This window comes from Nyctibius grandis, chromosome 27, assembly GCF_013368605.1.
Source record: "Nyctibius grandis isolate bNycGra1 chromosome 27, bNycGra1.pri, whole genome shotgun sequence".
Classification (NCBI taxonomy): Eukaryota; Metazoa; Chordata; class Aves; order Nyctibiiformes; family Nyctibiidae; genus Nyctibius; species Nyctibius grandis.
The window spans coordinates 954,037-1,064,240 of NC_090684.1; the positions used below are offsets into that span (position 1 = coordinate 954,037).

At 47.1% G+C, this 110,204-nt stretch overlaps 7 protein-coding genes across 14 annotated transcripts; 4 read left to right on the forward strand and 3 right to left on the reverse strand.

Moving 5' to 3' along the window:
- Nucleotides 1-888: 888 nt before the first annotated feature.
- DDX20 (DEAD-box helicase 20) lies at nucleotides 889-6,802 on the reverse strand. Its single transcript, XM_068419286.1, has 11 exons — nucleotides 6,606-6,802; nucleotides 6,432-6,526; nucleotides 6,068-6,236; nucleotides 5,672-5,786; nucleotides 5,447-5,589; nucleotides 4,925-5,063; nucleotides 4,502-4,560; nucleotides 3,721-3,803; nucleotides 3,146-3,251; nucleotides 2,959-3,060; nucleotides 889-2,217 (listed from the first exon to the last, which is right to left on the reverse strand). Exons 1-11 carry the CDS (start codon nucleotides 6,799-6,801, stop codon nucleotides 1,118-1,120), a joined length of 2,307 nt encoding a protein of 768 aa, XP_068275387.1. The 5' UTR covers nucleotide 6,802; the 3' UTR covers nucleotides 889-1,117.
- A 7,946-nt stretch (nucleotides 6,803-14,748) lies between these two features.
- On the forward strand, nucleotides 14,749-26,457 carry INKA2 (inka box actin regulator 2). The gene is made up of 2 exons (XM_068419428.1): nucleotides 14,749-14,818; nucleotides 24,703-26,457. Exons 1-2 carry the CDS (start codon nucleotides 14,783-14,785, stop codon nucleotides 25,693-25,695), a joined length of 1,029 nt encoding a protein of 342 aa, XP_068275529.1. The 5' UTR covers nucleotides 14,749-14,782; the 3' UTR covers nucleotides 25,696-26,457.
- A 9,992-nt stretch (nucleotides 26,458-36,449) lies between these two features.
- Nucleotides 36,450-72,988, reverse strand: RAP1A (RAP1A, member of RAS oncogene family). 8 transcript variants are annotated; one of them, XM_068419099.1, is made up of 9 exons: nucleotides 72,883-72,988; nucleotides 54,414-54,483; nucleotides 50,335-50,418; nucleotides 48,410-48,478; nucleotides 47,027-47,083; nucleotides 46,233-46,373; nucleotides 41,720-41,863; nucleotides 39,170-39,285; nucleotides 36,450-38,393 (listed from the first exon to the last, which is right to left on the reverse strand). In XM_068419099.1, the coding sequence occupies exons 3-8, from the start codon at nucleotides 50,389-50,391 to the stop codon at nucleotides 39,199-39,201; spliced, it is 555 nt and encodes a 184-aa protein (XP_068275200.1). In that variant the 5' UTR covers nucleotides 50,392-50,418; nucleotides 54,414-54,483; nucleotides 72,883-72,988; the 3' UTR covers nucleotides 36,450-38,393; nucleotides 39,170-39,198. The 8 variants fall into 8 exon arrangements, with proteins under 8 accessions (XP_068275200.1, XP_068275197.1, XP_068275198.1 ...); XM_068419096.1 differs by lacking the exon at nucleotides 72,883-72,988 and adding an exon at nucleotides 72,487-72,576; XM_068419097.1 differs by lacking the exon at nucleotides 72,883-72,988 and adding an exon at nucleotides 72,483-72,574.
- LOC137674268 (basic proline-rich protein-like) lies at nucleotides 71,522-72,946 on the forward strand. Its single transcript, XM_068419513.1, has one exon. The coding sequence runs from the start codon at nucleotides 71,522-71,524 to the stop codon at nucleotides 72,944-72,946; it is 1,425 nt and encodes a 474-aa protein (XP_068275614.1).
- Nucleotides 72,989-89,099: 16,111 nt separating the features above from the next.
- Nucleotides 89,100-91,025, forward strand: ADORA3 (adenosine A3 receptor). The gene is made up of 2 exons (XM_068419423.1): nucleotides 89,100-89,449; nucleotides 90,422-91,025. The coding sequence occupies exons 1-2, from the start codon at nucleotides 89,100-89,102 to the stop codon at nucleotides 91,023-91,025; spliced, it is 954 nt and encodes a 317-aa protein (XP_068275524.1).
- Nucleotides 91,026-99,067: 8,042 nt separating this feature from the next.
- Nucleotides 99,068-101,891, reverse strand: ATP5PB (ATP synthase peripheral stalk-membrane subunit b). Its single transcript, XM_068419425.1, has 7 exons — nucleotides 101,767-101,891; nucleotides 101,616-101,658; nucleotides 101,063-101,208; nucleotides 100,721-100,884; nucleotides 100,191-100,316; nucleotides 99,788-99,967; nucleotides 99,068-99,229 (listed from the first exon to the last, which is right to left on the reverse strand). Exons 1-7 carry the CDS (start codon nucleotides 101,792-101,794, stop codon nucleotides 99,155-99,157), a joined length of 762 nt encoding a protein of 253 aa, XP_068275526.1. The 5' UTR covers nucleotides 101,795-101,891; the 3' UTR covers nucleotides 99,068-99,154.
- Nucleotides 101,892-101,985: 94 nt separating this feature from the next.
- WDR77 (WD repeat domain 77) lies at nucleotides 101,986-107,204 on the forward strand. The gene is made up of 10 exons (XM_068419482.1): nucleotides 101,986-102,136; nucleotides 102,241-102,426; nucleotides 102,519-102,660; nucleotides 102,733-102,782; nucleotides 103,455-103,525; nucleotides 103,913-103,967; nucleotides 104,227-104,298; nucleotides 104,397-104,505; nucleotides 104,962-105,030; nucleotides 105,239-107,204. Exons 1-10 carry the CDS (start codon nucleotides 102,001-102,003, stop codon nucleotides 105,396-105,398), a joined length of 1,050 nt encoding a protein of 349 aa, XP_068275583.1. The 5' UTR covers nucleotides 101,986-102,000; the 3' UTR covers nucleotides 105,399-107,204.
- The last annotated feature ends 3,000 nt before the right edge of the window (nucleotides 107,205-110,204 follow it).

A 110,204-nucleotide genomic window follows, 5' to 3' on the forward strand; every position in this document is an offset into this window, starting at 1 on the left:
TGCTGAGAGTGAGCAATCAAGCATTCCTGAAGACATCCATTTCATCAAATTAAAGGCGTAAGTCTCCTTGGAAGCACAGTTCACAGCAGGTAGGAAACAGTGCTTTTACTAAGGAAATTCCAGCCTTACTCTGCTTGCTCAAGGGGGAAAAAAAAAAAAAAAAGCAACAGACTGTACCTGCTCTGGTGAACTTTGAGAAATCAAAGAAACTAGCTGAAGAAATCTGCCTTTATGATCGCAAACATATGAAAGCCTGAGGACGAAGTTTCAAAATCAGTGTGGAGTCAATCTAGGGTCAATACCCTACGCCAGCCACTACTCTCCTCTTCTCCTGCTTCAGGACAGCTACATACAAGGCAGTGCAACCCAAACAGGACATACCAATTAGTTTTAGTACTAATAGGTAATTTCATTTCTAATTAAAGCTTTCCTGTAAATGTGGCAACTCTGATATTGCTGCACCCAGAGGGACAGAACAATTATGATTGCTGCACATTTTCTACATAATTAAACCATCCTCTACTGCACAGCTTGCCAGACACCTAGCTATAGAAATGTTATTTATACAATGTTAATTAACCGGATTTAAATTAGCAATACAGGCATTGAGATGCAAGTTTCACTCTGCCACTTCACTAGTGTATAATCAGTGCCTGGTGGTCAACAAGACAATTATGGAAAATGGAATGATCTCCAACTATAAACAGATTATGTAGTCGTACAGTGAATTCATCTTCACCCAGAAGTCACATGGAAGAGACAAGTCAAGCAAATAAAACTGGGGTTGGTTTGTATTTTCTCCTCACTGAGGTTTCTTATGTGTAAGTAGCTGCCTTTTATCTTCCTTTGTTTACTTTGGGCTGCAAACATTGCAAGTGAACATCCAGCTGTCTTTCATTTCCTTTTATTAACAACTTGTTGTAACACCATCACTGGAATGCATGTAAAAAACATTTACCTAGACACGGCTTGCTTATGAAAGAGACACATTTTTCTCCAACTTTAAACAACATCTGTTTATGTTTGTCAATGCACTTGTAGACCAGCAGTTATGTTTTCACAGATAACATCCACTCACGGTACCAACCAGCCCGTCCCCAACAGCAGTGTCCTTACATCAGTCACCACCTTTCAGCAGTTCCTGAAGATAGACCGAGTTGACGTGATAGGCATTCATCCAGTGAAACTGTCTGTAACTTCTCCTGTAGTGAGACACTGCAGCATAGTAGTTTTGCCACGCTTGATAATAAGATTTCCAGTAGTTTTTGTAACTCCAAGCCTCATCGGTAACACCATCATCCCAAGAGCTGCAGGAACAGCCATCTTCAGTCTTCCTTGTGGAAGAACTAGGGAGTTGATGGTAATGGCTTTTCTTTTGTTTAGCGTTTTGTTTCAGAACTTTCTTTTTCGCTTGATTTTGCTCCGGGACTCGCGATAGCTCCCGAGGCTTCTCTGGTGTGGGACAGAAGCCTGCACGACCCTGACGCATCGTGGGAACAGCATTCTTCTCCTGCGTATCCGAAAATGCTTCAAAGCATGAGTTATTTCCCCTACTATTGGAGGAAACCCTGGAACTGTACGAACCATCGCTGTCACCAGACACACCACCATTTGCTACCATCTCTGGTTTATGTTCCACCTCTTTCCACTCTACACCACCATTTCTGGGGTGCTCACATTGTCCTCCTGGGCCCGAATAGCTTCTTAAAATTTCAACCTCTCTCTCCAGCCCTTCTTTAATGAAATACTCATAGTCTTCAACAAACTCTGAGAAGCTCCAGGGATTATTCTGTTGGTTTTTGAAAGAAGACAAGCACGGAATCTTGGGAAGGTTTTTTTTTAAGGCCTCCTCATCTGGAGACTGAGCATCATGTTGTCCGTCTGTTCTGGAGACAGTTTTGTCTTGATTCTTCTGTTCTGTGGGACAACTGGACGTTTGGGGTTTTCTGCTACTTTTTTCTGTATTTGCAGAACTTGTGCACTTTTTTATCTGCTTTTGCTTCAGAGCCTTTTTTGGCCTTTCTACAGAAGAATTATCTGGAAGATTAGAAAGAGGTTGAGGTACCTCTGAAAAACTATTTTGGACAGGCTGCAGTACTGGTTCCTCTGGTCTAAGACACACAGTGTCAGAATTCACTGTAGCACCTGTATGTATAACAGGTTTGACTTCTACCTCCCCATCTTCAAATTGGTCCATCATCCCAGGAGGTATAGGCTCTGCACAAAAGGGAAACAAGCAGGCACTCCATTAGGTGCATCCCTCTCCAGAACTCAAAGGAGTACCGAAGCAAAGCTTTGCAAAATCGCAGAAAAGATGTTAAGACATGTTAAGTTAAACTGACCCCTTCAACTCCTGGAGTCAGGAGAACCAAGCCAGAACATTTTCTTTGTGGAAGGCATCAAAAAGTTGATCAAGACCAACAGCACTGCACTACGCTACTTGTCACCTATTTATCATATCCTACTTACAGATAAAAAATTAGAACTCATGCAAGGCGGCAAATGCTACGTTTCTAGTAGAACAGCTTCCGGCAAAGCAAGGGTAGCAAATCTTGTTGTTTCAATTATTCCTTCCTTCTCCTACTGTATCTTACAGCCTAAGAAAGGCTTAATAGCTGGGAATCCAAGTAGTTATGTAGTTGTTTAAGCGACAGTTGGTTGCAGAGTTCCACTCCCTATCCATAGGCATGCACTAAGTTCATTTTGCTCAAGCAACAGTTGGATGCAGAGTTCCACTCCCCGTCCATGGGCATGCACTAAGTTCATTTTCTATTGCTTCGCACGACTGCAGCAGTTACACAAGTAGTCATCAGCACAAGAGTATGAAAAGCCTGTACCAAAATTAATGCAACTTCAGCAGAGAAGATAGGCGTCAGTTCCCTGTGGACTTGTCTGAAGCTTTGAATAAACAGAAAACAACCAACAAAAAAATAGTTGCATTCATAGGACGGAGCATACCTGGTAGAGGAAGAAGCTGAAGATTACATTTCTGAGCAATTTTCATCATCGTGTTTTCTTCCTCTCCGCGGCAGCAGTATGTCACAGACAAGCCTAAAGTTCCTGTGATAGACAACAGAAAGGTAATTACCCAACGACAGCCAGTGAAGCCAGCATAAGCTCAAGAAATCCACATGAGTGTTTTTACCAAAGCGCCCAGCTCTGCCAATACGATGCATGTATGTTTCCCAGTCTACAGGTACATCCAGGTTGATAACTAGATTCACTTTTTCAGCATCAATTCCACGGGATGTCTTGAGAAAGTGAGGAGGAGAGAAGGGAATAGATAATTGAATTTGCTGAACAGACCTTTAAATAAATACATTCAGAAGTAATTGCACATACAGTAACTTTTCGGTGTTCCAATACATCATAAAGCACCCGCAGTTTTCCAGTTTACAGTATTACATGTGAAATAAGCATATTGCATTAGGACCATGACAACTAGGGATCCTTTTGCTTATGCCTTCTACATATCGAATACAAGCACGTTTTTTTTCCCCCAGCATCAAAAAATTCAACTTGACAGCATGCAGTAATCTTTCATGACAGGGCCTCAAACCATCAACTGAAGAGAAAAAGACAGCCACAAAAAGCTGAGAGTGCCTCAAGCATAACCACTGCTCCATTTAAAGTTGTTTGGGATCAATTCCAAGTCAAATCCAATTCTCTGAAGTAACTTTATGGACAATACAATATAGATGCTATAAAATACTAACTCACCAAGTCTGTGGAAATCAGAACTCTACAGTGGAATTCCTTTAATTTAGCCATAGCATCAAGGCGTTGATTTTGATTCATGCTGCCTAAAAAGACAGAAATTACAAACAGATTACATTCTTCCAGTTTATGCCCCTCAAATGCTGGAAAACACTGCTTTGTGAAACTGTAGATGAGATCAGAAATAAGGTTGAGAGAAACTTCCTCAAACATCAGTTCCAAATGAGTAAACAAGGAACGAACAAAAACTTGAATATAAGGAAATCCATTACAAAAATAATTCTTTTGCTTGTTTTTAAAGAGAAACCAATTACGTAGATACTTAATCCACTTGAACAACACTGACTTTAGATAAATTCTACTTAAACACATAAGCCATGGAAAACACTAAAGTAAAAAAATCAAGGTTTCTAATAAACATTAGGTGCCAGCTATCAGCTTTTTATAGAGAAGCCTGAAATAGAAAAGATTGAAATTCAACATCTGCATTCCAAAGAAACACTGCTTCAACCTGCAAATGTAAGAAAACTTTCTCTTTACAAATAAGCCAATGCACTCATCTGGACATTCATAAAAATGACTCTCAAACAAATTTGAAAACAAGAAAGTTAAACATTAATTAATTTTTACATTGATCAAGTCCTAAAGGACTATGAAGATTCAAATGCTATTCTTAGTTATTTAACTAGAGGCCAGGCAAACCAAGATTTAAAATTAATTTCCCTATTTTAGGTCACATTTATGCACAACTTCAACAGAATCAGAAAGTTTTGAATGGACTCACCTGAAATGCACTCAGCAGGAAAGCCTCTGGATGTCAGTATTTCAGCTAGATGTTGAGCCCTGACAGAATACACAGAATGAAAATTGTAAACAAACCTGCAGACTAACAACCAGCTATTCTTTACAGCCAGGATCACATTCTAAAATTGTCACTTTCATCTTTATGTCTAGAACAGTCACCTCACAGACAGAAAATGACAACTGGGTACCAGGTCTCACTGTACTCTAAACTCTTTATCTTCACGGTAAAGAATTCCTTTATTTTCAGTATTTCATACTGCATTCCTCTGCCTGTACTTCAGATCTGAAATCTGCATACTACTTTGAGACTTTATAGAAGGTCTATGTAAGTTTATCCATGACTGGACATTACAACCACTACTTTAGAACATGCTTTTTACAGATTTTATTTCAAATTTATTACCTGCTATGCAAATTTGAGAAGACTAAGGCTTGATTAAATGGAATCTTGCTGAACAGCTCCTGTAGGTGCTGGGTTTTTTCCTCAAATGTTTTATGTGGAAGCGGATGGGAATTCACAATTTTGTAATACTGCTTCAGCCCTGAGCATGAAACCAAGAAACCTATCAGATTAAGGATCTCCATAAAACATGCACAGTATGCTGCTGTCAACATGTGTCACTGCAGCTAGAACAAAGACTTTAAATTTAAACAACCACACACACGTGCCAAGTAAGAACCCACAGGACAGGTTATTCTTAAAATGTTGAAATATTTTTTGAAGAGATAGAAAAATCAGGAATTTACATTCATCACTAATGTTTTAAATACATCAACACTGGGAATAAATACTTCATAAACTAATCAACTCATCTGTGGAGGAAAATTACAAAGAATCACAAATTTTAAAGGTACAAGTTTTCATTTTTGTATACTCTTCTTAATCTACTGATAACAGTATCACCATAAATGAACTTCTACTTACCAATGAGACTTGGATCAGTAGGGTTCAACCTCACAAATGTTGGCTCTCTCATGTACCTGGTCAAAGCATTAGCTAATGATTCAGGATAAGTAGCTGAAACAGCAAGCATCTGTTTATTGGCCGGTAGTGAAGAGTAAATCCAACTGTAAGACAAAGAAATAGGAATGACTAACAAATATGTATCTAATCTACTGATAAATGCATGAGAGAAATGTTTTTTCTTACTTGATTTGTTCCTGAAAGCTGCCTTCTTCTAGAAGCTTGTCTGCCTCATCAAGAATGAAAAGCCGGATACTGGCTGTATTCAAGTAATCCAACTCTATGAGCTGTTTTATTCGACCTACATATGAAGAAAAAAGTAAAAGGAACTTCAAAAATTTTAACTGAAATATTCTAATGATGAATTTTGTAATTTTTTTTTAAATTGATTTTAATAAGCCTTTAAAAAAAGGCATGTTTTGGAATAATCTCCCACTAAAAACATCTAGTCTAAATATCTCTTGCACTGCCCTTTAAAACTACCCCGTTATTAAAAAAAAAGGAACCCAAATTTCAAAAGCACCAGCTACTGTACTGTGAAGTATCACACGGTATCTGAAGGACAACGAAGCACGCCCATACCTGGGGAGCCAACTGCTATGTGGCACTTCTTTAGTCTGCTTTTGTCCTGGTTCAAAGGAGTCCCTCCAATGAAGACGTGGCATTCCAAGCCTTCCATCTTTATTCCAATAGTTGTGATTACAGCATGAATCTGCACAGCAATCTCTCGCGTAGGAGCCAAGATCAGAATCTGTAAGGGCCAAGGATTAATTCTGAAAGCTGCAGAGCGGTTCTGAAGGTTAAAGCCCATAATAGAGTCGTGATGATTTCAAATACTGTATCTCACAGGCGACAATGCCGCTTTCCCAATAAAAAGAGCGATCCCCTCTCACAAAGCCCCCCCACCCCCGGGCAGCGCGCGGCAGCAGCCGGCGCCGGGGCTCACCTGCGTGGCGGGGCTCTCCAGCAGCACCGCGTCCAGGGCGACGGTGGAGAACACGCAGGTTTTGCCAGTGCCAGACTTGGCCTGCACGATGAGATCTGCAAAGAGCAGAGGTCACCGGAGGCCGCAGCGCGCCCCCAGCCCCGCGCCCGGCCCCGCGCCCGCCCGCCCGCTCACCCAGGCCGCAGCGCCCCAGCGGGATGGCCTTCAGCTGGACCGGCGACGGCCTGTGGAACCCCGCCGCCTCCAGCCCCGCCAGCACCGGCGCCGACAGCAGCAGCGACCCGAAGTCGGACGGGCCGCCGGGCACCAGCACGTCGCGCGTGCGGAACCGTCCCTCAGCCGCCGCCGGCGCGTCCGCGGGCGCCGCCATCTTGGTGTGCGGGCAGGAAGGGGCGGCGCGCGGCGCCTCGCGAGACGCGCCTTTGGCCCGCGCCGCGCACGCGCACTGGGCGAACCCCCCCTCGGCCCACCTGCCGCCAGGGGGCGCCGCGGACGCCGATTGGCGGGCGCGGGCGCGCGGGGCCGCCTGTGCGCGCGCGGCGGGGGGGCGGCGGGGGCCGCCTCAGCCGGGCTGACGGGGCCTGGTTTGTGTGTACCGTAATAGGGGCTTTTGTCTGCACAGAGGCAATTAATGATGGTGTTTATGAAACAGCAGTCCTTGAGGTGGAGAAAGATAAACCTTTGCAGCTAAACAGCATAAGCCTTTGCAGCTAAACAGCCTTCCGTACATCCCTGGGTCATTTGGTTTATGAAGAGCACAAAATTCCAATGTTCCTGGGTCATTTGTTTTATGAACAGCACAAAAGCTTAAATTTACAATAATCACAGAGGACAAAAGCTCTGTGTTACGTGAGTGGAAGTAAACCGGTGAGAGCTGGAGGCCCTGCCACAAGCTCCACAAAAAACAGCTTTAACTAGAGCATAAAGCTGCACCGCCGAGAGAAGCTGGGCTCGAGGGATGGCGGAGGATGGACAAGTCCAGGGCCTGGCCAGCAGCGCGAGGGGGACAGGAGGGAACGGTCAGAAGAGAGGAATGAGGAGGGCGAAAGAGAGGGTCGTAAGAGGAAAGGAAGGGTCAGCAAAGGAGTGATGCAGAAGGCTGCAAAAGAGGATGAGGAGCACAAAATGGATCGTGTTGGCAAAACAGTGTCAACAAGCTTGCTGACAGTCGGTGCCCAATATCTATAGCTGCTTGGAGAGAAAGCAGTCGCCACTAATCTCTCAGCTGTCCTACTGTAACGAAAGAGCGGCGACATTTTGTTCTGCCCCCTCTAGTTTCAGCCCTCCTTCCACCATCCTGACGATAGAAATGAGTTTCTCATTGAACACTCTGTGTCTGGGATACAGCTTACTGCACACAGAAACAAGATTTAAAAGCCAGAGTACTACAAAAAGTTAACAGTATAGTATTCACTTCAGCAAAGGCCGAATGTATTAATCTGTTGTATGTGCATTACTTACTACCCTCTGTAGACCACTTATTTTTAATCGTGGGCGGTTTTATGCCTATCAGCTTTTATTGTCATAGCAGCTCAGAGGCTCTGGACGTGCAGTTCCCATTCGTTGCAATGGGATTTGAAAAATCTCAACAGTGGCTTCTACTGTACGAGCACATACATTGTGCCATTATTCTTACATTGCCAGGCAGCCTAAATGGATTTTAATGGCTTTGGTGTACCACAGGCTTTGTCACGCCTTTGAAATTCCTCACGTTTATATAAAAAGTCTGGCAAATTCTATTCAGTTGTTAGTTTTTAGTATTATGATATTTTCATATGAATATCTCAGTACCAACCAAGAGTGGGGCCCCACAGGACTGAGAAGAACAGTTTGAGCTTGGAGAGCTCACCTCTACCCGGTCGGGATGGACCAGATGGTAGGGGCGAGAACTGTGCCCCGGAGCAGAGGTAACAGGATAGCGGTCTGCGAGCATTCTGTTAGTTCCAATTATTTTTTAATTTTTAAGTGGATATCCCTGTTGGTCCTCAAGGGGAAACAAGTCTCCAACATGAGATAATTATCTCTGGCTCAATCTGGGAAAGGAGACAGACAAAGACACCTGGACATAACACACGTTTGATTAAACACAGCCTCTTATAACCCTTTTAAATTGATGTGATTTAAACCGACAATGAAGAACAGTCAGAAGTGACTGTTCCCGTGGGGGAAGGGCAGAGAAGAGGTGATAAAACAGCCCAAAAAAGCTATCGCAATGAACTGTTCTCCCTCTCTTCCTCACCCATGCCTTCTCTCCCCTGCGGCTGCGTGCATGTTGCAATACAACCGAGGTGAGCTGGAGACTGACATTATTCTCCGTGGTGCCTCGTTAATGAGACGTTCAGATACACCACCTTAATTCAGAAAGATGCTGCTGTTTGTAGGTATTTATTTAATTTCCCTTAGGATGCTGGAGGGACGGATTCCAAACCATCTCAATGTCTGTATGCTGAGAAACCCTTCAACACCATGACTGGCAGATTTATTGTCCTCCCTTTGGTTTTGGCCCTCACTGACTGGGCTGTGTCAGATTTAGGTCATGCACCTGCAGCTGTATCAGTTGATCTAATTAAAGGGTTTGTTACTCCCTTAACCCTTATTCTCATAGAATTTAACCACTACTGCTGCTGTGTTTTGAACTCTCTGTACGTTGTGTACTCTGCCATGAGTCAGTGTATAAATAGCCATCCCTAACCTTCAGGCTTCGTTTTACCTCAGTGACTCTCAAGTACTGAATTCCCATTGTCGACGTTCACATGTCAGCCCAGCCAAGAGGAACCTGCAGTTTTGCCATGACATTGCTTTGCTTGCAGTAAGATCCAAAGGAAGTATTCCTGCTCAAAGCAGTCTTTGGAAATCTTGACAATTAATCTGAATATTCTGCAGGCAGAATAGGTCCTGGGAAGGGATTTAGGTTAGTAAAAAAAGTAGATAGACCTCCTTCTGAGCTGTAATATTAAAAAAATAACTGGTTCTTATGAAGGGATATAAGCTTTCTAGCTTGGGGTCATAAACCAACCTCTAGTTTTTGGGACTTATAAGAAAACTCTTGGTAGGGAAAACTCTTTCCTTCATATCTACCGAGTGCACATTTTATTCCCCCACTACAGGGCTCACCACCTTTTTGTCCCTGTTAGGAAATGCACATTACATATTTGATTTTAATTCCATCCAAGATTCATTTTCCTCTGAATCTATATATCAATTTATCAGCTTTGGATAAATAATATTACAAGACACCTGTGACGAAGTATCACGCTTGCTCCTGATACTCAAGGTCGGGTTCTCGCTATTTCAGACTATAAAGCACTTGTCTTCAAACTCCCAGCAGCAAGGAAAGGTCCGTATCACACGTTCAATGTGTAGTTTGCATTGTGCAGAGACCTCCTAAGGCTAACACGTGCAATGCAAAGAAACATTTTGACCAGTACTCAGTACTAGTACTAAGTAGTTACCACAGATTTAGCCATCTCCTCTTTCTGTGGAACTTACTCTTCATTCGTGACAGCTAAATTCTCATTGTAACTCTTTGAAAGACTGGGACAAACTGCTCACAGGGAATGTGTACTGGCTTCCAGAACTATCGGGTTGTGTATATCTTTTAAGAATACATTCATTATAGATTTGAACATTGCTACTGTAAACAAGCACCTGTCTTGTCTTTTTCCTTTAGCTTCAAAGGATTTGTCTTTCCTATCTGCCAGACATGGAATTATTCAGAACAAATCTTGGTTTACATAATATTTATAAAATACTTCTAAAGTGAGATAATCTCATCCCCCTCTCCCAGATGTGTTCAGATGAAGACAGTGAACTTTCTCCGTTCTCTGCAGCACGTGTGACTCACTCTTCAGAGTGTGGTATGTATTTGTGTTTACACTGCCATGGAAACTCTATTTGTTCTCTGTACAGTAAAGCACATTACAGTGAAAGGGCCATTGATATTAGCATAGACAGTGACTTCATATTCACCACCAAAAATTGACTCCAAGCACCCTGTGCATTCATTTGCCCTTTGAAAAAAAAAAAAAAGCTGGATGGCAAGTTACCAATGAGTAGCAAGTCTTTGGGGCAGCAGAATCTTCTTTGTTGCTTTAGTAATTGGCAAAGTCTTGGATTTTTTCCAGCAAGCCTGGTGCGTGGAGTTGTTATAAATAATAACGATGATGATGGGGTCTTACATCCATCTAAGGCTCATTTCTGTGCCCTTCTGCTGAATGGATTTGGTTCCTTGTCAGGCACATCCTTCAGAAGGATCCAGAACTCTACAAATTTCAGATGAAATTTAAAGTGTACAGGGAGAGGGGAGGTCACTGCAGGTGCAGGTATAGATAAAAAGAAAGCAGACCTCAGGGTATCAGTTCAGAGTAGTTATTTCAACTACACCAGTGAGAAGTGCCAGTAGTTTGCTCCTGTCCATTTTAATCATAGTTATGCTTTCATACCAAGGTTTGCTAAATTATTTTTCAGCTAGCATGAACAGGATCTAGGTCACCAAAATGCAGCCAGCCGAGATGTAATCCAACAGTTCCTTAACACACGACAGCCCAATGAATGCATGAGGAGTTTCCCTACCCTGGTACTTATTCCTGGCACTCCAGTGCAAGCTGAGGAATGTCAGGAGCTGGAATTTGGTTGGAGTAGAGTTAAAACTTTTACTTTTGGGATGGGGCCATGGTGACATAGGGGCACGTCAGGAGCTTTAAAGGCCACAAGTGCAGAGACTGCATGCACGAAATTAGGCCTAATGGAAGAAATGGTCAAATTTTCTGGGGTAATTTACCTCTTTATGCACAAATATAAAACCAGAATTAAAGTTTTGACATTATATTCTTACCTGTCTTGGCTGGATTTTTATGCCTCAGGGGATTTAAGCAAAGATGGATGCAATTCAGGTCATGCTGCAGCTGAAGTGGGAAAAAATTCTGAAAGGTTTGCCTTCAGTGTGCAAGAAAGTAAAAAATGAAAGAAAATTCAGTGATAACCACGCTTGTTAGTTCAGCAAAGAACTGTTACATGAAAGCCCAGAGAAACCAGATCAATGAACTGAAAGACAACAAATGAGATAAGCCTTCAGCTGTGAAGGGATGGATGTTTTCTCAGATGGGAAGGAATGAGGCAGTTCATGTAAGCGGAATACACCACTCCGAAGGCGTATTCTATTTTTTGCCCAAGCATCTCAGTTTTTCATTTTATCCTGAAATAAGCCGTGTAGCTTTCCGCTTGAGGGTGTTTTATTCTCAGCTCTGTATTTTCTTGGAGACCTGATTTTCCACCGCACTGCACCATCTGCTCATGGTTTGCACCGCTGTGGAGTGGAAGGAGTGCAGGGCCTGGAATGAAGGGTGGATGCTGCTTTGAATCAGTTGTCTACACAGAAGAGAAAAATGTTGCTTAGTAGGGAAATCCTATTGAGAAAATATTTCAGACTTTTCTCTTTTGCAGGTTCCCAGGAATTTGGAGCACATGAATATTCTGGTCTTTTCTTTATGCTCATGAACTCCTTTATCAGCCTCACGGGATATGAACAGATCCAGAGGCTGAAAAATGGATCAAAAAGATGACCTTAAACAGAAGGCAAACAGAGGCTAAAAGCTCTTCCCTGTTCATCTGCCGGCAGATCACACGGTTCAGTGTCTTGCAAGTGTTACAGGAGCTTTCTGGAACACAGCCTCTGCCAATTGCCATGGACATGTGCAGTTGGCCTCTTGAATGCCAGACGTGCTGGAAAATATAATACTGCTTAACTTAGATTTGATGCTTCGTATAACCGTGTGTATCTTTGGTATTGGAATAGTCAAAATGCTGTGAAAAGCATCAGTTCAAACAATATCAGGAACATTATGATTTAAAAAAAAATATGGTATTGTGAAGAAAACGTTGGGGAGAGCATCCTGTGCCTGGGATAATCCCTGGCCCGATTTCATGCAGGTTTTCAAGATGCCAAAGCCATAGTGCTCATCAGCAGTCTACTTTGTCTAGACACGGTAACCCCGGGAGAACAGAAGTCACTCCCTCTTGCTGCCCGCTCTCAGTCTGTTCCCTACCAAATGTAAAAGAATACCTAAAAATACTGTTGTTCAAAGCTGGATTGGAAAAACTAAGCTCACAGTTTTCAGCTCAAACCAGCTGAACCTAGGTCCATGTATTACAAACGTGAAGAGAAAATGCCATCTTGTTTTAGCTGTGGTGCCGTGCCCCAAGGAAGAAGTAGTGTATACATATTCCTTGCCAGAACTGAGATAATACAATAAATTATAAAAACATGGCACAAGAAGCAGAAAAGAAATAAAGACCTTGAGCCACGCAAGCAACACAGAAACCTGGACTCTGAGACTGTGGCTCTTCTTGAAAATGGATCCTTGTCTGGGGCACAGAAAGAAGAAAGGGAAGTCGGGTTGTTCCCTGTACTATTAATAATTGGCGGAGGCAGGCGTTTCGGCTTGTACTCTCCACATGGTGCCATCTTTTTGATTTTTTTTTACCACTGACTGGCTGTTCAAACCTGCCATATGACACTTGATACGCTTGGGTAGGCTGGGGACATACGTACCCCGACCCTGGGCCGTGGGGAACCGCCAGCTGGCCAACAAATCCAGCCAGATCTCAAGAAAAAATTATAGCTGGGCTAGTTGGCTTAGACTTTCAGAAGGACTCAAGACTGGCAGGTATCCCACTCACATCACAGCATACCCCATTGGAAGTGATTAACTTTTTAATAAGGTCATTTCTTTAATACATTAATATGTTTACTGCCCCATGTTCTACAGATCCTTGAAGAGAGATGCAATTTTCATGCTTCCTTAATAGATAGGAGATGCAAACTCTGAAATGAGTGAAGAGACAGGAAATTTTGACCAATACTAAAAGAGATGCTGGAAGGATCAATACATGTTAAGTTTCCCAAACATACATGAAAGGGCAGATCTCAGATTTCCTATTTAAATTGGATTTTGACACAAAGGTCAGCTTTCAAAAACACCAAGGCTGATTTCTACAAGCAAACAAACAAATTCCTATTACCAGCTATAAAAAAACCTTTCCCTTCAAAAAATAAAGGCCTGGGAAGGCAAAGATGTTAGCCAGTCTTTGTCAATACTCAAGCTTACAGAACAAAGCAAGTAATTAAGTTTTTCATCCCAAATTTGAAAACACAAAGTAGTATTTCTCATCCTACCAAGTTCTTTACCATTGCAGAACGATTCAGGCAAACCTTGCTAGACCATTACAGGGGACTCAGCATTTATCATCTAAACAACATGTTTTGCATATAAGCTGAGAATAATAAATACACATATATATATGAGAGAAATGCTGAAAAATTCAAAGCCTTTCCAATTCAACGCAGCTATAAAGTCTGATGATACAAAAGTGCTTGTATTGTTTCCTGGCTCACCTGTCCATCTGTTTGATTTCCTGTGATGACACCCAGTATCGGAGGTGGCTGATCTCAGGTAAAGCAGTCCTGCCCTTAGAGGAGTGCATCTGTGGCACTGGCAACATCCCCTCGCATCCAGGAGGTTTCCAGTTGCTGCTGTGTGTGAGACTCCTGTCAGCCAAGACACTTCTTGTAAAACACAGTAAGGAGAAAACTGCTGTTCTGAAAATAAATCCATGCTAAGAATTTTCAACACCTGTTTCTCGCAGCGCTCTAAACATGTGCTATTCCTGACAAAGGGCGTTTTGATAACGGCACTGTCACGTGCCAAGTTCAGTGCTTGTGGTACTGCCACCGTCCAGGGGCCCTGTCACATCCCCCCGAGGTGGCAAACTGCAGTTTGACCCAGGAGGGATGTGCAGCACCCCAGCCGCCACTTACAACAAAATGGGAAAATCCACGACGGGGTGGCTTTGCAATTTGTCGTGATTACGGCCATGTAGGTTAATCCGTGCTTTTGTTGGGTGGTCTGGCTCTGCAGAGCCGTTTGCAGAATCTGGACCACAACAAACGAACCGATCGCACTTCTCGGTGGGGAGAAGGGATCATTCCCTGCGCCACCTCCCGCGCTGCCGGCGGGACCGAGTGCTGCTTTGGTTGGGCTCCCACGCGAGCAGCCTCTCGCCGGCCGATGCTTTTACCAGGACTCCCAGGCCCGGGAGCCAGGTGGGGGCAGGAGACCCCCCCACCAGCGCACCGCCCTGCCGAGACGCTGCTCCGCACCCGCCCCCGCCCCGCAACCGGGCTCCGCACCCGCCTCCGCACCCGCCGCCCCGCTCTGCGGGCTGGGCTCGGCTCTGCCCCGCCGGCGGCCGCCGCCCCCCGGTGCCGCCCCCGGGCTCCCCCGCCCGGCTCCGCTCCCCTCCCCTCGCCGCGGGCGGAGCGCGGGCATGGAGGGGCCGCGCTGAGCCGGGCCATGGACCACCACCTGCGCCGGCTGAAGCAGGAGCTGGTAAGGGGGCGGCGGGCGGGGGTCCCTCAGCCCCACCCGGGGCTCGGCCCTTCGTGGGGGGGACAGCCCCGGGGCAAGGCGGCCGGGCGCGGAGCGGGCTCCGCCGCGGGACGGCAGCTGCGGGCGGGAGGGGCACGGCGGGTCCCGGCACGGCGGTGCCTCCCGCAGCCCTTCGCCCGGCCGGTGCGGGGTCCCTCCGCCCGCCGCTCCCCTTCGCACGGCCGTGGATGGGGCGGCAGGTCTGAGCCCCCCCGCGCCGGCTGCTCGGATGCCGCCGGTCCGTTCGGCTGCGAGAGAGAAGCAGAGCGCTCGGGGGGCTCCGGGGTGTGCGGTGGCTTTAAAGAGGTGCCAGCTAAGATCAGAAGTCAAAGAAACATTTACAGAAACCGCTGATAAGAATAAGTTTACGGGAATCAAGATGATATAAAGGGAGTGTGCGCTGGCCACCTCCACTGCCCTCTGAAAATACTTTAATAGGAAACCCTCTGTCATCAATCAACACTGTTTTCTCCCTCCTCCCGCCCCTATTCCGACGGTAACCTCACCCGCTGAGCTTGCCGGGGCTTGTCCACAACCCGAAGGTATTGTCGGCACCCGGGGGCTGCCGGGGGTGGCTCGGGAGGACGGACGGACACTTTCCCAAAGAGGTTCCAGGGCTCAGCGGGGCTGGCTGGGGAGTCCTGTGCTGTGCAGATCAACAGATACTGAGAACAAAAGGGAGAGACAAGGCAGAGCAAAAACGGGTGGATGAAGTTTCTGAACGCACAAAGGACTTAATAGCATGTTGATTTCAGCTGGTATTTATGCTAACTAGAGTTTTACAACATGGGTTTACATACAGCATTGCTGTCCTGCCTGCATGACAGGAAACATCTCACATGTAAGCAGCAGCATTTGAGTCGATACAGAGACACACACAGTGCCAGCTGTGCCCAGGGCAGGATCGGGGGCTCGCTGTTGCACTGGGGATAGCTGTGCCTCTGCAGATCGGACGTGTCTTGTGAAACACGGGCTTGGGCAGCAGCGCTTTACTCTGAATAAACGTGGCAGCAGTGACATTGAACCTGCTAGCCTTACCGATGTTTCCCCAGCAAACAGAGGGCAAACCAAAACAAAGGAAAAGGGGAGTCACTGGTGTTCTGTACGCTGGGTGTGATGGATGAAATGCAAACTGTAAACCAGGACACGTCCGTCATAATCTGGAAGATCTTTAAAATCTGAACAAGTTGGAAGGTGAGACGGGTAAAGAGTAACTTTCGAAAGAGCACGCTGAGAATAAGGTTCCTAAATCCCTGTTGTCTTCTAAACAAATCAGTTTCATTATCTGAGCAGTATTTTGTACAGAAGCCTGAACATTGCGCCTTTACTTGTGAATCTAAAACGTGCCTGTTTTGTAGTGCACAGCATAACTTCTCAAGAATTTGAATATATTTGAAAGGCAGGCAGATCCCTCACACTTAATGTGAAAACCAAAAAATACTTAAAATGAGAAAATTCTGGTTTTGTTCACGCTGTTGCTATAATGCAGTAATAGATTTTTTTAAATTGTAAAAATGCAACAATTTTTATTATATTAATAAACCAGGACTTTAGCCTGGCAAAGATTTATGTATATGCTTGGCTTAAAAAAACAGGAAGGGGCAGTTGTCACCTTCAATAGGACTACTCGTGACTTAACTGACAGTAGCCTAGTTCTTCATACGTTTGGTTTTTACTAGTCACGTTCGGTCCCCCTCCCACCCCCTCGATTTTTGTTACTTAAACTCAAAAACTTACTTCAACAAATTCTCAGGGTATCAGAGCGCAGTGTTGGAGCTGTTGTGAGCGCAGCTGTGCCAGGACAGCCCGCAGGGCGACAGCTGGAGAGACCCTCTGCCTTACAGCACGTCGGCAGAAACAATCCCTTTCATCAGCAACTTGAGTGAGCTGCAGATTGCATTTAGCAATGGTAGGAGGGCTGTATTAATTAAAATAACCGTAAATGATATCCTGAGCAATAACAGCTTTTTAAAACCAATACCGTCATATAGCCTGGAATTAAAATAGATTAATGCTCCTTTAAAGAGCAGCGAGCAGTGCGATAGACAGCTGGGGCCATCTGCATTGAATGGTGAGTGGGAACTGAACCTCCTGACCCTGCTGCTTTCCCACTTTCTTCACTACTGGGCAGGTCATGCCTCCAGACGGTAAATGCACCAGAACCAAGAGTCATGCGGGAGGAATGGTGGGAAGGACTTGGCCAGATTGAGACAATGAGCCACCCGTGTGCAGCTAGACGGGAGTCCAGTTCCAGGGCATCACTGGGAATTTAGAAGCCCAGTGGTTTGTGTTATGTCAGAGGAGAAGCTCTGGTGGGGTGGGAGGCAGTGCTGGGCGGCGGGGGGTGTCGTGCAGGGCTGTTCTGCAGAAAATGCCCTGTTTGAGGAGCCAGGTTTGCTGAGGCTGGTCAGTGTTACGCAGGAAAGTTAGAGGCCGTTCAATGAGCAGAAGTTCAGTTTGTCTCAGTGTAAACTACCGCAGCCTTTGGCTGGTTTTGAGGAGGGGATTTTCTCAAGAAAAGAGCGGATGTTGGCACAGCTCCCAGTTCCCAAGGAAGGGTTATCTTCAAGCACAACTCTATCCCCCACCAGTGGGATTCGAGGGTTCCAGCTCTGGTTTTTCTTTCTCCTGCTTTGTGCATTAAAAACATATTTAAAATAGTTGCGTGCTTAGTTTGGGCTGCTGGTGTGCCCCCACATTTCAACACTCAGCTGTGCATTGAGATCACACTGTGCTTTGCCAGACAAGTCACAGGTGAGCGTGTGTCCAGGCATGCTCACCCCAGTGTTAACATTACCTCTGGGAAGGCTCTGCCAGGGCTCCCAAGGATGAATCTGACCCGTTTCAGTCAATGAGAGGTCTCGTATTCCGATCGCAAGCTTTCCATTGTAAGCTGAGAGTTTCTGGCATGTGTGGTGTCCCTTTGATTGGAATTCATTCAGAAGCTTCCACATGCAAATGCCTCACAGCCAGGAGAGCCTCAGCTGACACAGCCATTCATCCCAACCCGGGCAGCTCGGCAGTCGGACCGATTGCTGAAGCCGGGGTGCTCATCCCGGTGCTGACACCGGCCTGCGGAGCCGTTTTGGATGAGCCCTGCTCTCTCTGCACCTCAGTCTCTGTATGTAGAAGATACAGAGGACCTCGTTCACCCCCTGTGCAAAGCCCCTGGAGGTTTAATGGACGCGGTGTGGTTTGCGAGAATATGCGGTGCTGGTTTGTAGGTCTGGCCTGGAGTAAGTTGTGCTTCTCCACTCCTGTCATCTCTCCTTCGTATGGCAGTTGTGAAATGCACCACAGAGCTTGTGAATCTTCCATTAATTAATCCTGATACTAAAAGTCCTCTTGACTTTATCGGCTGGATTCAGAGCCTGCAAACATCATTCTGAAGCACAGAAATACGATGTCTGCTTTCTGAGTTACAGAATGTTATCTCAGCTGAAAGATCAGATTTAACAAGAATTGTCTCACTCGGGGATTAGCAGAGAGGAATTTCCTTTCCGTGTCTCACGCTGCAGATGGCATTAACTCCGTAAACTTTCTGACACGGGGATTGTTTGCATTTATACATGGTAACATCAGCATACATACCGTGGGACTGGGGTTTCAGGGCTCTTCTGCAATAATAATAAATCACGTATTATATAGCCAGGGTCTGGCGAGTTCATGGGGCAGATTTATCTTGCACTTGGGGTTTGTATGGCTGTAACAGGCGAGAGCTCAGTCAAGTTAGCTGTAGCTGTAACTTTACTTCACACGTTTTGGTCTTTCTTGAGGAATCCAGGATATTTCTGGGCTTTCTCTTGCCTTTTACTAGGAGAAAAAGTATTAAAGTAGGTATTTAGAACAAAAACCACCACTCTGACTTGAACCGTTGAATGTTCCCTCTGCACATTCATCATGAGTGCATCGCATTATTGAGTTTGATAGAGTCTGACTCCCTTCTTAGATTAATTTATGTCCTGGTAGACAATGTTTCTTGCTATGAATATCTTGCAGGAATAGAACATTTGGTCTGAGTGAAAAGTACAGCCAATTATTTTTACTCTTTGTCTCACACTGAGTCCTATTCCGGTAACTGTGTCATGCTCGAAAAGGAGTCTGCTGGATTCTCATTACTGCTATTTCTGAAGGAGCAGCTCTTGTGATTCGCAGTACAGTAGGGCACAAATGACAGACTTGAGGGCTAACATCACCGCTCACAACTCCAACAGGTGGAAACACGCAGCTCCATCTGTGTCTCTGCTGATAAAATGGTCCCTTTAAGGGTGGCTTTGCCCATCGCTGCTGGAGATAGTGTTGGAAACTTGGGAGGTTATCACAGGATCTCATTCCTTGGTGTGGCCTTAAGGGAAGGTGCAAAGGAGGAACTTGACAGCAGATGTCCTGTCACGTGTAACCTGGGGAGAGACAAAGCAGTCATGGGCTTTGTCCGCTTGTTTATTTCCAGAGAAGACTCCTGAAGATGACGGTGGGGTTTTTTAGACTCCCAGCTGCACGTATTCAGGAGCATTAAAGGGCAGATGCCCCAGTGAAGCAGACCGCTGGGCTGAAAAGCAACACTTCAACCATCATCTTCAATGGTCAGTCTGTACCTCGAGGCTTGTGGTCTCTCTTATCCCTGGGTTGTGAGTAAAAGTCTGAAGGTTGGAGTTCTTTTTGGTCCATTTATTTCCTGGTTGTAGAGAACTGATTTTCTAATTTGCCTTTAGATGTAGCAAGTGTGATTGGGAAGCACAGCACACTATCATTGCAATGGAAGGGAAGGCAATAGAATAAGGAAGATCATTAATTGAGTGTGTGAACGGTGTCTTTCATGGTTAACATCTGTTGAAGATCCATTTAAACTGTTGGGGGAAAAAAAAATCTTAGTAAAGTTTCAGCATCCTTCCTCTTTCAGATAAACTGTGAGCTCACAGTTAACATCCTCATTGACACCTGAAATACTCTGGACAGACAAGAGGTAAAAAAGAGACTTTAAATTCTTGTGATAAAATGCAAGGACAAGAAGAAGATTGCGGGCCCTCGGCATCCATCGAGGGAAGGAAAAGAAAGGTGCAGCACCGAGCTGGAAAGCGGCTCTCTGTGAGCCGTGCAGCGCGCTCTGAAGAGTTATGCCCAGCCACAATTGCAGGCTGGTTGAAGATTAATCTAGTTAGTGACCCAAAGGAAAACACAGAAACAATATGATCAGCTCAGCAGTTCTAAAATAATTTTGGTCTCTATTATGTCACCCTCTTTAAATACCAATTGTTTGTTGCTGGTTCTGTGGCCTATCAGCACTATTATTTAGAACTGCTCTTTGCCATTCGTTCTTTCCTGTCCTCTGAGCAATAACTTCCTCTCTTTGCCTTTCTTCTACCTGAGAGCTGGACATCTGTCTTCCTCCTCATTACGACAAACACACTCAGAGCTCTTCTTTTCAGTTCTCCAGGCTCAGCTGAAAGCCGTGCTGCGTTAGCTGGGTTTTTCCTTTTCTCCCATCAGCGTGACAAAGCTGCTGCAGTCCCGGGCAGGCCAGATGTGCGGCGGGGCTGGGAACACAGACAGCTGTGGCTCGAGGGGATGGATGGGAACGGAATCCTGAGAACACTGTGAATCGGATGCTAACAGGAAAACATTAGTTCCCAAAGTGGGTTAAAAAAGTTACTTATTTACCTGGGAAGTGAGAAGCGATAAGTGAAATCTCCCTTATTTGTACGTCTCAGGTATTTGGTTTTGAATTTGATAAAATACCAGTAACTGCTCGAGGGTGTTCCTTGAGGCGAGCTGTCCCCTTGCTGTGTTAATCAGTGGTGGAAGATCGTTGATTTATAAACTGTATAAGCCAATTGTGGTTGTAGTTCTGGGAATAAGTATTTTGAGGAAATCGTTAAAAAGGCACGGCTGATACCTCTGCTACTCAAAATGGTAGATTTCCGATGCAAAAATCCTCCATATCTGAATTCTGCCAGTTTTGCAAGATGCTCACTGTTTGTTTTTATTTCCCCCCCTTACACTGAATATTCCTTGATGATCATTTGAAAGTGCTTGAAAAGCTTTTGAATTTTGCACTTCAGTTCTCAATGTTCAGAGTGACTGTAGTTTAAACAAGCTTTGCTTTGGAGAAGCACTTAGCCAGAGCTGCCTTGTTTGTGCCTTCACAGGAGGATTGCTCTGGAGGTAATACCTCACTGCTGGAGAAGAAATGTTTAACATCACTCGCTGAATCCCAGCCACTGAAGTGGAACACGCACGTCACAGCTGTGCTCAGCCCTGCGTGTACTTGTCTGGCTATAAAAGGCATCTGTGTTGGCTTGTTCAGAATTAGCCCAAAACTTTTTCATGCCAATTTTTAGGGACTGCTGAAGTTTCAGGAATAATAATTTTTAAACTGATTTTAACTGTTTTATAGAGATAAATCTGAGCATCTGCAAGTTACCATAGTCTAATTTGTCAATATCTGATTTGGCTTTTCTTGGAAGCAGAGGTGCCAAACAACCACTTGTATCGAAGCACCCTGAATTAGACACCCGGAGTCCCTTGAAATGCTGATGGATTTGTGCACCTTGAGCAGAGGCCAGAGAAGGGAGGATGCTGATGAGCAAGACCTGTGCTAGACCCAAAGTTTTGTAGTGAATGCCGTTTCCCCTGCACTCTGCTCCGCAGCTCGACTGAGCGTGGGGCTGGTTCAGCGACAGGTTTGGGACTCAGCTCACAAACATGCACAAGACAGAACATCTCCTGATGCCCCGTGCTGGCCAGCTTACATAATGCCACTTGCATAACCCCAGCAAGGGCGGTCAGGGTCTCTCTCCACGCCAAATTAAGGCTCTCTGGGGTTTTGTGTCACATTCACGCTCTGTTTGAAATTGTGCTTTAGTTCATCACAAATTCCAGTTCCTTCTACATGAAGTGTGTGGCCACAGAGCCAGCGAGGCTACAAGGGTTGTCCCTTCAGCCACGGGTTCCCATCACCTGGCAGTCAGAGCATCTGTTTGGCTTTAGCCCAATCTGCTGGATTATTTGCAGAAACTTCTTTCCCTCTAGCAGCCCAGATAGTTCAATCTTGAACCTTTGCCAGGGTGGTGGCCTCTCTTCTGTGGGAGATTGTTCCTTTTCTGGAGAGTCTCCGAGAAGCCAGTCTGGACTTGGGAGAACTGAGTTAGACACTAGGGAGGAAACATCTTTTTTTTTTCCTCCAGAGTTTTCTCTCCAGGGTGAGTACTCTTAATTACCGCAGGGTAATTACTAGTGGATGAAAGCCAAGCCCCTGCAGGCTGTTTGGTCACCAGTCAGTGACTTCACTTTGGGCTGGGTTTCGCTCACTCTTCAGTTCTGTAAAAGACTGAACAGATGCCACGAAGAGCAAAAGATAAAGCAGAGGGGGTCGTTTGCTGGGTTTTTTAACTTGCACAACCCCAAGTTTTAGCAGTGTTTGCAAGCAGAGTTAAAAGCCTCGGGATCTTTAAAACTCTCTTGCTGATGGTGGGATTCACGTTGCCAGAGGGACATCGAGGCTGAGCCTGGAGGGCAGGATTCATCCCACCCCAAAGCAGGTCACAAACAGGACAGAGTCACATCCCAAAAGCCCCTGTTCTCCCCCTCTGCTGCGAGGGGAACGGCTCAGCCCAGCCTCGGCACAGGGCATCAGGGGAGAAGTGTCCAAACCTCACAGTCACTTAGGGGAAGGTTTTTCCACAGATGAAGATGTGTCCGCTCCTCCTCCAGTGGCTCGGTCTCCCCAGGCTGGTGCTGGCGCCAGGTTTGGCACAGCCAGCTTGTTTTTTCAGAAGGAAAAGTGCTGGAGTCTGAGCTTCTGGGGCTCGGGTCTTCTCTCGTTGGGGGGAGACTGGATCTGCCTGTGAAAAACAACCACACGGACGATAAATGCTGCCTGAGAAATGGTAATGCTTGACAGAGCCTTGCTGGAGGAGGCCTGCGTTGTGATGATACACCCCATCACGGGGGAGTTAATTGGCTCCCCGAGGTGAGCAGCGGAGCCGCCCAGCATATGCTGAGGGCTTGATGAGCTCAGTCATTACGGCAGGACCCTCGTCACTCGCCGCGCTGCGATTACAGCTCCGCGCCGGCCAGGGGATTTGGTGGGAAGCGGCCAATGAGGGGCCAGGCTGGCTCCAAATCCAGCTTTTTGCAAAGCCCCAGATAAAACAGACTGCCATTAATAAGGCGAGAAAGGTTAGGACGAGAAGCATTACAGCAAATCTGGAGAGGTAAGGTGATAGCTTCGTCTGAGGCTTGTAGAGCATATGGCCCCAGGTTTTGTACGGGTAACCCAAGAGCTCGGTTGGGCTGTAAGGGGGGCATTATTTGCATGCCTGCAGGAGCAGAGGTTTATTTGCTGATGTGAAAAAATTAGATAGCTGGAAATAATTGGTAATGTAATCAGGAAGCTGAAAACAGAGATTTTCTGTATCTTCATAGCTTGTGTGCTCATTCCGGGTGTTAAATAAGTTCCTTAGGAGTGAAGTTCTGAAAAATCCTTGTAATCTGCTGGCCAGTTGTGGGTTCTGGGTTTTGAAATGGAGATTTGTGGTCAGAAACTGTTGAGGAGCTTTCCATTTACAGAGCTAGATTGTTACAGAGGATCCCATTTTTTGCTGACTGCTCTTTCTCACTGGTCAGATCCAGGTACAGAAATGGAAATAGAGAAAGTAATTGAACTAACTTAGTTAAAATGAAGGAGATGTAAAAAAGTAAAGCTTGATAATGTAAATTTGAACATAAGATGCATCTGTCCTTTTTCACCTGAAGCTTGAGATCTGTTGCTGTACAAAAATTGTGATGAACCTTTCAAACTGTTTCTGACAGGGTAGGCTGAAGCTTTTCCTAGACAGTGCTAATCTCTTCTGCAAACCACCTTACACCAATGTGACATGTCTTCACCTCCAGCCCTGCCATCCCCTGCTGTTCTTCCCCTCTCCTTCCCATTCCCCACTCCCCCTCCCTGCTAAAAAAAAACCCAATAAAATCAAGTGGCAGCTGTTGGAAAGTATAGCCCGTTTGGTTTATGATGCCGCTTTGGGAATATGATCCAGATCCTACATGAGAGGGAGAAAGCAACAGAGTGAAAGAGAAAAGGAGGGAATTTAGAGGCTCTGGAAAATAACTTGCTTGTTTTCAGTCTAGTATAGAAAGTTAAATCTTTATAGCAAGGTTCAGGGATAAAGTAGAGCTGCTACTAAAGGTCTTACCTTGGGAATCAAAGAGACTGCTAGCTTAATGTAAGTAATTTTAGAGTTTGTTGGTTGTGTTGTACAAAATTTCAAGTGTATTGAAATGTCTTTGATTGTCCTCCAGCGAGAGGTGCCTGTAATGAGGGTATTAAGATCTGAACACGTTACATAGTAACAGCGTGATTCTTCCTGGGGTTTATTTTTAATTTACTTTAGCACTTTAGGTAAAGAAACAAGGTTCTCCATGGAAGGCACTTCTGTTCATTGTTCTGACTGCTGTTTTCAGTTAGTTACAGGGCACAAAAGACAAAAGCAGAAGAAGATGCTAAAACTGGGGGCAGCCAAACCCATTCATAGTCCTGTGCCTTGGGTTTCTGCCAAGCAATTGATAGAAACTCAAACTATTTATTTTTGTTGTCAGGTCAAAAAATCCACTCCTCCTGTCAGCTCCTCTTATTCCTAGAGGGAAACTCCTAGAAAATTTAAGAAATATCCAATTGCTGTTCCATGAAATGGATGTAGTACAGGTAGGACGCATCTAAAACGTAGCCAGTAGGAAGAGGCGATGTTTCAGAAGGGTGCTCAGCCCAGCTCTCCTGCCCTTTGGTCAACGTTTTCTTGCTGTCTCCTGGGGACACTGACTCGATGTCTGCTTCCTTCCCTCCGCAGCTGTCCATGAAGGAGGTCGGAGACGGGCTGCACGAGCAGATGAACTGCATGATGGGTGCACTGCAGGAGCTGAAACTCCTCCAGGTCCAGACAGCTTTGGAGCAGCTGGAGATCTCGGGCAGCCGAAGCGCCGTGTCTGGCCCTGAGCAGCACCAGTGCTGCCGGAGCAGCAGAGACGTGCCTGGGGCCCGGCAGGGCGAGCAGCGGCGGGGGGAGGCCTCGGTGGAGGAGCACAGCCCCACATCCCTCACGTGTGCCGTGCCACGGCCGGTGGGTTTGCCTCGTCCCACTGTGCTCCCGGAGAGCGGCCACCTTAGAGACACCCCCTCCTCCTTCAGGGGCCGCTGTGGTGAGGGTGTTTGTCACCCAAAAGGACCTTCCTCCGCTTCGATCAGAGCGGAGCACGTCCGCCCGAGGACATTCGAGCCCAGTAGCCAGGGCACAGCTGGGGGGTGGCCAGCATGCCAGGAGTGCCCGGGGTGTGATGATGGCCACGACTGGACATCGTCCCTGATGTCCCAGAGCAGGAATCGGCAGCCACTGGTCTTGGGGGATAACATCTTTGCAGACTTGGTTGGGAATTGGTTGGATCTGCCAGAGCTGGATAAGAAGGGGGAGAAGAGTGAGGCATCCCTGTCCATGAGCAGATCCCAGGAGCTCTGCAGGAAGTTCTCCCTCACAGCCAACATCTTCAAGAAGTTCCTGAGGAGTGTTCGGCCAGACCGAGACAGGCTTCTCAAGGAGAAACCTTGCTGGCTTCCACCTGAAGACAAACGGCCTGAAATTTCTAAGAGACCCAAAAAGATGAACAAGCTCAAGGGGACATTTTACTTCCCACTTCATGGGAACATCCAGAGCCACCACAGCAAAGCTGAGAGGTGCCCAAAGGCAGAAAGGAATCACGAGAAACCCAAAACTGGCACCAAGAAAGTCCACGATACCATAGACTACACCCAGTCCGGGTTTGACATCAATACAGCTGTTTGGGTCTGAGTTTGTTGGTGTCCTCTGCTCTGCCGAGCATTCATTTCACACCGGAGAGGAGCTGGAGGCCGTACATGTCTTTTCAGGGGACCCCTGAGCTCTCAACATGGACGGAGGGGCGAGAGGAGTCCTCTGCAGAACGTGCTGTGGCCTTCAGTCACTGCAAGTGGTGTTTCCTGGAGAGCTGCGGCTCCAGGGCAGCCCCTCCAGGCCCATTCTGTCACCTCTTGTTAAAACAGCCACAGCACAAAATTCACTGTGTGCATGTGTGTGTATGAGTGTGCAAATACATATATAGTTTTTTAAAAAAAATCTATTCCTGCTTGTGTGCACTTAAAACTGGGTTATGATCCAGGCAATCCAAGCGTTGTACCTGAAGCACTTGTTATTTAAATTGAAAGAAATAAGTTTGAATTTGTAAGACTTGAACAGTTGCCAGGCGGGGGGGTTGAGCCCCAGTTTTGTTGCATTTCAGCTGTGGGGTTTTCCCCCCAAACCACATCTCCACCGTGCTCCCAGCACCTCTCCTCTCGCTGCCAGTTAAACCAGTCGGACACAAGGCTCCGTTCATGGAATCTGGGACCCTCCAGCTCTCGCTGTTTCACCCCCCTCCCCGTGCCCTTCTCCCCACAGGTCGCACCAGATACAACGTTGCAAAAGTTTGTTGTTGAGGTTGCACCAAGATACAAAGTTGCAACAGATGTTTATTGTTGTTGTTTCTATTGCTGTTGTGTACAAACCTCGTCTTGAAAGAGACGAGCTCTTCAGTGTCCGGCTCTCCAAGAGTTACCAATAAAGTGGCATCCGTGTCCCGTGTGCCGTGGGGCTGTATCCGTCCTGGGTGACCCTCAGCCCCCCTTGTCTCCAGCGCAGAAGCTTCTGGGCTTTCACCCGGCCAAGAAGCAGGAGCAGAACCCCTGGCGGGGTTGGGGTCAGAGCCAGCAGGGCGGGCAGGTTGTGCCAGCCTGTCGCCAGCCGGGACCAGGCAGTTTGGGGAGCAGCCAGGAGAGTTTCCATTCCAGGAGGGGTTATAAATCATGGCAGGGAGAAGAGCTGCAGCCAGAGATCCCTGCCAGGGTCCCAGCGCTGCTCTAGAGGCACGTCCCACTGTGGCCCAGGCGCATCCCCAAGAGCCTTTGGGTAACGCTTCAACATCCATCTTCCTCCCGCAGCTTGGGGAAAGGCAGAGGGAGAAATGTTTGGGGGAGAAACTGCTGCTGAGGGAAGGGCCTGGGGGCCATGCAGTCCCCAGCTCGTGGAGGGTGATGGGGCCACATCATCCCAGGGCGGTGCAGGTCCCACCATGGGTCCCCTCCTCGCTGTCTCCAGGTATTAAATGTGATCGAGGTGAGTCCCCAGCAGCTCCGTGAGCCCCAGCGCGAGGGCAGTGCCCAGCCCATCGCTCGTGGTGCGGAGGGGGAGCTGCCCCCCGTTCCCGTTAGCCGCAGTCACCAGATGCCTTGTGTGCACAGCAGGGTTATGTTGCAAAAACCTGTTCCACTCACTCCAAGTTTAGGAAGGGCTGACGTGCAAGCAGTAGTAGTAGTTTTTTTTAAACGTGCAATTCTATTCCTGTTGTAACTTCCCAAGACAAAGAGGCTAGTGGAGCAGAGGCATGGAGGGATTTTTTTTTTTTCCCCTTGCAAATTAAATATAGGCACAAGACGAGCCCCGTTTCTGCCCATACAAGGAGAGAAGAGCGGGTCAGCATCTGAGCGCTGTGCTCAGCACTTTTTCGGGAACCTGAGTTGCGAGCAAGCTGTTGTTTTTCCTCCTCAGAGGCTTTAGGTCTGGTTGTTTTGCCCCTTCTTCATTTCTCTGAATGCCACAAGGGTGATCCTAAAGCATCTTGTTTTCCTCTTTTATCAGCAGCTCATCCTGTTTGTCACAAATCCGCCCTCCCAGCTCCCCCCAACCTTTCCACAGGGTCAGCAAAGAGGAGAAGGAGCTTTCTATAAGCAGTAGCCCAAGAGAGAACAACAGCTTTTCCTGCACCAACCTCGGTCCCTGGAGAGCATGGCCTCACCCCAGGGACCACCCGGGGGACCCAGCCCACAGCTGGCCTGGTACAGCACCAGGGAGCACGATGGCATCGCCCCCTGGCACCCCCCACCCCATCCCAGCTGTACCTGCCTGGCGCTGGAGGCTGAGCCCCATGGAGAGAAGAGCATCGTGCTGGGTGGGGAGAGGCTTGGGGAGCTGAGCACCCACCCCAGGGGCTTTTTAAGCTCGTCACTGAGCATCGCCCTCAGGTGTGCTGGGTGTGGTGGGTGGGAGCAGGCAAGGGCCCAGGCTGGGCACAGCGGGGCTGGGGCAGGGGCACCAAGAGATGAAGGGTACGGTTCTGCAGGTGGTTGCCTCTCCACGGCTGTGTATTATCCAGGAAACAGGATGTGTTCATGCAGGACACGGGGAGATCTGGAGCCTGAAATGCGCAGTGGGAACCTGCTCCGTGGGAACAGCGGTTCTTGGGGATTTGCTGCCGTTTCCCCCCGCCCAGCTGCACCTCCAGCACCCTGCAGAGCCTCTGCAGCCCACGGCTTTACAAACTCACCCCCCCTTTGCCAGCACACGTGGGCCCTCGCAAATGCTGGCTCCCCCAGCCCAGCAGCGGCCGCGGTGCTGCCCCCATCATCGGGGTCTCGCGAGGAGCCGATGGGAAGTTTCCCTTGAGAACAGACACTTCTGGCCCCGCGGGCTCCCCACGGCTGCCCTGGCCCACGGGCAGCGCCAGGTCACCCTGCCCGGGGAGCTGCCCAAAGACCAGCTGCTAAACCCGGCCTTTTCTGTGCCCGCTCGGAGGAAATAAATACTATTGTTTCTGGGAAAGGGCAGTTCTGGGCCCCAGCTGCCGCCCACGTGTTCCTTTCCCACCCAAAATAATTGCTCCTGCTGCAGCAGCACCACGAGGCTGTGCCCGCTCCCACCCCAGTCCCCGTGACCGGGATCAGAGCCAGCAGTGGTGGGGTCAGAGCCCATGAGGGGTCCCTGCACCCCCCCAGCACCCACCACCCCGCCTGCAAGCGCCAACGAGGCAGTTGCAGACCGGTTCCCGAGAGCTCGCACCCAAAGGCAGGCAGCCAGGCATTTATGCATGCAGCTGCCTGATCTGCATGCGCTCATGCTAATCGTGTGGGAACAATTCACGGTCGGCTTTGTACCGAGTTTCCTGTACCCTGGATTCAGCTCTGCTTGTAAAAAGGAGAGATCAGGCCCTCTGGATTTAAAAGAATTCAAGAGAGGATCTTTCTCCTTAGAGCTCACCCACTTTTCAAACACATCACTGATGTAGGCAGTGCTGTTAGCGAGTGTCTGAGCTTTTCACAGAGTATAGATGTGATTTGCCTCTTTAAGGTGTCTCCTAAGATGAAAGGGAACAAACACTCTACTTGCAGCTACAAACAGAGTCTTGGGAAATCCAGTGGGGATAAGATGTCTTGCCAGGAGAAGCCGAGGATCAGTCCTCCTTCTGCAGAGGTTTTATGGGACCTCTAAAGCACTCTGCGATGGACAGGACAAGACACTCCTACCCCACCTGTAAAACAGCAAAACCGACGGTTTCTTAGCACACTCAGCAGGGTGAGAGCGTGGCTGCGCACCAGGGATGGGCTGGCATCTCCCTGGGCAGGAGGGACAGCTGCTGCTACGGGGCGAGGGCCCATGAGGGTGTGCTTGTGCCCTTTGTGTGCACGTTTAAATCTCTTCTAGAACAACCTGTCATTCCTGCAGCATGTCAAAGGTAAATTTCCCCGTGTCCCTGCCGGAGAGGATTACCTTCCCAGCAGGGGTTCAGGTTTTTTGCCGTAATATGATTTAACGTGACAAGTGTAATTAGATGTGACACGTCTTTGCAACAATTCACTACCTTGGAAAAATCGAAAACAAGCTTAAAATAAACCAGAACGCAGAGTCACATCTCCCTGTGCATCGCAGCTGGAAAAAATAAGCACCAAGTTAAGGACTTTTCAGCGCTTCCTTTGGGAGACAGCAAAGTCATGAACATGATACTGTAAATTAATTATTTAGATCCCAGCCATCTGGCCAGATGCCTTTACCCTTACCAGAGCCCCTTTGGAGTTAATAGCACTCCACGCAGAAAGAAAGATCTGTCCACGTGTGGCTCTTAATGGACTGAGGCTGCAGTCCCTGCCCTGAAACAGGCAGAAACAGAACAGCAACAGCTCTTGGCACGTAGGTTCCTGAGCCATTTAGTTTTCTCTGGAATTAAGACAACACGTTAAACCTGCAGTGCCTTTGGAAATGGGCACGTTTGTGTGCTGAGCCCTTCGGTTCAGGCTGCTGGTCCAGGCCGAGCTCACGCTGCTGCTCGTCCTTCCCGGCCCCACATCTTGGGTCACGCAGCAGAAAAACGCCCAGAGTGGGCGGCTGCACCTCGTCCGCGGGGCGAGAGGCTCAGACAATTCATTATGCACATCAAGATGAATTCTCCTTTGCACTCCGTGGGGCCCTCCGTTTGCAGTTCAGGTGCTGGAGCGCAGCACTGCGGGAGACACGTTTTCATTTGCCAAAGTCTTAAATTAAGTGGACGGTCCGTTCTGTTTTCTATTTCAGATGTTCTTGGGCTTCAAGCTGCAGCGTTGCCAGTGTCGCCCCATGACACAGGGATGGAGACTGAGGAGAAAGGAAATCCCGTGTCTGTAAGAAGTGCTGGAGGAAGCAGGGAGAGGCTTTGGAGATGCTGGAAGAACCTCAGCGTGGGGCAGAGCAGAGCGTGCGGAGCCCTGCCTGCCCTTCCCGGGGAGAGACAAGGGAAAGAGTTAAAAGCTGTCTCAAGGCAGGAGAACAAAACCACTATTGCTCGCTGTGCTCATCTAATTACGTTATTTAACAGGATACCCTCTCATTGATTTTAATTACTCACATAATTTGGGAAGTAATTCACAGCACATCCCTGCAGGGTGCATGAGTCTGAGCCGGGAACAATGTGCTCGAGTCTTCGGCGCTACATGAAAGGAGAAGATGGGGAGGCCAAGCCCCAGCCCAGCGGGCAGAGGACGCGGCTCTGCCTGGGGGGGGAAGGTCTCTCCAGGCCTTTCTCCACCAGCCCCGTCCCTGGGGCAGCTCCCACCTGCCCGGCTCCTCCTGCCGGGGGGTCCAGGGCTCCCCTGTCCCGGGGCGATGCCGCAGCCCCGGCCCCCCTCGCAGAGCAGCTGCGGATTAATGGGCCCTTTGATGTCGGTGGGTTCCTGCCAGGGACGATCCGCTCGTGTCTCGCTGATGGGGGACACGCTCGTCCCTTCCAGCGCCCGGACAGCCCCTCGCCTCCTACAGCTCTGCCTCCAACCCCTCCTGGGGCAAAGAGCTGCTCTGCATCCCCGAGGACCGTTAATCAAACAGTCCCTGTCGCTGCTGACTATTAAAAACACTTTTAACCACGGGCCTCCTGCAATTTTAGGTTTTTTTTTTTTAAACACAGTTGCTCACAGTTTAGCCAAACTGGGGTTGTGCATCCCCCAGCACACACACACTTGGTTTCTTCACTGTCTTTTGTAAGTTCCTGGCTTAATTAGGATGCGAACAATCCCGGAGAAATGTTTAATTAATATTATAAAGCAACAATGGGATGATTAAGCAAGTCTGGGCAGCTGCTATTTATACACAGGGCACGTGGCACTTGTTGGGGGTGAGCGTGTCAAGGAAAAATCATTCCACAGACCTCTCTGTGCAATTTTATTGCTTGTTTTAATTGTCTGGTTCAGTCCTTTTCTCCTCTTTGTGTTCACTCAGGCACAGCAAGAGAAACAGAGATTTAGCTCAGAGTCTCTTGTTCAGCTTAATCGCAGAGTGAAAGCTTTCAACCGAGGAGCCTCTCTCCCACCCCTTCTCCTCTTCCCCAGCCACAAGGTCTCCAGAAACAACCCAGCAGAAGCTTCGGGCAACAACCGCCCTAAAAGGGCTCCAGGAATAGCATCCAGGAGGCCCCTTCAAGCAGAAGAATCTCCCGGAGGACAGAGGCCGGCTTGCAGGCTGGAAAAGGTGGAGGGGCTTTGCCAGGGGCAGCAGCAACCGCTCGGCTGCCCTGTGCGAGGGGATGGGGCACACGATGGGCTGGGGTACGTGAGGCTGCGGGCGGCATCAGCGTGTCCGGGGCAGGCAGCCAGCACCACCTCCCACCCCTGTGGCGTTACATGTGCTCCTCAAATGGTTACGTGATGCTCTCATTGCACGGCGGCTTCATGGCGTTTGTTTTCAGGGCATTTGCTACTTAGAAAATATTTTTTCTTTGCTTCTCAGAAGCCTGCATACGACCTGAAGTAATTGTATTTGCCTTGGGTTGAACTCTTTTTGCAGTTTCTAAAAATAAACACTTCATTTATTCTCCTTCCCATAGAGCAGCCTCCACTGAGAACAACAAACCAACTGATAAAAAATTAAAGGAATGGGAAATCCAACAGAAGCAAAGTGAGACGGCACCAGCACCCCCAGGCCTGTTAGGGACGTGCAACTCACGGGCCACAGCAGCACATGAATTCACGTTTTCCAGGGGCAGACCCATGGCTCCCAGAGGCGGGGAACACCGCTGGGCCCCGGCCCCAGCTCCACGGGCACGTGCTGAGCTTCGTGCCTCCCTCGCCGCAGCCCAGCACACGCTGCGTCGTCCCGGCTCCCCGCGAGCCCGAGCGGCCCCAACCCCAACAGCTCAGAGAGCTCCTGGAAGCAGGAGGAGGAGACACTGAGGAGCCTTTTTGTCCTTCCCAAGGCAGCGGCTTCGCCTCCAGCTGCTCTGACTCACCCTTACGTGTCCTACTCACTGCCTCACTCTTACTTAGTTATTACTTCAGTCCCAACCCCACTCTGGGAAGCTTATCTCACACGAATCCTTCTCGGTCAAGCCCTAAACACTGATTGTTTCAGGAGAAGGCCAAAAGCTGCCTGTCAGCTGCTAATCAGACTTTGCATCATGTATGGAATAAAAGGGAACACCCTGAGTTTAGGCGTGCAGCAAATCATCTATAAAGATATTGAACAGCACCAGCCCCAAAACTGAGCCCTGGGGGACACCGCTAGTGACCAGCCACCAGTTGGACTTTGCCCCATTCACCACCAGTGGATCAGAAAACTTCACTCCAAGGCCAGTAAAACATGTATTATCGTTTGCTCAATTAGAGCCTGCGACATACTAATGGGACAAATAAGTGTCTCGCTGTGCTAGAGTCCTGCAGAAAATGGATGCTTTATCTTCTTCCCATTGCAGTGAGTGTATGGTTCTAGTGGGATTTTGGAAAACAAGAGGCTTCTGTTTGCTGTTCAGGTTTCTTGCCAGATTTCTGGTACTTCTGCACTAGACAACACCCACAGTCAGTTGACCAAGGTGCACGTTACAGGAGAGAAACCCACGGGCACGTAAGCGTTGGCTTTACCGCGTTGCAGAATGATGCTCCAGCTCAGTCTGTCTGTGCTGTGACACTCGGGGCTGATCACGGCACAGGTTTAGCCGCTGGTTTTCCAGGGTCCAGCCTCTGCCCTTTGCTCTGCCCACCCCTGACTGCACTGTGCCTTTCCCAGCTCCTGCAGATTAACTGTGACCGGAGCGTGAGGCAGCCGGGATCGGGTCTCCCTCATTTCAAACATCATTTATCATAAAGGATTATCCCGCAGGGGCGCCTGTGCAGTCATATTTAATAAAGTGCTTCAAATCAAATGAGTTCTGTGGATTTAAGCCTCACTGACGCAGCAGCTTGACACTGCTTATTTCCAAAGCTAAATGAAAAATGGTCGTAGGATACTGGACGTCTGCAGTGCTCAAAACGTTATATCCACACACCGACCATGGGGAAGGTCGAGTAAAGGTGTAACACATCAATTTGTCCAATGATTTAAAACAACCTGGGTAGGAAAGGGCAGCAGAGCTGCAACGCTGCTTGTTTTCACTCAGCTCCACCATCGTTCACTCAGAATGCGTTGCAGGAAACTTGATTTGTATTTAAAACACCTGTGGGAAAAAAAAGGCAAAATTATTGTTAACTTCCACTTTGCCGAGAGGAGCCCAGCTCGTGGGGGCTGGTGCTCGCCGTGGGATCGTTCTGAAGCACATGCAGAGGTTTGGCAGGTTTCTTGGCTGCAGAACAATGCTCCATGGAAATGAATCCCAGGAGCCTCCGGCAGCGTCCTGCGAGCGAAGGTGGTCCCGTGCAGCCCACGGTGGTCGTCACCCGCTGCCGGAGGCGAGGGGCTGCCTCCCCAGCTCCAAAACGCCCCAGTGTGCTCAGCCCGCAGAGCCACCCTCGGCCCCATGAATTTGTCCTTTGTTGCTTGACCTTGGGCCGTGGCAGCAGCGAGCAGCCGCCGGCCGTGCACACCCCGCTGCCGCCCCGACCTCCGTCCCCCTGCGGCACACAGCACGGGAGCGCTGCCAGCGCCCGGAGCATCCTCCCCTCCGCAGCACAACAGGCTCCTTGTTCACCCCCGAGCCACCGTGACATGCCAGTAAGGGGGCTGGCTGTTGGCCTTGGACATTGGTACCACCCAAAGAAAATGCCATGGATGTTTGAACTCGGGCTTCTGCCTGGGACTGCGAGAGAGGCCGTGCGGGGACAGCGCGACAGAGGAGACACGCTCGTCCGAGCGATCCCTCTGTCCCACAAGCGCTGGTGCAGTCGGGATTTAGCCAAGAGCTGGCAGGGCCAAGCCAGCAGGACGGGCACCTCGGACTTGTCCAAAATCTCTGACAAATGATTTAATCCTCCTCTGCTGCTGCTGCTCCCGTTGGGGGTGAGGGACAGAGGATCCAGGACGCTGTAGATACCGGAGGCATCACTCACCGCTCTGGCCTCTACCTGCTGCTGCCAGACACAAGGCACGAGCTGAGTTTACTTGTGTGCAAGTTCTCTGCAAAGTGAGGAAGAAAAGGCTCGTTTCAGTCCCAGGATAACACAAACACTGTTTCCCAACACTGGGATTAGCAAGTAACTGAGCTAAAGACAAGAGCCCGGCCCCAGTCAGGAGCAGCCACATCAGCACAGCACTGTGCCAGGGCTACTGTGAGCTTGCAGCATGGCTAATTAGCCCTGGCATAGCCTCTAACGAGGCTCTTTCTGGAGCTGGCTTGGGGCTCTGCAGGGAGCTGCCCCAGGCTGGGAGCTCAGAGCCCTCCGCAGCACGGGCACACGTTGGCCAGAGCTGCCCGTCCCAGGAGAGCTCCTGTCCCTGCCACAGCAGCCACCCTCGCGGAAGGGGAACTTTCCAGGTGAGCGGTGGGTGAAACCATCACCAAACACTGCACAGTACCTGGGCCGCTGGATGCCTTCCCTGGGCACGAATCCGAGCTAAAAGTCCAGGAGACCCCCCAGGCACCGAGCTCAGCCGAGCGCTGTTCTTGCTCCTGGGCATTTCCTTTTGGGTGCCAGAGCTTCGTGATGCTGCTGGAGATCTTCCAGAGCGGCTCCTCTCCCTCCTCCTGCACAGGGCTCGTCTCTGAATTCGGGGGGTTATTTCCAGGAGGAGCAGAGGCAGCCTGTGCACCGCGCCGGGTGGGCAACTGCGCTGCAGCGGAGCCCGGGGCACTGAGCAGCCGCTGCGGAGGAACCAGCACCAGCGGGGAGACGGCCCAGCCCGTGCCTGGCCAGTTACTGAATGGTGCCTGGTCCGCAGGAAAATTCAATTTCACTTCTTCAGTGCCTGGTCCTGGCGAAATAAATAAAACATTCATTAGTTTTGGTGACTTTGCAAAGGTTGACTCTGAACTTTTAGTTTCTCGCGTTGCTGCTGGATGCGAGACCTCACACATCCGCGCTCTGCAACGCCGAGCCCGTCCCTGCAGCTGCGAGGGTCACACGTGCACCAGCATCGCTGCTCTCGCTGAAGACAACACGACGTTTCCTCCCACAGCTCCGGCTTCGCTCGGGTGTTTGCATCAAAATCAAAACTCACAATTACAACCCTCCAGCGAGGCAGGGCATTACCAGGCAGTTACCATCTGATCCACATTAAATGGGAAAACGTGGTTTAAAACGACCTTTAGATAACACAGAAAATGGATAAATACAGGCTGAGAAGTCTAAGAACCACTTTGGCTGAATTTGTGCACAGCTCAAATCAACACAAGCAGGAGCTGGATGACTTTGGGGACTGTGGGGCTTCACTGAAATTTTAAACGTGTTCCTTTCCTCAGAGCAAAATGTTACTTTGCTTGATCGGATGCTGGTCAAACGCAGAAGCACGTGACTGCATCTGGAAGGTTTTTATTTTAACCTTTCTTCAAGACATTCTGCAGTAAACTCGTTTTTAACCCAGTGAAACATTAAACACCAAGTGCTTCAGGACACCTTCTGTACGGACACAGAACCGCAGCATCTGCCGCAGCTGCCGAGGGCACGACTCGGGCTCTTGTGCTAAAATCCATTAGATTAAAAAAAACACATTATCCAGTGAGAAAAGAAATGCCCCGTGTGAGGCACAAAGGGGATCCCCGAGGGTCCCGGGGCTGCCCCCGACAGCTCTGGGTCCCCGCTCTGGTGTCCCCCCGCTGCGGGGTCCCCCCCGCCCCTCTCGCCCCCAGCCTTTCCCACACCCCCACCTAGTGGCAAAGCCCACGGGCTCGGGCCATGCTCTCACCCCTTACACCAGGTTTACTACTCGTGTTGCCACCCGCAGAGCCCCCAGGAATGGGGATTCCTGCCCCTATGGGAGGGCAGCAGCAGCCACAAACCCCCCTCGGCTCCAGGAGATACACACCGCGCTGTATGGAGAGAATTAAGGTTGGGCTTCTGTTTATAGAGAAGAGACATCCAGCAATCAGCATGTACAGTAAAATTACTTTATTACTAAAATATTTTTACATTTAGTAAAGATTTCAACCTGCAAATACCATGCTTCTGCTCCTCCTGAAAAAGGAAGCGCAGAGGTAGGCTGAAGACAGCCAGCTAAGTAACTACGCTTGTCCTAGTAGCTTGTAAGTAGGCAGATGTGTTCACATTGTCATCATCCCACCATTTTCATCCAGTCTGGTTTGGGCTGCATTTAGGATCTGGGATCTCTGGATAATTCAACAGCTGCATCAGTAACACTGTTTTAGAAAAACCTATTTATAGAAATTTCTCCCCCCTGGTTTCCAGTAAAACTATACAACGGGTCCAGGAACAACTGGTCACCAGCTATTACAGTGAGATTTGCCATTTAACCAACCAGGACAAAGTCCGTCCTGCGTTTTCTCCACTGTGAAGATACATTCCTCTTCTCACTTACTCAGAAGCGAAGCAGGAGCAAGTCCTCCAACACTGCAGGAACTCCAGCAGCATCACACCGAGGGTGGGATTGGGGCCCCACAGGTCCCAGAGGCGGTTCTTTTACTTGCATAGACACAGGAGGATCGAGGCGGAGCACCCGTGGGTCTCTTCGTATCCTGCTCTTTTAAACTTTATGAAACCAACAGGTATTGAAAAAAAAGAAACAAACCCAAAACAAAAGGAAAAGCCCCTTCAGCTGACTGTGCAGACCAGGTAACGTTAGCCAGGTTTTGTCTAAAAACGTACAGCAGCTGTTTGCTGTGCTGAAATTGTATTTAGACAAAAACAACTTCCAACTCCACAGCTTCACGTCGAGATGCTGACCGTGAGAGATCACCACGGGCTCCTGCCCGGCGGGCGGCATCGTCAGAGCAGGGATTCTACCCCCGAAACACACGATCGTGTGAAACCAAAGATCACAGCAAAAGTCAGACCTTGACACAGCATTAAACCAAATTTGTACATATAAAAATAATTGTACAGAGGAAATATTTTCAGCAGAATACAATCTTTAAACATCCAAAAGAATATACAAAACGAATTAGAAGTAGCCTGCTGCACTTCGGTGTGTGGTAGGATTAGAGACATCCAACAAGGAGGGGGCGTGAAGACACCGCATCAGCTAACGACACACGGTGGGATTTGTTATAACAAAACACCTGATCTACCAGAATGGAAGAGGAATTCACAAAACATGGATAAAAACCAAAGCCTGGAAACCGTAACAAAAACACAGAAACAAAATGAAAATGTACTAAAATTTAATCATTCATAAAAGGTGTAATTTAATCTGTGACAGTAAAACACAAGAAGCAATATTAGAGTTGGTTTAGTATATTATATATTTTTGCTTTTAAAGCCATAGAAATCAGTTATCCCAGTTTTTTTCCTATAAAAGACCCATTTTTCCAAAGCATTATGCACAAACATTTTTAATTAGAATATAATGGCAGAATGAAAATAACGATATTCCGTAACTTTTAAATATAAAATGAAGTCAATGACTCAAAAAGTTATTTGCTGCAGTGAGTTCAAATGGAAATTTCAGATAATACATATCTATAGTTATAAAATATAATGGTGGAATATTTTTAGTGCTCGATGGGGAGAAATTATGATAAAAGGGTCAATATGAAATTTTAATTATAGTAGCAATATCTAACATTTGAACTGCATCCATGCTCCTTTGTATCATCATACACTAGAGTCAATTAGATTTATATTCACATCTGTTAACTGCTATTGCAAAGGAGGAGACTATTGTCTTAAATTTCCAAGAGATATACACAGAGCAATTTCTTTTTCCAGGGACTGTGTGCAAACCATTTTAAGATCTAAATTCTTCTCATAGTATATAAAAACAGGAGAAGCTTCTTCAGATATGTTATTAACTTCCATAAGGTTCTGTCGTCGGGAATGCTGGCACTTTCCGTTTAGGCAACAGTTCTTCATTCCTGCGATCTAGAAAAAGTACAGACCGGTGACGGGGGGAACGTTGCCCGTGTCCTGCCGAGGAGACGAGCGCTCTCAGCCAAACCTGAACGCTTCCCCAGGCCCCTGCCCGCACCCAGGCTCTAATAACACGCAGCATTTCAGCAGGAGGAGCTTATCTTCCTCCAGCACTGGGGTTTGTCCCTACCGTCCTCCAAGTTTGGAGGTACAGAAAGAAAAGAGACTTTGGAAACTACAAGTCTTTAAGGACCAAGTTCTTGTTTTATCGTGACCGCAGCAGAGCGGTGACAGCCAGCCGCCACCCTGTCCTTCTGCTGTGACAGCGGCCCTCCAACGAGCCAGGCAGCCTTCGGGTGGATTCTGAATTCAGCAATGGATGAGCAATTTATGGGAGAGGGATTTAATCTTTTATATTTCTGAGAGGCTCTTTAAGTCCAGCGCGCTGGCGACCTCCCTGAGCCCTATTCCAGCCGTCAAAAACGGGCAGCGATTTGGGAAGAGATTTACAAAGAATGGGGGAGACACGGGGAAGTATTTCGACCATCTAGAGCAGACGTGGGGGCATGGGTAGAAGTCAACACATGAGAAGTCTTAAGCTATTATTTTCTGGCATTCAAAGCTCAGGATAAGAGAGTCCAACAAATGCAGCAGAATGGGAAGGAATTTTATATTTGGGAGAATACAGAAGGAAGAGGAGCGGAGGAAGGGGAGCGAGTCCCCTCTCTGTTGGGAGCAGCTCACGGTCCGATCAGCTGAGCTGGAGGCAGAGTTCAGACACCTCTTACCTGGCTCAGAGCTGCTGCGCGGTGGGAGTCTAAAGCAGCAGACATGATTTCTTTTTAGGCTTCTTCTTTTCCACTGGTGTTTTTCTATTTATCTGTCTGACCAGGTCATAAAAGATCTGAAAATGAAAAACACAAACTGAAAAATCAAAGTGATAAAACACTATGCAAGTGTCAAAAATCAGGCAGGTTGGGAAGCTGATGCTCGTTCCTGGTGGCCGCAGCCTTCCCAACTCAATTAAGCTGCATTTACTTTAACGTGTTTCTCAAGCACCCGCTTATGGGACAAGAGAGCACAGAGCTCAGCTCAGTGTGCAGAACCTCAGGGGCTGTAAACCCTCATCCTGCAGCACACAGCTTGCTCCTTCAGGTTGCACATGACCAAAGGCTTCCAGTGGCCTTCATTCACCCGCTGCGTAGGACACACTCTTAATTTTCCTCTTTGCCAGACAGATTCAAGCTGTTCATCACTTCACCTTTTTGCCTGGTCTAACCTTTTGAGTTTATTAATAAAATTAGCAAGAAGCAGCAAAGCACCTGCCCCGAACTCAGACATTTCCAGAAGGGGATGATTACAGGGGCCTCTTTCAGCTTCAGAGATGAGTTTCTGGTGAACGCTTTTGCTGTGGGTTGTTTTTCCAGCAATCCTCAACCCATTTATAGCAAAATGAGCTTTGCAAAAATGCTTGGAGCTGGGTCACGGTATTGAGGAGAAATATTTAAACCTTCAGAAAGCTCCACCCTTGTCCTTGTTTATTTTTTTCCTTCCTGGAATGGCCGACAGCTCACAAATTCTTGTGGATTCCAGGGAAATTCAGAAGACAAAGAAAGAGTTTACAACAAATTGCAACAACTGGAAATTTAAGATTTTCCGGCTATTACCTACATGAGAAAGCACCACAGCACAGTTAAATAGTTTCAAATGAAATGACCATGATGGTGGCTTTACCAAGCTCTCATATAAAATATTTTAAAATAGCATTTGAGTTGCTCCTGCTGCTCCTTTACTGAGCTTTATTGCTAGAGTTTTCTCCTGCCAGCCTCAGGCAAAAGCAGCAGTTTGCACTCTCCCATGGACACAGCCAAGACGTGCAAGAGTGGACAGATGAGATACAAAGAAAAAGTTTCTGTAGGAGAAACCAATTAATAAGTGGCATCTTCTATGCTGGTGCAAAACAGCATTCCGTGTTTAAACCTTTATAAACAAGAGCCAAGACGATTTGAACGTGATTGTGATGTGCAGAAGGAGTCTGAACTCCTGAAGGCACCAACCATCTCTGCTCTGGCAAACGAGATCCTTGGATATTTTGAGGTAGATCCCCCTCACCTTCCCAGGGCTAAGGTAGGGGAAAAAAATCCCTCTGAAAAAACCCCTAAAGTTAGATCACTTAAGTGCTAACTCTCTCTCAGGAGAGCTTTAAGGCACCTTGGGCTAACGAGAGGTCAGTCTCTGCCACAAACTGCGGAAACACAAATAAACCAGAATTTGTTATACTCCATGGTGATCTGTTTGATGACTGAGCCACTAGTTTCCTCATTAACAGTCAGAGTTTTACTTCAGCTCAGACACACATACAAAAAAAATCCCTCCTGGCAGGAGTCGAGCTCAGCGAGCTGTGTTTACAGGGTCAGATTAGTGCGCACTACAGCTAAGCTAATCCCAAGCACAGAAGCTGCAATTCACGCCGCCCGGAGCTCCCTTCCCTTTCAGCCGGGTGGATGCGGTGCTGCGCGTGTCCCACTGGCTGCCAAATTAACGCTGGGCCCAGTCCAAGATCCTACTGCTCTGCTTATCACACAGCCTCCTAAACGGTCCCAGTTATCTGCTGGCACCACAACAGCTATGCTCAATGGGGTCACCTTAGCTTTTGTGGTGGGAACCTGGCCTCTGTCACAGTCAGCTCACAGCAGAGAATAAAAACTTGGTGCCTGACGCCAAGCAGAGCTCCTTCAGCAGAACCACACTACCTCAGGCAGCAGAAAAAGGCACACAGATTGCAAAGGAACTGCCTGTACAGGTATCTGCTGGGACATGGTTTCAGTAAGTTAGTGGCTTACCAGAGGAGGACTGCGATGGGATGTCTGCTTGAGCAGCCAGACGTAGCAGGAATGTGAAAAGCAAATACTTCCAAAACCAACAGCCAACACTACACAACATGACATGTAGTACAATGGGGCATAATCCACACTCTGAATGGCTGCAGCAGTTATCTTGAACAAGTACACCTTCCAGATAAAGTTCATCTAAGCTAAGAGTCATCCAGTTAACTGGGCTTACTCGGGACCCTCTGCTATTCATGTCCTCTGACACAGGCTATAGCAAGCACTTATGTGGAGAAGTCACCCACCCTTTACAGAGAAAAAGGAGCAGAACTCCTTAAAACAAACAGAAAGCAGTAGCTAAATACACGGCACCGCAAGCCTTTCTTAGGCTGAGATTTCAGAACCATCCTGAATGTTCCTGATTAAGAAATAGGTGAAGGACCGTATGCTGGTTTAATGTGGCATTCATGCTGAAGCAGGGAAGACAAGGGAAGGGTAGCTGATAGTTACCTCGTTAACGTTGATTTTAGACTTTGCAGATGATTCTAGAAAGGCACAGTTACACCACTGTCTTGCTAAGTTTTGACCCTGTTCTTTGCCGACTACACGCTCTTCCTCCAGGTCACATTTATTGCCAACCAGAATCATTGGAACCTGGAGAGGAGACAAGCAAGAACAAGGGAGGCATCAGCAAGTTAACATACAACATGGACGCAATGCTATGGCTTACAAAGGCACGTGAGGAGAGGGGAATAAAAAGACAATAAAAAGATCCATTTTTCTGGTCTCTACATCCAACACCATTCTAGTCAAAAACTTAAATTACTACTGAAATGCATTTCAGGACTTTCATGTGACAGTAGGCTAAACTGCCTGCCAGCTTAGCCTATTGTAGACAACAGAACATCCAGCACGTGTTTTAAGACATACACTATATGTTTCAGCCCCTTTGACCTGTCTGGTCAACCTGTTGTCAAGCCACACAACAACAAATGGAAGCACCTTTGAAAAGCACTGCCCTGGACACAGAACAAAAAGGAATTGTCCTGGGCAGCGAAGTATTCCCACACAAGACCACCTGCCTTTCTCATCCCAATACAATATCACACTACTGATGTGTTTTGCACACACACAGAAACGAGGATGTTCACTACAAAAGGCACAAACACTGTGCTCGTTATTTACTAGCTTAGAATAACTAAAATTTCCAACCAGTGACCACCTGGCAGCTCAGCTCCTGAAAGGACATCACTTCCAATAAACAATCTCATGCAGTATCAAAAGAAACATTTGATACACGTTCAAAAGATTCATCCCACACCCGTGACGCAGATACAGGCAAATCATTTGTTCAAGACAATGATGAAAAGGCATCTGCCCGTCTCCTTCAGCTGCTGGCTTTCTGAAGTGTCTGGGTGAGTCACCTTCTCGCTCCTTCATGAGGAAGAAAGTGCCTTGGGGAAACCATATTCCTTATGACATTGCCTACAGAAAACCAAAGAAATTTAACACTGTAGGAAAACGACCTTGGCTGTAGTAAATGCCTATTACTGATGTGTTTGCATTAGGCTGCATGGAAAGGAGGGGTCCCTTGGCTCACCCAGAGACCTGGGACAGCCCTCCCACAAGTGGCACAGGGACAACAGAAAGGACGGGGTCTCTCGCTCAGCCGTAGCTCACCCGTTCCTCACACAGGCTGCGATTGTATTTGCCTGGTGCAGTGCGGAGAGCCAAGTGCCGTCTGCGCTCATTAAGTTATGAATCCGTTGTCTCGGAAAGTATCAGAGTAAGTGTTGGCGGGTGCAAGCAGCAGGAGGCTTGCTCTCATCAGTTATGTTTAGATATTGAGTTAAAACTCTTTCAGGAGAAAGAAATGAGGCAAAAAGATAAATTAAAACCAGTACTAAGACATGTTAGAAATAACGACCAGATACATCATTTCAGGTGGCTTTCTCTGCTCCTCAGGCAGTCTCTGCCATGGCTGCAGCCCATCAAGATGTCACAAATAGGTAGAGAAAACCTTAAACAAGCAAACAAAAAACACCCAAAGCATCCAAAAAAACTCTGTAACAACCAGAACGCCCCACCCTCGGGTGCCATTTCCACACCTACAAGGTGATGAGATAACAGCGCAGTCCCAGCCGGGTCCCTCCTCTGGGACCCTTCCTGGGGCACCCAGCCACGGCTCCCCAGCTCCAGCCTGCACGTTGGCACAGCCAGACACGCAGCTCAGGACTTTCTGCGCCCGAGAGTCGGGGGTTCCGTATCATTTTAAAGTTTGCTTTTACAACCTGCATCTCTCACAGATCTGAGGGGATGACACAGCCAGAGCTGAGGTGGATTCTGAAACGCGAGGCCACAGCCAGATCCGCAGGACGCACCGCAGGGCTCTGCGTGCACTCACAGCATCCTGTTTCCCTTACGCTATGTGAAAGTACAAAAAACCTACAGAACTGCTGATACTGGGTGTGCACCCCGCTCCATTTCCTGGAGCATTTAATTCTTTGAACAGAAAATGAGTACTTTCCAGCTGGAAAACGAATCGTTATCCACTTCCTTTGGTAATTTACAACATGCTGCACATTTTTAATCTACTTCAATGTTAATATTTGTAGTCTCTTCCCAATTCAACTACACTCAAGATTAATTTTTGTATTTAAAACTTACAGCCATGCTGATTAGAAAATGATCACATTTTTATTTTTGAGAAATAAGTTTTACTAATTACATTAGAAACCTGAAGTTTCCAAAAAGGCTTATTTCACATCAGAGACCAACAGGATATTTACAACTGTATCAGCTTAATCCCATTCTTTACAGGCTTCTAGATAGTTAAGAGAAATTTTCTCATGCCAAAACATGAAAATGTGTTTTGAACATGTTCAGGAAAAAAAAAAAAGTATATTAATATGTGAAATAATAGGCAAAAAAGTGATACTTAGATGGGTAAACAGTATAGGTTTGAGAGACATGAAACTCTGTATAAGGTTATTTCAAAAGGTAGTAATTGTTCATCACAGAGTAAAACACGGAGTTTGATGTGCAACTAGCTTTTGATCATTTACTATTCCACGTAGAAGACTGGAATTGAAACTTTGTTAGACACACATAATTTAATGGTGTAAGTACTGGGCTGTTAAAAGACACATTCTGAACCTAAACACAGGCAGGAGTGCATTTCCCTAACTCAGCAGAACACGGCTTAAACGTTCGAAAGGTTCTCAGGCTTGCATTCAACAAGCAACGTCCCCCTAACACAAAATAAATAAATGCATTTTTAATAATTAAATCAAGTCACTGAAGTACAAACGAAAGCAACAGTCTCTATTGTCTGATGAACTTGACCAGCTTACGGTGCAAATTCCCCTCCAGCGAGCGCAGCTGAGCGAAGCGCCGGCTCTGACCGAGGGGCTCATAAAGGACTCACGTTACTGGGGATTTATGCCAGCATAATCCCGACCTAAATGAGAATCAGTTTTGCATAAATAGAAGTTCAGCTTGTTAAAGCAAGAAGGGAACCAAAGCCATGCAGAACAAGGCACTGAGGACATGGAACAATGGAGATCCCAGAGAAAGGAGCAGCCCCGCATCAGCTGAGCCGCGGCTGCGCTCGTCCCACCCCGAGCACGCTGCTCGCGGCTCACGCTGCGTTCTCCTCAACAGCTATCTAAACACAACGCACGTGGCTTTCCAGGATTCGGCCTACACACGTGTCCCAGCCCTGCTTACCGCCCGGCATGGCTGCCCCAGCCCCGGAGCGCTGGAGGAGATAAGGGCTGCGAGCAAGAGGCTGCTGCTGCCTCCCCAGCTCCGCCGCTGAGCCATGAAGCCGCCGACACAGCCTGAAAGCCATCGACATCAAAGGCAGCGGCTACTGTTAAGCTGGCAGTGGAAAAAAATAGGCAATCTTTTTCACACTCCTCAGGGCAAACCCTTGAATACATCACCAACTGTCAGGAAAAAAAAAATTAACTTCAGCTCCTTCTGGAGGCAGCCCACACAGAGAGAGTGTTCCCACACGTCTCCACAGCCACATGGCTACCACGGCAAAAGCCACCGGCAACCTCACCTGCATCATACGTTTAGAAATTAAAAGCCTGCCAAGGAGTTCCAGTTACAGGAGTTGGGGCCTGAACTGGAAATACAGTAAATAGTTTTCTTCTGTCAAACAGGACTGAATGCAAACTGTCTTAATGTAATTTTTCCTTATTTTAAAAAGGGTTTTAAACAACCACAACCGTGCGTCACAAGCTAAGGCTCCTCCAGAGTCCTTTAGCCCCTGCTGACGCTGCCCTCACACAGGGAAATGAAAATAAAGGAACATTCAGCAATTAAAAAAAACAAACCACCAACCCCACGGTTACTGACACTTAAATGACAAAGCACAGCCTGGTCAAATAAGCTGAGCACGTCCTTTCTGTTTGCAGTTCAAGATCACGACTCGTCCACACGTGAGCGGCCCAGAGGGCGCAGCGTACAGCACCGTCCTGCGCCAGGACTCGAGAGCCTTCACAGCCGACCTTCAGGAAACGTCACGGCTTTGTGTTTGTGTTGTTTCCACTTCGTACATTTGGGAAAAGCAATGTTAGCCCCCATTGTAAGACAGCTAGAGAGCTACTAAGAACATCATTATTGGTGAGTTCAACTATTATTTTTCCTTAACTTTGAGGGAAATAAAGTACGACTAAAGCACAGTGAAAGAAGAAAATGCAAATACTGGAAAGGAGTTAAACAGAGAGAGAGAAAAAAAAAATGATGTTTTTTCAGTCAACTCCCACCATCTCCAAAGCCTGACAGCCTTCCAGGACATGTGAGAATCTGGCTCCATTATACCTCGTAGCAGGTGCTGGACCTCAAATAACAACACTGAAAATAACAAACAATGCTAAGGAAACTTTCTTCAGCACAAAACTTTGCTATGCAGCAAAGAATATTCTTCGAAAGAAATTTTGCTCACAAATTCCTGTGTGCTTAGTTACAAAAACGTTTTAAACATTTGCAAAGGAAAAAATGTTCTACTTACATCTTCAGTGTCCTTAACCCGTAAAATCTGTTCCCGCAGGTCCTGTAAGTCGTTAAACGTGGACTGTGCTGTTATAGAATATACTAGTGCAAACCCTTGACCGTTCTTCATATAGAGATCCCTCATTGCTGTGAATTGCTCCTGTAATCAAATATTTTAAAAAGTAATTAGCTAGTGAATGCAGCTAATGAACATTTACAAAGGAATACTTTTATTGTAATGGACAAGTACATAGTACTCTACAGCGTGCCATTTACGTCTTTACCCTTACAGAGATCCACTGAAGCGTGCAAATTTAATAAAGCATTAACACATCTCTTGCCCTTCATTTTTCTTTCCCTAATAGACAAAATAGCACTGAGTCCTCCTTCTCCCTTCCACCTTTGTACCTTAATTTTAGTAAAGAGCCTGCTGCTTAAGACCTCCCCCTTTTTGTCTGTGTATTCTGGTCACTTGCAAAATTAACATGTAAAATTATCCCATGTCAGTGTATTGATACGAGACCACGGTGGATGGCAGAGAAGAGGTGAGCGGCACAGGACGCACCAGCCCTCGTGTCCCAGCACTGGGGCACCAGCTGGGAAAGGGTTCACAGCGCCGCTGGCAGGGCTGCAGAGGCTCACTCCCCACACTGGGCTTTGGGTTATTTAACACAACTGTTCACCTTCAATTATTGCAGCTGATCTATTGTTTTTGCTTGGGCAGGATTATTATACCAGTAGAAGTTCTAGTCTTAACATTTCACCTCACACTTCAGAAACTCCACACCAATTAGATAAAGAAATTATACTTACTGTCCCTGCTGTATCGAGGATTTCAAGCATACACTGTTGACAGTCTACTTCCACTTGCTGGGGAAAAAAAAAAGGGAAGAGACAAATGCAGTTAAAACTAGGAGTCTGAAATGGGACAGGGAAGAGGAATATCAGCTTAATTTTCACTTCTGCCAGGAAGACCTCTATAAGCAAGCCCAACGCTAAGAGAGGCAGCGCTACCAGAGGATTAATTACACTCCAAGCCAGGCATCCGGGTCAGCTCACTTATGCTCCAGGACTCTGTTGATTATAAAGGCCTAAATGAGCAGCTCATTGTAAACATCTCAAACTTAAGTGAGATAAAACCCACTCTTACAAATCAAATGACCTTAAATTTCAATTTTTCTTTGATGCTGGGGGAGAAGGGAGTAAGGAAGAAAAGAATAGGCAAAATATTTAGTAATCCTCACAGTTAGGCTTAGCAAGTCTTCCACTCACTGAGAAATGTCTCAGATCCAACGAGAGTAATTCCAGGAAAGTCAAATAAATTTGACAGAACTCATACCACAATTTACATTTAATTATCACAGGCACAAATGTTACAAGTTTTTGTTTTGGTGCCTTTAATTATGGTAACATTTATGCTAATCAGTAAAACAATGGGTTACTTGACATCAGTGGAGTGAAGAAAGCAGCTCTGTTGACAGAATTACGTAACACGACAGCGTCAGGGATCCTGACAAGGACTTTTGCTCAGCAATCACAAGCCTGTACCCGAAACGACTGTAAAGAATGTTACACGCCTTCAAACCAAGCAGAACGCATTGGAACTAAATGCCAGAACGGCCATTCCTGAAAGAAACCAACAAAATGCAATTGCTGTGCTGCAGTAATAACACCTACCGTGATGAATGGTGCGTATCTCCTCCACAGTAACTTCTACAGATAGCACACACAGAGCAAATACTGATAGCTATGCTTTGAAGTCATAATTATACGTCAAATTACAGCAAACAGATCTGAGTAACAGTCTGACCCTAGCTTGGCTGAGCTTTAAATCTCTTGGTTATATGGAATACAGAGGTTTAATCCTGTTAAATAGAACTAAACGAGGGAGTGGTCCAATTAACAGCGAAATCTGTCATTCCCTGATAATTCAGCTTTATAGCAGCTGATACAATTTGTCTGAGTGCATTCAGACTCCCTGAACTAGTAAAGTACTCTGTAAAGCCAAAGGAAACTATGCATGAAACCATTTCCAAGACCGATGCTTTTCTATGCATCGCCTCCTTGCTGAGGTTTTATACAGCCATAATATTTTCTCAGAAAAGACCCTTTCTCATTCTCATAAGCTTTTATTGCATTATTAAAAAGAAGCAAGCTCTAGGGGACTCGAAAGAAATAAAAATTCTGTTATTTTACCTTTCTGTATGAATCTTCTATTGTTGGGTCATATTTTTCAACAAAAATTCCCTGAACAAACTGTACAGTCTGGGGAGAAAGGAAAGAAGAAAAAAAATTAAGTGAACTGAACACGAGCACTCTGGAGGTTGGGTTGATGTTTGTAAAACAAGGTGATGGTTGTTTGTAAAACTAAGTGCCAAGATCCCAGCACTTAATTTTGTCTCTTTAAAATCAACAAACACACCAACTATCTTTTGCCAACTGAACCTTCCATAAGTTTTTTAATACAAACTCTGCAAAGTCACTACCTGTTTTGAGAAGTCATATTTGGTTTGGCCACAAGGCTGAGATCTTTCTGAAAGAGGGTTTGCATTTGTCACACAAGTACCTGCAAACTCTCAGCGTGGCATACGCCCAGTACAGGCAGAACGTCTCTCTGTATTCTGGAAACTGAGCAGCTCCTCGTGGTTTGCTTGCTTTTAATATAAGAAGAAAAGATTCCTAGTACTACCTCATTTAAAAATCATCCTATATCACCAACTAAATCTATTTTACACTCCAACAATCAAAGCTTTTGCTTGTCCAATTACCAAAAGGCGCAATCAGCATCGTATTGGCGCAGAAGAGTTAAAACAGTAAGGAGGATTTGCAGTGAAACAACACCATATTGTAATCTACACTCAGACTGTAAAAACCCAGAACTGAAAACAAACACCAGCCTCTTTGTGAGACATTTTAGTTCATACAGTTCGAAGAATGAAATTTTAAAGTGACCTCCATATTATTTTAAATCCCACCTTGTAACCTCTCCTTGCTAATGCTTGTAAATCAGTAGACAGTCATCTTGAAAGTGAAATATTATTCACCCTTAGCTGCTAATTGGCACTTATTCTGTCCTGTTATAACCATAATGGATCAATGTTGCATATAAATTACAGTACATGCTTACTTAGCACCTAGACTGTCAAAAAGAATTTAACTTTTGTTTACCAGACTACGTATTTGCATTTCAGCTGTTACAAAGGCCAGCGACGGATGGATGCTGACTCAGACTTCACATCACAAAGAAGGGAAATTCAAGCATGTCAGATGCTGAATAATTTTTACGTACAGCATATTAAGAAGTTCCCTATTTTACCTAGTGAGTCTTTCAGTGTTACCTAACAAAAGCAAGATAATCAAGGGGATGTGGGTGGAAAAAGTAACACAGATTGCTTAAGTTGCTGTGGAAGAATAGTGTATCAAAACCAACCAATACCTACACCTTGTAAAGATTAGGATGGGATCTCTGAAAGAGTACATCAAATTTGATACATAATGGAATAATCTTTCCTCCTGTTCATCTGGATTCTGCAGGTGATTTACCAAGATTAGTAGCAGCCCATTTCAGCAGAACAAACAACGGTGCAAGAAGCGGTGTCTACAACATGATCGGTTGGTCAGCTATTACCATCTTCTGTGAAAAGGAACACAGTGTAGTTCCTTGTTTTAGATAACTTCACACTTGACCAGTTCTTTGCCTTTCCTGTTGGAGCAAGCTGCTTGACTGATTTGTGATAAATAGGTGACAGAAATCTCTCTTACAATGCTTTACTATCAACTCTGCTGTGTAAACCTCTTGTTAGAACAACACAAGTACTTAAGGAGTGCAAAGTGTCCAAGTGTCATCAGCCTGCTTATCCCTCTGCTCTGCGTGCGCTGGAGGTGACTTCTCCTCCTGCCCTGTGTTTTCAGTCCAGGTTGCTCATTCAGGTTCTACCCAGGATGGCAAACTCACAGCCTTCAAGGTGTGCGAGGCTGCAACCATCGCTAATTCACCGCCGTGCACGGCAAGACTCACATTCACTGCTCCAGTGCAGGCTGGGCTTTTAATACTTAGATACAGACATTCAAACAATTTGGAAGTTTGTGTATTGGTTTCAGAACTGCTTCCCAAAACTCACCAAAGCAGACTTGCCCACACCTCCTGAACCAAGGACCACTAGCTTGTACTCACGCATGGTGTGGTCTGTTCAAATAGCGACGGCCTGGAAAGCAGGAAAGAAGCCAACAGTTAACAGCGTACCTGCACGTACAGATTTATGGCACTGTCTTTTGAAAGCAGCAACATGCTGCTGTTCTCCAAATACTCCTGAGAACAAAAATCTCTTTAGAAACACCTATGGCTTTTATTTCTCCACCTGGGCACTCAAGTTTAGATGGCTGCTCCCACAGCCCCAGTTTATGAGAGTCGCCCAAAGCCAGACCTGTGAGCCCAGCGATGCTCGGGGAGGAAGAGGATGAACACACCATGGTACAGACACAGCGCAGCCACACGCACCCCCTGCCAGCTGCACCGGGCAGCACAAGCTCTCGCTGCCTGTCCTCTGCCTTCTCAGCATTTTATAGCTTAAAACAACGAGTATCGGACAAGAAAATTAGATCAGAAAGATGCAAGTAGAGAGGTTTACTTCTCCCACCCACCCCCAGCAGGGAAGGATTTAGGTCAGCGTTTTCTCTCTAGAAAAGGTCAGGCCTAACTCCCGTCTGCCAAGGCAGAACCTCTCTGTGCGCCCAAGCAAGGGCTCTGCCTTTTTATGGAAATCTTGCAACTCCCTCAACGCACTGCACAGCACCAGAAAACTTCTCATTCTCACCGAGACTCCCTGACAAATAAGGCAAATGACAAAGCTGGTGATAAACACTTTACACTATGTTTACATTATAAGCCAGGCTGGGCTGTCCCTGTCAACGGAGCTCAAGCAAACAATGACCTCAGCAGCTAATTCTCTTCCCCCTCTTCCCCCAGCAAGGCAGCGCTTTCTTCCCAAGTAAGGCTTCAGAAACACGGGCGCTATGAGGCTGGGCAAGCTGCATTTCTCAAAGGCATTTCAAACTAACGCTGCCACGGGATTTATGGGTTCACTGGCTACAGTTTGAGGATTGCTTTAAAAATAAAAATATATTCCAAGTAGTTTGATAGAGAAATGTATCACCTTGTCGACTACCGTTAACAACAGGCTGTGAAGGACACAGATCGTAGTTTTAGCTTTGCAACTGTGGACAACTCCCCGACAATCTGTGTCTCAAGTTTATACAGTCATTAAATCGGGACAGGTTTTTTCTATCATTTAAATTCCCAAGGGAATGCTGTAAAACACAGAGTCAAGAGGAAACTCACGTGCTGCCACACACCCATAGCCAGTCCCCGCCGGAGCTGCATCGGGACCGAAGATGTTACTGAGACCTTGCCCAAACATCCTACTTTTAACCCTCACCCCTAGTATGTTTTATGGTCTAAAGGTGACACAAGTACAGATTTAAACAAAAATTTTAAAATCCTGCATGCAGCTGGAGAGAGGCATACAAATTCAGCAGCCGGTTTAGCACAACTTTAAGCTCATTTATAAGCCAGAAGAAGAGAACTACAGGGCTCGCCTGCCCGCACCGAGGCTCTGCAGTCACGCAGCCAAGCTGCCCTTCCTCACCCAAGCCTTAGAGGGGGAATAAAGCTGAAGCTGTCAGCAGCAGCCCATAGTTTAAGCACCCCGGGGCAGTTTTTCTTCAACTCTTGAAACCTATATGAGCTGCGGTTGCTTAACTTCATAGAAATTGTGAAACTAAGTCAAACTGAAAGGGATTTTCCAGAATGGTAACTTTGAGTAATTAAAAGTAGATTAAGCAATGTCTGTGAACTCTAGTACGTTGACAACATTTTTGGTTAAAATTCTGGCAGCTGTAAGCTCTTCTGCTTGAAAATTTCCCTGAGAAGTAACTTTCACATCCTTTCTCTCAAAAATCATGATTTTGGATGGGAAGGAGAGGGGAATTCCCATTAGCGGTGATTTTCCCCTTGATAATCCTTAGAAATTAAAAGGTGATGCATTTTTTATGAAGTATAAATGCAACTTATTGATCCAGTTTATCTTCATCTTCCTACAGCTCCACAGTCTGTTCTACCCAAGAAAACCCAATAAGCAATCAAGCTAAGGGTTAAATTTAGCTGTGAACATTTTCACTTCTTATTTATAGTAAAAATACTTGTGGGAAAGTTTCAGCTGGGAGCAATACAAGACTAACTTCTCATTTCTTCTCTACAGTATTTGCTGATTTTTTTTTTTTTCAGGTGCAACAGGAAACCAAGATCCTGAAACGCATGAGCCTTATTGCTGTAAACCCCACACGCCTTAATTATCTTGTAGTCCTTTCACAAGTATGTTAATGTTATCTGTTTATACAACATGAACAGAGTGCTCAAGAAATTACTATGCTGCATCCAAGCCAACTTCTCATTTGGCAACAGTTTATGCCCACCTAAATACAGTGAGACACAGTAGCATTCACTTCCATCCAGAGCTCTGTGCAGCAGAGTTGCATGCGTGCTGTGAAGCAATGTCTATGTTTCAAAATGGAATGAAATTACAGGTGTTAATTATTTCTTTCGATTCAAGAAAAGAATATGATCACTAAGGAGTGTAAAAAATAACTCTTAGTGTTGTCATAAATGTTGTGAAACTGGTCTCATTGGTTCTGAATGCTGTGGTGCAAAAATAAAGCAAAAGCTGAGCGTGTCTCCTTGCTCCCATGCACACACAGCCACCCAGCTCCGGCAGGACAACCGAGGGGCACAGAGCACATTTCACACTAACCACCCCATCGCTGCCCTGAGCAGCAGGCTCCCTCCTCCCCGCTGTATAAGACTCTCCAACCCACCCAGCACCTGTACAGCCACTTTTAATACAGAATAATAAATCCGTAGGGTTCAGATTTCATCTATAATAATGAACAAACTTTGCTTCTACACTGCAAAACACCTGACACCTCAGGATAAATCTCTTCTCTTCTTTATTCTTTGACAGGAGCATCTCTTTGCTGCTGCTACTGTCACAAATGCTGCCTGGGAAGTGACAGAAACAGATACTCAGCTATTCACAGCATCAGCCCCAAACTGCCCAGCTCTTTCCTGAAGGAAGACTGAAGGGCCCTACCCTGTAAACAGATGGAGAGGTGAAGAAAAGATGCAGGATATTTGTTTTAATAGACAAAAAGGAAAGGCAGCGCAGGCAGGCTGGTCTAGGATCTCTGAGAAGGATCAGTTGATGGATGCAAACACAGGTGAAGCTGTAACCTGAAACGTGGCTCCAAGCACCTGCATCTTCCCTCAGCCAAGCACTCACGCACTCGCTGAACTGCACGAATCACCTTTCGCCCTGTTGCGACCGAGCGGCTGAACCAGGGTACGAAGGAGCAAAACTGTCAGGGTATTTCCCAACCAGCGGAAGCAGCCAGGCAGAGGCTGTGGGGAGGGCGGCGTGGGGACAACGGCAGAGGCCCTCCGGGGGATAAACCTGGCACAAAAATTAGCTGCTCCTGTTCCAAAAGTTTTACCAGCTCATCAAGAAGTTTATAATTTGGGTGGTGGGGAGAGAGAAGCACAAACAAAAAAAGATAAGTGAACACAGCACTGAAAGAGAGTGGGTGCAAGAACTTCACGCTAACCTGAAATGGGATGTGCACCCTGCGAAATGCAAATACCCCCGTACAAATTTATCCATCTGAAGAAGGCAGTTTGTATTCATTAGTTTCTCCTTCTTTCTCCAAACACTGAGGGAGCTACAGGTAACAGGAGGTGCAGGTATGCTGCCCAGTGTGAGGAAGACAGCGGTAAGAGCACGTGGTCTGATGGTTTTGCATAACTTGACGAAACGTTGGCCGTAACTGATGACACAATCCCCATTAAGTAACGTGATAACAAAAGACTAAAAAAAAATAAAAATCAAAGCAGACACATACTTGACTCAGCCTTAAAACCTGTGGACTGTAATCACAGATTTATATTCTGTACAAGAGCAAAGGACATCAGGAAAGGGAGAACACAAAACTTCAGGGTTTCTTTTCCCCACTACAGGAAACAAGGTTCAGGCAACTCTTTATTTTAAACGATGCATTATACACTTATCAATTCTCAAACTTCCCCAACTGCCAATGTTTTCACATTTAGCAATTTCATTTGAGACATATGGAGAACACTAAAAACTCATACCTTGGCATAAAAGATCTCTCATCAGTGTTACCAGTCCTACTGAAGGTTTTTCCAGGCTCCCTGCAAGGGACTGAAAAGAAAAAAAAAAAAAATTAATCATTTTTCAAATGACAGCGTATGTAAGCATCAGTTTCAAAGAGAAACATGCCTGTTACAAAATTTGCTCTTTGCTTTATCAAGAGCTCTGTTGAGTATTCCCATCGGCTCAGGCAAGGGCTACTCACCCCGCCGCCACTGGCTTGAGATTTCATTTAGGAACACAGGTTACGTGTGGGTTTGGGCTTTTTTCCCCACCTTTTCTTTTTAAATGAAAACTTCAAGTTCCCAATTTTTGTCTATCAGATTTGATAGCAATAAAATACAGTCCGCAGACATGTCAGGAAGAGATTGCCATCACAGGGAGAAGTACTTCTCTCTTCTTACGCACTGTTTTCAAATCATTATCTAAATCGCTTGTCTGTTGTTTTCTTTACATCAGTCCTTACTAGATTGATGCGAAGTTGCCACTTCTGTCCACAATCCCTTGTACCTGTTATTTGATGACTACATTTGCAAAAAGCTCACGTGCATTTCCAAAGCCTCACTTTTTCCCTTTCCTCTGGCAATGCCTTCTCCTTGATACCATGCATTTCATCCCCAAATACATAGTGACAGCTATCCTCTCTTGATTTCTGACCACTCATTGTTCAGGGGGTGGGAATTTTAAAGAACATTCAATGACCAATTCCTACTCAACGCCAACAGGATCTGGGCTCCCACATTCCTCCTTCCAACTTACTCGGAGCTCCCTCCCCGCTGCCTGCGCACCTGCAGCACGCCATGCCCGCGCCGGCGTGGGAAAGCATCACCCCAGAAACCCAAGGAAACGTGTTTCAGAAGAACAAGCTACAGATAACAGATCAGCAAAGATATTTAAAAACTGAGTCAGTACTAAATGAGTCAGAAGGCCACGGCTGGACTGCGAGGCGAGGGGGAGGCAGGGCAGAGGGGAGGCATCTGCTCCTCCACAGCTCCCACTGGCTGCGGTGAAGCCGCCCGGGCAGGCGCTGGCGTTACGTGGCAGCTGAAGCGGGGCTGGAAACACCACTGAGGACACTGGCTGGGTGTCCCCTGCGTGCTGAGCACACGTCCAATAGGCAGGGTTAAACAGCCACAGCCACATTTTAACAGATTAACAGACTCCATCCATTCTGACAAACTGGATTAATCAAACCCTCACCCAAAAGCTGGCTGCTACGGATCTGCAAGCGCTTGAGAGCTTCCCGTGCTATCCAGGTTCTTTCCTCCTCTCCCACAGTTTGCTTTTCCCACAACCAAAAGACAACTTGCTTCTGCAGGAGAGATGGGCGCTGCACCACCATGCTCCTGTGGACTTTTTCTCCCTAATATACTCTACAGAAGACTTCACTTACGAAAGAAACTGATGTCAGCCTAACCCTGTTTGAGGTTCTATCAGTTTGCAATGCATTTTAGGAGATGAAAACTTAGTACTTTCTACTATCAAGAACACAGGACAAAACCGGCTATGTTTAAAGCATCACCACATGCAGGAAACAGAAGCATCAGGCACTGATCCTATCAGGGTCCCTCTGAAACGAATCCGGCATCCTGTCCCGCACCTCCCCAGCCCACGCACCAGCCCTGCCATGCCTCTGCCCCCGCTTCCTCCTCCGGCCACCTGGGTGGCCCCACACCACAGTGGGACAGAGGGGGACAGGCCGTCCTCCCACCCCTGCCCCGGCAGCACAGACATCAGACGTGTGACACTACTTGAAGAGCATCTAAAAACCACGAAAAAAGAAAAGGGCAGAGGGGAGAGCATGGAGATGCACCCAGACAGGGGATGCACAACCTCACCAGTCCTCGAGAGCAGGACAAGTCCCAGTGCCACCGTCCCCCTGCCCCAGTAACCCTGCTGGCTCCTTGTCCACGAGTTTTAAAAGATTGTAATGCTTGTGGTATCACAATCCTTTGTTCAGTAAGAGTGAACTGCAGCAGCAGTGATACTTCAAACAGTAACCACAGCCACGGCTACACCCTGCTGCTATGACAGGTCCTCTGCCTTCAGCCTTTTATAGGTTCAGCGCCAGCTGCACCAAAGTCTCTGTTCACCACTAAAAACCTACAGCTCTGTGTTGTTCTGTCCTTGGAGCAGCAGATCAACATCCATAGGTAAGTCTGCCAAGCAAGAGCTATACTACAGGAAGCCTTGTATTTTGCTTCTCCCTGCCGACCCCGGTTCTGGTGAACATGGCTACCTGCTCTTCCCAAGAGCCTTTCTGAAAGCTTCCAAGGGACAAACGAAGCACTTGTTCCCCTTTTAATGCTAGAATCACAGGAAGTTTAAATGAAAACCCAGTAATTTGGTTTTTTTTTTCAAAAGATTTCTTTTTAGCAGCTCTGCATCCAACACTCCAGAGCCATGGGCACATGCAGCCTTGGAGCCACAGAAATGAAAACGTTTTAGAAACAGATAATGAAGCTGTCATAATCCTTGTCAAATATTTTTCCAAATATAACAGGAAGTGAGTGTACAGCAAAGCAGAGGTCATTCGGGCAGCTCTTGCTGCAAGCATTTGCTTGGATCCAATTTGTGCGCACCTGAAAACAGGGATTTTTAGTGAAAGCGCTGACACAGCCTCAGCCATGGGACTGGAGACAGATGACAGCTCGGCAACGCAGACTGCATTTTCCCTCCAGAAGCACAACGCACAGCCCTAGTTTAAAAAAGGGTGAGAGAAAAGGAACAGAAAAAAGCGAGGCACCGAACGAGCACACCCCAAACCGCAAGCATCAGTTCCTAGAGACAATGTGAAATGGCCTCTCAAGGTGCAGCTTCTACAGCCGCCTGCACTGTTAACCTGACAGGTATTTTGCTCTCTTGTACTGGGATAGAGAAATATAGGGAAAGGTGTCCCTGGGATAGAGAGAGAGGGGCAGGGAGCAAACACCACTCACCCGGCGTTAGGGAAGAAAAAAGCGAATCGCCTCCTGCGCACTGCCTTCTCATCACCCACGCCTCCTGTTTTCTAGGGGTCTGATTTTCACATGCGGAAACCAAAATATTTAACATTTCCAAGGGGAAACGTGCTGTCAGCATTTTACAGATTTGAGAGAGAAATGTGCCGATGTCGGCGTGACCTCCAGCACCTCGTGCCTCGGGCTGGCCGTGCACCCCAGCAGCCATCGCCTCCCCACCTCCCCGGGAGAGGGGCAGGTTCTTGCGACGTTACAGCCACATGTCTTGGTTATTTTTACCCTGGCAGTTAAATACTGAATCAGGGCTACTATAAACAAACCTGTTTAATTTTGAACTTGTAAATGCTCTGCATGCCAGTTTTTTAAGTTACTACAAACCAGGCCATGAAAAGGAGTGGGTTGGGTTTTTTTTAAGTGTCTACTAAACATTGCTCAATACTCCACCAAAATCCCTTCATTACTCATAGACGTGTTTGCAAAACAAACTCAAATCCAGCACTTCTGCAAAGGAAAGATTTACGACGATCAAAATCACGCTAAAACTGACAGATCCTCTCCACAATAAAATAAAACCCAAACAAACAGAAAGAATGATACAGCAGCGAAGGCTGGAAACACGAGACCTGGGGCTGTACCCTTGGCTTCACCGAGGACCAGCACTTGCCAAACTGCAGGCTGCAAACTGCCAGTGGCACCGCGCCGGCTCGGCCCCGGCACTGCCGAGCGACAGCTCCGCTCACCATCTGCTCCCTAAGCAGTTATTTGTTATACACCATGTTCTTAGATATTAAATTACTCAATGAATTCGAAAGCACGTTAAATACTTCCCTAGTATTAATCAAAGCTGTCAACAATTGCGCAACCATTACATGTGAGCTACGGGAACGTGTCGGGAAGAGGGGTGGTGGATCACAAATGAAAGGGTGTTTGTCTGCAAATCACACAATTAATTAACAGACGGCTCCCCTAAAAAGTAATGAGAAACACTGCCATAGACTTAACCCTGTTAGTTAGCACAGAATGCACTTAAATAATAAAAATCACTGCCGTGGACTCACTTGCCGAGTCCCTTCCCCAAGGCAGTCAATCTCCCTGTCTTCAGGGTACACAGAAAACCTCCTCCGCCTTTCCCGAGGCCACCAACGTCAGAAAAATGAGAGGGGGAAAAAAGACTAAGCAGAAAGCAGTACTTCAACGGGACTTGAAAGTACAGTTTGACAAACTTCCATTCACACAATCTTCAGAGTCCGCCTCTATGTTATTGCTCGTTATCACTGAGGTATCTGACACCCAAATAAATGTATTTTATACATTAACATTATATAACAGCATACTTTGGTTAGTGGTTGGACTTGATGATCTTAAAGGTCCTTTCCAACAAAAACGATTCTGTGATTCTCTGATCTTTTATATATCATGGCAGGAGTCTCGCCCTCAATTTTACAATTTCAACAGTAAAAACATTACCATTTCCACTGACTGCTTTCTGCATCGAATCAAACACAAATCAAGGCAATAAGCGTATAACTAACGGTACACATAACCCTGCTGCAGGATGAGTCACCACCCAACCGCGGAGCATTACTGATTCGGCAGCATACATCCAGTCCCTCGCAGTTTATAAGCTTTTGTTCTCCTAAATTCAATGCCAAAACCTGAGTTATTTCTTGTAAAAACAAGGAAAACATTTTGGTTCCCGCAGGAATTGACATTGCCTTATCAACCTATTTTATACTTGGGTAACTTCAGCATTAGAAGACAGGTATTCTGGACATTCAGACACACGTATTCCTCAGAAGAAGCCTACATACGCCGGAGAACTGAAGCAACTCACAACTGAGTTCCAGTTCCCTACAATAAGACTTAGGAATTGAATCTAATCCTGAACCACCACTGTGCTAAAAAGCATTTCAATGAAGTAACTATAAGCTGAATTCACTGTGATTAGTGAAAAGTGTAAAAACATTTCAGTATTCTAACACTCTAATATTTCTAACAGGGAACTTTCACCAATAATTCATGAATTTACATTCTTGCACACATCCATTCTTCAAAACTCCAGTCCCGACCGTGTGCTCCTCTGAACCACATCCAAATCACCAGCTGCTGCCTCATTTCCCATCTCCTGCGGTGTATTGCGGAGGTCAGTGACGCAGGGCCAAAGCCATAAACGCCCGGGCTAGGAGTAAAGTCCTCCAGCAACAGTCGTCCTGCCCGACTCAGCGGTGTGCTGACCTGCAGCTCTGGGCAAATGAACCACAGCACACACGAGCCAGAGACACAAACTGCTTTGAAAATGGCAATAATTCTGTAATTTGAAAAAGTGATTTTATGCACAAACATATCAAGATTGATCTTCCTCAGCCTGTAACCTTTTCTGCAACCAGCTTCAGGCTGAACTTGCAGTTTTAAACGTCATAACGTTTACTTCTATGGAAGTGACTGCCTACTTACTCGTTTTAAATTGCTTTGCCACAGCAGCACTCCAGGCAAGGAACGAGCGCTTTGGGCAGCTAAAGCTCGCCACGCTGAAACGGCTGATTTATTTTTTGTCCTATTGGTCTGCATTTGCAGCAAGTTGCTGGGGACGTGTGCCAGGCAGACAAAGACAGGGGAAAGGAAGCCAGAAGCAAAACTCAAAAGACCAACACACCCTGCATCCCCGAATTAGAACAAACCGCTACGTCACTCGCTGTCACGGGCAGCCTCCCCTCCGGACGCACTGCAGCACTGCCGCAAATTCAACACTAAGGAGCACTGATCTGCAAACAGGAGAGACATCCACCTGGACTGCACAGGTTTGGGAGAAAATAGACTTTCCCCAATTATATATATATAAAATAGTTTAATAGGAAGTATGGCATAGCCACATGATGGGAACAGGAGGGCAATGGATCACGCCGCTAACGCCTGCGTGGCAGCCGGCAGCACGACAGAGTCCTCCCAAGCAACACCACAGCTCGGCCATTGCTCCTCTCCTCATCTAGAGCTACTGGAGTATTTTCAGCAGAGGGGTTTACACGATTCAGGAGTTCTCGACAGCTTTTTTGGAAGACAAAAAGAAAAATATTTGCTTTCTCCCTTCGTCATCAGCAAAACTTGCAACTGTTAAAGGGCATAAACATTAGACATAGAAGCTGTCTACGGGACTTCCTCCATCTGTTGTCTACCATATCCACAATTTACCACTGATTTTTAAGTCCTATAAAATTTTTTTTCTCTGTTTTCTTTAGTGGAAAAAATACTCTGACCTTTTTTAATACAGATGACATTCCAGGCAGACTCTAGGAGGCTCAATCACAGCAAAACACCAACTACGTTATACTCGGTAAGAATAATTTGTTGTGCTGATAGTAGCTTGGCAACGTTCTTAACTATGTTCTTCCTGGTTTATACCATTAGAGTAAATAAGTGACACGAGGTAGGCAGATTGTCACTGCAATTTCAGCTTACACTTTAATTATTTTATTTCTGCAGTAATAGTGACCAGACACTGGTTGCAAAGCCCAGGCACCGGTCGCTGCTGGGGGCTGGAACCCAGTTTGTCCTTATTTGGTCTCCAGCATCGAATCTTTGATGGAGAGACCAACACAGCCTCCTCCTGATAAAGGTTTCTTTGAAACGTCTTGAAAAAATTGTAGAGGTTTAAACTGCTCTTCGAATGTACTTCTACCCATCAGTGACAAATTCTAAGACTAATATTAAGCCTCTCAAAAAGCATCGTCTGTTACCAGGGACCACGGCCCAGCTCTTCAGGAGACTGGGCTAACTTACAAATTCCAGAAAATATTAAGATTCTTTAAATCTTACTGGCAAAGCTGCAGTAATCGGTTTGCGTGTACACTGGATTTGACCATGTAGACCGATCTAAAGGTCAGGTTTGCATATGCAGTCCAGAGATTTTCACTGCCTTAAAAACACTTCACTGTTCAGTGTGCATCAGTCACAAGCAACCAAAACACCTACCGTTCCCACGCAACTGCGGCTAATTAAACATCTGCTTTAACAATGATTTTGTGAATGAAAAGCCCCACTTACCATATGGCCACGTATTAATACCACATTGTTTATCAGTTTAAATAAAATCCCTACAGCAGTGAGTATCCATGTAATGAGTACCTAAATACATCTAACGATGGATGTATTTTAGCACTGTAAAGTAGAACTGGACCTCTTGAAATGTTTTCATGGCAAATTTTAAGGCCTGATAGGAACCTGAATAGTAGCAAGTTAACGTACAGAAATAATTTAAAATAGAGTAAAAGTAACAGTTTCATTACCTTCTATAATGAAATGAAGTGGTACTTAATCTTTCAGTATTTAGCTCAGTCCCTTAACATTGCTTTCTGGAACCTGAGGGCAGAGGGAGATGGAAACCGAATTTTCTTTTACAACAGAAATGAAAAATTTTCTTCTACATAAAGATTTTAACAGAAGGAATATTCAAAATGTTATTAACAATTCAGTGCTGGAGCCTGAAGGGCATCACAGCGAGAACTTTCAGGCGAGGAGGGTTGAGAACCGAACCTCTGGCAGATCTCACCTCTGCACTGGGCCTTCTCTGAAGTTTTTAAATCCTCCTGAATCTGCTGGGCTTAAAAGGGCAAAACTACTTTGACAGTTCATCCTGGAATTTCCTTTATGGAAAATAAAAGGTGACACCAGCCCCTAAAGGAAATAAGTCTCATAGTTTAAATCAGTTTTATCTGAGCCATTTCAGTATTTATAGGTCAAGCTTGATTACAACCAAAATAGATTATTATACAGCTGTCTCTCAACAACAACAAAAAAAGTCATGGGCAGTTGGACTCCTGCTCCCAGAAGAAGAGACGCTATGTTTAACTCACCAGGAAGGGAGGACACATCCTACAGCAGCTAACAAGATGAGTACCACTGGCATCAGCCAGTTCTTCCCCTCCACCACACAAACAGTATTCAAACAGGAACAAAAAGTGTTGTATTTTTACGTGTCTTTGAAATGATAAGACGTAAGGCAACGGGGAAAAAAATCTCTCCCGTATTAGTATGCAAATTTGTTCAACATATGACCCGGAGACAGTCAGTTCTGCACTCTGAGCAAGACCTTAGAACACACTACATTTAATTTGAAGGTTAATTGCCATTATCCACCATTTCTGTGCTTCCCATTTTGGTTAGGACACCTCTCTGCCGAAGTTAAAACCCACATTCAACTGTTTTTTCTAGAGTAACTCTACAAGTACAACATCAGCCATATAAATGCATGGGCACTACCACCACTGGGTTTAAAATAGATTTAGGAACTTTTTTAAACTTCTGCCCGTGCAGATGCAGTTAATATGAACCTGGCATGAAAAGGACAGTAAAAGAAGTTTCAGACTTCCAGGTCTGTAGATATGACTTAGTTTTTCTGACACCTGCTAATGGCGTGCTCAGCTCCCCCACCGCCCCGCTCGCGCGGGCTGTACTGCTGAATCGACGTGTACTCGAGATGGTGTTTACACTAAAGGTTCAAAGCAAACCATTCATTTAACAGACGGAGGCTACAAAGTACTGAAATTACAGAATAAAGGGAAAGACTCACTTTCTTGGAATCACACCATTGAGGAAAGTACCCTGGAGCATTAAGACATCCGTTTGATCATTTTAAATGAGATTCCTGAAAAAGCTTTATTCTAAATCTGAGTGCATTCTAGTGATCAATATGCCAATGCCATGTATTCATGAAACAAGACAAAGCCGTAATAATATTGTAATCCCTATGATTTTAGAAGTGACCTGATGAGTTAAAAGCCCTAAATGCATGAATATTTCATGAGAAAGGCTGTCTGGAACTGTTTCAGTCTGTATCTTTAATCTTAATGTAATTTTGAACTACAATTACTGTTATAATCCAAAGCAAAAAGCAATAACTGGCTAAATTTATTTTATCCTCACCTGTATTTATTTCAAAAATCCATCAAGATTTCCCATCTTCAGGCCCGATACCCAGCAGTGGTTACCCAGCACAGCACTAACACATAAAACCTCAGGGTAAAGCAAGACATGCTGGAATGGGACTACTTACGCAAAAAGGAGAATTGTGCCAGAAATAACCTTACCCAGTGAACTATGATTTACTTTAAACTATCACGTGGTAGGTGGCCTATAAAAAGATATTATTTTGCATGTCAGCTGTCTGTAATGAAAGTTTTCCTCTTCTCAGCAGCCCCTCCCTGCAACTTCAAGTTTATTTGCATTAGAGAAAATAATATTACATAAAAAGCAACATAAAAGGCACTGCAACCAACACATCCAGCCAAACTGCTCCTCCCACACGCTCGGTGCTTTCCAGAGTAAGGGTCTATTTCCAGCTGAAGTGTTACAAATGTCAGAGATGCCCGATTCCGTACAGATCATTCACCTGGACAAAACCTAACACTGGTCTTACTTCCAGAAGCCTGGAGCACTCACACCTACCGCCACAGCCAGCTACAGCCACACATGCTCAGATCTTTTAAAGAGCAGATTTCATAGCTGTGAGTTCACATGCAGTACCCTAATTTAAATATGACACATTCAAATTTTTTCAGCATTAGAACACTCCAGAACACAACATCATTGGATCCAACAAATATTTCAAGAAAAACCCCCAAACATTCCAGGCAGCCCTGAATTTGCAGTTCTAGCCGCTCACAAGTGAAATCCAACTGTCTGTTTTTCTGCAATGCTCCAGCAAGCAGCAGTTACACAACACAACCCATAGACAAACAGATGAGTGCCACCAGTTGCAGTGCACTTCCAAAAAGCAGGGGTTTTGCCAGTAACTTTTGACAGGGTGACAATCACCTATTACAGCAATGCTCGTCCTACTCCTTACGTGAGGGTATGAAGCACCAGGGCAGCAGATATTCTTGACTGCCTCATTTAAGTGATTAATAAAGATCTGTTTCAGCCGTAACACAACCACTGCTGCGGACAGACCCAGGCCTCTTGTTTCAGTGCCCCAGATGGATTTAAATACCTTCCATCTTATCAATATTCAAAATAAATAACAAACCATAATGACTCAGGCCACCTGCTCAACAGGACTGCTATTGCCTGGCTCCCCATATTTTCAGTCAAACAAAGCAAAGAGTGAGAAAGCCAAGCCAACCACCTGTAGCCGTGGGCTGAAAGCAGCCCTGGAGTCTCCTTTTTTGCTGTTTGCCCTATGTTACCTGCTTCTTCCCCATTATAAAAGCCCTGTGGAGGGTCAGACTTCCCCCCAGATAAAGGACTTTGTTACTCAAAAGAAAACAAACAGCAGTTTTCAAAATATACTAAGGTCTGCTTTTGTCAGCATCTGGATTTCTCAATCAAAAAAATTCAATACGTGCTTTCACCTAGGTTCACGTCGAGGCACCGCAGCTGCGCTGAGGAAGCGCCTGTTCAGGTATAGCAGGTATTGCCCAACCCAGCTCCCATACCTGCTGGACCGCTCGCAGCACGGAGCAGGAACACACATCAAAACATCGTCTTCATGTGACCACATTGAGATTCACGCAGAGCTACCCGACCTGCTTCAGCCAGCCGACACGGCGAGAAGAGAGCCCTTTGTCATGCCCTGTGGACTACTATCACAAGAGAAACAGAAACAACGTAGTTTTAAATCTCACCTTTAACCAGAGGTACTGGCTACTACAGCGTTGCGAGTGCCACCTGCAAATATAAAAGTTATCAAACCCAGAATGATTGGTGATCAAAATTAGGGAAGGTTTCTCATGTCCCATTTCTTCCCACACGCACCTCAAAGGATCTTCCCACAGTAGATGAATGCAATTTAAGTTTAAACACACCATTTCTGATTAGGAATGTAACTCGGTGCCTCCTCCTTGAACACCACCCATCTTCCCACAGCCTCTTCATTTTAATATCGTTATACGGACTACTTTAGACAACCTTAATTGCTGCAGTATTTGCAAGGGGAGAAGTGATCTCTCAGTAACCAGCTTCTGTCCCTTTCAGAGCTTTGGAGATCAAAACTTGTTTCATACCAAACCTGGAAGTGAAATGGCATCAGTAGGTCTAGCACCAGAACAAAGCGCTTCAGTGTAAGTACCATGGACCAGCAGCTGAGAAAGCAGCTGAGCTGCCATGTTCTGACTGATGCTCCACTGTCACTAGGGTCCACACAGCTTCCCCCTGCACTCCCCTTTCTTCAGAAGGGAGCGCAGAAAATAGGCAATAATTAACAAAGTTATCACTATCACAGGAGAGAACAGGAAGCTTCTAATAATGAGCCACTTAGCTCGGAATGGTTTCAGTCAGCCAGCAGACATGTAAAACCAACTGTCAGATGATGTCTTAACAGTCACCAACACAACAAGCAAAGCCAACTGAAAAACAAGCAGTGAAGACCCTGAATTTGTTGCAACAGAAAAGCAGCTTGACATAAACTCCCATAAATGCAGGCTGCTCCTTGCAAATAACAATCCATTACCACTGAGGACAGAGAGAACAAATTCACCTATTTATCCACCATCCAGAGGAAGCCGCAGGTCACATTCTGTCCAGATGTAACAGGCAAAGCAGACAGCCACCACGTTACCTCTACTACAGTCCCAGCGCAAGACCAACAGAAGGACACTGCCCTAAGCCAGACATAGTCAGGAACTGCAGTTTCTTGTTCTCTTCGCAACTCCTTCCCTCTGTCAGCACTGGTACTTGCACAACTTGCACACAATGAGTCAGAGCAAGAAGTGATCTGGTCGAAAACTACATATATATTTTTGGGACTAGCTCAGTTGTCAGCTAGCTAAGCTCCCTGAGTTACCTCAACGTCTAAGAGTGCAAGTATCAGAGCCAGGAGGACACTGGGGTGTGTGAGTGCATTTAGTGACCATGAAACCACTGCCCGGAGCCCTGGCCGCTGGAGCTCTCACTGCACCTCACCCGCTCCACCAAGCGATACAACCGTGCCATGTAAACGCAATGAAACAAAGGGTAATTCAGATTGCAATGGATCTCCAAAGGTCTCTGCTACAACCCCCTGCTCCAAACAAGGCTAGCTTCAAACTCAGACCAGGTCACTCAAGACCCTGCCCAGTCAAGTTCTGCGTATCTCCAACGACAGACTCCAAAACGTCCCGGGCAGCCTGTCCCAGTGCTCAACCGCTCACACGGGAACAGCCTGTCCCTGCTTTAACCAAAATTTCCCTTGCTGCCACTTGCCGTGATGGCTTCTTGTCCCTGCAGGGCTGCCTTTCCCTTGCCACGGCAGGCTCCAAGAGAGAGGCAGGGTCAGTCACTTGGTGACACATCTACAGATGTGGAGGTAAAACCAAACTCCTGCCACGAGGTTTCAGAACCTGCCTTGCTCACCCACAAACAGCTTTTGTCAAACATTCTCAACTTCCTTTGCTTCTAACACTACAGGGTAAGCTGATCTTAACAGGCATTAAACACCTACTTTATACGTCATACCACATATAATTTCAAAAAAATCTTTTTTTTTTTTGCACATGGAAGACACTATCTTCAAAAACCCAAGTTACCTACTGTGCCCTCTCAGGACTGTCACCCACAGCAAATCCACTCTGACCTCGGAGGATGCTTTTTCACAGCCTGCTCTGAGCAAAAGCAAATCAACTCAAAGCACACTCAGCTGGAGCCTCAGAGCTTGCATTAAAGCCATTTCATCTTGTAGTCGCTTTTAATCCTGGTAATACTCCACGAAATATCACTAAACCATCATTTTTCATATACTATAACCAGGCTTCTCCTAAAAATCTTACATTATTGGATCAAATGCTGTGTTGAATGCCAAGTTTACTAGCTATGCAGCAACCTTAAAAAGCATATTATTTTCATTTTAAAAAACCTCTAAGGTATGATTAGGAAAACCAGCATTTACTCTACAATCTTGTCTATTTTATAAATCAAAAGAAACCACACATTCTGCAGAGCTTGTTTAAGTATAAATCAAGAAATCTTAAGGAGAAAGGAAAAAAACTAGATGCATCCAAGGGATCTACATTACTTCTTATGACACAGGACTGTTTTCCAGAGAATCAGTCAGGAGGAACATCTGGCCAAACTTCACCCTGTTTATGTAACATCACACTATGGAGTTCAAACCCTTAATTTGTTTTCTGGTCTCCCTAAAGATGCTGACTCCCTGCAGAGGCAGCTCCATCCTCTGTCAGCCCACAAATAGAGGCAGTGAAGCAACAGTGGGGGACACTTCGGAGCAGAACCGGTCACCAAGCCAAGGCTTGGGCACGACAACCTCACACCAAGCCACTTGGAACACAGACTTGTCTCAAACACAAATCTAAACTACATTTGGTTTGGACTATCAAAGAATATTTAAACAAGTTAATTCCTGCAGTAACTTTCCTAGGTGGTGTAGGACTTTTAGGGAAAAAAGCTAAAAGCAACACTGAAATACAGAATTAATGTCATATGGCCAGGTACTATTTTTCCAACATGTAACCTATACGCAGGCTAATCAAAGGTTATTTCTATTTCAACATAGTTATATAAAAAGTGTACCCACAGACACTTTACATTAGATAATTCTTTTTTATATCCTTCTTACTCAGAAGCTATTAATGAAAGTATATCTTCTTCACACTTATTTTAATCCTTTCTCTCCTGGTATATAATTTCAACAGTTCTCCATTTAACCAACATAGATTTATTTTTTTTCATTCTAATATTAATGTTGGAGACACTAAACTGAACCAGTTAGACTCCTACTCGGTTCTTGCTTCCAACTGTTCCTGAATGCTCAACAATAAAAATTCGACAATGGGAAAGCGAAGGAGTTAAACCTATGGCTTGCCTAAAAGCTCTAATCTTATCATACAACTGCAGAGGATGAATAACCTACTACTACTTCTAACTGTACAGCTTAAAAAAAAAAAAAAAAGTCAACCATTCTGGGAAATGTTTTACCCATAAAAATTGTGCCCCTTCTTGGACTGACTAATGCAATTTATCACTTGTATATGTAGGACTGAAATAAATTCATCTTCACAACTGTATGCACTATTTAACCATTTCTGTTAACTGAAACATACTGGACTTGATTATGTTTGCAACACTAGCAGTGGGAAGCGTATTGTATTTTGAGTCTGCTGAGTAACAGCCATGAGCTAATACAGCTGTAGTCCCATTCCAACCTGTGCTTTACCAACAAAAACCAGGTCCTCCTCGATCCTCTCCACACTTACGATGCTCGGGTATAATCCAAGGAGAAACCTGTCTGAGAGGTGACCTTCTTAGGACATTAATTTATGCCCAGAGAGCAGTCTAGAAACCTGAATAATCTCAAATCCTGCTGCCACCAGACTTCAGTACTGCAGCAAGTAAAATAAACCACCTCACACAAGTTTTAGCATCTGAACAAGACAGACTGGATCAAACAAGATAGCTCAGCAAGATTAACTTTTCCTTCCAACTCTCTACCACCCTTACTTACCTTGGCCATTGGGTGTCATGGCTTCAGGATCAGAAGCTTTTGCAAAGTGCAAACACAAATCCCTAAGTAAAAATTTGACCCTGGGATTTATGAGCACCCCTTTAAGAAGATGCTTTCATTAAAATGCTGTTTAATTTCCTATTAAATAAAAGAGTAAAAGCAAATCAATAACTACTTCAGAGCTCAGCATAAAATGAATTCAGGCTGTAACCATCATCCCCACTATCTCCTCTTAAAAGAAAAAAAAAAACAAACAAACCAAAATCCACCTCAAATCAAGACCAGAAAAATATCCAAACACAACCCCAGGACTTGACCAAGTTTCAAAGTTAGGTCTCTCCTGAATCTGCTTCTGCAGAACTAAACACACAAAGCTACCAGAAGTGCTTGATGTTTAACATTAATCTGGCTGACCGAGCCCCGCAGCTCTCTGCTGAACCGATTTCAACAAGGTTGAAAGTAACACCGGACCAAGTGGAATCCTGAATTTCAAACAGCTACAAGTAAAAGATTTTTCAAATACAAAGAGTAAAGATTTGAACTTTATGTGCATTCAAAAGATTCACTTCCTTTTCTCTAGTACAAACAGATAACATGTTCCTGTTCTCAGAACATTAGGATTCCTCCTTAAGATGATTTTTTTAAAGTCTCTGTAAAGTTGCACAGAAGCAATCTGTTCTGTTAAGTTCAAAGTGCCACCAAGCACACGCTGCATACGCACGGCACAAGAAAAAACACTGCGATATACAGTACAAACAAATGTTTGGAGTTGTTTATGCCCAAGACTATGACTCAATATACAATTAAACTTTTATGTTAGAGTATGTCCACATGTTACACTACTGCCATCTAATTACATATCAATTTTTTAAGAACCGTCCTCAGACTGGATGAACAGCCATGAAATGTATCATAAATAGTCTGTGTCTGTGTATTTGCAGCTTATGGTTTCAAATATAAACCACTTTGATAAACTGCGTAAACATTAGTCTCCAAATAAAAGCATTAATGTGTCACTGGAATTATATTGTGCTAGTAATTTAGTCCATTTGGCCCGCAATCCTCTCAAAATCTTCAGCAAAGCTACTTACCCTAAAAACGGCCACACCAGAGCCAAGACACGTGATGACAGACGCTGCTCTTAGTTCCTCTGAGTCTTCAGAATCACAACTCTTGGGTCTGCCAGCACCGGTTGGGCCCACTAAATGCCATCGAGGTTTCTTTTGCACCACACACAGTCCCTTGATCAGGCCACCTACACCCTCCTGGACACACTCACCTACGGTTACAAAGGCCATAAGAAATATCTACTTTTACAAAGTATAACCCACTTTTCTGCGGATGATCTGAGCCTGACAGAACACAACCACGCCTCTCCTGGTGCGCAGAAAACACTGGGCATGAAAACAGATTATTTTTAGCAGCGGTGCATGCGAGCCCAGCGCTTCCTGCCGACTCCACCTTGAACGACGACGTACGCACTCTCATTCCCACTTCCAAAACTAGGATTTCACAACTTCTGCTGCCCGGCACAACAGAGAGAAGGAGGGGACGGTCTGCTGAGAACTGCACGTGGCAATTTCCCGGTTTCTAACTCAGCATTGAAAACTTCTGTGGGAATACGGTGTCAGTCTTCCGGCAATCGTGTCAATAAGTTGATGGCATTTTTTCTGCCCCAACGATGAACAGAACATTAAATGTTTTTATTTATTACGCTGATCTTTTCCATAGCAACAGGATGTGAACACGGCATTCCCAGCATAACGAAGTCACTATAGCAATGTGATAATGATGTCAGAATAATCAGACAGCATTTCATACTTGGAACATGGTGAACTGCACTGCTTCTATAAATTAAAAAAGTTGCAGATATCACAAAGGCAAGGGAGCTCCATCTAAAACTTCCCTTTCAGTTGCCTCATTTGGATAACTTCTCATCAAAGGCACAGACCTCTGACTGCTAACGCACTACTTTCTGTTTCTCAACGGCTTCATCCATTACTGCCTAAAAGTCTCACGAATTCCCACATTAAATCCCTTTCAGAACCTGAGGGATCTGCTAGCACTAGCGAGAGTTAATGACATACTGTTTCAGGAAGAAAAAGCAATGACAAAAATCGTAACAGCGAAACATTTCAGGGCAGCCAGCCACTCTCAACTAAACAGCCGGTTTCCTCAATTTAACTCTTCAAATAATCTCGTGGCTCTTTGTACATGGAGCAATACTACTACTCAGACAGAATTACAAAAGCAACAGAAATTAGAGTGCTGATATGATACTCCGAAGGCAGACAGGCGTTTTCAAGTCAAATGACTATTTTAAGAAATATCTCCCTTCTTAAGCTACTGAAAGGAAAAAAATAGAGTGTTCATGGTTTGCCCTTCCTGTTTGCAGCTCTTTCCAAGTTGTGAACAAAGCAAAGCCCAAGAGCCAATTCCAGTTCTGGGTCGGTCAGTATTGACTCGGTGAGTCCAAACCCCAACCCTCCTGCTGAGGAAGCTTCACAGAAATCCTTGCACCAAAACAACCCCTATTGTAGCTCAAACATCGTAAGCAAAGGCACTAACTAACAAAAGTATCTAAACACAAAAGTTTCCCTACCTAGAGAACAGTTTCTCTTTAAAGCGACTGAAGGCAGTGCAAGAAAGCATTTCGGAGCTGAAGTGGTCCAAGACAACTGGTCCCTGGACCTGGAGGAAGAGGATGGACCAGCGCACTGCTCCGCACGGCTCGCGAGGGGCTGCTCAGCGCCCGCTTCAACCACCAAACCATCCCCTTGGCCTCGTCCCACCTGCCTCGCGCCCAAACCTCCCGCCCAAACCTCCGCTGGCCGTCCAGGGCAGAGAAGGGGGTGGCTGGCGAAGGCTGGCCCTCGCCCCGCTGTCCGCCTGGCCCAGCGCGCCCAAACGCCGCCCTCCCGCACCCTCCGGCCTCGCTCTCCGGTTTCCTCCGGTGGTCTTTGGGGACGGCAGCGCACGAGCTTTCACACCCCTTTACATCTCGGGGCACAACGTGACAGCGCGTGCTCCCCTCGAGCCCAGGACGCCCGGCGCACACCTGACCATAGGGACCACCAAAAGAATTCTGGTTATTTCCCGGAGCACGACAACACCCTTCGCTGCGCCGAGGGCCAACCGCCCCCGCCTCGGCTACCCCCCGGCGCCCTCCCTCGCCCGGAGCCCGGCTGCCCTCGCCGCCCGGGCCGGGAGCCGGCGGGCCCGGCACAGCCGCACAAGATGGATGTCCAGCCTGCGCCCGGCGGGGACGGGGCAGCCCCACGGCCGGCAGCGGAGAGCCCCGCACCGCCCCGGCCGGGGCCCTCCCGCCCCGCCGCGGCCAGGGCCGGGGAGAAGCCGCCTCCCCCTCGCTGCCGGCTGGGTTTCGCCGCGCCCCCGGGGAGGGAGCGCTCGGCCCGGCCCCGCTGACACCGCCTCGCTCCCGGACCCCCGCCGCCGGACCCCCGCCGCCCCCTCAGCCCGCGCCCCCGGGCCGTCCCACTCACCCGCTCGCTCCCGCCCCGGCGCCGGGACGCGGCCCCGCGGCCTCGCCGCGGCCAGGCCCCAGCGGCGGCGCCCGGAGCTGGCCGGGCCCGGCCCGCCACCGCCCGCGGGGCCCCGCCGCGCCCGCTCCCTTCCCCCGCGGCCAGCGCCGCCGCCCCGCTCACCCACCGCCTCCCGGGCCGCCCACCGCCTCCCGCCGCCGCTCCGCTCCGCGCTCGGCTGCTGTGCGCGGCGGCGGCGCCGCGTCCGCTCCGCCCTCACCGGCCGCGGCCTGGGGAGGAGCCAGCGGGGCGGGCCGGGCCGGGCGGGGCGCGGAGCCGGGGCGGCGGGCGGGGACGCGGCCGCGGAGGCCCGCGAAAAGTTCCGAGCGGCGGCGGCAGCGCCGGGGGGGTCCGGGCAGGCGGCGGGACCCCTCCCCGCCGGGCCCCCGGCTCCCCGCCCCGGCGACAGTCACTCGCGAGGGGATCCCGGCTCCGCCGCAGCGGCCACGGCGGCAGCTGGGCCTCGGCCGCCCCCCGGTCAGCCCCAGGGCCCGCGGGGACCCCCCCCACCCGCCCCGCTCACCGCCGCCATCCGGGAGAGCCGGCGAAGGGCAGATGGAACCAGGCCAAGCGATGGCAGCGGGTGACAGCGAACAGAGCGGGGGCCGCGCAGATAACGAGGCCGAGCGCGGTGCCTTATCCCGGGGCAGGTGGTGGCGGCGGCGCGGGGTGGGGCGCGGCGGCTGCGCGGCGGGGCCGGGACCCGAGCGGGGCTGCGGGGGCGCAGGGCCCCGGGCACGTCCTGCTGCGGGGCGCGGGACCTCCCCTGCCACCATCTCATCGCTTTCACCACTTAAGCGTTCCCTGAAACACAGCACTTAGTAGTAGTGTGATTTTTTTTTTAATTAAAAAAGCATAAAGAAATGTAACATTGATGTAAAATATATCTGTAATCAAGGAGAAAGAGACGAAATGCAGAAAGAGGAAACAACACGTATATCCTGATGCTGTTTTTATGTCGCTTGGGGTTTGCCAGTGACCGCAGCTGTGCATAAAGCATCAGGTCAGGCGTTCACCATAGGCACTGCACAGAGTGTTGTGAGCCATTAGATTGCTTCCCTAGTCCTAACATACACTATAACTCAGCTATAAAATATATACTCAGGTAAAGCTAATGTCTACAGTTGATAAATTTCAGTAATTTTTTTTTAAATGGAGGTTTTCTCCTGTTTAAAAATGTTTAAATGTCCCATGAAGAGCTCTAATTGGTTCCATGATTTGAATGCATAGCTCTCCTGGAGTTACTTAAAATGCAGGGGGATGTCTCAGTCACCAGCACAGCTTGTGTGCCTCGTTACCTAAGCGGGGACAGGGCGAGGACTGCAGCCACCGTCCCTGGGGACGCTCAAGGTGAGGCTGCAGACAAAGGACTCCAGGTAGCGGCATCGCTCCGCAGCAGGCAGTGTACCAGCTGCCCTCCCCAGCACGCTGCTCTCTCTGCTTGCAAAACTTCAGGGACACGAACAGATCTGTTGAAGTCTGAGCCTAGAGCAATAATATTTTTGCATTCACACTGCCTTTCATCCAGAGCTCCAGCAAAAATGCTAAATATTACTCAACTGTCTTTACAGGTGAGGAAACCAAGACAGAGAGATTAAATGACTTGTTGGAAATCCCCAGCAAGTCAGTGGCCAGGAGACGAACACAGCTCAGAGTCCCCGCTCTCATCCTCCACTGTAATTCAAAGAAAACTGTGCTCTTTGTGCCTGCATTAGAAATACACAGTGCAGAGAATTTTGCTTCCAGGTATAACTTGTGATTGCTGATGCCAATTTATAAATCCCTGTTCTTTATGGCTTAAGTCCTAGCAAGGTATCTCCTTCCCCAGGGACCAGCGTGCTGGGGGCGAGCAGGTGAATCGCTGTTTCTCAGTTTGTATGGCTGGGGGCAGGGTAATCTCAGCAGAGGGATTCCCACCTTTTCTCTCCCCGCAGGACTCGGCCTCGCCAGCCCCAGCAGCAGGACTCAGTCACTCTTGCAGTGGGGCAGTTGGTGCAGTGGCATCACTTGCCTTTAAAGATGATTAATGGTGATGGTTGAGCAACTTGTTTCCTCTGAACACAAATATTATCATGAAATCTGTGAACTTAGGAAGTTACTAGCTCTGTGTTAAAAACATGAGGCTGTATCTGGAAAACATGCAGAGACAAAATATCAGCAGTAACTTCTGTTTTAAAAGCTGTGAAGTCAGTTAAAAAAAAAAAACAAAACAATCATTCCTGTGGGCAGAAACTGCACAAGGAGACTCAGGTCCTTCAGGAGGCTCAACATACATGGAAATATACAAGCATTCTGCAAGGCTTTACCCAATGTTTCCTTTAAAATTAAAGGTTTAATAAACTTTGCCCCAAATATCAACACATCTGCAGCTTTTCCCACTCAGCACTACTGACTGAAGAATTTCATTGTATCCAATGAATCACTTATCTATTTCATGGTTGTGGACCACTTCTAAGCTTCAAAACAATGAGGGTCCAGGCACACTCAGCGGGATGAAGCACCCGGTTCATGTCTGTTCTGGGAAGGTTGACTTTTTTCAGTTTTCTGCAGGTTTGAGTGGAAGCTGATAACATCTATTGCTGAGTCAGACTTTGCAAGTACATGAAATTAGATCTGGGTGAATGTGAACCTGGTTATGAAATGATTAGAAGAGAAGGAGAAAGGAGTCTAAGTTCAGCTGCAATCGGGGGACTTTTCCTACTGAGTTCAACAGGGAATAAATCTGGATCTTCCTTTCTCCCAGCCCCACGCGCTGCCCTTCTCCTTTAGGAGGAGGGGTGCAGCCCTCCGGACAGGCTCAGGGCGCTGGAGCCCGTTTCACTGCTGTGCTGCTGCACCTTATCTCCTGTGCAATGGACGCTTGCTGGTCAGCAACTTCAGTCTGTCAGCAGGGTGTTAAATCCCGTGTCCACACCTTGTCTCTCCCTCAGTGTATTTCCCAATTTATAACCAATCCTATTATTTCAGGGACATCTACAGTATTACTGACATCATCCCTTACACCTCCTTAAAGTGGGTAAAACCTGCTGACATCCCAAAACAGTGGATTTCTACTCCACACAACCTCAGCAACAACACAAGGTTATAAGGCAAAGACAACGTCTCTACATCCTGTCACACACCAGGTTGTATCCTGTATGTCCTGGACACAGCACAAAATACCCAGTGGCCCTTAACATTGCAGTTTTATTAAAAAAATATTGTAATTTATCACAACTCTTCTATTTATATAAAACATGAGCTGCCACAAGAATGTCTTTTCTGAACTCTCTGTTCTAAATCCATTGATACTGTTAAGTCACACCAGCATTTCACTCCCCTTTTCCTGGTGTGTGGCAGCAGAGAAAGGCTGAAGGGGAAACATTGCTGTCCCCAGCACCTGCAGCAGGACTGCGATTCTTCGCCTGCCTTTGCAGCTGAGTTGCAGGGGTTGCACTGAGACTTACAGAGACAAATGAAAATGAATCATAATCCCTCAGGACTTTTTTTTATTCCAAAATAAAAATTGCCCAATTGGATAAATTATCACAAGTTCAGCTGATGTAAATATCTAGCTAATGCCTATTTGCTGATTTAATGAAATCCAGAAGCAATTTGCAGTTGCATAATGAGCTCGGATTCCTGGCTGATAGAATCAGAGGACTAGAGAGCAGAAGTCAGCTCAGTAACACACATCAACAGCACATTTAAATGAAAGTGTATTTGACACTGTACAGGCTAATAACACGTTATTATTGCTCTAGTCATTAAAAGTAAAGGTGCTGACTGCATGATGATCATGTCCTGATTGTCTGCACTTAAACTGTACAAAAAAAGAACTGGTCCTCTCTAAACTTACAATAATAGGGGTTTTTTTAAGCTATAGTCATGAAAGAATCAGGGAAAAAACGCTCGTTACAAAGAGCTCAACATGAGCTTTTGAAGTGCAAACGTAATGTTTTCTTTACAGATGAGATTGCAGTGTATCATTAGGAATAATGACTTAATTATGCTGTTAACAGTGCGTACCCGCATCACTGACACTGCGCTGGCAGCAGCTCCCTTGGCGGGGAAGGCGGCCGCAGGGGTCACGGGCATGCCCTTCACCGGGCACCGCCAGCCGTGCAGCGTCCTGGCCAGGATCAGACCGTGGGGGATCATTTAACACACACCAGCCTCTGACAAGTTCTGGGGAGGCAGGTGAGCTCCAAAGCCGTGAGCCTGCTATGGGGGCAGACAGACAGGACCAGACTCCGCTGCTGGAAACACCATCCCTGCTCAGACTGCAGCTGACCTGTTTTTTCCATGCCCACTGTCCGGCTGGGTGAAGCTACTGGGCAATTAGGCAGATGAGCTGGGAGGTGAAGAAGCTGGAGAGGGGGGGGCCAAATCCAAGGCAGTGCTCCACAAAAGCTCTAGCAGGTTTCCAAAGGGAAGGCCTGGGCTGGCTTTGCCGTGAGCTCCAGCCCGGGGGCAGCAGTGCTGCTGCCGTTCTCTCCTGATTCAGCCTGAAAAGACAGGAAAGGCTGAACCCAACTGGTAGCTGCAAACACTAAAGTACTTCCCAGGTTTGAGCCTTAAAGATGATGTCTCCACCTGGCAAGGAAATTGGAGGATGTATTGCCTGCAGTTCCTTTACCCTGGGACTTCTCTGGCTACTGAGGTTTCATTCCTCCTCCCAGCCTGCTTGTAAACATGGGTATCTGCAAAAGGGAAACACCAGAGCAGTCCCACCCCACTACCAAGCAGAAAGCCTCCTGCCCCTCGCTTCTGATGGCCAGTGAAAGTGAAAACAGCAAAAGAAAATACTTCACACATCCATGAGAAGGAAGGTTACTTACCCCAGGCAAGGGCTGCCCGAGGCCACGCCGTGCGCTCCAGGATTCACTCCCATAATGGTAGCTAGGACAGACACAGCTTCTGCTTTCTCTGCTTCCATTTTGTAAAATTCAGGCAGTACAGGGAAGGGGCAGGAAGTATAGGGAAAAAGGAAGAATTTAATAAAAATTAAAAGTTAAAGTTTTAAGTACTAGAGGAAGTCAGAGACATTCCTTTGTAGGTATGCTGGTAACCACATACAATGAGGCAAACATTGCCTTGAGATTAAATATCACATATATTGAAACAGGTGAAAGTCTAATTCAACAAGTGCTTGCTCCCATATTTCCTTCCATGGGTTTTAAACACTTGTTTTGTTTAAACATAGTCACACAATGACTGTAGCATAGCCAGGGGTCATTTTTGATTAGCAGGCAAAATTAGCAATCCAGCTACTTCTCTACAAGCCACAGGAAACCCCTTGAGATCTATGAGATTTCTCTATTACCTGTTCCTGCTTTCTCCCAGTTGATAGCTGGTCCCTTCCAGGGCCAGTGCTGGTGATTGCCAGCATCCAGTAATGGGACATGGCAGGAACCACAAGCCTTCAGCCAGTCCTGCCCACAGCCAGCCAGAGCAGGCACAGGGCTCCAGGACAGGGTTTATAAAGACGTCAGTGAGTTAATAATGAACTCACCTGTACCTGGATAAGAGATGTGTGTTTCCAATTAGTGCTGCTCTGCTGTCCTAAGTGGACCTAATCATCCCATAGCCTTGGAGACCCTCCGGCACACTCCAGCAATCTCTTACTCCTTCTGCTTTCAGGTGTTAGCGAGAGCTTGTCTTAAAGCAGCTGTTTCAGGAGAGGCTGTTTCTCAGCTCTTTCTGTTAGTTTCTCCACTATAATTACGATTACAATAACACTTAGCCTTATGAGAGCACTCTTCATTTTCTGATTGCTTCCTGAAGGCAAGCTAATGATACTGGCTTTATGCTCCTTGCTCGGGAAAGGGTAGGCATTTTCCTCCAGAAAGGCCATTACTTTAACAGCAAAGCAAACACTGAATAAGAGGGAGCACGAGGCACCTGTGTCTCCTCACAGCCTGCGCTGAGAAGAAAACATTGCGCTCCCAAGTACAGCAGTCCTTGGTCCTTCACAGGAGCAAGCGTATCACAGTCACCCTCCAACCCGCAACGCAACCGTGAATTCCTCCCTGAGAGCAGCTGCTGCCTCTTCACCAGATCATGAGTAATTTCCACTCCAGCTATGACTCAGTTGACTGGAAACTTTGCCTGAGTAAGGACTGGGTGTCTTGATCATGTTCTCCAGCCCTCGTGAGGTTTCTCCCCTGGAGCCCATGGGCAGGCCGTGCTGCCGCCGGCTCGCGGGGCTGGCAGGGTCACCCTGGGGTGCCCGGACACCTGTGGCAGCACACGCTGATCGGCCTTTCTGCAGCTAAAGCCCTAAACTCCTCAAAAGAGGAGCCATCGTGTCTGCCGCGAGCGAGCAGCACGCGTGTCTGCATCGCCAGCAGAAAAGCAGCCCAGTTACAGCCTGGAAACGTTTGGGGGTGCTTTGGTTTTCAACACTTCCCTCTGTTGCCCTTTGAAAAGAAAGTGTTTGTATAAATAACAGCAGATGCGTTTTAAAATAGCTCATGTCCCCGCCAGTGTTTAGCAATAGAAATGAGCAAAGACAAAACAGTTGCATATGATGTGAGAAACACAACAGATGGGTTCGCGCGGAGGAGCGGGGCAGCCCGCGCCGCCTGTGCCAGCCCGGCGCACTGTCGCTATCTGCCTGCGCCGACTGCGGCCCCGGGGCTGAGCACCTCCCTCCTGGGACCCAGCACCAGCAGAAACGTGCTCTTAGTGCTGCAGAGGTTTTGCCTGCTTGGTTCGGCATTAATGAGAGTATCTGCGCGAGAGGTGCCGGCTCGGTACAGCGAGATGTGGTGTGGACACGTGCAGAGCCCAGCAAGCGCGTGTTGGGCCCCTGTGCTGTGGCTCTGCCCCGGGGCAGCCTCAGGGCACTGGCTGCGGGGCCCCTCGTCCCGCGGCGTGGCGAGTGCTGTGTCCCCATCCCGAGGGCTCTTGGCAAGGCACAGCCAGCCCAGGGGCGCAGTCCAGCCTTCCCCACCCGTGCTGGAGCTTGCAAAACTAATAACTGAGCCCAGACGGTGGGAAATGGAGCATTTCCTAAAGCACTGGGTGGTAGTAATTCCCACACGACAAGGAAGCGTGTGGTGACTCTGGACTGCCACTGACGCAGGACTGTTTTATTGGCCGTGTCTGAGAAGAGAAGCTTTACCTCGGGACAGGCTTACGGCTGGCACCGCTTTGTGACCGGCTGCACGACACGATGGCTCCTCTCCCCATATTGACATGCAAAAGCTTCAAGATCTTTCCCTTCAACTCACAAGCCTTCAAAACAAATGCAGCCATGTATTCTCATACACCGTGCTTTGGTTTCCTTCTCTATTTGCCACCAAAGCCTCTTGCTTTCCAAAGGCGTTCCCACCTGGATATAACAAACTCTTGTACGTGAACGTGAGGATGGTGTAGGCGTAGGACTGACAGCGGTGTAGATTAAGGTCTCATGGATTAAAGTTGTACCAGCATTGATGCCAGGCAGTGCCTGGTATTGGAAAAAAGCTGCACCCGCTGACCCCCAGCATGTAGCCCAGCAGTGACCAGAGCAGTGTGGGGACAAACCGCCGGGTTTTGGGTTTCTTGGCTTCCCACGGAAAGGGAGGGGCGGGCGCAGGGCTGAGCCCTGCTCCAGCTGCAGGCAGTGCCAGCGAGGAGCAGGGCACCGGCACGGTACCTGCGTGGTGAGGAGGGTTGGAGCGACGCTGTGCTCCCGGGGCTGTTTTCTCAAGGAACAAGCATGCCTGGGATGAGGGTATTTATCTGCCAGGAGATCGCACATTTCTCAGCAGCCAGGAAGTCTTCCAAGAGCTGCTGTCCCGTTTCATGCACCAGAACGTGCACCGAGCTCGTGGGGTGACCGGGGCCAGTTCTTAGCGTTACCTTAATAACAGAAAACTCCACTTGTATTTCCAGAGTTACAGAAACCGCAAAGATATCAGAGCATTTAATCGCTTGTTTTACTGCCTGTGCCGTGTGTTGTGGTGAGGTGCCGCATACCAGACTGACGGGTTCTCGCTGACGGCTCCTGTCACCACCGCATTGCTGCCGGGGCACGTCCCCAGGAGCGAGCCCAGGCTCCCCGTCCCTGCCAGCGGCTCCTTTCCTCACCCGCTCCGCTCTGTGCCCTCCGTCCCTCGGCAGCGAGCATGGCTCAGCGCAGGCTCAGCCCCTCCACACTGCCCCTGCGCTTGGGGCCTGCCTGCGGGGTCGGCCGGGATCTGGCCAGGTGCCCTCCGTGGCCTCCCAGTCGCTCCTTCCAGGCACGCCGCTGCAGCCGCCCCGACGCTGGCAGGACAGCATCACCGGGCTTCCAGACACGCAGTTCCCATATTTCTTCTTCAGCAAAAAAATCGCAGTGGCTGCGCCCTCCAACCTCCCGTAAGTACGGCCACCCCATCGCCTCGTGGCTCCTGCCGGGGCTCCGAGGTGCTGTAAAGCTGCACCAAATAGGTACTAAATCTGCTTCTCAGGCCAGTAACAAACGTTGCGTTATTATTTAACCAGCAATACGCTCTGTTTAAATTCCCTTCCACTGTAGAGTAAGTGCGTTGTGATTCTTCCAGCGCTAACCTGTCTTACAGGCAAACTCCAGCTACATCATTATGAGACTCCAAAGCTGCGTATTGAGGCAAGTGTTTAAGAACAATTTATTTCCCTAAAAATCCGGGCAGCAATCTTGGCAATGAGCGCGATTAGAAAAGCTGTTTTCTACTACAATGAGAGATCTGTGTGTGTTTTGCTGCAAATAGACAGTAAAGAAAAATAAATCCCTTTTTTTTTTTCCTAAGGAACCAAATAACATCTCTGAGTTAATTGTAGAACAAAAGAGGCCTCGATTCCTGCCATGCATCATGGAAAGGACTGGATCCAAATATACATAAATTAAAAATAAAAAGGTATAAACAATGCTTCCTTCCTAAGGAGCCTCCCTGGTGAGCCTGGACCCTGCCAGCCTCCCAGCCCCGCTGCCTCCGGCTCATCTTCCCGTCGGTGGAGGCCGGGCCGGTGCGGGGCCGAGCTCCCGGGGAGGCTCCGGGTACTTTGTACCCGCTCAGCACCAGTTCCCTGGAAAACAGTTTGTTTTCAGTAGTGTCTCTGATCAAATAAAACCAAAAGGTTTCCTTCCTCCCCGGCACCGCTGTTTGCGTCTGTCCTTCGTCTTCTGTCCCGGGACGCTGTCGCTGTGTGAGCTGGGCGCTGAGCCTCGCGCCTTCCCTGCCCCGCGCCGCACCCACGTGCTGTGCTGCAGACCAGGAGGGATCTCGCAGCGAGCCCGAGCCGCAGGGAGCAGCGAGTGGGGGCTGCTGCGGGGGGAGCCTGCGCGGGGGCACGGCGGGGGCTTGGGGCACGCGGGGAGCACCGGCCCCCGGACACCCCGCGCAGCAGGACCACGGCACCTCTGTTGTTCTGGAGCCCCGGGCTCCTTACACCTCCAAAAGGGCCTGTGGGGTTTCATTTGTTCATTTTCATGCGAATTCCTGCTCCTTGGGGGAAAGCCTCTGCTTCCACCTCCGAGAGGATTACTGCGGCCACAGGACCAAATCCCTCTGCTCATTACACCCGTGGTAAATCTAGAGTAAATCCTTTTAAGCCATTGGGGCCACTCTGGGCTTACCCAGACATAAATGGCCGTGCTATAAATAAGACCTTGGTTTGATTAGAGAACTAAAGGCAGGAAAAAAGCACTTAAAAGATATCCAGGGGAAATACAAGCTCTCCCTCGCCTCCAAGTAGTTACGCTGACAATGATGAATTAGTCCATGAACGCCAGTCAGAGCGAGTCATGTTTCATACACCAATCACACACAGATATTCCCCATCCTGGAGCACCCACCCATGGCAGGAGATTTCCACTAAACACGGCAGATGAGAAGCCAGACCTGGGGGAAGGCGAAGGATGGAGCCAGGCACACGCGGAGCCCACAGCCTTCACCCTTGTTGCAACCAAATTCCTGCCGGTCCTGCCCCAGGAATCCCCAGGCCCTGAGGGCGAACCCGGTCAAGTACCAGAGGGTTTGGAGAGGCTGAAAATAATTGTCTGACTTGAAAGGTAGCCAGGGCAAAGGAGCCAGCAGAGCTATTCAGAACGTGTTAATGGGCTTTTAAATGACAACAAATGGCCGTGCCTTCAGCCGAGTTGGATCGAGGAGGCTGCATCTTCAATCATTTGTCTAAAGTTCGGATTTTCACTCAGGAAAACGAAAGGCAGGCGTGTATCGTTCGAAAGTGAGCAAATGCTTTGCAGACCTCTGTGTAAGTACCCTGTTTCCGGAGGGCTTTTTAGAGTAACAGCACTTTCCTCCCTCTCGGAAGACTGTTACTCTAAGTTGCAATCTGCTGCAGTTAAATCATTTGCTGGTGGTCAAAAGTAAGAGCTGGGAAGAGAGCTCAGGCCCCCGGCTCTAGCGTTTCACCCCGTTCTGCCTCCCCCAGCCTTGCCATACTTGGATGCAAAATTATCAGCAGAAGAGTTTATAAAACATCAGAACAGTTTCTCTCATGTCAGCTAGAGCATTTGTATACATAGTGCCTCTTCGAAGAATCTCCTGCCAGCTCAAACCTCCCTTTCATCTCCCTGTGATTTATTTTATGCTATTTTTAAGGGATTTTAAAACAATCTCTAATGAAGAGCGAGGACGGAAGGTTCTGTCCTGTGCAGAAGAGTCCTGGGCAGCAGCGGGTGCGTGGCAGGCACCGAGCTGCGGTGGGACCCCGTGTTTGCTGCCGCCTGCCAGGTGCCGGCTAACAGCCCTGCAGAAAGGCTCTGGAAAAGAAAAATTTGAGGTGATTTCCTCAAATCGCTGTTCCCCCGGGCTGGGAACAATCATTGCTGGGTGGGTGAGAGGATTTGGCATCAAAGGGGGTCCTGTGCCAGTTGCTCTGCCCTGACTGCGGCTTCACCCCACTCCATAGCCACACCCGAAGAAAACTGTAAAAAACTCCAATTATAATGCAATTAATTTCGAAACACACAATAATATCATTCGTCCAAGCCCCTGTCCCTGCGTTCCTGCCCTGTTTGTACTTGGAGTCCCCGGGGCTGACAAGCAAGAGCCGTTTCACAGTGGCAGCAGCCGCGTCCCAGCTGGCTGGCGGCAGGGCCACCGAGCCGTACCGGTTTGGCAGCCCGGCCCCCCTCCTACACAGGCGCTGCGCTCCCCAACGAGCTGAGCAGGAAGAGCAAACCCATACACTCACTCCCAGGTTTTGGGAGGTTTAAAATCCAAAGCCGCATAATCCAGTCGAGCAAACCACGTAGGGAGCGTAGGTATGGCACCGGTTCTCGCTGCTTTCTGGGTGCAGGTTTCACCTCTGGAGCAGCCTCTCCCCCGCCCAGGCGCAGGGCGGTCGGTGTCTGGCCGCAGAGAGCAGCTGGGCCAGCTAACCCAGTCTGGCATCTCACACACTCCCCAGCTCCACTGCTCTGCTTTAAATAACATTCAGGACTAGCCAAGCACGCACTGCTGTGGCGTGGTGAGCAGACAGCAGCAGGTCCACGTGTGCCCCTTTCCTGGCTGCTCAGACACTGCGGTGAGTCACCAGGAGAAACCCCCCGATTTCCAGCACAGTTCAAGCTCAGGGAACGGGACGTGGAAGGGAAGAGCTTTCCAGATCTGATTATCCACTGACAATTTGCTTTTGACAGCGGTTGAAATCATCTTTGGAACAAAATCTGGATTCTAAGGACAGTGACCTTTGTCTTTCAGCAAAGCTGGATGCGTACTGGGGAGAGAGTTTGGTTCAAGTTCTCCCATCTGTGAGAAATACTGACACCGTTGATTTTAACCTCGCCATGCCCCCATATCCAAGGGGGCAGGTGAAAGGATGCCCAAACGGGAAGCTTCAGAAAGAAACCAAAAGGACCCTGCTCCTGTCCAGCCCTTCCCAGCTCACAGAGCACTCTGTCAAGACCACATTGACCCTCCTGGGGAAACTGAGGCATGAGCAGTGACACGACATTGGTCACCAACGCCAGGCTCCAGACTGTCATTCTGGCTCATTATTCACCAGACCACAATCACTCTCTGTTAAAGCAGATGTGACTCTGCTTCACATTCACATCCTCTCTCTGCTTTGCTGTCACTTCCTTTCAGGGCAGGGACGAGCCAGGACAGCCCTCGCCACTCACCACCTCTTGGTTTATGAGCTGCTACTTTTTTTTTTCCTTTAAGGTAAACATTAAATTTTAAAGTCCCAGAAAAAAAACCCTCCTCCCCACCTCCTGGCACAAGAGCAGAAGCTGCCAGAAAGGAAGGGGAGAGGAACAGGAGCGTGGTACATTGATGCCTCAGAGCGACGAGGCCCGGACACGGACAGGACACACCGGCACCGTGTGAGCACCAGTTCTGGGGGGCCGGCTGGGAGCCCCGAGCCCTGAGTGGGAGGTGTGGGCAGGGCTTTCTCCCTCCAAGTGTTTTCCAGCCCCACCAGGACAAAGGCGGCTGCCGCTGTCGTTGACTCACACGCTAAGACCATTGTTACAGATTTTTTTTCTCTGCATCTGTGTGTCACTTAGAATTATTTTTTTCTAGAGAATCTGTTCTCGTCCCCTCCACCCCAATGTGAAAAGGGAATCTGTGCTCAAAGCTGCAGCTGAGATTGCAGATCGTTCCCTTCCTGATCCTTATCTCACCAGGATGTAGGAGGATCCTTGGGGAATAGCTGGAAGCCTTTCACTGGAGCCATCCAAGAAACAAGCAAGCTGACTACAGCCTTTAAATGGGAAATCCATCAAGTGCTCGGGGACCAGGATCCAAAACACTGTTTAACCCCATTGAACCATGACATCCCTGGACTCTGCTGCGTGGGATCCGCCCCAGCGCTGAGCCCAACCTGCCCCGGGCACGGGCTCCTCCTTGGGCCTCCTTCTCCCCAGAGCTCTGCGGGCACCACCACATCAGCTAAATAACATGATCTAAAAATACACCTTCGAATCCTAATCTAAGTGAAAGCCTTAAATTGCTGGCTCACAAACTTACTCCAGCTGCAGCCCTCTCCCAGGCGGGTAGTTTTGCGTGGCAGCAAATCCACGGCTGAGTTTCTCTTGGGCTGCGAGGAGGGGAGGGCAGAGCTGGTTTCCACACCAGAACATTCCCTGATCCCACGCTCCGGCCCCATTTGGCTCCTCCATGCAGGGAGTGTTTAATCACTTTGCAAGCCATAAAAACCTCCAGCCCAATGTTTCCTGATGCTGGGGCTGAAGGAGGGTGGTGGGAGAGGAGCTCAGTGCCCATGGAAGGAGGATGCGGGGCTGCGAGGAGGGATGCAGCACCCCAGGGTGTCCCGGGGCTGGGGGCTAAGCCGTGCTTGTGCGGAGCACAGACAGCAGAAGGGCACGGGCTTGTCCCCCTTTGGTGCCAGAGGAGCCGCAGCAGCCCGGCAACCTGGTTCTTTCGTATTTAGGACAGGAAACAGATGCTGCCTGGCGGAGGAAGCAGCTGAAGAAAATAAGAGCACCTCGTGCCTTCCCCGGCAGGAACCTGGTGGGAACAGGGGTGCTGGGCGGAAACGCCCCGATTTGGCCCCAGTCAGGGCAGGTGCAGCTCGGCTGGGTTCGATGGCATCGCCCTCGGCTGTGTGGGCAGGGATGGGGGCCCAAAGGGCTTTTTTCCTTTGGGTCTTTTATTTCTCCTTAGGAGCACGGGGAGCTGGGACAACGAAAGCACAGGTTAGTTGCGTACCTGTTGGGAGGGCGATGGTCCCCTCCTCTCACAGTGACGCTGCAGCAGCCCCTTGTGCCATGAAATGCGATGATGAAGCATTTCTCACCTCACCTACAGCCTGGGAAACGTGGGCTCGGTGTACTGCGCCGTCTGGGTAGGAAGCAAGACCCCTTCCCTCTGCTCGGCAGCAGGTTTCCAGCCCCAGGTCACACACCGACACAGGTTTACTGAAGACAGGCTTTTCTCTGAACTCATCTCCAGTCCCACCGCTGCTAAAAAGGACAGACAAAAAGAAACCTAACAGCCTGTGCCCTGGTAGGACCAGCAGCGTTGTGGGCATCTTTTAGACAGTGTCCCCGTGGGAAAGCATCTGCCTTCTAAGAAAAAGCTCCGGGAAGATCTAATGCTATTAAATTTTATGGGCTGCTGCAAACAAAACCTTGCGCAAAGGCTGCTTGTTTTCCTCCTGTTCCAAAGCACCCTTCCACACATGGGTGCTGCTGCCCCACTGAGCCGGGTCAGAGCATTTTCAGACTGTGAAGCACCCTCCTGCCAGGAGCTGGCCTCTGAGCCCCCCACCAGCCTGGCTCCTCTTGACTGCATTTTGCTGTGCTGCTCTTTGTGCAACCAGAAACCTGGCAGCCAGGGTCTGGCCTCTCGTTACATCCTACAGTACCTTAGCGTTTATAGAGAGGTTTGCTCCACGGCAGCGTGCCAGAGCATTGCTTTGTAGCTCCATTAATTTAAGAAACAGTTTCCTTAAATAGAGCTGAAAAGACAAAGCAAGTACTCTTAAAGGAAGAGCCGTTAGCAGGGGCAAAAGTAGTGCCAAAGGCTAATGTCAGCTCTCCTGTCAACCTGCCAGTCAACGGCGCTGGCAGGCTGCACGTAAGAGTTAGCCAGAACCTGAACTCGGCATCGCACTGCCCAGAGGCTCATTAGCTGAACACAGACACACACACACAATCGTTGCTCCAGAACGCACGATCTGAGAAATACGTCTTGATGTCTGTGCCATTTTCACCCCACTCTTGTTGCTCCCACGCTGTTTCGGCTGTCATGTCCAGCCCGGACAGACTGACGAGCAGGGCACAGCTCAGTGCTCACTCCCAGCTTCTTTAAAGCCTGCTCAGCCTATACGATGTGCAGTGTAGGTACAGTGTCAGAGAAAACAGGGCCAAGGGACCTTCAGTGATCTAGTCCATTCCCCTGCCACAACGAAGGGGTGGGGAGGGCAAACGTGAAGACACTCAACTGGATTTTGGGTGAGCAAAAGTCAAATGGAAGGAGAAACATCTTCTTTTGACTCAGTTACACAAGCTGCTCTCCTAAGGTCCTGTGCAGGACCAAGTTCCTGTTCTCAGGAGCGGCATTTACAGCAAGCATAGGGCAGCAGAGGAGGGTGGACCCTATTAAGGCCCCTATAACTCAGCTGTACAGTAACTGTCTCTATGAGAGGCATCTGGCTGCAGCCACAGGAGTAGATAACAGAAAAAGGAAGCTGGCAGCTGAGGTGGAGAGAGGAGATGCACAGTGAGCGCAGGAAGTGGGGAACGCACTCACACAAGCGTGGCTGGCAGCCAGCAGGACCCAGACATTTCCCATACCTGCTCAAAGCTGCAAAGCGCCGGCTGCCCGCTCCTTCCCAGGTACTTCCCGGAGAAGGAACTCATTCAGCTTGCAAAAGCCTAGCATGCATCCCAGCTGTGACCTTGCACATGCCTCTCCTGGGGTTTCTCTCCTGCACCCACAGATACCTCGTGTCAGATTTGATTAGAAAACCAGCACAGCCACGCTCAGTTGCAGGCAGGGACTGTCTATAGACAGCTCACCGTCTTCCCAGCAGTAACCCCACCAAAACGCCCTCCAGTCAGGGAGCGAGAAGCACTTAGATCAGTTTCAAGGAAGCAGAATTTCTCCAGCTCTTTCAATAGCAGAGAATAAAGAAGTCTCATTTATTTCTGGCTCTGTCTCCTCTCAGGGCTGATTTCACTTCCCCATCCTCAGTTTTGTCAGAAAGTCAGGTGGAAGAGACAGAGGACTCGGTGTCCAGGAAACCAAGCATTACCCATGTTTGCTTAAGGCCTCGTTACACTAATATGGCACCATCCACCTAATAGTTCACTTGCTATTTTCTCATTCCTGGAGAGCGTGCATTTCCATTTGTCCCAGAGCCAGGTTACCCTGCGACTCAGGCTGACATAAGCTCACGTTTGCATCTCTTCTCAGTTTCATCTGAAGTGGAGCAGCTCCTTCACTGCAGACCCACATCAAGGAGCAAGGCACCACGCACAGCCGAGCTCACCTGCAGCAAGCAGATCACAGCTTTCACACCCTCTCCCCCCTATTTCCCATCACTTCCCACACCTTTCCTTGCTTTCTCTGCCTTCTATAAACAAAGCATAGAAAAGTATGCCACTCTCTGAACATGACTTGGTTGGTCGTCATACTGATATCTAGCGGAAATGAGGGCTCCCACTGAAAATGCCACCTGAATTATGATAGCGTTTTTGTCAGACTGAGAAAGGCCCAAGTAAAGAGCATTTTTTGGCCACATCAGGGCCTTAACTGAAATGGTATACCCAGAATCAAATCAAGTATTGGAATTTAGTGAAACATGATGTTTCACTACCCTCCTAATGTCCCCTGAACTGCCTCATTTCCTATAGTGACTGCAGAGTGATTATCTAGACTGATAAGGGGCAGCTTTGCACACTGGTTACAGTTCTCCCACTTCTAAAACTGTAGTTCGGAAGAGGAAGCAGTTGAAGTATTTGTTATAGGCTGCTGGTAAGCAGGCGTGTAGAAGCTTTCCCATTTTTTCCCATCAAAATGGATTTCCGAAGTATTCTACTGATACCAGGTTGCTGAAGGGATGCTGTGAGCTTCAGGCGATGTGTCCAGAGCGAGGAACATTTCCTGGATGCTAAGGTATTTGCAGCTCTCTGGAAAGGCAACAGCTGATTTGCTGCCTAAGTGCCAAGGACGTGAAATACTGGAAGAAGTTTGTACACTGGAGAGTCACTGGAACAACTGGACACTGAGGACGAATCCCACAGGAGGTCATCGACGCCCATGCTCCCTTCTGCAGCTCAAGTCAGGGTGGGAGCACCTCCAGCAACTCGCCATGCTAAACGACAGCCTGGTGCTGAGCAGCCTGGATGGGATTTACATCAGTACGGAGTGCTTGGTTGCTTTGTTTGCCACTTTGGGTAACATCCTGGTCATCTGGGTGGTGAAGCTGAACTCGACGTTTCAGAACACGACTCTGTACTTCATCGTTTCCCTGGCGCTGGCTGATATCGCGGTGGGGATCCTCGTCATGCCCCTGGCCATCGTGGTGAGTCTGGGCATCCACGTCCACTTCTACGCCTGCTTATTTATGTGCTGCCTGATGGTGGTTTTCACTAACGCGTCCATCCTCTCCCTCCTGGCCATCGCAATCGACAGGTACCTGCGAGTGAAGCTGCCAACCAGGTGAGTGCTGGACCACCACGGCCCCCTCCACTCACCCTGCTCCTGCCGGCTTTCCCTGCCCCGTCTCTGCCCCACAGGTGCCACCTCCTCTCTCCTCCTTAACTTGGCCCTTTTCTAACAAATACGTACTCTAAATGCGTGCTTGCGCATGGAGAAAATACCTGTGCCTAAAAGCCCACCTGAGACGAGCTATCTAGAGCGGGACCCATCCCTGCAGTTAATAATGCAGCGTGGACAGAGCCTGGGGGTGTTCATGCGGGGCCGATAGGTCGGTGATATTGCTGATCAGAATTTGCTCACAGGATGAGTCTGTGGTCCAACAGTTGAATTCTTCAGATGTTTTGTTAATTGTGCAGGATGCTGAGAGTATTACAGATTTCTTTGTGTTTTTGAGGCTAGTCTTTTAAATAAAATTCCTTTCAGTGTTTGCTGAAAATACAAAAGAAGTAACAGGGCTAACTTAAGAAGTCATTCACTTTTTATATTTGAATGGAGAAGTACATAAGGTAGAAATGCAAAGCATAACCTCAAGCATGAAAGGAGTCATATTTTTTAAGGGGAAAAGACTTATAAAATTGAAGAGTGAAAAAACAGTTTGGTCCTGCAAAGTTTATAAACCAAGTGTAAAGAGTCAGGTACACCCAAGGAAGCTGGGAAATAAGAGCACTGCTAGTAGCAGGAAAGCAATATCTAGGCAAGAGGTGCACTAAGGTCATAACGAAACAAGAAACAAAATAGTTGAAAACATCCAATTATAAAGAGGGGAAGTTAAGCATAGTTCATCTTAAGGGTGCTGCAAAGTAACTGTTACAAATGAAGGGTTAGGGCCTGTCTCAAAATAAGCTTTGGTTCTGCTAATGCTCCATTTTGTGACAATGAACCTTTAGTATTTGAAAATGTGAGTTCTTGAAACCATCCTTAACTATTTTAAACACTTCTGTTTAATGTGACCTGGGTTTTCTTCCCCAATAGATATAAAACAATCACTACAGAGAGAAGAGTTTGGTGGGCGCTGGGTTTGTGCTGGTTTGTGTCCCTGCTGGTAGGATTAGTCCCCTTGTTTGGATGGAAGAAGACAGAGCCAAGAAACTCCGACTCTCTCAGGTGCCGATTTACCTCTGTGATGAGGATGGATTACATGGTGTATTTTGGCTTCTTCACATGGACCCTTGTCCCTCTGCTCATCATGTGCGCTCTGTATGTTGAAATCTTTTACATCATCCGGACAAAGCTAAGCCAAGGTACAACCAGCGTGAGAGGGGCACGAGCTTTTTATGGGCAGGAGTTCAAGACAGCCAAATCTCTAGCACTTGTCCTCTTCCTGTTCGCCATATCCTGGTTGCCTCTGTGCATTATAAACTGCATTTCCTATTTTTACCCTGAAAGTCAGATCCCCCCGTATCTGATGTACTTGGGAATCCTGTTATCCCATGCCAATTCTGCCATGAACCCCATTGTCTATGCTTGCAAAATAAAGAAGTTCAAAAACACATACCTTTTAATTTTAAGGACCTATATCCTGTGCAAAAAACCAGACCCAATTCTTAGGGAGCAAACAACAGACCAACAGTCATAAACAATGAACAAACGTTGACCTGCCAGTATATACCAGACCATCGATAAACCTCTTTGCTTTCCTAACACCCGATTTAAATGTAATTGCTGCAGTTCTCTTTAAACCTGAGGAATAGTTGCTCTTGTTCTAACAAACTGTTACAGATCTGAAGACTACTCTAAAGCTGTAAGTATGTGCCTACATATGTTTTTGTATTAAATAGTTTTGAAAATACAGAAGAGAGACTTCAGACAAATTTTGTCCAGTGTTGTTTTTTTCCATAAGGATTGGCTGGGTCCACTGAAAACCAGGATAAATGTGTTCTTTGTTGTTGGTAATACAGCAGTTCACAATCCAGGCATGCCCTCACTGACTACCCTTACACCCTTTGTCGTCTTTGTCAATTTAGGCTATAAATTAGAGTCTGGTCAAATTATGCTGCAGTTTTGTCACATTGTCATGAATAATAATAAATATTACATGGATTTTATATTAATTCAGCCTGCTCTTCTCCCACGACAATCAGAAAAAAAAAAAAAGCAGCCTGCATGAAATCTCCACACTGTTTTAGTCAGTGTCCTGACTAGGACAGCACAGAAATTGCACAGCTCACACAGCCTGTTTTTAGGGAACATGGATCAAGTTGAAAATAGGCCATTAAAGGCCAGGCTCTTTCTTCTCCATTTTTAAATAATAAAAGGGGTCTAGAAAAAGCAGAAAAGGGAGGGCATCATTCAGTTATTTATCTCAGAGAGCATTGGCATTTGCTCCTTTAGCTAAGATCAGACATGTCAATTTATTATCTGATGTAACTCTCGTCACAGGCCAAAGCTCTGCCCTGTTACACAGTTCAGCTCTACCAATAAACAGAGCAGCAAAGGAAGTCCTTGCATAAGTACATCAGGGTTTCGCTACATGATCTCTCATTATCAGTTGATAGAACTGATTGCTTTCAGCAGAAAAACAGGTCCCACCTACAGAGCAGAAAATTATTCATTAGAATGATGCCCAGCAAACTTTGCCTGTGTATTTTTGAGAAACTGAGAAAAGAGGGAGCAGCACTGCACCAAATTCCTAGCAGGCTGCCTGACAAACTCCAAGAGAACAAGGCATAAGGATAGGGAGCAAGAGCAGCAACAGAGGGCTGAGAGCAGGGGAAGCTGTCCTGCCTTCTGAAAGCAAGCTGCAAAGGAGAGCAGTCTCAGCAAGCTGCCCGACGCTGCTCAGCCCCCCCGAGAGGGAACCCCGGGGCAACAGCTCACCTTTTCATGATGAAGCAAGATGCTCCCCGCAGCTGGACCCAGCCTCTCTCTGTGAGGCAACCAGAGGAGCAGCTGCCCTGCTGCAGGAGAGGGCTCCTCAGCTGGCTTCTGCCATCGGTGGTGCTGGCTGGAAAGTGCTCCTGCAGGGCTGGGTCTCTGGTTCTCATTTCCAGCACTTACTCTGGAAATTGTTGTGGCGTTCAGCCCCAGACAGAGATCAAACAGGCTGAATAATGCTTCAACTAGATGTGAAGATGGGTGAAGGCACGTAGCAGCAATCCATGTGTATACGAGTATCACTCAGGAAGAGCAAAGGATTTAGCATGCTCCTGCGAGACATCATCGCTGTAGCTCCAATAATCCATCCTTTTAACTTTGCAACCAGATAATCAATTCTGAAATGTCAGGGAATATCATAGGCCACTACTGCCCATCCATCCTTCAAAGCACTGTTTAACCCATGAGCTGTTTCCACTCACCCTCCCAGGGCTGGACAATTTGTACTGGACTTTCCCATAGCTATGCATTTTGCCATACAAATTCCTGCTGTGAAAGTTTGTCTTTGGGAGACCACAAGTACAAACACCTCTAGCAGAAACCTACTGAAAGTGAAAATAGGAGAGCCAGAACAGCGAAACACAATGCCTCCTCTATTCTGATTAGCAGATGCCGTTGTCCCAAATTCCTCTAGCTGTCTATGAAACAAAGACTTGGGTGATGGCTACCATTAAAAGCTGTGTATGGCTACACAGAGCTCTTGGCATGGGAAAGGGAGAGACAGACAGATGCTCTGAGATGAGCCTGGGACTCGTTAGCAGCCACACAACAAACGGAGGTTCTCTATCACCCTCCAAGGACTGTACCACGCTCAGCTCTGCAGGAGGGCACACAAAACTGCTGCGCTATGGTTGGCAACATTTCACAAAGTTGTGCTAAGTTTCAGTACAATTCACGGTGAGGAAACATCTACAAGAAAAACGCAACATCCTAGCTGGGCTCGGGTGAGGGGAAGCCTGTGGTGAGTCACCTTTTCTTGCACTTTAACACGGGAAGGCAGCATTCTTGCTGGTATGCTGAAGTAACACTTGTGCAAGCCTGGTGTATCTTCAGACATTCTTATTTTTCAGTTGCTCTCAGGCAGCAGACTAACATTTTTAATTTGGAACAAAAAAAATAATTATGAACCAACTACAATCATCCCTCATGAACCTCTCAGCAGCTGCATGTTTTGAGGAGTAATATGGTATTTTCTCTATTAAATAGCACTTGAAGAAACTGCCATGACTGAGATGAGAGCAGATACAGCAAAACAAAGACCCCAAGTTCTACTCCTGACCCTGTGGGCCTTACGCACAACGCCTCTCAAGCCAGGCTGCAGAACGCAATGGTGTTTGTGCACCTGCTTTTCAGTGGTCCCCTGGCCTTCCATCAGCTTCTGCAGTCATGAAGGCAGGACAACCCAACAGAGCTGGCAGAGGTGGAGCCACTGCTCTGCTAACTGCTTGTTGGAAAGCCACCAAACGCAGCATGCCTAAGCTGAGCTGAACCCAGCTGCTCATCTGTGGCTTTGTGCTGCCATCCATGGGCGGCACATCCAGCCTCACTCGTTTAAAGCCTCGCAGATGTCAGACCTGCTGTCTTCAGCTGCAGGGCCTGGGAGGCTGTAGGACCCGAGGCACTTGTCCTGCCTAAGAGATTCCTCTCGAGCGGTGCACACACGCAGTCATCTGCATTTTCAGAAAAAAAGAACTACCTGCCAGAATCTGACACTCTCTGGTGACCAGAAACAAGAAGGCTTCTGAGGCCCCGAGGGCTGAGGTGGGAGGAAGCTTAGCCCCGATTCAGTCTTGCAGAAGCGTTGTACAACAGATGGAGATCATTGTACTTCCTCGGACAACAAACCTCCCACCCACGGGCACAGGAACATGCAGAGAAGCTTCTCTGTGGCTGCTAAGACCGAGTCACTAGTGGTAACTTTGCCCCAGTTTATGAAAAGGGGAAGATTTTTTAACTTCTTACAATATATTTACAACACTCTGGGTAATAACTCATGAACAAACATTTCCAGAAATTTTGACAGTCACACTGTGATTGTGCATTTCTTTTATGTGACCCAATCAGGAAGCAGACAATCACATACAAACATTTCATTATCATAACTTCAATAAGCAGAAAATAACTAATCAGAGCACTTGGCAATCAAAAAACAAGAAAAATGCTATAGTAAGTGACAGAAAAGGGAAACATAAATGCACAGATATGAATACACACAGAGAAGCATTTCCATTTTTCAATTCTCTGTGGTAGTTCAAAGCATAGATACTTTACAAGTGCAGCGCAAGGACTCACAGAGATTTTTACAGATGAGGAAATATGGCATAAAAAGCAATTTGTCCACAACTGTTGGCAAGCAGTTGGGAACAGGAGACATTAGTTTCCCCTTACAACTATAAAATGAGCTGATGTTACGTACGGCAGTGCTGGCATTTCTCAGGGTGCTACAGGCCTTGATATAATGTTCCAGTAGCATTTGATGGGCAGAAAGTGCAAGTGTCTTCATTTCACTAGAAACTTCATCATCACACAGCCATCGGTGTCCGACTCTGCTGGAGGGTCAGAGTGGCATAGAAAACCTCACCCTGGGGATGTGAAAGAAGCCGCAAACATTAGAGAGCGTGCAAGCATCACACCGCAGCATGAACTTCCTGCTTTTAATTTGTCCTCAACGCTGCACACCATAAGCAGTCACAGTCTGTCCCTGCACGTGGGACATCTAGTGAACACTATGCTGGATCAGAGCAGTTGTTAGTCTAGCTCAGGATCCTGGGTTGACTCTGCATCAGGGGCTTCCAAAGAATCAGTAACATGAACGAAAACGGCAGAAATGCTTGCTCTTTAAAGATTTTCCCCTAACCTGCCTAATTAGTGGTTTAGTTAAGCCCCAGAACGCTTGAAATACATGGGGAGTACAGCATTTGAGCCCTGGGATAACAGAGAACAAATATCTTTCCTCCTACTGTCCAGGTACCTTCTCAGGTGACTCCCTGCAACTATAAGCACAGGGTGAAGCCTTGGATGCACAAAAGAAAGAATTTTTCCTTAGTGAAAAGAATTGTTAGCTAACACTTGAGTCTTGCAAGAGCAAACTTCTTTTCTCCCCCTGGCCCCCCCTTAATATTTACCATTCTATCAAGAATCTGAAGCCTCTACATAAAGTATTAGAAATAATAGTTGCGACCTTTACCTGGGTGTTCTTAGCAGATTCCTCAGTCGCTGTCTGGGAGGGAACTGGCTCTTGTAAATTTTGGTGGGATCTCTTACGCTCTAGGAAGGAGAGGGATACCAGTCTCAGCTACCTGCACCATGTTTGGGGACAGCAGTGTGAGAGGCACAAGAGCGGGGGGACACAGCGGTACCAGAGAGCGCGTGGCTTAGACATCACTTGTAAAATCTGTCCCAGACCTTCACTGCAAAGTGAGCAGCTTGGCAGCCCAAGTGGGAGGGTAGCCCAAGCCCCTGCCCACCTCTTGGAAGTGGCTAGACCAGGATGAAAACTACTGGTGAATTTAGGGAGAACTCTGTGTGGCCACTGTTAGGACAAAAAACCACCCGAACCAAAACAAACACAACTGACAAAACACACCACAACTCATCAGTGCTAAAGTTAATTCTTCTGTGAAAACTGAGATGATTCATGGAGAGTTACTGCCACAAATGACTTGTTCATCAATGTTAATTATTCAAGGGAGACATAATTTGAGCTTCTCTCAAAGAAACTTCTGTAGAAGTTACGTTGAAACCCTAGTGCTGTAAGATGCAGCCCAAAGAGCATGGAAGCTTAGCTCCATCCACGTTAAGATGTGCAGCACAAGATGTGAAGCACTTCCCTGCCAGCAGGCCTGGATCATCATGCTGCCGTTGCTCCCTCTACTGTGCCACTTACTTTTTCTGAAGAGGCAGAGGATTGCAAAAACCAAAACTGTCGACAGGATGCCCGAGATAAAGGCTAGTGATATGTAGAGCATTTCATAGCTGTTGATACACAGAAAACAGTGTCAGTATCCCCAGTTTTAACAGAGGTGTTGAAGAATCAGTAGTTCTCAAATTCACCAAACTTTATGAAATGTAATACATCATTTATCCCAAGCCCCATGAGATTAAAAGGTGTGTACCAGCATTAAACATCACTATGCATTAAACATCTAGTGCACAGACTAGGAAGTTCTAAGCAACCTTTTAAAACCCCAAGATGAAATGTGTTACATAGAACCCCTCCGTTACAGGAGGAACCTGTCGTCTCAGGGAACTCTATGTGTTTGAAGTCAGGAAATAATGGTGGAGCATTTACTTATCAATCCAGCATTTGACTTCTGTTTTTAGGTCAGCCGTAGTGGTATATACAGTGGTATGTACAGTGACAGTAGTGGAAATGGGTGCTGGTGTAACTGGAACTGAACAGAAAAAAAAATATCAAAACCTGGTTTTAAAATGTGTTAATTTCTTCAGTAATATTACAAGCAACAAGATCTACATAGAGGCATGCATCTATTCAAGTATTATTCTAAGTATAACATTTCTCTATCAGAGGGCTGAAAGGGGAAACACCAGACAGAAAAATTTAGTTATTCATATTATTACCGTTGCACAGCAGCCTTTGGCAGCCATGCAGTTCTCCCCCAAATGCACACATCTCCTGCGAAGCTACCCCCACAGCAGCCCTTTTTGAATCAGGACAGTATCAACTTACTCAAGATACCTCCTCTAAGAAAATTCCTTAAAGAAGAAAATACCTGCGTTTGCTTTTGAGGATCTACCTCCCATTCTCTCCAAACATTAATGAACTGTAAGAGAAGCTAAAGGAGGGGAGGGGGAAAAAAGTTATATTTATATACATATATGCACACACACACTAGAGCAAAACAAACCTATCACCTTCCTCTAACCCACAGACTTTACTTAGTTTTTATCAGTGTTTCAGACATCTTACGCAAACTGGCACAGTCACAGCAGCAAACCCAGCAACTGCTCAGCACAAATCCTACTTCTCAATGTCCTGTTCCTGTGCACATACGTGCATGGTCACTCTGCTCGGGTGAGCATGCTGCCTTCTTTCAGAAGGACGGAGTATATTTAAGAACTAAAACAGCACCCACAGTATTATTTTTGCAGCAGCTAGAACTGAGTGAACTTTATGATACATTTTTTATCAGAAGCAGCTTTGACAAAATGCCCCTCCACGTTTTTCTTTCTCCAGCTACACTTTTTCCACCGAAGCAGGAGCGATAACTTTCTTCTCAAATTTGGAGGTGGAATCTTAAAGATAGAGAAATACCAGTCTACTACACAATTCCTACCCTGGTATTTCTCACTACATGTCTTGCAAACTGCACCTTGTGAACACCATCAAAGCATCGCTGACAACATGAAAGCAAACGTCCTGTTCTGTTGCTGTCATCCTTTTCTACTGCATACCAATCATTGGCCACACTCCAGAAGAGTCAGTTAACACCTCCCAGCTTCCTACAGCAAGTCTAAAACTGCGTTGTGTTTGCAGTAATAGAAGTAACAATAAGTGATGCAGTTCCATCTTACCTCGCACCATAGAACTGCTGCCCGCCTGCTGGTACAAAACTCCTGAAGCCTCAGCACAGTTTAACCACTTGCTTTGTGAAAAGAATCTCTGTCAAACTAGTTAAAGCTCAAGTGTCATTCAAATGTGGGGTTACACAAATGTGGAAGTTGAGCAACTTCACTTTTTTTTTATTAAAAAAAACAGGAAATAGGAAACTGAAAAACACCTGCATTCTCAGGAACCGTTGATCTAAAAAAAGTCACCTCCAGCTTAAGTTCGCTTACTTTTAAGTAAAGTTCTTAACCTCTGAAGAACACCTTTTGCTGAGCTGTTGTACCAAAAACTGTAAAAAACTGTGCTATTTTACTAACTCCACTAAAAATAAGCATTTCCCTACTGTAGTACCATATAAAAAAGGCATGTAAGCACACCCTAGTCTGCTTGCTTAAGTTGACTAAATAAATCACTTGCCAACACAGAAAGGAGGAAGCTACAAGTTAGGTAAGTGCTTTGCTCAGTTAGGGCATTTGAGATATAACAACCTTCAGGGAAAGTTTCCTATAAAAAGAAAATGAAAAGGCTTATACCACAACACATAAAACTATTCTCCCTGTTACACAAAAAAAGAAAAAAAAAAAGCAACTTTTTTTTTCCCCTATGAAAATCCAGAAAAACCCCACCCCTTAGAATAAACTTACCTATTTCACAGTTTTAAACTTAATACTGGTGAGCTCAGTTTAAGCCAAGCTTTCTGGTAGCTTTTGATACGTTTCCTGCCAGGTACATCCTCTTTTCCACAGAGCAGGAAGGTGCTTTCATCACCATTTGAAGTTTTGCTATGAAAGCAGTTTTTTCAGTTCATTTTTCAAATGAGGACATTCATTCAGAGTACCTCCAAGTGCTGGACTACGTGAATAGGAACACTGGCACTCATTTTGATTTTAGAACGTGTTTACAACTACAGAAAATATCTGTAGGTCATTATCACACATTATTCTAACCCAAAAACCGATCACTGTATTAGCACCGGAATTTTTCACCATGAAGTTCTGTACCTTCTCTCTGGAAGCACTCACGACCAAACAAGGAACCAAACAGAATCGCACATACTGTGGTTGCAACTAACCCCCCACTACACACTAACCGTAGCCGTTTGTGCGACCGATCTGGCTACTTCAAACACAAAAAGGAAATTACTGTTGCTACTGCTAGTGAAAGACAGCACAGTGTTTTGTTTGTCTGTTTAATGATACTTTAGAATCATAAGAGTTTCCAATAGTAAGTAACGAGACACATGTCAGTGGCATCAGACGTGGTTACACCGCTGCTGCCTGTGCGCTCTTCGACAATGCCTTCAGGTCCAAAATGCACTTTGCAATGCTGTCCTTCTGCTGCAAAAGGAAGGGAAACAGCTTTCAGAAGAAAGACTTTACAAAAGGCGTTTAAACAAGCAAAATATGCACCCTAATGCATTTTAGATACTCCCTTTTAGAGATAATGATAGTTCATGAAGCCAGAGATTCAAATCCAAACAATGACCAGCATCAAAGCATCTACATGCAGTGCTAGGAACATCTTTTCTTTTTTTGTTCTCAGCTTTATTCCTTAAAAGGAAAGACATCCAGAGCCCATCTTAAACTGCCATGGTCTTACATGGAAAATTTTTAAGTGAATTCCCCAACCTGTTAGCTATACATCTTATCACGAGCTTAACTCTATGCTGCAACAACAAACACCACAGGTGATTCTGGCTTAAATCACCAGCAACAAAAGCATCTGGTACCTAGTAACTGGGCTTGTTAGCTCTTACTCAGCAGTAGGAAAGCGTTGCAGCCACTTTTGGAAGTCATCCAAAGACAACCTATCATCTTCTGCCTTAAGCCAGAATCACTGGACAGCAAATATCTGTACAGACTATAATGTAAAGCAGATTAAAAAACCCCAAGTACCTGCTGAGGTGTGATGCTCTGAACAACACTTTTCTCCACCCACTGAATCATGTGATCGTGCTCTTTCTGACGCTTTAAATTCTGCATAGCCACTTGATAGTCCAGCCTTTTCTTTACTTCGTTGTACACTGTCAGTAATCTTTCACGATAATTAGTTTCCAGCAACATTGCGATATTATTCTAGACACAGAAGATGAAATCACAGGGTTAACACTTGGCCAGAATATAAACCAGCAGCAGAACACATTCTATAGCAAAAGTCACCAGATCAGGTGGTGGAACCGGCCCTGTCCACAGCACACAGAGGGTAAATGGTTTGTGACTTGTTGGCAATCTAAGGGACACGCAGGTTATGTAGCGGGACACTGCAGTGGAAGGGAACAGGAGAGCTGGAACCGCGTACCCGCTTAGCGTCAAAGAGGTAACTGCGGCCTTCAACCCGCCACTGCTCCTTCTTCTCCTGTTCAATGGCAGTCTCAAGATCGTTAATAGCCCCATTTTTCACAGCTAAAGCTTGAGCAACTTTCTCCTGAAAGAATAAACAAAAAATATGCTTCAGAATTAAAGTAAGAAAAAACAAGGGATCTGTAATTAGCTTCTGCAATTCTGCATTAAGATTTGAGAAATGTCTGCATAAAGTGGATTGTGCCAGCGTTGAGGTTAAAGGATGGCAAAATAGAAAAATTAGGGTCCATAATCAATCATACTTTAAAAAAAAAATAATTCATGCTGGTATGAAGTGTTCTATTTTTGAAGACTTATGTAACGGTATGAACATAAGATCTAAACCATACCTTATTTAAGTAACATTCTGAAGATATCAGACTCAGATTTTTATGACAGCCTGGACACTGCATCCTTTTAAATATTTAAACAGGTAACTCAGAATAGTTATTAACTACTACAAAGTTAGATTCTGGTTTCTTTTTTTACCTCATTAAGTTTGTCAGCAAAAGCTGCTACATCAGCTCCATATTTTTTTACACCATAAATGATGACTGTTAATATGCAGGCAGCTGCAACTGTCTCATGGTTAATTACATAGATTTCCTTAGAGAGAAAATAAAGCAAGAGTCCAGTTCCCAACATGTAAGGCCCTAGAGAAACAAAAAAGCAGCATTATTTGTACAAAGCATGAAGAGGCTTGCTGAAGTCAAACATCTAAGAGGTAGCTAGTTTAAGGTTTTACCTTTTCAGCAGCCAGAAGTGGTGGACTGAACTAAACAAACATAACTAAAAACACATTTAAAAAAAAAAGAAAAAGCATATATTAACCTGTAACTCCTGTTTTAGGATAGAGAAATTGGAAAAACTCCTCAGGGATCAAACCATGACGGACTTCTCCTCCTTTCTCAGGCAGAGGTGGCAAAGGAGCCAAACACTGCTGAGTTGTGTGCAGTGGTCTTGTGGTGTGCAATACACTACAAATAAGGAGAAAGTTTCCATTAAGCTTCTTATTTTTCAGAAACCCCCCCACGCTCAGATGAGGCTCAAACACATTTCCAATTAAACAGGTAGGCATCCACTAGACACGCCTCCTTTGAAGAAGTGGGAGGGATTAGATAACCTCCAGAGGTTCCTTCCCACCGTTAACTATCTTCTAAGCCTATAACGTCAAACACAAAGACAAAACCCCAGAATAACGCCATTTAAAAACAACGACCGGTCGGTTTCTGAGGCGCTCCCAGGCCTCCTCAGGCAGCCTGTCACCAGGAGGGGACGGCAGCCGGCCGGGCCACCTGGCACACCGGAGGCGCCGCTAGGCCTCAGCCAGAGGTCAAAGCCCCCGCCGCTGCCCTCCGAGGCCCCTCCGGCCCGCAGTACTCACCCCACGGTGACGGGAGGCTGTAGGCTCCTCAGCGCGGCCGGGGCTGAGGGAGGAAGAGGGGCAGAGAGCGCGTCAGGAGAGAGCTCAACCAGGACAACCCCGCGCCCACCGCCCGCACCCCAGGGAGACGGCGCTCCCCCCCCCGGCTCACCAGCGCGGAGGACGAGGCGGGAGAGCATGGCGGGAGGGGCAGGGCGGGCAGCGGCGCGACCCCGACCCCTTTCGTCCCGGTGACCGCCGGCCGCCTCCGCACCAAGATGGCGGCGGAGAAGCTCTCGCGAGACGCGCGCGGCGGGGCGGGGCGGGGGCTCTCGCGAGAGGCGGCGGCGCGCGCGGCGGGGGAGCACGTGGGGGCGCCGCCGGCCCCGTTCCCGCCGCCGCCGCCATGGAGGAGCCGCCGCCCGAGCAGCCCCCGGCGCCCCCGGCGGGCGGGGAGGCCGCGGCCGGCCCCGAGTGGAACATCCCGCCCAACGCGCCCGCCTGCATGGAGCGACACCTGGAGGGCGCGCACTACCGCGCAGGTAGCGGGGCCACGGGCCCGGGGAGGGAGCGGGGAGGGCCGGGCCGGGCCTGCGGGGAGCGGCGGCGGGCGCTTACCGGGCCTCTCCCTTCGCCTCTCCCGCAGACGGGGCCCTGCTGCTGGGCGCCTCGGGGCTGAGCGGGCGCTGCTGGACCGGCTCCCTCTGGGTCTTCGCCGACCCCCGCCGCGCCCCCAGCGAGGGCTTCTGCACCGCCGGCGTCCAGACCGAGGCGGGCGTCGCCGACCTGCGCTGGGTGGCTGACAGGGGCATCCTGGTGGCCTCCGACTCCGGTAAGCAACGGGGATCCCCCCCGGAGCACCCCCTGAGGTGGGTGCCCCCCGCACACACACTGAGGTGGGTGCCCCCCCGCCTCCCCCGCCAGGCGCTGTGGAGCTGTGGGAGCTGGACGAGAAGGAAACCCTCATCGTCAACAAGTTCTGTAAATACGAGCACGATGACATCGTGATGACGGTGGCCGTCCTGGCCGGCAGCACTCAGGCTGTCAGTGGTGGCAGGGACTTCTGGTGAGTGTCCCCAGCCCGGCTGCCGTGCGCCGGGGCTGGTGCTGGGCACTGACTGCTCGCTCTTGTCCACAGCGTGAAGATCTGGGACCTCCCCCAGCAAACGGTGCTGCACTCCTACAGAGGTGAGTGCCCCGCCGGCCCCACCGCCCGGCTCCTCCTGGCCCCTCACCGGTTGCTGCAGGCTGAGCTCAGTCCTGCAGCATCACTGGGTATCTCCCGTCTGCCAAACCACACCTGGGGCCATGATCTAATGTTTGCCAGTCTGTGAAGTTTCTGGCACAGCGTTGTTTCTTTGTTGCTCATTTCTCCTCACAAAATGAATGCTGTAAGGCTTAGTTTGCCGTGCATCTCTAAGCCTATTTTAGAATATTTCTTCTGTATTGAAATCCTTCTTCCACCTGCACATGATCGTGTGATCTCCTAACCCGTATTTGGTTTGAACAACAGCTCATTGGAGATGCCGGTCTCTGGAGATGTGGTATTGTGATCCCTAGCCGCAACAGAGGCCATACTTTGTATGATCCTCTCCCCTCTGGCCCCTTTGTAACTGACCTCTTGTCTGGAGAGGCTTCCTCGAGCTTATGTGTGTCACAGGGACTTGACTGCAGTGGCTCTGGTTGGATTTGGCAGCTCATCTGGTAGGAAGCAGTTGGCTATTGCCGAGTAGCAGGTGCCCCTGTATCTGGGCATAAACTATTCTTTATTGTACTGCTGTGCCTTCAGAGGTCCTTGGGAATATGCGGGAAAGTTGGAGACAATCTTTGAGGCTCTTTATCCTTTTGTGCTTTTGGTAGCTCACGCCGGTTCAGTGGCATGTGTGGCTTCCTGTCCTGGTAAGGAGACTGTGTTCCTGTCCTGTGCTGAGGTAAAGCTCGCTCGCTGTCTAAATCTACCCAATAAAAATGAGATTTAACTGTAGTTATTTACAGTTATGTGTACTTACTGAGAAACCGCCTGTTATGTTACAAGCTGGATACCCCTCTTATTTCAATGTTCTAGTCCAGTCAGTTGCTGGTAAATTACCAAGCTGATTTCTACAGGTTTGTATTGAAATGTGGGAGTCCCTAGGTCTGTCCTGGGGATGACTGAAGGAGCTAGCTTTCAGTTAATTGCAGCATCATTTTAACACAAAGGAAGAGGTGGTGTGGGTTTGGATGTGGGTCAGTAGCAGTACTGCAGTGAATCTGAGTTTATACCTACCCCCTGCCACAAAGAAATTGTAAAAACCTTCTCATTCACTTTGCACTTACAGGACAGCAGAACTTTACTCTGGGACACCAGATGCCCAAAACCAGCTACTCGAATTGGTATGTTTCTGTATGCAGTCACTGCTTGTGAGTTTTTAGTGGAAGAAATAAATCATTTTATGCCTGACTTCACTATGTCTAACTTCAAATCGAGCAATCTGACCATTTGGGCAGAAAAACCTATTAAAACCTAAGGAAGTCTAAGAAGTACAATAAGCTTTTAAATATTTCCTAGTGCAGTAGCAGTGCTAACTGAGGTAGTATAGGAATATCGTTGTAGTGACTCTTCTCACACTCATCCCATTTTATTTACTCGCAGTTTGCAGTGCCTGTAATCACCTTCCTACCTCAGCCATGTGGCATCCACAGAAAAGTGACATCTTTGCTTTGGGTAAGAAGTGATCTTATTATTTGACTTTAACCAGACAAATCAAAGTCTTTTCACATGACAATTTTGCTAAAATCTCATTCTCCCTTCCTCTCTTAAAGGTGATGAAAATGGAACAGTTGCACTAGTAGACATAAAGAATCCTGATTCTGCCCTCAGCTCCACTGTGCATGCCCAAAGCATCACGGGGTTTGCATTTTCTACACATAGGTACAGTCTGATATACTGGCATAGAATGCATGACCATATACACTTGAAAGCCTTATTTGTTTTTAGAGTAAAACCTATGGGACTACTAGGTTTTGGTCTTTTTATCAAGAAGATCGATAGTGAAGAATAGAGTAAACAAACAACGTCTCACTTCTGACAAGAAGTGTGTGAATGTACATGAGAACACTTTTGCAGTGTTCACAATTATTGACTGGCTCACTGGGGATTTTTCTAATTACAGTCCCCTCTGCTTGAAGAAGGGTTACTTGCTTTCTGACACTAAGAGTATTCTTGGTTAGCATGCTGGCAACCTGCCAAATGATGGTGGAAAAAACTTTTGTAAGATTTGATGCCTGTTAATTCACTGTACCTGGGTCAGGCTCACTAAGAAATGTGCTTTTCACAAGCTTTGTTGTATTTGATTGTTCTAACCATCATCTCATCCCTGTCCTCTAGTTCGCCCTTACTGGCTACAATCAGTGAAGACTGCTCAGTAGCTGTTCTTGACTCAGACCTCTCAGAGGTGTAAGTACTAGCAGAATGTATTCACTACTGTAGCTCTTTTTCTTGACTTCTCATTGAGCTAATTAGTTATCCATATGCTGAGTGGGAGATGAAAATACTCCTTAAATAGGGGAGCATCATCCTGACAAACTAGCAGTTAGGAGTTGCACAAGCCCATAAACCCTTGGTGACAATGCTTTATGGCTAACGGAGCGTTCATGTTTTCCAGGTTCAGAAGCCATTCGCATCGAGACTTTGTGAAAGGCTTATCGTGGTCCCCTTCAGACGATGCCTTGCTCACTACAGTTGGATGGGATCATCAGGTTTTACATCACACCGTCCCCATACCAACTGGTGAAGCTTCTGGAGTCAACTGTGTAAAAGAATAGTTTTATAAACTCATGGTCCAAATTCCTTCCTGACATTACTTTGATTCTGCTGAAGTCAAAGGTGTGTGAACTGGAGCGGGTATGGTCTGTTGTCTGCCTTGAGGATTGTAACTAAGAGGGTTCCTGTAGTAATTTTAAATTAGGCATAAGTTAGTTACAAACCAAGCTTGACCCTCTCCCCAGGAGCTGGTTTCACCTGTGATGAGACTTCAGTATTTTACCCAGAAAAAAATTGACTTCAGGCACAGAGGAGAATTGGAGAGACAGGGAATTGGGTATAATTAAAAAAAAACAAAACAAAACACTGTTCCTCCCTCAGTTCTCCAAACCATCAATGGAATTAATAGAAACATTTTTGGGGGGAGATTAAAAACACCCACCTCTTGTTAGTTGGGTGCAAGAGCCTCACCCTTGAGCAAAGCTCTTTGCTATGTAAATCAGTTCTTCCAACTGGGAAGACGAGTTAGCATTTAAAAACCAGAAGGGTTCTAGTGTTGTCCTTAACGCAGCATGTGGTTTAGAGGGTTGGTCTTCAGCACCTACCAGTGCAGATCCTACAGCGAGCACTGTTTGTGCACTGCTGCTCCATTGGTGGGTACTGGAATACCAGTGGTTGGTGTGAAGTCCTGTGTGCTGTATGATAAGGATCCCAGCTGTAGCCCTGTAATTAAATACCTTCGTGAGAGCGCATGGCACGTGCTGAAATAGTGGGACCTGTGATGCTCAGCATTGGCTTGCAGCTGGGGCCAGCTCCAAGGGGCTGTTAGTGTAGCATGCTGAAAGCCAAGAGAAGTTAGCAGTTGCTGTGCTGTTTGACACCATGTTTCATCTCCTCTGTGCTGAAGACAACTTACTCAAAGATCAGACCTGTGAACAAAAGTTTATGTAAGGGAAAAACTGGACTAAGGACTTCAGTTTTCATTTGCTTGCTCCTGTAAGACTCTGCTTAGTGATAAATGAGACTCCTTATGCAACTGCAATGAGTGACTTTTTGTGGTGGAGACTGAGGGGACCAAGCACTCCCACAATCCCCAAAACAGACTCCACATAATCCTTAGAGGTGTTTTTTGTAGTATACCGCATACTTCTCAAACTAAACTGTTTCCCTGGAACATATTTAACTGAAAAAACAAACATTGCTCTGCATGCATTGCCACTGCTCTAGATATGGCTGGGTCTGGCATAATATTTCCTTGACAGAATAAAGCAGGTCCTGACTAATGAAACAAAAAATGCTGTTGAAATGAATGCTACTCCTGTTTCTTTAGCATGATAGCAACACTAAAATGTACACCACTTCCAGTGGGCTTATCCCTGCATAAACAGGTTTTAGTTGATCCAAATTGTGCAGAGCCCACAATTAATTTTTAGGCAGACTAAACTTTCCCAGGCTCTGCACTTTTCTCATACTGTTTTTAAACCTCGTTTGCTACTTTAATTCCCACGTCATACAGGTGTTTACAGAGCAGACTTCCTGATCTAGAGCAGTGTATGACAAGGAAAAGGAAAATGATCATGAAAACTGACAAGTTTCCTCAAAAGTACCCCTCGAACAACCAAAAACGTTACCTGTTATGGACCGCTGATGGTGTACTGGAAACTGAAGCAGGTCTTGTGCTGTTTGTGAAAAAGTTGTCTTGGAAAGAGTGGAAGACAGTTTTTACATAAATCATAGTTTTCATTTGTAACTGGGTATAAGTTTCACCGAGCCACTTCTGTAGTAGTGAAGAGCCAGCTGAGACTATTCACACAGTTAAAGTGAAGTTGTGATTTCAGTCCCTTAAATTAAAACCATTCTTAAATAAATGTGCACTGTGTTACTGTTTAATGCTAGGGTACTATGGTTCTTCAGCACTAGTGCAAGGCAGGCTCTAAGTCCTGCTTGTTTTCAGGAAGCTTTTCTTTCCAAAACTTGACGTAGGGTTTCCATTGTGCATAGCTAAAAATAAAAGTTTCAAATGTCAAGTATTAAACCACGTTCAGTTCCTCACATTGCCACCCTGCGAGCAAAACACAACACTCTGTGGCAAAAAGCATAATGGTGGAAGGTGAAGCCTATATGGACAATAGGTCATTATTGATATATTAATCCTGTTTTTACAATTGCTTAAAGACTTCTAGTGTGGCAGGACAAAAAAATACAAATGCTTCAGCATCTGGCAGGGTTTTGGTGAAGCTTTATGTTCTGCCACGGGAGGGCAGCAGCTGCCAGCTCGATAAGCAGCAAGACAGCATCCCCCAAACCTGTGCACTTTGCTTTATTTAAAGAGTATCTACTCATTTTTTACCACTTATTTACACTTTTTTCTTTTTTTCACCATCATGAGAAGCACAGAAGAGTGGCAGTTTACCTGGGAGTCACTCCTGTTGGGTTAGCTTGGCTCCGAGTTGACTGTACCATTGCTAGCCAGGCTGTATTAGTCACCAACACACAGGCAGCGCGGCAGAAACGCTGCCCATACCACATCAATGCTTGTGGACTTTGTAGCTATGTGCAAAGGAATTGGAGAATTCTCTGGGTTTTGTGGTGTGCTCGCACTGTCTGGACTAATTTACACGCCATTCAGGTTTGGGGACACATCTATAAATAGAGTAAAAGCTTCAAGATACACATTGCACGCTTCCCTCCTGAAGAACCTGGTTCTGTAGCCAGAGCTGCAGTAAAGAGATGAGAATGCAAATAAATACAATTTTGAGGAGTGGAGAGAATAAGCCATTACGAAGACAAGCCTGCCTTTTATGTTGCTGCTCGCATTGCTCACACTGCGTTTTCAATTTTAAGCATAACATTCTAGTTAGGACTTGCAAATAAGTATGCAAGTTTCATTACTAATGAAAAGCTCAAAACCAAGACCTATTTCTAGAAGCAGCACAGGCTGAACTGCACAAGCTCCTTTGCCAGCCGGCCTAACCAGCTGGATCCGAGGGGTGTTTGGAGAGTGACGGGGCAGTTAGGGCCAGCTGCCCGTTCGTTCCTTCGTTGGGCTTCTAAAAACACTTACATTGCCACAGGGTTTATATCAGCAACTGGTAAGTAGCAATTGGACCAAGCCCTAGGTAAGCTGAAATTCAGACTGCTGCCGAGGCCGGTCTGAGCTAGGTTTTCCTGTCCTTTTAATCTTACATGCAAAGATCTCAGCCTTACAGCAGACAGAGCACTTAAGCAACACTAAATAAAGTCAGACCACACGTAATAACACAATACATCCAGACATATTTAATGCAAGAAGGTTGGTGTTCAATGGCGCTCATAAATAAGAGACTTTGTTCAACACTTTACAGGTAAAGCTATCAGTTATACTACATTACCAGGCACTTTTGAGGAAGAGGCAGCTGCAGGGAATAATTCAAATTGTATCAAGACAAGTGACCAAACTGCATCAGAGAGGGCTGAAGTGAGAGTAATTCCCTTGTCAGGCTTTAGGATTGCTTTCAGCACTGAGGCTGGGCTGTAAGTCAGGTTGCTTTGCTCCATTACTACCCCTCTTCTATTGCTAAATGTATATAGTGAAATAGCTGCGGAGGAGCAGGAATGGGCATCAGAGTAGTTTTATCTACGTGCTGTCCTGACACAGTGACTTGGCCAAGGAAGAGGGAGCTCTTCCCCATCCCTACAGCTCTCAGGTCCTCTCTCTTCCTTACCGATTTACCTTTCTCCCTAAGCGCTTTGGCTGCCAGCAGCTCTGACAGTGGTTTCTTTGTAACACAAACAGTTCCCCGTGGCCCCAGCGTGAACGTCTAGTTGTTACTGAAATACTAGAATTTTGCTTAATGCATTCAAAAGAAGCAGGGAATAGCCCAAAGTGTTAATAGAATAGTTCCACTGCTTAAAACATTCATGCCAACCAGTTTTACAACTGTGTCAGAGTCCCACCTGATTTAGTTACAGCCTCGGCCACTGTGCATTCCCAGGCTGGGTGTTCTTTGAATGAATAATGGCTATTTCAGAAAAGTGACTTACATTATCACGCTTCTAATATTTAATATAAACAAATACACGTCTGCCACAAACAAGACACTCCACACTATATAACACCATATTACAACTACATATGAATTGTGTGTCTGGGTGGAATAATAAATGTGAAATTCAAAGCAAGTGCCACCACTGGAGTTTCACATTTTGCCCCCCCCCAAAAAAAAAAAAAAATTGCACACACACCATTTCTGGGCAAAGTCAGCCTTGGAGGCTGAAGTCTCCCAACACGTCTTTAAATTTAAAACTGCTTTTGAGAATCAGTTTGAGTTACAACTTACTATTTTGAAACCAAGTACCAGGAAGAAAAAACATTTTGGTTGCATTATCAGAGAAGCTTCTTTGTTTTGTTTCGAGTTAAACTGGTGAGACTTCATCCAATACTAAAACATGACCCTGAAGCCACTCAAACAGGATCACAGCTTTACTTCCATCAACAAATAATAATATTCAAGATGCTCCTCGTATGGAGCAACTGCTGTGTTTAAAGGGGGGAGGCAGTTCTACGTGGCACTGACACACTTAAATACCCAGATAGTTACTCCATAGTCACTTTTCTCCATTTTTAAAAAACCAACACCCACATATTTAAAACATGTTATTCAATGCTGGCTGGGGTGAGCATGTCTGGAAATCTTCCAAGTCACTGCGACTCACTGGCATAAAAATGCCATTTGAATTAGCTATTAGACTGATTGTGGTATTTGCGTTTTCATTTTATTCACAGCAAAGTAAAGTTCAGAATACTTTGAAGCTGCTGCAATATTTGAAACAGCTGTTAAATTACTAGGTAAAGTTGGAAATAACATAAAACATAGAATATCAATGAC

Bases quoted from the DNA above. Each gene is read 5' to 3' on its own strand.
- INKA2 (XM_068419428.1), top strand. From the start codon at position 14,783: ATGGACCACCACCTGCGCCGGCTGAAGCAGGAGCTG. The intron at 14,819-24,702 runs GTAAGGGGGCGG...TTCCCTCCGCAG, and splicing joins GCCGGCTGAAGCAGGAGCTG to CTGTCCATGAAGGAGGTCGG.
- ATP5PB (XM_068419425.1), bottom strand. From the start codon at position 101,794: ATGCTCTCCCGCCTCGTCCTCCGCGCTG. The intron at 100,317-100,720 runs GTAAAAAAAGAA...TTATTCTTTCAG, and splicing joins TTGCTGACAAACTTAATGAG to GAGAAAGTTGCTCAAGCTTT. The intron at 99,230-99,787 runs GTACTTGGGGTT...TTCCTTTTGCAG, and splicing joins AGAGCATCACACCTCAGCAG to CAGAAGGACAGCATTGCAAA.
- RAP1A (XM_068419099.1), bottom strand. From the start codon at position 50,391: ATGCGTGAGTACAAGCTAGTGGTCCTTGGTTCAGGAGGTGTGGGCAAG. The intron at 46,374-47,026 runs GTAAGTATAATT...ATTTGATTACAG, and splicing joins TCCTCGATACAGCAGGGACA to GAGCAATTCACAGCAATGAG. The intron at 39,286-41,719 runs GTAACTATCAGC...TTTCATTTTCAG, and splicing joins CTAAAATCAACGTTAACGAG to ATCTTTTATGACCTGGTCAG.
- DDX20 (XM_068419286.1), bottom strand. From the start codon at position 6,801: ATGGCGGCGCCCGCGGACGCGCCGGCGGCGGCTGAGGGACGGTTCCGC. The intron at 3,804-4,501 runs GTGAGTCCATTC...CTGTCTTTTTAG, and splicing joins TCCTGCTGAGTGCATTTCAG to GCAGCATGAATCAAAATCAA. The intron at 3,252-3,720 runs GTGAGTTAGTAT...CACTTTCTCAAG, and splicing joins TTCTGATTTCCACAGACTTG to ACATCCCGTGGAATTGATGC.
- LOC137674268 (XM_068419513.1), top strand. From the start codon at position 71,522: ATGGACCAGCGCACTGCTCCGCACGGCTCGCGAGGGGCTGCTCAGCGC.
- WDR77 (XM_068419482.1), top strand. From the start codon at position 102,001: ATGGAGGAGCCGCCGCCCGAGCAGCCCCCGGCGCCCCCGGCGGGCGGG. The intron at 103,526-103,912 runs GTAAAGCTCGCT...TTGCACTTACAG, and splicing joins TGTTCCTGTCCTGTGCTGAG to GACAGCAGAACTTTACTCTG. The intron at 105,031-105,238 runs GTAAGTACTAGC...CATGTTTTCCAG, and splicing joins GACTCAGACCTCTCAGAGGT to GTTCAGAAGCCATTCGCATC.
- ADORA3 (XM_068419423.1), top strand. From the start codon at position 89,100: ATGCTAAACGACAGCCTGGTGCTGAGCAGCCTGGATGGGATTTACATC. The intron at 89,450-90,421 runs GTGAGTGCTGGA...CTTCCCCAATAG, and splicing joins CGAGTGAAGCTGCCAACCAG to ATATAAAACAATCACTACAG.